Genomic DNA, 144179 nt, shown 5'->3' with positions numbered 1-144179 from the left:
TACCCAATTGTGAAGAATTGCACAAGCTAGCACTACTTTTACTTGGTGTAGGATCAAAAGTATGTCTAGAGGGGGAGTGATTAGACTAGTTGACCAAATAAAAATCTAGCATTTTCCCAATTTTAAGTCTTGGCAGATTTTAGCAACTTAGCACAAGTCAAGCAATCAACCTACACATGCAATTCTAAGAGTGTAGCAGCGGAATGTAAATCATTGCACATGAAGGTAAAAGGAGGAGTTTGGAGGGCGCAAACACAATGTAGACACGGAGATTTTTGGCGTGGTTCTGATAGGTGGTGTTATCATACATCTACGTTGATGGAGACTTCAACGCACGAAGGGTAACGATTGCACGAGTCCACTAAGGGCTCCACCCACGAAGGGTCCACGAAGAAGCAACCTTATCTATCCCACCATGGCCATCGCCCACGAAGGACTTGCCTCACTAGGTGAAAGTGCGTTATATCGACTAGAGGGGGGTGAATAGGCGATTTTTATGAAATTCTTCACTGAGGAATTTGCCGGTGAGGAAATTCCTTAGCAAAGAACTACTAGCAGCGGAATAAGTACTCAAAGATAAACATAACAGAATACAAGCATAGTCATCATGATGAAATGAAGACAGGCACAGAGTATAGGAAGCGTAATCACAGGATAACACAGGATGAAGACAAACAGACTGAAGAAATTGAACTGAGGAAATTCAAAAAGTCTTCAGTCAGAGTCTTCAAACACAGATATGAACAAACATACATCACAGTTATGAGGAAATGAAAGAGTTGAGGAAATAGAACCAGTAAGCTCGGTGAAGACAATGATTTGGTAGACCAGTTCCAACTACTGTCTCAGTTGTATGTCTGGTTGGAGCGGCTGAGTATTTAAACTCGAGGACACACAGTCCCGGACACCCAGTCAAGGACACTTAGTCCAAGACACCCAGTCCCCACCGTATTCTCCTTGAACTAAGGTCACACATACCTCGTCCAATCACTCGTGGTAAGTCTTTAGGCGACTTCCAAACCTTCACAAACTTGGTCACTCGGCGATCCACAATTCCTCTTGGATGCTCTAGACCATGACGCCTAACCATTTGGAAGAAGCACAGTCTTCAAAGGTAACAAGCGTCGGATCCACTCAGGATCAATCTCTTCAGTTGTTGGGTTTCGTAGTAATTTCAAAAAAAATCCTACGCACACGCAAGATCATGGTGATGCATAGCAACGAGAGGGGGGAGTGTTGTCTACGTACCCACGCAGACCGACTGCAGAAGCGTTGACACAACGTAGAGGAAGTAGTCGTACGTCTTCACGATCCAACCGATCAAGCACCGAAACTACGGCACCTCCGAGTTCGAGCACACGTACAGCACGATGACGATCCCCGGACTCCGATCCAGCAAAGTGTCGGGGAAGAGTTCCGTCAGCACGACGGCGTGGTGACGATCTTGATGCACTACAGCAGCAGGGCTTCGCCTAAACTCCGCTACAGTATTATCGAGGAATATGGTGGCTGGGGGCACCGCACACGGCTAAGGAATAGATCACGTGGATCAACTTGTGTGTTTCTGGGGTGCCTCTGCCTCAGTATATAAAGGAGCCAAGGGGGAGGGGGCCGCCGGCCAGGAGGAGGGCGCAGGAGGAGTCCTACTCCTCCCGGGAGTAGGACTCCCCCCCAATCCTAGTTGGACTAGGATTCCCCGAGGGGGAAAGAGAGAGAGGGGGGCCGGCCACCTCTCCTAGTCCTAATAGGACTAGGGGAGGGGGGAGGCGCACGGCCACCTTGGGCTGCCCCTTTCTCCTTTCCACTAAAGCCCATTAAGGCCCATATGGCTCCCGGGGGGTTCCGGTAACCTCCCGGTACTCCGGTAAAATCCCGATTTTACCCGGAACACTTCCGATGTCCAAATATAGGCTTGCAATATATCAATCTTTATGTCTCGACCATTTCGAGACTCCTCGTCATGTCCGTGATCACATCCGGGACTCCGAACAACCTTCGGTACATCAAAATGCATAAACTCATAATACAACTGTCATCGTAACCTTAAGCGTGCGGACCCTACGGGTTCGAGAACAATGTAGACATGACCGAGACACGTCTCCGGTCAATAACCAATAGCGGGACCTGGATGCCCATATTGGCTCCTACATATTCTACGAAGATCTTTATCGGTCAGACCGCATAACAACATACGTTGTTCCCTTTGTCATCGGTATGTTACTTGCTCGAGATTCGATCGTCGGTATCCAATACCTAGTTCAATCTCGTTACCGGCAAGTCTCTTTACTCGTTTTGTAATACATCATCCCGCAACTAACTCATTAGTTGCAATGCTTGCAAGGCTTATGTGATGTGCATTACCGAGAGGGCCCAGAGATACCTCTCCGACAATCGGAGTGACAAAACCTAATCTCGAAATACGCCAACCCAACATGTACCTTTGGAGACACCTGTAGTACTCCTTTATAATCACCCAGTTACGTTGTGACGTTTGGTAGTACCCAAAGTGTTCCTCCGGTAAACGGGAGTTGCATAATCTCATAGTTATAGGAACATGTATAAGTCATGAAGAAAGCAATAGCAACATACTAAACGATCGGGTGCTAAGCTAATGGAATGGGTCATGTCAATCAGATCATTCAACTAATGATGTGACCTCGTTAATCAAATAACAACTCATTGTTTATGGTTAGGAAACATAACCATCTTTGATTAGCGAGCTAGTCAAGTAGAGGCATACTAGTGACACTTTGTTTGTCTATGTATTCACACATGTATTATGTTTCCGGTTAATACAATTCTAGCATGAATAATAAACATTTATCATGATTATAAGGAAATAAATAATAACTTTATTATTGCCTCTAGGGCATATTTCCTTCAGTCTCCCACTTGCACTAGAGTCAATAATCTAGATTACACCGTAATGATTCTAACACCCATGGAGCCTTGGTGCTGATCATGTTTTGCTCGTGGAAGAGGCTTAGTTAACGGGTCTGCAACATTCAGATCCGTATGTATCTTGCAAATCTCTATGTCTCCCACCTGGACTAGATCCCGGATGGAATTGAAGCGTCTCTTGATGTGCTTGGTTCTCTTGTGAAATCTGGATTCCTTTGCCAAGGCAATTGCACCAGTATTGTCACAAAAGATTTTCATTGGACCCGATGCACTAGGTATGACACCTAGATCGGATATGAACTCCTTCATCCAGACTCCTTCGCTCGCTGCTTCCGAAGCAGCTATGTACTCCGCTTCACATGTAGATCCCGCTACGACGCTTTGTTTAGAACTGCACCAACTGACAGCTCCACCGTTTAATGTAAACACGTATCCGGTTTGCGATTTAGAATCGTCCGGATCAGTGTCAAAGCTTGCATCAACGTAACCTTTTACGACGAGCTCTTTGTCACCTCCATATACGAGAAGCATATCCTTAGTCCTTTTCAGGTATTTCTGGATGTTCTTGACCGCTGTCCAGTGATCCACTCCTGGATTACTTTGGTACCTCCCTGCTAGACTTATAGCAAGGCACACATTAGGTCTGGTACACAGCATTGCATACATGATAGATCCTATCGCTGATGCATAGGGAACATCTTTCATATTCTCTCTATCTTCTGCAGTGGTCGGACATTGAGTCTTACTCTATTTCACACCTTGTAACACAGGCAAGAATCCTTTCTTTGCTTGATCCATTTTGAACTTCTTCAAAATTTTGTCAAGGTATGTTGTTTGTGAAAGTCCAATTAAGCGTCTTGATCTATCTTTATAGATCTTAATGCCTAATATGTAAGCAGCTTCATCGAGGTCTTTCATTGAAAAACTCTTATTCAAGTATCCCTTTATGCTATCCAGAAATTCTATATCATTTCCAATTAGTAATATGTCATCCACATATAATATCAGAAATGCTACAGAGCTTCCACTCACTTTCTTGTAAATACAGGCTTCTCCGAAAGTCTGTATAAAACCAAATGCTTTGATCACACTATCAAAGCATTTATTCCAACTCCGAGAGGCTTGCACCAGTCCATAAATGGATCGCTGGAGCTTGCACACTTTGTTAGCTCCCTTTGGATCGACAAAACCTTCTGGTTGCATCATATACAACTCTTCTTCCAGAAATCCATTCAGGAATGCAGTTTTGACATCCATCTGCCAAATTTCATAATCATAAAATGCGGCAATTGCTAACATGATTCGGACAGACTTAAGCATCGCTACGGGTGAGAAGGTCTCATCGTAGTCAATCCCTTGAACCTGCCGAAAACCTTTTGCGACAAGTCGAGCTTTGTAGACAGTAATATTACCGTCAGTGTCAGTCTTCTTCTTGAAGATCCATTTATTCTCAATTGCTTGCCGATCATCGGGCAAGTCAACCAAAGTCCACACTTTGTTCTCATACATGGATCCCATCTCAGATTTCATGGCTTCAAGCCACTTTGCGGAATCTAGGCTCACCATCGCTTCTTTATAGTTCGTAGGTTCATCATGATCTAGTAGCATGACTTCCAGAACGGGATTACCGTACCACTCTGGTGCGGATCTTACTCTGGTTGATCTACGAGGTTCAGTAGTATCTTGTTCTGAAGTTTCATGATCATCATCATTAGCTTCCTCACTAACTGGTGTAGGTGTCATAGAAACAGTTTTCTGTGATGTACTACTTTCCAATAAGGGAGTAGGTACAGTTACCTCGTCAAGTTCTACTTTCCTCCCACTCACTTCTTTCGAGAGAAACTCCTTCTCCAGAAAGTTTCCGAATTTAGCAACAAAAAGTCTTGCCTTCGGATCTGTGATAGAAGGTGTATCCAATAGTTTCCTTTGGATATCCTATGAAGACACATTTCTCCGATTTGGGTTCGAGCTTATGAGGTTGAAGTTTTTTCACATAAGCATCGCAGCCCCAAACTTTCAGAAATGACAACTTTGGTTTCTTGCCAAACCACAGTTCATAAGGCATCGTCTCAACGGATTTTGATGGTGCCCTATTTAACGTGAATGCGGCCGTCTCTAGAGCGTATCCCCAAAACGATAGCGGTAAATCAGTAAGAGACATCATAGATCGCACCATATCTAGTAAAGTACGATTACGACGTTCGGACACACCATTACGCTGAGGTGTTCCAGGTGGCGTGAGTTGTGAAACTATTCCGCATTGTTTCAAATGTACACCAAACTCGTAACTCAAATATTCTCCTCCACGATCAGATCATAGAAACTTTATTTTCTTGTTACGATGATTTTCAACTTCACTCTGAAATTCTTTGAACTTTTCAAATGTTTCAGACTTATGTCTCATTAAGTAGATATACCCATATCTGCTTAGATCATCTGTGAAGGTGAGAAAATAACGATATCCGCCACGAGCCTCAATATTCATTGGACCACATACATCTGTATGTATGATTTCCAACAAATCTGTTGCTCTCTCCATAGTACCGGAGAACGGCGTTTTTGTCATCTTGCCCATGAGGCACGGTTCGCAAGTACCAAGTGATTCATAATCAAGTGGTTCCAAAAGTCCATCAGAATGGAGTTTCTTCATGCGCTTTACACCGATATGACCTAAACGGCAGTGCCACAAATAAGTTGCACTTTCATTATCAACTCTGCATCTTTTGGCTTCAACATTATGAATATGTGTGTTACTACTATCGAGATCCAACAAGAATAGACCACTCTTCAAGGGTGCATGACCATAAAAGATATTACTCATATAAATAGAACAACCATTATTCTCTGATTTAAATGAATAACCGTCTCGCATCAAACAAGATCCAGATATAATGTTCATGCTTAACGCTGGCACCAAATAACAATTATTTAGGTCTAATACTAATCCCGAAGGTAGATTTAGAGGTAGCGTGCCGACTGCGATCACATCGACTTTGGAACCGTTTCCCACGCGCATCGTCACCTCGTCCTTAACCAATCTTCGCTTGATCCGTAGTCCCTGTTTCGAGTTGCAAATATTAGCAACAGAACCAGTATCAAATCCCCAGGTGCTACTGCGAGCATTAGTAAGGTACACATCAATAACATGTATATCACATATACCTTTGTTCACCTTGCCATCCTTCTTATCCGCCAAATACTTGGGGCAGTTCCGCTTTCAGTGACCAGTCTGCTTGCAATAGAAGCACTCAGTTTCAGGCTTAGGTCCAGGTTTGGGTTTCTTCTCTTGAGCAGCAACTTGCTTGCCGTTCTTTTTGAAGTTCCCCTTCTTCTTCCCTTTGCCCTTTTTCTTGAAACTAGTGGTCTTGTTGACCATCAACACTTGATGCTCCTTCTTGATTTCTACCTCCGCAGCTTTCAGCATCGCGAAGAGCTCGGGAATAGTCTTGTTCATCCCTTGCATATTATAGTTCATCACGAAGCTCTTGTAGCTTGGTGGTAGTGATTGAAGAATTCTGTCAATGACGCTATCATCTGGAAGATTAACTCCCAATTGAATCAAGTGATTATTATACCCAGACATTTTGAGTATATGCTCACTGACAGAACTGTTCTCCTCCATCTTGCAGCTATAGAACTTATTGGAGACTTCATATCTCTCAATCCGGGCATTTGCTTGAAATATTAACTTCAACTCCTGAAACATCTCATATGCTCCATGACGTTCAAAACGTCGTTGAAGTCCCGATTCTAAGCCGTAAAGCATGGCACACTGAACTATCGAGTAGTCATCAGCTTTGCTCTGCCAGACGTTCATAACATCCGGCGTTGCTCCTGCAGCAGGCTTGGCACCCAGCGGTGCTTCCAGGACGTAATTCTTCTGTGCAGCAATGAGGATAATCCTCAAGTTACGGACCCAGTCCGTGTAATTTCTACCATCATCTTTCAACTTTGCTTTCTCAAGGAACGCATTAAAATTCAATGGAACAACAGCACGAGCCATCTATCTACAATCAAACATAAACAAGCAAGATACTAATCAGGTACTAAGTTTCATGATAAATTTAAGTTCAGTTAATCAAGTTAATTAAAGAACTCCCACTTAGATAGACATCCCTCTAATCCTCTAAGTGATTACGTGATCCAAATCAACTAAACCATAACCGATCATCACGTGAGATGGAGTAGTTTTCAATGGTGAACATCGTTATGTTGATCATATCTAGTATATGATTCACGCTCGACCTTTCGGTCTCCGTGTTCCGAGGCCATATCTGTATATGCTTGGCTCGTCAAGTATAACCTGAGTATTCCGCGTGTGCAACTGTTTTGCACCCATTGTATTTGAACGTAGAACCTATCACACCCCATCATCACGTGGTGTCTCAGCACGAAGAACTTTCGCAATGGTGCATACTCAGGGAGAACACTTCTTGATAATTTAGTGAGAGATCATCTTATAATGCTACCGTCAATCAAAGCAAGATAAGATGCATAAAAAGGATAAACATCACATGCAATCAATATAAGTGATATGATATGGCCATCATCATCTTGTGCTTGTGATCTCCATCTCCGAAGCACCGTCGTGATCACCATCGTCACCGGCGTGACACCTTGATCTCCATCGTAGCATCGTTGTCATCTCGCCAAGCTTATGCTTCCACGACTATCACTACCGCTTAGTAATAAAGTAAAGCATTACATCGCGATTTCATTGCATACAATAAAACGACAACCATAAGGCTCCTGCCAGTTGCCGATAACTCGGTTACAAAACATGATCATCTCATACAATAAAATTCAGCATCATGTCTTGACCATATCACATCACAACATGCCCTGCAAAAACAAGTTAGACGTCCTCTACTTTGTTGTTGCAAGTTTTACGTGGCTGCTATGGGCTTAAGCAAGAACCAATCTCACCTACGCATCAAAACCACAACGATAGTTTGTCAAATAGACTCCGTTTTAACCTTCGCAAGGACCGGGCGTAGCCATACTCGGTTCAACTAAAGTTGGAGAGACAGTCGCCCGCAAGCCACCTATGTGCAAAGCACGTCGGGGGAACCGGTCTCGCGTAAGCGTACGCGTAAGGTTGGTCCGGGTCGTCTCGTCCAACAATGCCGCCGAACCAAAGTATGACATGCTGGTAGGCAGTATGACTTATATCGCCCACAACTCACTTGTGTTCTACTCGTGCATATAACATCAACATAAATAACCTAGGCTCGGATGCCACTGTTGGGTTTCGTAGTAATTTCAAAAAATTTCCTACGCACACGCAAGATCATGGTGATGCATAGCAACGAGAGGGGAGAGTGTTGTCTACGTACCCACGCAGACCGACTGCAGAAGCGTTGACACAACGTAGAGGAAGTAGTCGTACGTCTTCACGATCCAACCGATCAAGCACCGAAACTACGGCACCTCCGAGTTCGAGCACACGTACAGCACGATGACGATCCCCGGACTCCGATCCAGCAAAGTGTCGGGGAAGAGTTCCGTCAGCACGACGGCGTGGTGACGATCTTGATGCACTACAGCAGCAGGGCTTCGCCTAAACTCCGCTACAGTATTATCGAGGAATATGGTGGCTGGGGGCACCGCACACGGCTAAGGAATAGATCACGTGGATCAACTTGTGTGTTTCTGGGGTGCCTCTGCCTCAGTATATAAAGGAGCCAAGGGGGAGGGGGCCGCCGGCCAGGAGGAGGGCGCAGGAGGAGTCCTACTCCTCCCGGGAGTAGGACTCCCCCCCCAATCCTAGTTGGACTAGGATTCCCCGAGGGGGAAAGAGAGAGAGGGGGGCCGGCCACCTCTCCTAGTCCTAATAGGACTAGGGGAGGGGGGAGGCACGCGGCCACCTTGGGCTGCCCCTTTCTCCTTTCCACTAAAGCCCATTAAGGCCCATATGGCTCCCGGGGGGTTCCGGTAACCTCCCGGTACTCCGGTAAAATCCCGATTTTACCCGGAACACTTCCGATGTCCAAATATAGGCTTGCAATATATCAATCTTTATGTCTCGACCATTTCGAGACTCCTCGTCATGTCCGTGATCACATCCGGGACTCCGAACAACCTTCGGTACATCAAAATGCATAAACTCATAATACAACTGTCATCGTAACCTTAAGCGTGCGGACCCTACGGGTTCGAGAACAATGTAGACATGACCGAGACACGTCTCCGGTCAATAACCAATAGCGGGACCTAGATGCCCATATTGGCTCCTACATATTCTACGAAGATCTTTATCGGTCAGACCGCATAACAACATACGTTGTTCCCTTTGTCATCGGTATGTTACTTGCCCGAGATTCGATCGTCGGTATCCAATACCTAGTTCAATCTCGTTACCGGCAAGTCTCTTTACTCGTTCTGTAATACATCATCCCGCAACTAACTCATTAGTTGCAATGCTTGCAAGGCTTATGTGATGTGCATTACCGAGAGGGCCCAGAGATACCTCTCCGACAATCGGAGTGACAAAACCTAATCTCGAAATACACCAACCCAACATGTACCTTTGGAGACACCTGTAGTACTCCTTTATAATCACCCAGTTACGTTGTGAAGTTTGGTAGTACCCAAAGTGTTCCTCCGGTAAACGGGAGTTGCATAATCTCATAGTTATAGGAACATGTATAAGTCATGAAGAAAGCAATAGCAACATACTAAACGATCGGGTGCTAAGCTAATGGAATGGGTCATGTCAATCAGATCATTCAACTAATGATGTGACCTCGTTAATCAAATAACAACTTATTGTTTATGGTTAGGAAACATAACCATCTTTGATTAACGAGCTAGTCAAGTAGAGGCATACTAGTGACACTTTGTTTGTCTATGTATTCACACATGTATTATGTTTCCGGTTAATACAATTCTAGCATGAATAATAAACATTTATCATGATTATAAGGAAATAAATAATAACTTTATTATTGCCTCTAGGGCATATTTCCTTCATCAGTGATGCTCAATCACTTGGGGTTTGTAGGTGTTTGGGTTTGGTTTTTTGGTTTTTCCTCACTTGATGATTTTCACTCAAAGTCCTCGGAGGATGGGTTGCTCTCAAATGACAAGTGTCAGTTTCTCTCGGATTGCTCTCAAATGACAAGTGTCAGCCCGACATGATAAAACATAAATGCCCTTCAATGATATGACCGTTAGGTGGATAGATATTTTGGAACAGCTGGCGCATAGCACAACAACAATCGGAATTTTGAGTAGCAAAATCCTCAGGGCTATCATGTTCCTCACTGTGTAGGCAATCCGCACTGGCGAATTCCTAACTCCTCAGTCAGGACAAATTCCTCAGAGACCAGAAGAACTTCGTCTCTGTCACTGAAGAAATTGACTGAACCGTATGAGATTTCCAATGGCTTCACTCGAAGGGATTGGTAGGTGTAGGATTTTGAGTTGAGCATCACATGGAAATTTTTCCTTAGTATTTCCTCGACCCCCTTTAACAGTACGGTGTTTCCTATGACTCAAGAAAGAGAAAAACAAAACTATGAAAACGAAAGTCTTGAAGCTTCATATTTCTCGCATGAATATCAAGTCTTCACGGACACACCAATTTCTTCACTTTCAAAGTCTTCATGGAAGTCTTCAGAAATACCAAAATCTTCAGTCAAAGATATTCATCTTTAGGGGTCGACTTTTCCTGTAAATATCAAACTCCTCATAGACTTATAGACCTGTGTACACTCACACACGCATTAGTCCCTTAACCTATAAGTCTTCAATACACCAAAATCACTAAGGGGCACTAGATGCACTTACAATCTCCCCCTTTTTGGTGATTGATGACAATATAGGTTAAGTTTTCAACGAGGATATACATATGAAGTGTAAATACTGATATTGAGGAATTTGATTGCAAGATATAGAAGAACTCCCCCTGAAGATGTGCATAGTGAGGAATTTGCTTTTGAAACAATGCACACTTGAAGAGTTGAATCATGGAGATCTCCCCCTATATCTTGTAATTCATACACGCATTTAACATATAATATGAAGAATTTGAAATGCATGATGAAATATGGTGCCTGATGAAATTCAGCATGCGTGCGATAATATTAACGAGGAATAAGCATGCAGAATAGTGCATCAAGAGTATCAGAGCACAGTGCATCAAAAGTATCAGAGCACCATCGGGTTTAAGATTACAACTCGATCCAATAAAGTTTCAGAAGAACGAGAGTTGTAACTTAGCAAAAAAACCGCCCATATAGTAGACCCGCTTGAAGACTAACTCATATTTCTCCCCCTTTGTCATCGAATGACCAAAAGGATCGAAAATGAGGACTAACGCCCCTGAAGATAATCATGTTGATGAAGGAGCGCCAGCGTTGTTGGGGTCGTTGGTTGATGTAGGGCCTGCTGCAGTGTCGTCCAAATCTTCATGTTCATCAGTGTCGCGCGATGAAGAATATGAGCTGGCCACCAGAGAAGGAACCTTGACCTTCTTGAATTTCTTCGGTGGAGGTGCAGACCAGTCAAAATCTTCATTGAGACCCATGTTCTTCAGATCTTCTTCACCATACATATGTGACAGGATTGCCCAGGTGTGACCGAAGACTTGATGGAGGTAGTAGTGGTTTTTTTTCACTGCATTGTGTGTGGCAGTCATGTTGTGAAGAAGTGAACCAAACTGACGCTTAACCCATTTGTGATTTCGATCCACCTTCTGGTGAAGACTAAGCAGAAGTTCACGGTCTGTCATCACGCGTGGAGCAGTGGCTTGAGGAGTGGACTTGGGTGCATTGGCAGAGTCATCATTGGTGGAATAAGATGCAGCTTTGCGAAACTGACCATCCAATGGACTAATGCCTTCATCAATTACAGCTGGTGCCTTGCCCTTTCCATCAACTGAGGAATATGTCTGCTTGAGGACTTCAATTGGGGGCAAGTAGCTGAGATGATTCTGGAAATCAGCTTTGTAGTTGAGTGAAGACCTTGTCCTGAGGAATCTCATGATCCAAGGTGCATAAGGCTTCAGCTCAAACAGAGACAGTGCAACATTGGCCATAGTCCTCATGAAGAAATCATGATAATTGACAGGAATGCCATGAACGATGTTGAATACCAGATTCTTCATGATGCCAATAATTTCCTCATCAGATGAGTCGTGACCTTTGATAGGACTGATTGTCCTCGTAAGAATACTATAGACAGTTCTGGGCACGTACAACAATTCCTTCACAAGGAATTTGGTTCGTGGTGCCTGACCTGGTTTCAAAGGCTTCATCAGCACCTGCATGTAATGATGTGTGAGATCAGGTTCACTGTAGATGCAGCGAGCTTCTTCAAGGGGAGGACTGAGTGGTAGAGCACGAAGCAATTCAGAGGCTGGTGCAGTGCAGTGAGTGTTTTCAGACATCCAGTCCAGCACCCATGAATTCACATCTTCAGCATCTCCGGTGATGTGCAGCGTTGCATAGAATTGAAGAATCAGTTCTTCATTCCAATCGCAGATGTCAGAGCAAAAGTTGAGCAGCCCAGCATCGTGAAGAACACTGAGGACTGGTGCGAAGCACGGCAGAGATTCCATATTCACGTGAGGAATATGCTCATGGTAGAAAATCTTCTCCTTGTTGAACAGCACCGAGGAATAGAAATTGGCTTGACTAGTAGTCCAGAAACGCCTCTTCCTAATGCGAGCAGAGTCATATGGGTTGTAATCTTCGAAGAATACGTGCTCGCCAAAGAAATCATCAGCTTTGAACTTTTGCTTGCGTGAGAATGGATCCTTTGGCTTCGGCAGTGGAGTGTCAGTGAGTTGCATCACGACCTCAGGAATCTCAATCGCAGGTTCTTCAGGCTGAGGAATTTCTGGTTCCTCCTCAGTGGCAGTCTGCGTAGTTGGTTGTTCAGCAGCAGCAGTTTCTTCAGCGCTAGTGGCTGGAATTTCCTCATGGACAGATGCAGTGGGATGAGTTTCTTCAGAGCCCATGTGAACAGTTTGTGTGGGGGACTGAGGAATTTGCTGTAGAGGGGTGAACATTGGAGAGTTTGGATGCTGAATTTCCCAGAATTCATCACTGATTACGGGTGTGGAGCAGCCAATGTCCACATCTTCATCTTCCATTTCTTCAACGCCAGCCTCTTCAGCTGTGAACTGAGGCATAGGCGAGGAGATGATAAGTGTTGAAGGGATCGCATCCACTTCAATTTCTTCATCCAACGGTTCAGACGAAGCAGCCGAATGAGTTTCTTCATCAGATCCGCTGGGGATCACATATTCTTCATCAAAAGGAACAAGGTCCTTTGATGGCCTGGTTGATATGGGAACAACATCAATCGGATGTGCAAAAGAACTTGTCACAGGCTTCATTTTCTTCGGAGCTGAAGAATCTGAAGCAGCTGATGCTTTCCTTTTCTTTACTGCAGCACGCTCTGCAGCCTTGGTCTTCTTCACATCTGATGCAGATGAAGGATTGGAGTTGAAGTTGGTGCAGGAGCAGCTGAGGAATCTGGTTGATTTTCTTCAGGCACAATTAATGCAGTTGCCCTGATTTCTTCAGTTTCTTCAGGCGGACCACTAGTGGGTGCCCTGGCAATTTCTTCAGTGGCTGGAATGCAGTCATCAGCCCTGGAACTCACATTTTCTTCAGCAGCCTGATTGTCATCAGCGGTGCTGGCATTTTCTTCAGTAGGCTGAGCAGATGCTTCAGCCTGAGGAATTTCTTGTTGCGTTGGGGCAGTAACATTTGAAGTGAACTGTTCAGTTATCTTTACAAATCTAACTTTGGCTCCTTGCCAATCAGCATAGTAGGCTTTGAAGTCATCGCTGAGGGTTTTGATTTTAGATTGGATTTTTACAAGTTCATCAGTTGTCATAGTGACAACGTTGTTCTTCAGAAATTTCTCCTTCTTGTATTGCGCTTTCTTGATCTGCCTGGCCTTCTCAAATTTCCACTTTTCTTCTTGAATGAAGTGGGTCAGCATGTGAATTTGGCCAGGAGTCAGCTTGAAGTCAGGCAAGGGAGTGTTGGGGTCCTTGTGCCAATCATCAATGTAGTCGAGGATCAGCTTGGGATCCAAAAGCAGTGGCACCTCTGATCCTTTGGCTCTAGCGGCCCTGACTTGCCTGTCTCTGATGATTTCTGCAAGTTCATCATCATCAGCTTCGTCTTCATCAGACGGCACTTGAAAAGCGACTTGCTTCTTTTGAGGACTTAGGCGTGGACCTCGTCCAGCAGTGGCCTTTTTCTTCAGTAGTGAGGGGCCAGCTGAGGAACTTGGTGCAGCTGAGGAACTAGCTGAGACACCTGAGGTAATGGAGATGCCGGTAGTCCTTTGGCATGAAGCGAGATGCACAGGTGTCGAGGATTTGGTCGGAACAACTGAAGGCTTTGGCGGAGGAGCCGAGGACTTTGGAGGAATAGGAGCAACATGAGGAATTGGCCGTGAGAGCTTTGAGGATTCTGGCCGTGAGGGCATTGCTGAGGAACTTGGCCTTGAGGGCATTGTTGGTGAAGCACTTGGCTTGCGTGCAGGCTTATTTGACATAGCCTTCTTTGGCTTGACAGCAAAGGCCTCAGCAGAGGCAGCAGCAGCAGAGTCTTCACTGAATTTCCTCACTGCTTCTTTGGCTTGCTTAGCCAACTTGGCTTGGCGCTTGGCCCATTCATCAGGATAGTCCTCACCACGCTTGAGGCTGGTGGGATCAGTGATTTGGCCAGGTGCCAATGGAGGTCTTGGGCATGGAGGATTGAGTGCGAATTTCTTCATGTACTTAGGAGTGACATATCTGTACTCCCTCCATTCTCTTGCCCATCTCCTCTCTATCTTCTGAATGCGCACTTTGCGCTCATTCTTGGTTTCCTCAGTAGGTGTGCAGTACCCAGCATATATGTCATCAGGGATTTCAAACGCTATATTTACCTCAGGCCTCTTTCCTCCCTTCTGTGGCCTTTTACCATCAGCCATTTTCTCCAGTTGAGGAATTTGAACAATTGAATTCTCTGAAGAAGTATGCAACTTTTCTTCGAGGAACGCTGCAAATGAGTTAAGTTGATGAGAACCTAGTGATTCAGCAGCTGTCATGTGTACCTATGAACAGAGTATAGTTGCGAGGAATTTGGAGAGGTCATATGCGTTCTCAGAAGGTTTTTCAAAAAGAACAAGTTTGAGGAATTTGACCAGATGAGTCTTGAAGATTTTCACTAAGCGTTCTTTGTCTTAGGTTCCAGAGTTGTATAGATCAAAGATCCACACAATTGAGGAATCTTAAAGAAAAATGATGCTTAGAGAAACGAATCAAGAACAGATGACTTTTGTGAGGTGTTCAGTGTGTGAAGATATGAAGAAAAAACACTTTTGAAGATTTTGTAGATAATCATTCGAATCAACGAGGGTAGTAAAAGTAACTTTTATTTACCCTGGACAAAGAACACGACGAACTGGAGTGAGGAGATGTGAAGTTTGTCTGTACAGATCTTCCACGCCCTAACTTGGTGGAGGAAGACGGCTACGGCGGCAGCGGAGTGAAGATGTCCGCGGTCGGCGCGAGTACGTCGGCGACGAGGTCGAGGCAGTGAAGCTCTTCCTCACCGGCGGTGATGAAGTAGCGGCGGCTCTAGGGTTTGAGAAGCTCGAGCTGGAGAGAGAGGTCGAGCGGAGTAAAAGAAGTGAGGAAGGGAAGGAGGGGTATTTATAGCCACAGTGAAAAACTGCTCGCCCAAAGAAATTGGACGAACGTGCCCCTGACCCTTCTCATTCGCATGACATGTGTCACCCACATAGTGAGAGGTGGAGATCGTGTTAGATCGTGGGTGAGTGGATAAGTGTATCGTGGGATGCGGAACGGTTTGAGCGGCAAAGCCGAAAATTTAGATAAGATAGATTTTAAAATTCCGTTCGCAATTTCTTCAGCTGACAAGGACACAGTGAAGATTTTGAACGAGTTTCAAATAGAACGCACATGAAGAATTTGTGAATAGATTGGGTTGAGTATAGCATAGAGCGGAAGGGTCCGATCACATTCACTTAGCAGAAAACCAACTTGAAGAAATAGCAATAAGTGAATGCTGTAGAAGACATAAACTCATATATATATATATATATATATAGCCAATGAAGAAAAACGACGGAACCAGTGAAGACTATGCAAAGTTGAAGAGTATGAATAATTTAAGGAATTTCAACTTTGGGTGGTGGCGTGACCCACCGTATAAGAATGATGATTTCAGACACTGCGTACAATTATCGTAGGGTTCTGATAATCAAATTCTTCATTAATTTCTTCACACTAAGAGTGTTATTCTTCATTGATTGAAGTAAAACGTTTCTTCATGTGTTGCACATCTAAGTCATCAATTTTGCATAAGTGTTAGGATGAGTGTCCTTTTCACAGAACATTCGAAGATTCTAGGATATTTAGCTCACACCGCAACTTGCTAAATCTCTTCTCATCTAAGGGCTTTGTGAAGATATCAACTAGTTGTTCTTCAGTCTTCACATGCTCAATAGAAATGTCGCCCTTCAACACATGATCACGAAGAAAATGATGACGAATCTGAATGTGCTTTGTCTTCGAGTGCTGAACTGGGTTGTGAGCAATCTTGATGGCACTCTCATTGTCACATAAGATAGGTACATTCTTCATGTTGACGCCGTAGTCCTTGAGAGTTTGCTCCATCCATAGCAATTGGGCACAGCAAGAACCAGCGGCAATGTACTCAGCTTCAGCAGTAGATAGTGATACGTAGTTCCGTTTCTTCGAGGACCAACAGACCAAAGATTGTCCGAGGAAATGACATGTACCAGATGTTGACTTGTAATCCACACGATCACCAGCATAGTCAGAGTCAGAATATCCAACAAAATCAAAAGCCGAGCCCTTGGGGTACCATAATCCAAGTGTTGGTGTGTGAGCTAGATATCGAAGAATATGCTTCATAGCCTTATGTGTGATTCCTTCGGTGCAGCTTGAAATCGGGCACACATGCAAACACTAAGCATTATATCTGGCCTAGATGCACATAAGTATAATAAGGAACCTATCATGGAGTGGTATACCTTATGATCAAAGTCAATACCATTTTCATCAGTGCACAAATGGCCATTTGTGGGCATAGGAATTTTGACGCCTTTGCAATCTTGCATGCCGCATTTCCTCAGTACATCCTTGAGGTATTTCTCCTGAGATATGAATATGCCATTGTGTTGTTGATGAATTTGAAGACCTAAGAAGAATTTCAACTCTCCCATACTAGACATTTGATATTATTCACTCATCATATAGGCAAATTCATCACTATAACGTTGGTCAGTACAGCCAAAGATAATATCATCAACATATACTTGGCACACAAACAATTCACCATCATAAGATTTAGTGAAAAGAGTAGGGTCGAGTGAACCGGGTTTGAAGCCTTTCTTCATGAAGAGTTCCTTCAAGGTATCATACCAAGCCCGTGGGGCCTGCTTGAGGCCATAGAGGGCCTTGTTGAGTCTGAAGACTTTGTCAGGATTCTTTGGATCTTCAAAACCTGGGGGTTGAGCAACATATACTTCTTCCTCAAGCTTACCATTGAGGAATGCACTTTTCACATCCATTTGATATAGAGTGATATCATGATGGTTAGCATAAGCAAGTAATATGCGAATAGCCTCAAGTCTAGCAACAGGTGCAAAAGTTTCATTGAAATCAATTCCTTCAACCTGTGTGTAGCCTTGAGCTACAAGCCGTGCCTTATTCCTCACCACAAGGCCATTTTCATCTTGCTTGTTGCGGTAGATCCACTTTGTGCCGATGATATTGTGCTTGCGAGGATCTGGACATTTGACCAGTTCCCAGACATTGTTGAGCTTGAACTGATGTAATTCTTCTTGCATAGCCTGAATCCACTCAGGCTCTAGAAATGCTTCATCTATCTTAGTGGGCTCTGTAATAGAGACAAAAGCATACTGCCCACAAAACTTAGCCAAATGTGAAGCTTTTGAGCGTGTGAGAGGACCTGGCACTTTGATGTCATTGATGATCTTTTCAACTTGCACTTCTTTTGCAATGCGAGGATGGGCTGGTTGTCATTGAAGAGTTTGATCAGCATTTTCTTCAGCACCATTTTCTTCAGCATTTTCTTCAGGTGCATTAGCTCGACGTTCTTCATGTTCTAGAATGAATTCTTCAGCAGATTCTTCAGTAGGAATGACATCCTCAGTAGCCTTGAACTTGATAGTTTCCTCGGGTGATGGTTCATCTATCACAGTAGGTAGGTGCTCTCTTTGCAAGACATTAGTTTCATCAAACCGCACATCTACAGTTTTAACAACTTTGTGAAGAACGTTGTTGAAGACTCTGTAGGTGTCCGGGTCCTTTCCGTAACCAAGCATAAACCCTTCATGTGCTTTCGGTGCAAATTTTGAGTTGTGACGAGGATCTCTAATCCAACATTTAGCACCGAAGACTTTGAAATAACTTACATTGGGTTTCTTATCAGTGAGGAGTTCATAGGCAGTCTTTTTGAAGAATTTGTGAAGATATACTCTGTTGATGATGTGGCACACAGTATCAATTGCCTCAGTCCAGAAACGACGAGGCATTTTGTATTCATCAAGCATAGTGCGAGCCATCTCAGCAAGAGTCCTGTTCTTGCGCTCCACGACGCCATTCTGCTGAGGAGTGTAAGGAGCAGATAACTCATGAGTGATACCAAGTTCATCAAGATAGTCATCGAGACCAGAATTCTTGAACTCAGTGCCATTGTCACTTCTGATGTGCTTGATCTTCACACCAAAGTTGGTTGAAGCCCTCGAGGAAAATCATTTGAAGACTTCCTGCACTTCATGTTTGTAAGTAACAAGGTGTGCCCATGTGTAACGAGAATAATCATCAACAATAACAAAGCCATATTGAGATGCTTCATTTGAAATAGCAGAATAATGATTAGGACCAAAGAGATCCATGTGAAGCAATTCAAATGGGCGAGTGGTGGTCATGATAGTCTTTGCTGGATGCTTGGCCTTGGTCATCTTCCCAGCTTCACAGGCTCCGCATAGGTGATCCTTGAGGAATTTGACATTCTCGATGCCAATGACATGCTTCTTCTTTGCAAGCGTGTGCAAATTCCTCATGCCTGCATGACCAAGTCGTCGATGCCAGAGCCAGCCTTCTGAAGCTTTTGCAAGTAAGCACATGGCTGGTTGTGGTCCTGTAGAGAAATCAACAATATACAGGTCTCCTCTCCTAAAGCCTTCGAAGACTTTGGAATTGTCAGCTTCCATAACCACAACACAACGGTACTTGCCGAAGACAACAACCATATCAAGATCACAAAGCATTGAGACAGACATAAGGTTGTATCCTAAGGACTCAACAAGCATGACTTTGTCCATGTGTCGATCCTTTGTAATCGCAACCTTACCTAGACCCAATACCTGACTTTTGCCTTGTCAGCAAAGATGATATGCTTCAGATGCGACAAAGATAATGGAGCATCCATCAATATATTCTTGTCACCAGTCATGTGGTTTGTACATCCATTATCGAGGACCCACTCAGTGGCTTTGGGTTGATCATCCTGCAGATGAATTAGTGCAGCTTACAAACTCATATACTTCATCAGTGAAGAATATGACATCAATTCATCAGATCAATTTCATCAAGTAAAAGAACTGATAAAGCAATATGAGGACGTGAGAAATGAAAGTTCATTTCTTCATGGTTAGCCTGAGTCCTATCAGGCATGCTCAGGTCTCCAGCAAATTCTTCAGACGATTATGTGCGTCTGGAGACCTGACCCTGCAGAAGAGATTAGTTCTTTTTCTTCACCACCCACATCTGAAGGGGTGGCAAAGAGTTCATCATTCTGCGAGCTCCATACGAAAAGGATGGCATAGAAGCCAGCCCATTTCGTTTCACATAAGAGGGGTTAGAGTAAGCATAAGAGTATGCAGAGAAATTCTTCGAGGACTTATGGACATAATGATTTGAAGAATAATGCACATATCCATAATCCTTAGATCTTCCCTGTGAAACAGACGGGTTAGCACGATGATGTTCATATGAGGACTTTGATCCATATGAGGAATTTGATCTGGGGTTCCTATTCTTCACAGGTGGCGTCATGATGACATTCACCTGAAGATTATCAAGACATCTTTTGGGAACCCAGATTTTCTTCATAGGGGAGCCGTTCCTGCAGTTAGTGCCAATATATCTAGCAAATACTTCACCATTCTGATTTTTGAATAGCTTATAGTTGGAGTCAATTGACTCATCATCAGAATGAGGAGATTCACATGCAAATCCAGATAAGTTAGATGGATCAACTAGAGGTCCCTTTGCAGCAACCCATGTAGTTTTGGGGTACTGCTCAGCCTTCCAATATGTACCATCAGCATTGAGTTTCCTCTCAAAGGAGATACCCTCTTTCCTAGGGTTCCTGTTGAGGATCTGCTTTTTAAGCACATCACAAAGAGCCTGATGCCCTTTGAGGCTTGTGTACATGCCTGTCGTGTACAATTCCTTCAGCCCTACATCGTCAGTGATACTAGCAATGTCCTCAGATGAGGAATTAGTGATAGCAGAGGCATGTGAAGAATTTGAAACATTAGCAGCATTTGAACATTCAGGTGAAGAATTAGCAGATTCACGTTCAATGCACTTCAAGCATGGAGGAACAAATTCTTCCTAAGATGCGCTGATTTGTTGAGCAAGTAATGAATCGCGATCCTTCTGAAGATCTTCATAACTCACTCTTAGCTTCTCAAGGTCTTGCTTTCTTTGAAGAAATTCATAAGAAAGCTTCTCATGATCCGATAAGAGAGTGTTATGATGACTTTGAAGTTTGTCAAGCTTGACTGAAGTCTCTGAAGATTTTCAGTCAAAGTTTCAGTGCAATCCATTTCTTCACCCAACATATCATCACTTTTATTTAGCATGTTTTGAACCTTTTCTAAAGCCCTTTGTTGTTTTATAGCTATCTTAGCAAGTTTAGAATAGTTGGGCTTAAGGTTTTCATCAGATTCATTCTCACTTGATTCAGAGGAGGTATATTTGAGTACCTTGGCACCCTTTGCCATGAAGCAATAGGTGGGAGCGTAGTCATCATCGCCTTTGTCAGCCTTGTTGGTGAGGTCATTTTCTTCAGTGTTGAAGATAGACTTGCTGACGAATGCAGTAGCGAGAGCTAGGCTTGCCACTCCGGATTCAGACTCCTCAGATGACTCCTCTTCCTCATTTTCTTCAGATTCAGCCTCAGAGTCCATTTCCTTGCCAATGAATGCCCTGGCCTTCTTGGAGCTGCTCTTTTTGTGATATGAAGGCTTTGAGGATTTTGTGGATTTCTTCTTTTTCTTTGCATCATCAGAACTGTAATCCTTGTATTTCTTCTTCTTTGATTCCTTTTCCCACTAAGGACAATCTTGAATGAAATGTCCAGGTTTCTTGCACTTGTGATAGAGTCTCTTCTTGTAGTCACTGGATGAGGAATCATTGCTCCTTGAGGATCTTCCAAGGCGACCACGTCTTGAGAACTTTTGGAACTTCTTCACGAGCAGAGCCAGATCATGGCTCACTTCTTCAGGATCACCAAGTCTGCTACTAGAGTCTTCATCTTCGGACTCAGATACTGCCTTGGCCTTCAGTGCACGTGTTCTGCCATAGCTTGAACCATAGAGATCTCTCTTTTCAGCAAGTTGGAAGTCATGAGTATTTAGCCTCTCGAGAATATCAGCGGGATCAAGTGACTTGTAATCATCACGTTCTTGTATCATCAATGCCAGAGTGTCAAATAAGGAATCAAGCGATCTCAGCAATTTCTTCACCACCTCATGGTCGGTGATGTCAGTGGCACCAAGTGCTTGAAGCTCATTTGAGATGTCAGTGAGGCGATCAAAGGTTTGTTGAACATTTTCATTGTTGAGTCTTTTAAGCGGTTGAAGAGATTGCGAAGAACATCAACTCGAGAGTCACGCTGAGTCGAGACTCCTTCATTCACTTTGGACAACCTGTCCCAGATAAGCTTCGCTGTTTCCAAAGCACTCACTCTGCCATACTGTCCTTTGCTCAGATGGCCACATATGATATTCTTCGCTTGAGAGTCGAGTTGCTTGAATCTCTTCACATCGGCAACATTCAGAGAAAGTGTGACTGAGGGAACACCATTTTCCACAACATACCAGAGATCGTTATCAATTGCTTCAAGATGCATCCGCATCTTATTCTTCCAGTAGGGGTAGTCCGTCCCATCGAAGGTAGGACACCCAGCAGAGACCTTGATCATACCTGCGGTCGACATAACTAAAACTCCAGGCGGTTAAACCAAAATCACACAGAACAAGGGAGTACCTTGCTCTGATACCAATTGAAAGTGCGTTATATCGACTAGAGGGGGGGTGAATAGGCAATTTTTATGAAATTCTTCACTGAGGAATTTGCCGGTGAGGAAATTCCTTAGCGAAGAACTACTAGCAGCGGAATAAGTACTCAAAGATAAACATAACAGAATACAAGCATATTCATCATGATGAAATGAAGACAGGCACAGAGTACAGAAAGCGTAATCACATGATAACATAGGATGAAGACAAACAGACTGAAGAAACTGAACTGAGGAAATTGAGAAAGTCTTCAGTCAGAGTCTTCAAACACAGATATGAACAAACATACAACATAGTTATGAGGAAATGAAAGAGTTGAGGAAATAGAACCAGTAAGCTCGGTGAATACAATGATTTGGTAGACCAGTTCCAACTGCTGTCTCAGTTGTACGTCTGGTTGGAGCGGCTGAGTATTTAAACTCGAGGACACACAGTCCCGGACACCCAGTCAAGGACACTTAGTCCAAGACACCCAGTCCTCACCGTATTCTCCTTGAACTAAGGTCACATAGACCTCGTCCAATCACTCGTGGTAAGTCTCCAGGCGACTTCCAAACCTTCACAAACTTGGTCACTCGGTGATCCACAATTCCTCTTGGATGCTCTAGACCATGACGCCTAACTGTCTGGAAGAAGCACAGTCTTCAAAGGTAACAAGCGTCGGATCCACTCAGGATCAATCTCTTCAGTGATGCTCAATCACTTGGGGTTTGTAGGTGTTTGGGTTTGGGTTTTTGGTTTTTCCTCACTTGATGATTTTCGCTCAAAGTCCTCGGAGGATGGGTTGCTCTCAAATGACAAGTGTCAGTTTCTCTCGGAGCAGCCAACCAGCTAGTGGTTGTAGGGGGCGGCTATTTATAGCCTAGGGAGCAGCCCGACATGATAAGACATAAATGCCCTTCAATGATATGACCGTTAGGTGGATAGATATTTTGGAACAGCTGGCGCATAGCACAGCAACAGTCGGAATTTTGAGTAGCAAAATCCTCAGGGCTATCATATTCCTCACTGTGTAGGCAATCCGCACTGGCGAATTCCTAACTCCTCAGTCAGGACAAATTCCTCAGAGACCAGAAGAACTTCGTCTCTGTCACTGAAGAAATTGAGTGAACCGTATGAGATTTCCAATGGCTTCACTCGAAGGGATTGGTAGGTGTAGGATTTTGAGTTGAGCATCACATGGAAATTTTTCCTTAGTATTTCCTCGACCCCCTTTAACAGTACGGTGTTTCCTATGACTCAAGAAAGAGAAAAACAAAACTATGAAAACGAAAGTCTTCAAGCTTCATATTTCTCGCATGAATATCAAGTCTTCACGGACACACCAATTTCTTCACTTTCAAAGTCTTCATGAAAGTCTTCAGAAATACCAAAATCTTCAGTCAAAGATATTCATTTTTAGGGGCCGACTTTTCCTGTAAATATCAAACTCCTCATAGACTTATAGACCTGTGTACACTCACACACGCATTAGTCCCTTAACCTATAAGTCTTCAATACACCAAAATCACTAAGGGGTACTAGATGCACTTACACTAGGGTAGATCTTCACGAAGTAGGTGATCTCCTTGCCCTTGCAAACTCCTTGGTTCAAATCCACAATCTTGTCGGAGGCTCCCAAGTGACACCTAACCAATTTAGGAGACACCACTCTCCAAAACGTAATAAATGGTGTGTTGATAATGAACTCCTTGCTCTTTCATAGATTTGGATTTGGTAGAAAGATGATTTGAGTGGAAAGCAACTTGGGGAAGGCTAGAGATCAAGATTCTTGTGCCTGGAATGGAATATCTTGGTCTCAACACATGAGTAGGTGGTTCTCTCTTAGAAAATGTATGCTAGAAGTGTGGGCACGTTCTGATGGCTCTCTCCATGAATGAAGAGTGGGTGGAGGGGTATTTATAGCCTCCACATTAAATCTAACCGTTACACACAATTTACCAAACTCGATGGGACCGAATCATAAAACTCGGTTAGACCGATTTAGTTCAAAATGTGAACGTTAGGAATTTCAGTGGGATCGACATGTCAACCCGGTGGGACCAATTTCATTAGGGTTAGGGCATAACGTAATCTCGGTGAGACCGATCACATAAACTCGGTGAGACCGATTTCTGTAATAGGAAAATAGAGAGTTGGTCAGGCAAACTTGATGGGACCGAATCGCTCATTTCGGTTAGCCGAAACGTTACGAAAGGGAAACAGAGAGTTTGCATTGCGAACTCGGTGGGACCGATCACTCATCTTGGTTGGACCGAAACATTACGAAGGGAAACCGAGAGCTTGCAATCCCATCTCGGTGAGACCGAAATGACTAAGGTTTCTGGCAGTGGCTATGTCAAATGAACTCGGTGGCGCCGGATAGATAGAATCGATGGGGCCGAGTTTGAATTTTGGTTTGGGATATATGTGGATATGAGAAAGTGGTTGAAAGCTTTTGGAGCATATCACTAAGCATTTTGAGCAAACAAGCCATTAAGCAACACCTCATCCCCTTTTAATAGTATTGGCTTTTCCTATGGACTTAATGTGATCTTGGATCACTAAAATGAAAATGTAGATTCTTGAGCTTGAGCCAATATGTGTCCTTAGCATTTTGAGGGGTCCACATTCCTAGTCCATGCCATGCCAATCATTAAACTTTCTGAAATGATCATCTTGAAATAGCATTAGTTCAATGAGCTATATGTTGTTAGGAATTACCAAAACCACCCATGGATAGTTGCACTTTCAATCTCCCCCTTTTTGGTAATTGATGACAACATATAGATCAAAGCTTTGACAAAAGATAATAAGATTTAAATGCATCGTCGCTTTGAGAAGTATGTGATAAGCAAGAGCTCCCCCTAAATTTGTGCGTTATTAAAAATTTGCTTTTGAATGCAAATGCATGATCAATTAGGATCATGGGTTACTCTTCCATGTCACATACATCTTGGTGGAGCGCTCAAAATGATAGAAAGTAAAAACATGCACTCATCACCAAGCAAAGTGAATGATCATACAAGAGATATAAAAGATAACATCATCCAAGTAAGCATTAAGGTAGAATATGATCAAACACATGATCATACAAGTATCTTACACACATAGACATAAAGTATCAAACAAGCACACACAAGAGTATCAACCAAATAACAAAAGAGACAAAAGAAGCAAAAACACTCTCTCTCGAAGCATATGATCTATACATTTCTCCCCCTTTGGCAACAAGTTACCAAAAAGTTTGAAATGCATAGTGCTATGCGTCTCTCTAGGCTTACTCTTCTGGAGGTGGTGTTGAGAGGACTCCAAGGACGAAAGCATTTGTAGAAGTTTTTGGAGCTGGTGGAGTGGCAACTGGAGGTGGCACTGAAGCTGTGATACTGATGTGGTAGCTCTAGTGTGAGCCATGGGCATGATACGTCTCCAACGTATCTATAATTTTTGATTGCTCCATGCTATATTATCTACTGTTTTGGACTATATTGGGATTTATTTTCCACTTTTATATTATTTTTGGGACTAACCTATTAACCAGAGGCCCAACCCAGAATTGCTGTTTTTTTGCCTATTTCAGTGTTTTGAAGAAACGGGATATCAAACGGAGTCCAAACGGAATGAAACCTTCAGGAACGTGATTTTCTCACCGAACGTGATCCCGGAGACTTGGACCCTACGCCAAGGCATCAGAGAGGCGGTCACGAGGGTGGGGGGCGCCCCCCTAGGGCACGCCCCTGCCTCGTGGGCCCCTCGGTGCTCCACCGATGTACCCATTCCTCCTATATATACCTACGTACCCCCAAACGATCGGATGAGGAGCCAAAAACCTAATTCCACCGCCGCAACTTTCTGTATCCACGAGATCCCATCTTGGGACCTGTTCCGGAGCTCCGCCGGAGAGGGCCGTCATCACGGAGGGCTTCTACATCATCATAGCCTCTCCGATGAAGTGTGAGTAGTTTACCTCAGACCTTCGGGTCCATAGTTAGTAGCTAGATGGCTTCTTCTCTCTTTTTTGGATCTCAATACAAAGTTCTCCCCCTCTCTTGTGGAGATCTATTCGATGTAATCTTCTTTTTGCGGTGCGTTTGTTGAGACCGATGAATTGTGGGTTTATGATCAAGTCTATCTATGAATAATATTTGAATCTTCTCTGAATTCTTTTATGTATGATTGGTTATCTTTGCAAGTCTCTTCGAATTATCCGTTTGGTTTGGCCAACTAGATTGGTAGTTCTTGCCATGGGAGAAGTGCTTAGCTTTGGGTTCGATCTTGCGGTGTCCTTTCCCAGTGACAGAAGGGGTATCAAGGCACGTATTGCATCGTTGCCATCGAGGATAACAAGATGGGGTTTATTTCATATTGCATGAATTTATGTCTCTACATCATGTCATCTTGCTTAAGGCGTTACTCTATTTTTAACTTAATACTCTAGATGCATGCTGGATAGCGGTCGATGAGTGGAGTAATAGTAGTAGATGCAGAATCGTTTCGGTCTACTTGTCACGGACGTGATGCCTATATACATGATCATGCCTAGATATTCTCATAACTATGCTCAATTCTGTCAATTGCTCAACATTAATTTGTTCACCCACCGTAGAATACTTATGCTCTTGAGAGAAGCCACTAGTGAAACCTATGGCCCTCGGGTCTATTCTCATCATATCAATCTCCATCACTTTAATATTGTTTTGCTTTTTACTTTGACTTTTACTTTTCACTTTGCATCTTTATACCAAAATACCAAAAAATATTATATCTATCAGATCTCACTCTCGTAAGTGACCGTGAAGGGATTGACAACCCCTAATCGTGTTGGTTGCGAGTAGCTATTGTTTTGTGCAGGTAGGAGGGACTTGAGCGTGGCCTCCTACTGGATTGATACCTTGGTTCTCAAAAACTGAGGGAAATACTTACGCTACTCTGCTGCATCATCCCTTCCTCTCTGGGGAAATCCAACGCAAGCTCAAGAGGTAGCAAGAAGGATTTCTGGCGCCGTTGCCGGGGAGTCTACGCAAAAAGTCAACATACCAAGTACCCATCACAATCCCTATCTCTCGCATTACATTATTTGCCATTTGCCTCTCATTTTCCTCTCCCCCACTTCACCCTTGCCGTTTTATTCGCCCTCTCTCTCTATCCCGCCTCTCTTTTTTCCGCTTGCCTTTTTGTTTGCTCGTGTGTTGGATTGCTTGTTTGTCGCGATGGCTCAAGATACTACCAAATTGTGTGACTTCACCAATACCAATAATAATGATTTCCTTAGCACTCCGATTGCTCCTCTTGCCAATACTGAATCTTGTGAAATCAATACTGCTTTGTTGAATCTTGTTATGAAAGATCAATTCGCCGGCCTTCCTAGTGAAGATGCCACTACTCATCTGAATAGCTTCGTTGATTTATGTGATATGCAAAAGAAAAAGATGTCGATAATGATGTCGTTAAATTGAAGTTATTCCCTTTTTCGCTTAGAGATCGTGCTAAAGCTTGGTTTTTGTCTTTGCCTAAAAATAGTATTAATTCTTGGAACAAGTGCAAAGATGCTTTTATCTCTAAGTATTTCCCTCCCGCTAAGATCATCTCTCTTAGAAACGATATTATGAACTTTAAGCAACTTGATCATGAACATGTTGCACAAGCTTGGGAGAGAATGAAATTAATGATACGTAATTTCCCTACTCATGGTTTGAATTTGTGGATGATTATACAAAATTTTTATGCCGGATTGAATTTTGCTTCTAGAAATCTTTTAGATTCGGCCGCGGGAGGCACTTTTATGGAAATCACTTTAGGAGATGCTACTAAACTCCTAGATAATATTATGGTTAATTATTCTCAATGGCATACTGAAAGATCTTCTAATAAAAAAGTGCATGCGATAGAAGAAATCAATGTTTTGAGTGGAAAGATGGATGAACTTATGAAATTATTTGCTACCAAGAGTGTTTCTTCTGATCCTAATGATATGCCTTTGTCTACTTTGATTGAGAATAACAATGAATCTATGGAGGTGAATTTTGTTGGTAGGAATAATTTTGGTAACAACGCTTATAGAGGGAATTATAATCCTAGGCCAGATCCTAGTAATCCTTCTAATAATTATGGGAATTCTTACAAAAACTCTTATGGAAATTATAATAAGATGCCCTCTGAATTTGAGAATAGTGTTAAAGAGTTTATGAATTCACAAAAGAATTTTAATGCTTTGCTTGAAGAGAAATTGCTTAAAGTTGATGATTTGGCTAGGAACGTTGATATAATTTCTCTTGAGATTGATTCTTTAAAGCTTAGATCTTTTCCTCCTAAGCATGATATTAATGAGTCTCTCAAAGCCATGAGAATTTCCATTGATGAGTGCAAGGAAAGAACCGCTAGGATGCGTGCTTCGAAAGATGCCTTTATTAAAGCGTGTTCTTCTAATTCCTATAAAAATCAAGATGAAGATCTAAAAGTTATTGATGTGTTTCCTATTAAATATTTGTTTTGCAATATGAATCTTGATGAAACTGAATATGATCTTCCTTTACCTAGAAGGCGTTCTAAAAATTCGGAGTATTTAGATCTTTATGATGAAATTGATGAAAGTGGGATTGAAAGAAATAAAAATCTAGATGTTGCTAAACCCACTATATTGGATTTCAAGGAATTTAATTATGAAAGTTGCTCTTTAATTGATTGTATTTCCTTGTTGCAATCCGTGCTAAATTCTCCACATGCTTATAGTCAAAATAAAGCCTTTACCGAACATATTGTTGATGCCTTGATGCAATCTTATGAAGAAAAACTTGAGTTGAAAGTTTCTATCCCTGGAAAACTCTATGATGAGTGGGAACCAACTATTAAAATTAAAATTAAAGATCATGAGTTTTATGCTTTGTGTGATTTGGGTGCTAGTGTCTCTACTATTCCCAAGACTTTGTGTGATTTGCTAGATTTCCGTAATTTTGATGATTGCTCTCTAAACTTGCATCTTGCGAATTCTACTATTAAGAAACCTATGGGAAGGATTAATGATGTTCTTATTGTTGCAAATAAAAATTATGTGCCCGTAGATTTCATTGTTCTTGATATAGATCGCAATCCTTCTTGCCCTATTATTCTTGGTAGACCTTTCCTTAGAATGGTTGGTGCGATTATTGATACGAAGGAAGGGAATATTAGATTTCAATTTCCATTAAAAAGGGAATGGGACACTTTCCAAGAAAAAAAATAAAATTTCCATATGAAACTATCATGAGAGCCACTTATGAATTGCCTACCAAAGATGGCAATACCTAGATCTATCCTCGCTTTTATGCCTAGCTAGGGGCGTTAAACGATAGCGCTTGTTGGGAGGCAACCCAATTTTATTTTTATTCCTTGCTTTTTGCTCCTGTTTAGTAATAAATAAATTATTTAGCATCTGTTTTGGTTGTGTTTTTTGTGTTTAATTAGTGTTTGTGCCAAGTAGAACCATTGGGAAGACTTGGGGAAAGTCTTGTTGAACTTGCTATAAAAAATAGAAACTTTAGCGCTCACGAGAACTGCTGTCATTTTTATTTGAAGAGTGCTATTTAGTTAATTATTTTTGAAGATTATTAATAGATAAATTCCTCACGTACATCAATTTATTTTAGAATTTTTGGGGTTCCAGATATTGCGCTAGCTACAGATTACTACAGACTGTTCTGTTTTTGACAGATTCTGTTTTTCGTGTGTTGTTTGCTTATTTTGATGAATCCATGGTTAGTAAAATAGTTTATAATCCATAGAGAAATTGGAATACAGTAGGTTTGACACCAATATAAATAAATAGTGAGGTCATTACAGTACCTTGAAGTGGTTTTTTGTTTTCTTTCGCTAACGGAGCTCACGAGTTTTCTATTTCAAGTTTTGTGTTGTGAAGTTTTCAAGTTTTGGGTGAATTCTTTTGATGGATTATGGAACAAGGAGTGGCAAGAGCCTAAGCTTGGGGATGCCCATGGCACCCCCAAGATAATCCAAGGACACCAAAAAGTCAAAGCTTGGGGATGCCCCGGAAGGCATCCCCTCTTTCGTCCACTTCCATCGGTAATTTACTTGGAGCTATATTTTTATTCACCAACATGATATGTGTTTTGCTTGGAGCGTCTTGTATTATTTTTGTCTTTGTGTTTTAGTATGCCACAATCATTCTTGCTGTACACACCTTTTGATAGAGCCATACATGAATTAAAATTTGATAGAATACTCTATGTGCTTCACTTATATCTTTTGAGCTATGTAGTTTTGCTCTATGTGCTTCACTTATATCTTTTGAGCGTTATAATTTTGCTCTATGTGCTTCACTTAGATCTTTTAGAGCACGGTGGTGGATTTGTTTTAAAGAAACTATTGATATCTCATGCTTCACTTAAATTATTTTGAGAGTTTCTTAATAGCATGGTAATTTGCTTAATAATAATATGCTTGGTATTCAAGATTTGTGAAACTTTCTTTTGAGTGTGTTGAATACTAAGAAAAGATTGAAGCATGATAATTGTTTTGAGATATGGAGGTGATAATATTAAAGTCATGCTAGTTGAGTAGTTGTGAATTTAAATAATACTTGTGTTAAAGTTTGTGATTCCCGTAGCATGCACATATGGTGAACCGTTATGTGATGAAATCGGAGCATGATTTATTTATTGATTGTCTTCCTTATGAGTGGCGGTCGGGGACGAGCGATGGTCTTTTCCTACCAATCTATCCCCCTAGGAGCATGCGCCTAATACTTTGCTTTGATAACTTCTAGATTTTTGCAATAAGTATATGAGTTCTTTATGACTAATGTTGAGTCCATGGATTATACGCACTCTCACCCTTCCACCTTTGCTAGCCTCTCTAATGCCGCGCACTTTTCGCCGGTATCATACACCTACCATATACCTTCCTCAAAAAAGCCACCATACCTACCTATTATGGAATTTCCATAGCCATTCCGAGATATATTGCCATTCAACTTTCCACCGTTCCGTTTATTATGACACACTCCATCATTGTCATATTGCATATCCCGGTACACCGCCGGAGGCATTCATATAGAGTCATATTTTGTTCTAAGTATCGAGTTGTAATTGTTGAGTTGTAAGAAAAATAAAAGTGTGATGATCATCATTATTAGAGCATTGTACCAGTGAGGAAAGGATGATGGAGACTATGATTCCCCCACAAGTCGGGATGAGACTCTGGACAAAAAATAAATAAAAGAGGCCAAAGAAGCCCCCAAAAAAAGAGAAAGAAAAGAGGCCATAAAAAAAGAAAAAAAAGGCCCAAATAAAAAATGAGAGAAAAAGAGAGAAGGGACAATGTTACTATCCTTTTACCACACTTGTGCTTCAAAGTAGCACCATGATCTTCATAATAGAGAGTCTCTCATGTTATCACTTTCATATACTAGTGGGAATTTTACATTATAGAACTTGGCTTGTATATTCCAATGATGGGCTTCCTCAAATTGCCCTAGGTCTTCATGAGCAAGAAAGTTGGATGCACACCCACTTAGTTTCTTTTGATGAGCTTTCATATACTTATAGCTCTAGTGCATCCGTTGCATGGCAATCCCTACTCACTCACATTGATATCTATTGATGGGCATCTCCATAGCCCGTTGATAGGCCTAGTTGATGTGAGACTATCTTCTCCTTTTTTTCTTCTCCACAACCACCATTCTATTCCACCTATAGTGCTATATCCATGGCTCACGCTCATGTATTGCGTGAAGATTGAAAAAGTTTTGAAAAAGTTAGAGTATGAAACAATTGCTTGGCTTGTCATCGGGGTTGTGCATGATTTAAATACTTTGTGTGGTGAAGATAGAGCATAGCCAGACTATATGATTTTGTAGGGATAACTTTCTTTGGCCATGTTATTTTGAGAAGACATAATTGCTTTGTTAGTATGCTTGAAGTATTATTATTTTTATGTCAATATAAACTTTTGTCTTTAATCTTTCGAATTTGAATATTTATATCACAATTAAGAAGATTTGCATTGAAATTATGCCAAGTAGCACTCCGCATGAAAAATTCTCGTTTTATCATTTACCTACTCGAGGACGAGCAGGAATTAAGCTTGGGGATGCCTGATACGTCTCCAACGTATCTATAATTTTTGATTGCTCCATGCTATATTATCTACTGTTTTGGACTATATTGGGCTTTATTTTCCACTTTTATATTATTTTTGGGACTACCTATTAACCGGAGGCCCAGCCCAGAATTGCTGTTTTTTTGCCTATTTCAGTGTTTCGAAGAAACGGAATATCAAACGGAGTCCAAATGGAATGAAACCTTCAGGAACGTGATTTTGTCACCGAACGTGATCCAGGAGACTTGGACCCTACGCCAAGGCATTAGAGAGGCGGTCACGAGGGTGGGGGCGCGCCCCCCCTAGGGCGCGCCCCCCTACCTCGTGGGCCCCTCGGTGCTCCACTGACGTATTCCTTCCTCCTATATATACCTACGTACCCCCAAACGATCGGATGAGGAGCCAAAAACCTAATTCCACCGCCGCAACTTTCTGTATCCACGAGATCCCATCTTGGGACCTGTTCCGGAACTCCGTCAGAGAGGGCCGTCATCACGGAGGGCTTCTACATCATCATAGCCTCTCCGATGAAGTGTGAGTAGTTTACCTCAGACCTTCGGGTCCATAGTTAGTAGCTAGATGGCTTCTTCTCTCTTTTTGGATCTCAATACAAAGTTCCCCCCCTCTCTTGTGGAGATCTATTCGATGTAATCTTCTTTTTATGGTGCGTTTGTTGAGACTGATGAATTGTGGGTTTATGATCAAGTCTATCTATGAATAATATTTGAATCTTCTCTGAATTCTTTTATGTATGATTGATTATCTTTGCAAGTCTCTTCGAATTATCCGTTTGGTTTGGCCAACTAGATTGGTAGTTCTTGCCATGGGAGAAGTGCTTAGCTTTGGGTTTGATCTTGCTGTGTCCTTTCCCAGTGACAGAAGGGGCAACAAGGCACGTATTGCATCGTTGCCATCGAGGATAACAAGATGGGGTTTATTCCATATTGCATGAATTTATCTCTCTACATCATGTCATCATGCTTAAGGCATTAATCTGTTTTTAACTTAATACTCTAGATGCATGCTGGATAGCGGTCGATGAGTGGAGTAGTAGTAGTAGATGCAAAATCGTTTCGGTCTACTTGTCACGGACGTGATGCCTATATACATGATCATGCCTAGATATTCTCATAACTATGCTCAATTCTGTCAATTGCTCAACAGTAATTTGTTCACCCATCGTAGAATAATTATGCTCTTGAGAGAAGCCACTAGTGAAACCTATGGCCCCCGGGTCTATTCTCATCATATCAATCTCCATCACTTTAATCTTGTTTTGTTTTTTACTTTGCCTTTTACTTTTCACTTTGCATCTCTATACCAAAAATACCAAAAATATTATATCTATCAGATCTCACTCTCGCAAGTGACCGTGAAGGGATTGACAACCCCTAATCGCGTTGGTTGCGAGTAGCTATCGTTTTGTGCAGGTACGAGGGACTTGAGCGTGGCCTCCTACTGGATTGATACCTTGGTTCTCAAAAACTGAGGGAAATACTTACGCTACTCTGCTGCATCATCCCTTCCTCTTCGGGGAAATCCAACGCAAGCTCAAGAGGTAGCAAGGCACTGCAACAGACCTCTGACCTCTGGGCACTCTCTGAAAGGTATCTGTGGTAGCCCGCCCTTTCCTCTCCCCAGCTTCTTCTTAGAGCTGCTCAACAGTTGTCTGCATCTCAGTCACTTTAAGATCAAGGCCCTAGAACTTTGTCTCAATTATCATCTCCAAGCTCTCTTGATTTTGAAAAACTTGGCATCTTTGCAGCCTTTTCAACCTTTGCTTTCTCTCTCTTTTCTTGTGCATGCACACTTGTAGGATCTTTTTCATTCATGACAACAGTGTTATCCTCAAAATCTGGTCTCAAGGGTAGATGCTCCGTCTCCAAAAGATATGTGCATGTGCCCATCTTGGAGTTGATGAGCACATGAATATGTGGAGTGTACCCACAAGATCTCTTCTGATCTGCAGTCGTCCTCTTGATTGTTTCCACAATCAGGCTCATGACCTTAAACTTTTGGGGCACATCAAACAGTTGCAGCAAGTTTATAGAATGGCCTCTGATCATCTTGTGATCTCCTTATTTTGGCAACAAAGTATGCCTCGGAATGGTGTTGATTGTAGCTAATCCAGAAAACAAATAGTGAATAGACCCAAGCTTATGAGTTTCCAAAGCTTTGTCTGGAATTTCCTTGTACATGTTGGCCATTGAGTTGTGGTCTTTCTTCTTCTTGGCATAGACATCCAAGTCATCTTCATGCTCTTTAGGGGCATCGATCAATTTGGCCCACTCATCAACAGTAGATTGATACCTTGTACCTTCAGACATCCAAACTATTCTTCCATCAGGATTGAAGTATGCTATGGAGTAGAATTGCATAATAAGTTCATCATTCCATTTAGTGAGTTTCTGACCCACAAAGTCATCTACTCCACAAGACTTCAAACTTTCATGCACTCCTGGAAAATGATCCTCATTCTCATCGATGTACTCCCAATCAGCCCACTTCATATCACAAACTATGGGCTTCTTCTCAAGCAATATGGTTTCATAGAAATCTTGCTGCTCTTTGGTATGGAACCTGTAGTCCACAACAGTCTTTCTCCTCACAGCATAAGGATCAAACTGTCTCCAAAGTCTGGGACCTGCATCCTTTCTGATGTTCATATCTTCTGCCACTGGATGGCTGTCATCATGATCTAGAGTTTTTGGTTTAAGCTTCCTAAGCACTTGGGCTTCAGCATCTTATTATTCATCCATCTCAAGCACTAGGGCCTTGTTCTTCTCAGCGGCTGGAATATTTCTTGTGCTCCTATTGGGATTTGAAGTATCTGAAGCTTGAGCATAAGCTTTGGGGGCAGTCTTGGGCTTGGAAGGGGAAGCCCCAGACTTGATGGCATCCCCCATCAGCTTTTTAGACTTGGATGCTGGTGCATCATCCTCTTCCTCTTCTTCATCTTCAGCTGGATCTCTCATCATAGATGATCTTCCAATAACTTTGGCAATGGTCTTCTTGACCCTCTCTTTCCTTTTCCTGCCTTCACCAGCAGCCTCTTCAGTTGACTTAGAGGTATCAAGAGGCTCTGGCTTTTGACATGGGAATCCTCTTGGCAGGTGCCTTCTTGTGCAAACCAGGTTTTGTTGTAGCAGCAGTTCCATATTCCTTCTTCAGCACTTTCTTCTTGGAGCTCACTTCCTCCTCAGCAGCCACATAGTCCTCATCCTCTGAGTCAGAATTCCTCTTATTTCTCTACCTAGTAGCTGGTTTGGGCAAATTTCTTGGAGTGCTCCTGATGCCATCATCATAGCTGCTAGAGGGACTAGTGCCCTCACTCATGTTCACTTGCTCTTCTGACTTGTTCTGGCTATCACTTTGATCAGACATTCTGGCAAAGCAGACTGACAGCAAACCCTGTGAATAGATATAGATGAGGTAGAGTGGATGAGCATCACAAAGTGTAGAGGTTTTGCAAAACAAATGAGTCAAAAACTTAGTTTTAGTTTTCCAAATAAAGCATTTCGGAGCTACCGATTTGTTAAACTCGGTGACACCGAATCAACTTTTAGAGTCTAAACTAGTGAAATCGGTCAGACCGAGACACAGTTCGGTGACTCCAAGATTGCTAGGGTTTCACTGAGAGTTGAACTCAGTCACACCTATTTGCAAATTTCGGCCAGACCGAAAAGTGCAAGTGCAATGGCCTAAGCCAAATCGGTGAGACCGATTTCCACAACTCGGTCGGTTCAAGATGAGTTTGGCGGAAACCTAACCCTAAATTTCGAATCAAATCTAAACTATGGAATTTTCTGCTAGACAGGATGATCTCAAATGTGGCAAGAAACATGGCATTGACCTTGTGCTTAGAATCGGAGGTAAAAGGAATGCACAAGGGGTCGAACTCATACCCTAGTTCGGCGATGAGCTCGCTACGGTGGCAACGGCGGCGTTGAAATCCGCTGACGGTGATGGAAACCAACTGCGGGAGGTCGCTGGTGACGAGAAGACGGTCCAGAGACCTGAGGCGGCAGAGCAGGACACGCACGGGATGAAGAGTTTTGAAGAAATTTCCAAAATCTCACCCGTCGGTATATATATCCTGACACTGTCGGTGTGATTGAGTGGAACAACTCGGTGGCACCGAGATGCAGAATCGCAAGCGGTTACTGCAACTCAGTGTGACCGAAAAGTTCTAGTCAGTTGCACCGAGATTGAAAACCTAGATCAACTCAGTGAACTCAGTGTGACCGAAGTGGATGGATCGGTCGGACCGAAATGCACAGAGAGGTTTTGGAAGTTTAAGTCTATGACGAATCGGGATCTCTAAGTGCTCCTCACACAGAGTGTTCGAATCTGACTTGATCAAACTTTGTGATGTAGCATGAATAGAATTTGAGACAAGAAAAGCATAGATAGCTAGAGGAGGTTCCTAAGCATTCTTGTCCATCCATTTGGCAAAAGAAAAAGCACCCAACAATCAAAGCAACAAATGGATGTCCTCGAATGAGTAAATATGCAATCAACATGCTCTCACAATAAAATGGCAAATGAAATATGTGGCAAAGCATGCACAAACACTCTAGCATCTATCAAGCAATTGGAGATGACTAGGTCATCTATATATGAGTATATTAACTTAGGAGTCAAATGAGAACATTTGATCATAGGTCATACTCATCGTTTAAGCACAAGTGGGGTTACCAATTTTACATAAAGCATTGTTGTGTTCACACCATTAGAGTTGCTTTATCTCAATTCTTAGAGTAAAGCTCCCCCTAGATGTGATATCCCCCTAAGAGGGATGAACTAACCTTGGATTTTGTTGATGATGACTTCATGTAGTTGTTGAAGATATGGATGCTCAAAGTTGATGTAGATCATTTGGAGCAATCCATTGGAGTGAGTTGAACTTTCAATACCTACATGGGTTAGTCCCACAAGGAACAAACAAAGATATCCGTGGACATAGAATGAAGTTCACACAAGATGATGTCCATGAAAGCATTAGGTTACCTTGTCCCTTGTCTTACCAACAAGAGGGTTTGTGACTCCTTGAACTAGTGCAAGATGTGGAAGTTGTTTGCACTTGTCCTCGCCAAAATGATATGAGTGAAGTATGTTGGCGGAGTCACCCTCAAGAACTCTCTAGTTCTTCTTCTTTGGGATCCACATCATATTGATGAGAATCCTTGGAGTTGTAGTCATACTTGGTGAAGTGGAACTTGTTGTAGTCTTGGGAACCCACTTGACCAAGGCCTTGGGAGCTTCTTCAAATGCATCAATCTCCTCTTGAAGCTTGTCCTTGCCCTTTTTCATGTGGTCTTGTGGTGGAAGATCATCTTGAGCTTGTATCCCTTGGAAAGAAGTAGGATCATACTTCTCTTATTGAGGAACAAACTTCGTCTTGGGGTATTGATGTTCTTCCCACTCAACTCCATTGGCATTGAACTTTCGTTCAAAACCAACACCTTGATTCTTTCGGTGCCTTCCTTGCTTGCGTATAATTTCCTCAAACTGCTTACTTCCAGCAAGGCTCTTGTAAAGACCTTTCTCTATAATTCCCTTCAATAAGCTATTTTATTGCTCAAGTGTAACTTGGCTAAGAGAATCATTAGTGGAATCAAGAGAACTACTAGAAGCAACAATGTTGGATTTAACATGATTATTGTTACTACTAGAATAAGAATATTTCTTACTCTTGTTGCTAGACTTTACTTGTGGCATGTAAGTAGACAAGAGTAAATGCTTGGCATTGTAAGAAGAACTTTTCTTGTGAAGATCATCATTGATTGCTTTTAAGAACCCATGCTCTTGCTCAAGGTTGAGCTTTTCAAAGCGTAGCTTCTCATGAGTCTTTAAAAGCTCTCGATGATGTTCCAAGGTAGTTTCATGAGCTAACTTAAGAGTGTTTAGTTCTTTAGTTAGACGCTCAATCTCCTTCTTATCATCATCATTCGTTTTATCTTGATTAGCATGATTAATAGCAATTTCATCATAGTTTTCATCACTAGAGTTGTCAACAAGTAAATAATCATCACCTAGCAAATCATCTTCATCACTATTGAAATCAACATACTCGGGGTGTGATACCTTTGTGCCTTTAGACATGAAGCATCTTCCAATTCCTTCATTTGGTGAGTCAAATATATCGTAGGAGTTGGTTGACACAAGTGCTAGACCGGCAACACCTTCATCTTGAGTATATTCGGAGTCGGAGTGATAACTTCTCTCGGAGTGATTATTGAAGTCGGAACCAGATACCCATTCACCAACATGAGCTTGATGTCTTCGTTTTGTGTAGCTCCTTGATGACTTGTCCTTCCTTTCTGAATCCTTGCTTCTACGAGAGGTTCTTCATTCATAACGATCATCTCTACTCCTTCTCTCTCTTGGAGGTGAATCTTCTCTTCTACTTCTCCTTTTGGGTGAATCTTCTCTTCTTTTGTAGGGGGTGTACACTCATTTGAGTAGTGTCCGGGTCTTCCACAATTATAGCAATTTCGCTCATGACTAAAACATCTTTTGTCATTGTAGGACCTTGACTTGGAACTTCTTTCTTTGCTTCTACTCTTGTAGAACTTGTTGAAATTCTTCACCATTAAGCTCAATTCTTCATTGAAGGCTTGTTTCTCACTTGATGATGTAGGAGCATCACATGAGGCTTTGTAAGCACCACTAGACTTGTTTTGAAGCTCTTCTTTGTCCTTGAGTGACATCTCATGAGCAGCAATTCTTTCAATCACTTCCGTTGGCTTGAGATCTTTGTAATTGGGCATCATTTGGATCAATGTGCACACGGTACCATATTTTCCATCCAAGGCTCTTAGGATCTTCTTGATGATGAATCTATCGGTCATCTCTTCACTTCCGAAGCCGGCAATCTCATTTGTGATGAGAGCAAGCCTAGAGTACATTTCAGCGACACCTTCACCATCCTTCATTTTGAACTTGTCAAGTTGACTTTGAAGCACATCCAATTTGGATTCCTTGACGGAGTCGGTACCTTCGTGCATATCAATCAAAGTATCCCAAATTTCCTTTGCATTCTCAAGACGGCTGATTTTGTTGAATTCTTCGGGGCACAATCCGTTGAAGAGGATATCGCAAGCTTGAGAATTGTATTTCAGCATCTTCAACTCCTCCTCGGTAGCTTTACGGTTTGGTTCTCTCCCATCAAAGAATTCACCTTGCAAGCCAATACACACAATAGCCCAAACGGCGAGGTTATGTCCAAGAATATGCATTTTCATCTTATGCTTCCAACTAGCAAAATTAGTACCATCAAAGTAAGGACCTCTACGGTGGTAATTTCCCTCGCTAGACGCCATACTCTCCTAGGTTGTGAAACCAAGGCTATGATCACCAAAGCAATGGAAATCAAGGCAAATGGAGACCAAAGCTCTGATACCACTTGTAGGATCGAAAGTATGTCTAGAGGGGGGTGATTAGACTACTTGACCAAATAAAAATCTAGCCTTTTCCCAATTTTAAGTCTTGGCAGAATTTAGCAACTTAGCACAAGTCAAGCAATCAACCTACACATGCAATTCTAAGAGTGTAGCAGTGGAATGTAAATCATTGGACATGAAGGTAAAGGGAGGAGTTTGGAGGGAGCAAACACAATATAGACACGGATATTTTTGGCGTGGTTCCGATAGGTGGTGCTATCGTACATCCACGTTGATGGAGACTTCAACCCACAAAGGGTAACGGCTGTGCGAGTCGACGAAGGGCTCCACCCACGAAGGATCCACGAAGAAGCAACCTTGTCTATCCCACCATGGCCATCGCCCACGAAGGACTTGCCTCACTAGGGTAGATCTTCACGAAGTAGGTGATCTCCTTGCCCTTACAAACTCCTTGGTTCAACTCCGCAATCTTATCGGAGGCTCCCAAGTGACACCTAACCAATCTAGGAGACACCACTCTCCAAAAGGTAATAAATGGTGTGTTGATGATGAACTCCTTGCTCTTGTGCTTCAAATGTTAGTCTCCCCAACACTCAACTCTCTCTCATAGATTTGGATTTGGTAGAAAGATGATTTGAGTGGAAAGCAACTTGGGGAAGGCTAGAGATCAAGATTCTTGTGGTTGGAATGGAATATCTTGGTCTCAACACATGAGTAGGTGGTTCTCTCTCTGAAAATGTATGCTGAAAGTGTAGGCACGTTCTAATGACTCTCTCCACGAATGAAGAGTGGGTGGAGGGGTATTTATAGCCTCCACACAAAATCTAACCGTCACACACAATTTACCAAACTCGGTGGGACCGAATCATAAAACTTGGTCAGACCGATTTAGTTAAAATTGTGAACGTTAGGAATTTTGGTGGGACCGACATGTCAACCCGGTGGGACCGATTTCATTAGGGTTAGGGCATAACGTAATCTCGGTGAGACCGATCACATAAACTCAGTGAGACCGATTTTTGTAATAGGCAAACAGAGAGTTGGTCAGGCAAACTCGGTGGGACCGAATCGCTCATTTCGGTTAGACCGAAACGTTATGAAAGGGAAACAGAGAGTTTGCATTGCGGATTCGGTGGGACCGATCGCTCATCTCCATTCGACCAAAACATTACGAAGGGAAACCGAGAGTTTGCAATCCCATCTCGGTGAGACCGAGATCCCTATCGGTGAGACCGAAATGACTAGGGTTTTTGGTAGTGGCTATGTCAAATGAACTCGGTGGCACCGGATAGATAGAATCAGTGGGGCCGAGTGTGACTTTTGGTTTGGGACACATGTGGATATGAGAAAGTGGTTGAGGGCTTTTGGAGCATATCACTAAGCATTTTGAGCAAGCAAGCCATTAAGCAACACCTCATACCCTTTTAATAGTATTGGCTTTTCCTATGGACTCAATGTGATCTTGGATCACTAAAATGAAAATGTAGATTCTTGCGCTTGAGCTAATATGTGTCCTTAGCATTTTGAGGGGTCCACATTCCTATTCCATGCCATACCAATCATTGAACTTTCTGAAATGATCATCTTGAAATAGCATCAGTTCAATGAGCTATATGTTGTTAGGAATTACCAAAACCACCCAGGCATAGTTGCACTTTCACTTGGGTCTTGTAACCATGGAATGGCTTATTGTAGACAAACCTCCAACGGTTTTTGTATGCGCAAAAGCCCTTTCAACCATTGTCCTCAATGAAGAGTGTCTTAAGGGAACAGAGAAGCAATTTTTTGTCTAAACCATATACGGCTATATGAACAAGAGCTCTCTATAGAAAAAAGAACGCCTCATCTCTGGTCACGCAGCAACGGCTCGTCCCTGGTCACGCAGTAGCGGCTTGCAGAGGCCGAGCCAGGAAGGGGTGAGGAGGACAGAGGGAGAAGGAGGTAGAGTAGCTACCTCTCCTGGCATCCGCGAGATTCACGTGGGGCGGCCGCAATTTGAAGACCGGGGCGACGGCGAGGTTGACTGGGGCGGTGGCGAGATTGGCCAGGGCGGTGGCGAGGTTGACCGGGGCGGCGGTGACGGCGGCGAGGTACAAGATCAAAGGGGGCCGGCGGGGATGCAGATCAGGTGGCAGTCACCATGGAGTTTGCGGGAGAGAGAGAGGGGGCGAGGGGTGGCGGCTAGGTTAGGGAGGGGTGGTTAGGAGAGAGGTCATTCAATCCTAGTGGGTCTGGAGGAGATTCTTGCGGGGGTCGAACCGAGCCTCGCTGAGCCTAGCTCGCATGTATGTGGGTGCTCCAGCAAGCATAGCTCGGGGCCTTTTTTGCATCAGATGGGCTATGCCCAGAAGGGCCCATACACCCTACCAAACACCTGAAAGTGGGTCGGGTAGGGAACTTTTAGCCTCATGCACCCTACGCGCAGGCTACCAAACACACCCTAAGGGTGTATTTGGTAGAGTGCATGGAGGGTGCATGAGCTCAAGAGTTCCCTCCCCGACCCACTTTTGGGTGTTTGCTAGTCTGCACGGGGCCTCCTCAGCATGCACGAGCTCAGCCCAAGTACCCTCTTAGCATGCACGAAGAGAGAACACCCCAACAGCTGTTCACTGGAAAGCAGGCATGAGCGAAGCGAGCGACAATGTGTTTCGAAAAATGTTCATAATTTCTAAAAATAATTTTAATTTTCATAAAATGTTGAGAATACCAAAAATTGTTCAAAATTTTTAAAAAATGTCTATATTTTCAAAATTTGTTGATTTTTTGAAAAATGTCCAAATTTTCAAAAATTGTTAAGATTTTCAAAAAATGTTCAGAATTTTAAATTTTGTAACATTTTTTTAAAAAATGATTTTTAAAATTATTTCAGATTTACAAATTTTGTTTACGCTTTTAAAAAGATCAAACTTTCAAATTTGTGTAATTTTTTTAAAAAAACTTTAGAATTTCAAAAAATGTTTAAATTTTCAAAAAAGTTTTTTCATGTTTCAAAAAAAAAATTCACCGCTACCAAACAACGGATGCAAACTGCCAAACATAGTCTCAGCTTAGCATGTCTCAGCCATACACCGCTATCAAACAACAACAAATACATGTCCCTAGCATGTCTACAACGGGCATGTATCAGAGGAGATAACCATGCTAGGTTGGAAATGCTACCAAACACACCCTAAGGAAACGAGCTCGACTTTGAATTAACAAAGTTATCATTACAACAACCAACAACTTACAAAGAGAACTAACACAATGGGAATACCAGTTTACAATGATCACTCATAAAAGGGAGAAAAAACAACACCTCAAACATTAGGGTGACTACACCAAGCATATACAAGGATATGAAAATAAAATGTTAATGCTTGATGTTTTCTTCTTTTAATGAACCAAGTGCATTGTCGGGTTAGGCTACAACCATCATCTGGATTCCTGCTTAATGTCTTCACATGCACGCTAAAACCAGTCATAATGACGAAAGGCGATGCATAAGAACCAACGCAAATCGATATCTCAAGAGCAGTGCCTCCAAGGATGGGACGACACCAGAGCGCGGTCGTTGCCCAACCCAAAGACACAAGACCAAGGCGAGGCAGGGACAAAGGCTCCACATCGACGCCTCCAAAGAGGAAAAGGGCTCCCAATGGTGTCATTGTCGACGACACCGGACAAACAGGCAGGGCTTTTCACTGAAGCTATCACACCATCAAAGCGAACATGGCCAACTCTAGACACTTGTCTAACAATCATCCATTCTCCACCGAGCTAGCCACCCTAGCCAGCTGTAACATCCCAACTTTTCAATTTGGAATGTTATACATTAGATCATCACTGCATATCATATTTTATTTTGAATTTTGGTTGATCCTAGAAATTCTACGCAACTCAATGACCCACAGAGAGAGTTGGGGATTTCGTTATTTTCATATTTGAGTTCTCTCAAATTTTGAGAATAGGATCATTTGATTTTATTTATTTTATCATCAATTATTTCTACTACAAACATATGAGAGAGGGAATAAAATGACTTTCCCAAAATAAAGAAATATTAAGGATTTAATAATAAAATCAAATAAGATTTTATTTCAGAGTTTTTCGGTGTTTTATTTGAATTTAGGAAAAAAGTGCGTTTTTCAAAATTGCATTTAGGGCCCAAATAAATGTTCACCTTGTGCGGCTTGATTTTAGAAGCCCGTGAAAATTTATTTCAGAATTTTTGGAGTCCGTTTAGTATTTCTTTTTCTTTTTTCTTCCGAGCGGAATAATTAAAAAAAACGAACCAACTTAACGGGCCGTGTCCGACCTGGACACCGACTCGGGGGGCCTTTATAAGCCGGGGCAGCCCACCCCGAGGGAAACCCTAGCCAGCCCCCAGCCCAGCCGCCGCCCCGCCCTAGCCACCGCCGCCGCCGCTGTCGCCGCCGGAACCCGCCGCCGAGGTTCGTCGCGCCTCGATTTCCGTGCCGTCGTAAAAAAAGAGAGAAAAAAAAATTTATCGGCGTTCGTCGTTTTTCTTTTTCTCGGATTAAATCCGCGATTTTTCTGATCGCGATTCCTGATCCGATTTTCGTTTTAGTATAACTTTTCGCTCGTTTATCGGAATCAGGCGATTCAAGCGCCTGGAGTTTCGTCTCGAAACCCTCTATCCGTTTAACCAACTTAAACACGTTTTTGCTACTGTAAAAATTGCCCTAGATCCAGATTACTAGAACGAAGTTGTTTTTTTCGCCGTTTGACTTTCGTTGCTTTGTTCGATTTGATTCTTTTTGCCAACCGGAGTTCTTAAGTTGAACCTTCTGGTTAGATCTCTTATTTGAGTTTTACCTGTGCATTAGATGAGTACTTATTGTATGCTTGTTTGTTTTTCTGCGATAGAATACCCAGAGTGCACCGCTTGTTACTTCGAATCGCTAGGTTTCGCGGATCATCAGCAAGGCAAGTAACACTTTGATCATACCTTTTCTACTACCCAGTTTTATTGCATTAGATCAATCCTCACACATTGCATGATTAGGATCTAATTAAATTATGGGATGTGAAGTAGATGAGGTAGTACCTATTACCTGTTATTACCAAACCTTTGGGAGTTATTTCTACGTTTGCTTATTATGCCATGCTATGCTAGTAGACGTGGATTGGGTGAGTGATATCCATGACAGATGTGAGATTGCTAATTAATGGTTTATCTAAGGTGGCAACTTAAACACACATCTGGGTGGATTGAGGCACCTGGGTATTCCAGGACTTGCCTGTTTTCTTTTGGACCACCACCCGTGCTCAAAGGGATCATGAGACTATTCATACTAGAAACTTCCGTGTGCAGCCACAAGCTATTATGGGCTCTAGCATAGTTGACTAAGTTGTGCGAACTCTTACAGTGGTAGACTAGCAGATGTAGGGGATGTAGGTGGTATGGTCTACCCGATCGTAAGGTGCTAGCGCTTCTGAAAGACTATGTCTCGGTCATCCGTCTTCTCAAACACCATGTAGTGCGAGAAACCAAACGGAGGCGATCGAGTCTTGTGGGGAAAAGTGCGCAAACCTCTGCAGAGTGTATCAAACTAATCATGGTTAGCCATGTCCCCGGTTATGGACATCTTGAGTATCTAGTACTTGGATTATCATGTGAATCTCAACATGTTACTCTAAATAACTTTTGTTGGGTTATGTTTAATGATGATGCTTAATTGGGATTGAGAATGCTGTCAACCATTCTCAATGTTTAACAACCACCATGATAGTAATTAAATTTATTCCTTTGAAGTAGGGAAAAATTGGCTTTACGCAAAACTGTAACCATAGAGCTTTCCACCAGCCAAATATGCATATAGTATAGCTGTTTCATTCCATTATTCTCTATGTGTTACCTTGCTAGCATATTCCATGTGCTGACCCGTTTTTGGGCTGCAACGTTAATGTTGCAGTCTTTTCAGACGACGATTAAGGAGTTTTTAGGTCGTGGTTCTATACTCAGTGATGCCGTTGGAGTTGATGGACTCACTTATCTTCCAAGCCTTTCGCTGTTATCTTTGTTAGATGGCCTTAAGCCATATTTATTGTAATAAGTTCTCTTTTGAGACACTCGATGTAATAAGTGTGTGATTGCTACTCTGCTATAAATCCTCTGAGTACTGTGTGGTGTCAGCATTACTGATCCAGGGATGACACCGGAGCACAGAGATCAGACTGTTTGAGGTCTGGTCGCTACAGAGATGGTATCAGAGCACACGCTGACTGTAGGACACGACCACTAAGCACAAGACCTAGATCACTATTCACTCTCTTCTCTTCTGACCTCTCATCTTTTCTACTCTTTAGGATGGCGGATGCAAGGAACAAGTTCACACAACCGGATGAAGATACACCCTTTGGACGACACTTGAAGGAAGTCACTAGATACCTAAACATAGGAGTACCAAGCTTCACGGGAACCTACAACGCCACTTTACCTGAAGAAGAGCACTGGATGATTCAAGTTCAAGTTCCAGGAAGGACGTTCATGCCAGTCACTGAGCCCATAGAGTTTTCTTTTGATGCACCAACTTGGAGTCTAGGAAAGAGCATGGCAGCTCACATCGCCATGGGACGCATTGGAGAAGTCTACCGCAAGGATCTCAAGGATACTATCTACCAGATTTGTGGGCGCCGAGATGAGCACTGGGAGATGATCAGCACCAGGAAGGATAGGTCAATCGCAGCTTTTATCCAGGAGCTAAACCAGTACATTCGATGACATGAGGACCAGATGTGCGCCGACATGATAAATCTGAAGAAGGCTAAGACTAGAATCAAGGAACTGGAGGAAGAACTCAAGGCTACACGTGAAGATTATGAAGAAGAAATTGAAGTATTGGTGGAGAAGAATGACGAACTGATCAAGAAGATTGGAATATTTATGGGAGGCCCTACGCCAGTAGATGAAGACGAAGAACCCACGGAGATTAGCCCGGAAGACTACATCATCATCGATGGCACCGACTCGGAAGCAGATAGTAGCGATGATGACTATGTTGATGAAGCAGGAGTAGATATTATGGAGTCAACGACTGAGGAATATTTCTAGTAGATCACCTTATTAGTAGTAGTAGTCCACCATGTAAATATAGTAGTTCGAGCACTTTTGCGATAGATAGATCGATTGTATGCCCTTGTTTGATTGATTGAAGTGAATTGTTTGCTTTTGCCTCATGTGCATATGGGTAGTGTTTTCTCTTTAGACCCCCTCTATTCTTATATCTCATCTTTTCTAAACCCTCAGATGCCTCCGAGACGTGACCCCAGATTTGCCTTTCCACCGGAGCTCACCCAGTTGATCCAGCAGCAGAACACGTTGATGCAGTTGCTAGTCCAGAATCAGAATCAGGGGAACAACAACAACAACCCACCACCACCACCACCTGTTGACCATTTAGCCCGTTTTCTTAGGCTGAATCCGCCGGTGTTTTCCAGTAGCACCGAGCCGATAGTAGCGGATGATTGTCTCCGCAAGACAGCTAGGGAGTTGACCACAGCATGATGCACAGATGCAGAGAAGGTGAAGTTTGCCGCACATCAGCTAGAAGGACCCGCAGCATCATGGTGGGAGAATTTCACAGCCACTTTCCCAATCGACACTGTCACATGGGACCAGTTTCAGCAGGCTTTTCGTACTGCCCATGTTTTAGCAGGAGCTATGGCCATGAAGAAGCGTGAGTTTCGCAACTTGCGCCAAGGAGGATGGACAGTTGGCCAGTATGTGGAGGAATTTAGTAAACTAGCACGTTATGCCCCAGATGACGTCGCTACGGATGCAGCTAAGCAGGAGAAGTTTCTGGAAGGACTGAATGATGAGTTGAGCATGCAGTTGATGGTAGCAACCTTCAACAACTACTAGGAGTTGGTAGATCGTGCTCTTATGATTGAAGGGAAGCAGCAGCAAATTGAGAATCGCAAGAGGAAGTATGGACAAGGAAAGTACACTTCAGGAGCTCAGCAGAAGCCACGTTTTACCCCTAGGCCAGGAGGACATTTTCAGCATACCCATGGAGGAGGTAGCTCGCACAATCACAATGGCACCAAGAATGGTAATGGCAATGGAGGAAGCAACGGCCAGAACCGCACCAACCCCTCAACCCTAGCCAAGAAGGACCTAAGCTAAGTCACTTGCTTTAAGTGTTCGAAGACAGGACATTATGCAAATGAATGTCCTGAATTGCAAAATGGAAATAGCAATGGAAGTTCTGGGAAGAAGCTGAACCCTTTCAACAGGGGACAGGTGAACCACGTTAGCGTGGAGGAGGTTGAAGCTCAGCCCGATGCAGTAATAGGTAAGTTTTTGGTTAAGTCATTTACTGCACTCGTTCTTTTTGATACTGGTGCATCGCATTCATACATCTCAAGGGGATTTGTGGATAAGTATAACCTACCAACCCAAGCCCTTAGGTCACCCATGTTAGTAACCTCGCCCGGAGCAGAGTATGTGGCTAGTCTATGGTGTGATCGGTTACCATTAAGGATTGGTAACTATCTTTTTCCCTCAGACCTAATAGTATTGGAATCTCAAGGATTGGATGTGATATTAGGCATGGATTGGTTATCAAAGTATGAAGGGAATATTGAATGTGCTAGTAAGACAATTTTTCTTACCACACCAGAAGGGAGAAGGATCAAGTATGTATCCCGGCATGTGCCAAAGAGGACTCAAGTAAATTGCCTAACAGGAGTTGTGCAGGAGGAAGTACCAGTGGTAAGGGATTTTCCTGATGTATTTCCAGAGGAGTTGCCAGGCATGCCACCGGATAGAGATATTGAGTTCTTGATTGAGCTATTGCCAGGCACAGGTCCAATATCAAAGAGACCATATAGGATGCCAGCAAAGGATTTGGTGGAAATTAAGAAGCAGATTAAGGAGTTACTGGATAAGGGATATATTCGCCCAAGCTCTTCGCCTTGGGGATCGCCAGTACTACTAGTGGAGAAGAAGGATGGATCGTTAAGGATGGTTGTTGATTATCGAGGATTGAATGAAGTAACGATCAAGAACAAGTACCCACTACCAATGATCAATGATCTGTTCGATTGATTGCAAGGAGCTAAGGTATTTTCCAAGATCGATCTGCGATCAGGGTACCACCAGTTGAAGATTCGAGAACAGGATATTCCGAAGACATCTTTTACTACCAGGTATGGGCTGTATGAGTATACCGTTATGTCATTTGGTCTGATTAACGCACCTGCCTATTTTATAAACATGATGAACAAAGTGTTTATGGAGTTTTTGGATAAGTTCGTCGTGGTGTTCATTGATGATATCCTGGTTTACTCGAAGAATGAAGAGGAACATAAGGAGCATTTGCGTTTGGTACTTGGAAAGCTCAGAGAACATCATTTATATGCCAAGTTCAGCAAATGTGAGTTTTGGTTGAAGGAAGTAGGATTCCTCGGACATGTTATATCTAGAGAAGGTATAGCAGTAGATCCCGCTAAAGTTGAAACCGTGACCAAGTGGGAAGCCCCAACAACCGTTGGAGAGATCCGGAGTTTTCTTGGACTCGCAGGATACTACCGGAGATTCATTGAGAATTTCTCAAAGATTGCGAAGCCTATGACGGAGTTGTTAAAGAAGGATACCAAGTTCATATGGACAGAGGAGTGTGAGGCTAGTTTCCAGGAGTTGAAGAAACGTTTGGTTACCTCACCAGTGTTGATTTTGCCAGACGAGACCAAGGATTATGAGGTGTATTGCGACACTTCACGTCGAGGACTTGGAGCAGTGCTTATGCAGGAAGGGAGAGTTGTTTCATATGCCTCAAGACAACTGAAGCCTCATGAGTTGAATTATGCTATGCTTGATTTGGAGTTAGCAGCCGTAGTGCATGCATGGAAAACATGGAGACATTTCCTCATGGGAAATCATTGTGAGGTGTACACGGATCATAAGAGTTTGAAGTACATTTTCACACAGAAGGAGTTGAATCTCAGACAAAGGAGATGGTTGGAGCTTATCAAGGATTATGATATGAAATTGCATTATCATCCCGGGAAGGCTAATGTAGTAGCTGACGCATTAAGCCGTAAGAGACATGTCAATACGTTAATGACGGGAGAAATACCAAGGGAGTTAGCCGAAAATCTTCGTGAACTATGTTTGGAAATAGTTCCGAGAGGCTATGTAGCAGCATTGGAGATTCAGTCAACTTTGATGGATAGAATCAGAGAAGCTCAGAAAGCTGACAAAGAGATTGCTGCTATAAAGAAGAAACTGAGCAAAGGAAAAGCTAAAGGATTTTGTGAGGATGAGCACGACACCCTATGGTTTGAAGACCGCATTTATGTGCCCAAGAACCCAGAGATCAGGAAGTTGATTTTGCAAGAGGCACACGACTCACCATATTCAATTCACCCAGGAAATACCAAGATGTATTTGGATTTGAAGGATATTTTCTGGTGGACCGGAATGAAGAAGGATATTGCGGAGTATGTAGCAGTCTGTGATGTATGTCAGAGAGTAAAGGCAGAGCATCAGAAGCCAGCAGGATTGTTACAACCATTGCCGATACCCGAATGGAAGTGGGATAAGCTAGGCATGGATTTTATCACGGGATTACCCAGGACTCGTTCAGGCTATGACTCGATTTGGGTTGTAGTCGATCGATTGACGAAAGTAGCTCATTTCATCCCAGTAAAGACCACTTACACTAGTGCTAAGTTGGCAAAGATATACATGACCAGGATCGTATGTTTGCATGGAGTTCGGAGGAGTATCGTATCAGATAGAGGAACCCAGTTTACCTCAAAGTTCTGGAAGCAGTTGCACGAAACTTTGGGTACCAGGCTATAATTCAGTACAACTTTTCATCCACAGACAGATGGACAGACCGAGAGAGTCAATCGGATTTTGGAGGATATGCTGAGAGCTTGTGCGCTAGATTACGGATCTAGTTGGGACGATAATTTGCCATATGCAGAGTTCTCTTACAACAACAGTTATCAAACCAGTTTAAAGATGGCCCCTTTCGAAGCTTTGTACGGAAGGAGGTGCAGGACACCGTTGTCGTGGGACGAAGTTGGAGACTGCCAGTTGTTTGGACCTGACTTGATTAAAGAGTCTGAACAGAAGGTGAAGTTGATTCGCGATAGGCTCAAGGTAGCCCAGTCTAGACAGAAGAGTTATGCGGATTCTAAACACAAGGAGACAGTTTACGAAGTCGGAGATAGAGCTTATCTTCGAGTATCTCCACTTCAGGGAACAAAGTGTTTTGGAGTTAAGGGAAAGTTAGCGCCACGATTTGTAGGACCATATCGAGATTTTGGAACGTATGGGAGAAGTGGCCTACAAGTTGGAATTGCCCGAAGGATTGTCAGGAGTACATGATGTGTTCCACGTTTCCCAGTTAAAGAAATGTCACGCGGAGATGGCTGACATACCGTTGAGAGACACAGTGCCTTTGGAAACTATTCAGTTGGATAACGATTTGACCTACGAGGAGAAACCAATTAAGATCCTCGAGTTTGCCAACCGAGTTACTCGCAGCAAGGTTATCAAGTTTTGCAAAGTTCAGTGGAGCCACCACATGGAGGATGAAGCCACCTGGGAGAGAGAGGAAGATTTGCTCAAAGACCACCCTCACCTATTTTCTAGCCAACCCGAATCTCGAGGGCGAGATTCATCTTAAGGGGGGTAGGTTTGTAACATCCCAAATTTTCAATTTGGAATGTTATACATTAGATCATCACTGCATATCATATTTTATTTTGCATTTTGGTTGATTCTAGAAATTCTACGCAACTCAATGACCCACGGAGAGAGTTGGGGATTTCGTTATTTTCATGTTTGAGTTCTCTCAAATTTTGAGAATCGGATCATTTGATTTTATTTATTTTATCATCAATTATTTCTACTACAAAAATATGAGAGAGGGAATAAAATGACTTTCCCAAAATAAAGAAATATTGAGGATTTAATAATAAAATCAAATAAGATTTTATTTCGGAGTTTTTCGGTGTTTTATTTGAATTTAGGAAAAAAGTGCATTTTTCAAAATTGCATTTAGGGCCCAAATAAATGTTCACCTTGTGCGGCTTGATTTTAGAAGCCTGTGAAAATTTATTTCAGAATTTTTGGAGTCCGTTTAGTATTTCTTTTCATTTTTTCTTCTGAGCGGAATAATTTAAAAAAAAAAACGAACCGACTTAACGGGCCGTGTCCGACCTGGACACCGACCCGGGGGGCCTTTATAAGCCGGGGCATCCCACCCCGAGGGAAACCCTAGCCAGCCCCCAGCCCAGTCGCCGCCCCGCCCTAGCCACCGCCGCCGCCGCCGTCGTCCGCTGCCGCCGCCGCCGAAACCCGCTGCCGAGGTTCGTCGCGCCTCAATTTCCATGCTGTCGTAAAAAAAAAGTGAAAAAATTTTATCGGTGTTTGTCGTTTTTCTTTTTCTCGGATTAAATCCACGATTTTTCTGATCGCGATTCCTGATCCGATTTTCGTTTTAGTATAACTTTTCGCTCGTTTATCGGAATCAGGCGATTCAAGCGCCTGGAGTTTCGTCTCGAAACCCTGTATCCGTTTAACCAACTTAAACACGTTTTTGCTACTGTAAAAATTGCCCTAGATCCAGATTACTAGAACGAAGTTGTTTTTTTTTTGCCATTTGACTTTCGTTGCTTCGTTCGATTTGATTCTTTTTGCCAACCGGAGTTCTTAAGTTGAACCTTCTGGTTAGATCTCTTATTTGAGTTTTACCTGTGCATTAGATGAGTACTTATTGTATGCTTGTTTGTTTGTCTGTGATAGAATACCCGGAGTGCGCCGCTTGTTACTTCGAATCGCTAGGTTTCGCGGATCATCAGCAAGGCAAGTAACACTTTGATCATACCTTTTCTACTACCCAGTTTTATTGCATTAGATCAATCCTCACACATTGCATTATTAGGATCTAATTAAATTGTGGGATGGGAAGTAGATGAGGTAGTACCTATTACCTATTATTACCAAACCTTTGGGAGTTACTTCTATGTTTGCTTATTATGCCATGCTATGCTAGTAGACGTGGATTGGGTGAGTGATATCCATGACAGATGTGAGATTGTTAATTAATGCTTTATCTAAGGTGGCAACTTAAACACACATCTGGGTGGATTGAGGCACCTGGGTATTCCAGGACTTGCCTGTTTTCTTTTGGACCGCCACCCAGGCTCAAAGGGATCATGAGACTATTCATACTAGAAACTTCCGTGTGCAGCCACAAGCTATTATGGGCTCTAGCATAGTTGACTAAGTTGTGCGAACTCTTACAGTGGTAGACTAGCAGATGTAGGGGATGTAGGTGGTACGGTCTACCCGATCTTAAGGTGCTAGCGCTTCTGAAAGACTATGTCTCGGTCATCTGTCTTCTCAAAGACCATGTAGTGCGAGAAACCAAATGGAGGCGATCGAGTCTTGTGGGGAAAAGTGCGTAAACCTCTGCAGAGTGTATCAAACTAATCATGGTTAGCCGTGTCCCCGGTTATGGACATCTTGAGTATCTAGTACTTGGATTATGATGTGAATCTCAACATGTTACTCTAAATAACTTTTGTTGGGTTATGTTTAATGATGATGCTTAATTGGGATTGAGAATGCTGTCAACCATTCTCAATGTTTAACAACCACCATGATAGTAATTAAATTTGTTCCTTTGAAGTAGGGAAAAATTGGCTTTACGCAAAACTGTAACCATAGAGCTTTCCACCAGCCAAATATGCATATAGTATAGCTGTTTCATTCCATTATTCTCTATGTGTTACCTTGCCAGCATATTCCATGTGCTGACCCATTTTCGGGCTGCAACGTTAATGTTGCAGTCTTTTCAGACGATGATTAAGGAGTTTTTAGGTCGTGGTTCTATACTCAGTGATGCCGTTGGAGTTGATGGACTCACTTATTTTCCAAGCCTTCCGCTGTTATCGTTGTTAGATGGCCTTAAGCCATATTTATTGTAATAAGTTCTCTTTTGAGACACTCGATGTAATAAGTGTGTGATTGCTACTCTGCTATAAATCCTCCGAGTACTGTGTGGTGTCAGCATTACTGATCCAGGGATGACACCGGAGCACAGAGATCAGACTGTTTGAGGTCTGGTCGCTACACCAGCCAGACATAAGCTTAAGTGTCAATTTGCCAGGAGATGACCTAGAGGAGCCATGTCATCAAAAGAAAATATACCATCGTCACCGTGCCAGAGAATCACAAAGAAATTAGTAGCAAGGAACATTTTTTCTTGTGAGACATGATAGATGCCCAAGGAGTAGGGGTAGGAAGATTTAGTTGCGCTCAAATCATGCCAACGAGCATGTATCATCCAGAAAGCATGGGAACAATGAAAGGGGGAACCGTGACCACATGGCTTGGACCTAGATGGCATCACCAATCACGTGAGACAACATCTGCACTTTTCTTTCCCCCGATGCATGAGGACAGAATTTCTGTTCTAACCTTTTGTGCTAACAAATTCACGAGTTGGCCTCGTTTGCAAAAGAATTTCGAATCTGACCCTTTTTGGTCACACCAACATTCCTGGTGTCCAGCTTACACAGGAACTGCAACATGAATGGGAGAAGACCCAATATATGAATGTAAGGCTCATACCGCACATCGTAAGGAAAGTCATCCGCAGCATGACCCCTCATGCGCAAAGCAACTACATGCTGCAAACAAAGTGATTTTTGGAAGAGTAAAAACACAAATGAAAAACACCAAAAATTGACAAGTCTTGGTTCTTACCTTCCAGTTCTCAATGGCCGGAGCACGATGGTCCTTGTAGAACTCCTCGATTAATCCTTTGTACCAAGGTCCATCATCGTGCTCCATCCTACCAACCAAATTTGAACAAATTTGCCATGAAGAATACCAAAAATATGCTATTGTAAATGGTTACACCGATGCTAGCTTCATGACTGATATAGATGACATAAATGTCAATTGGGCTATGTTTTCACCCTTAATGGTGGTGCAGTGGTTTGGAAGAGTTTCAAACAGAACATTGTTGCGGATTCTACAACAGAAGAAGAATATATTGCGGCTTCAAAAGCTTCGAAGGAGGCAGTCTGGATCAACAAGTTTGTTGAAGAGATTGGTGTGGTCCCAAGTGCGATGAACCCAAATGGAGATGTATTGTCATAATAGCAGTGTCGTTGCACAAGCAAAGGAACCAAGGTCCCCCATGAAAACTTTGACAAACCAAACACAAGTATCACATCATCTGACAACATGTCAAGAAAGGTTTTGTGAAAGTGCTCAAGATGCACACAGATTTAAATGTGTAAAACCCGATGATGAAGCCTCTATCACGAGCAAAACATGAGTAATGCCGAATAGCCGTTGGTGTTAAAAAAGCTAGGTAACTAGATTATTGACTCTAGTGCAAGTGGGAGTCTGTTGGAAATATGTCATAGAGGCAATAGTATTGTATTATTTATTTCCACATTTATAATTAAGAGTTTATATTCTATGGTATGTTATAACTGCTATGATTCTGAATATGCGATCCAGTGGAAAACTCATAAGCACGTGAGGAATTATAAATGGTAAAACATGATTCCTAGTCTCGCCTCTAGGACTAGCTCAAGGGTTGTATGTTGATCATGTTTTCTGGATCTCGGGATATCGCTAAGTGTAATGATAGTCCCAAAAAACATTGAGAGTATGGCGTTAGAAGAGTGATCATATTGCATTAACCCAACTTTTTTGTTATACTTTGAGATACAATCTTCACTAGCCAATCGATATAACACAGAGAGTCAACGTATGCTTTAGATCATGAGAGTATCGTAGTCACTTCTTACCGGGCGATGGACTTTGGGGTTGCTCGAACATCATCTGTAAACAATGATCATAATGACAACTTTCAGGTTCATTGGAAAGTTTGGCAAGGGGCTAGATAGCTCAAGAGTGGGATTTGCTCCTCCGACGATGGAGAGATATTCTTAGGACTCTCTCAATGTGACGGCATCCACTATCGTATGGCCCGACACAGGTGACTACGTCACATGGATGCCGAAACATGTGAACAAGAAAGAAGAACAAAACCGGTAAAGAGGAGATCGATATAGTGAGCATCAGAATGACTCAAGAGGATACTGATATATCTCTCCTCATTTTTTGTAAAGTATCGTGAAGCAAAGATAATAGCACATGATAACCAAATAGTTCACTCGAATATCATTCGTGTATTCGTAGGGATCGATACGGATGTCCACGGTTCCGCTATTGATCATTGAGCGAAAAGTGTTTTGTTCATGTCTATGTTTTACCGAACCTACAGTTCACACACTTAAGGGAATCATGATCTACTGAGCGTTAGTAGAGTAACAATTGTGATAAAATATTCAAGAAACAGTTTCAAGAGAAACCGGAGGCGTTTCAGAGTTATCAGAAGAGTTTTGGGGTTTACCGAATAATACCGGGAATTAACATATAGGTGGAAAATGTTTCTAGAGATGTTAAATTAATAATAAAAGGGTCTAATATTGATTAGGAGGCTTTTAGAATTAATTTAATATCAACGGGCCAAAGAAAATATAAAAACCCAAGTGGTGGATAGTATTGGGCCCTAGGGCCCAATAACAATATATGGCGGTCCCTAGATTGTATGACTAGCTAGAAGGGGGGCGAATTCGACGTGGATAGGGACTGCTCCACCCCTAGGCCGGCACAAGGGGGAGGAGCCCTCCTCCCCATGTGGTGCCACCTCCTCTCCCCTCAATCTATATACACTAGAGCTTTCCCCCCTTGATACGTTTCTAACGTATCTACTTTTCCTAACACTTTTCCTCTTGTTTTGGACTCTAATTTGCATGATTTGAATGAAACTAACCCCAGACTGACGTTGTTTTTAGCAGAACTACCATGGTGTTGTTTTGTGCAAAAATAAAAGTTCTCGGAATGGAACAAAACTTTGCGAGGAATTTTTATATAATAAATAAGAATTTACGGAGCCAAGACCTACCGGAGAGGGGCACCTGGGTTGGCACAACCCACCAGGGCGCGCCCCCCTCTCCTGGCGCGCCCAGGTGGGTTGTCTCCACCTGGTGGCCTCGCAGACCCTGAAACTGACGCTATAAAATCCTATTTTTCCAGAAAAAATCAGGGAGAAAGAATTATCCCGATCCAGAGAGGGGGATCTTCATCAGGGGCCAGATTTGGAGTCCGTTTGGGGCTCCAGAGAGGGGGATCTTCGTTCTTCGTCATCACCAACCCTTCTCCATCACCAATTCCATGATGCTCCCCACCAGGAGTGAGTAATTCCTTCGTAGGCTCGCTGGCCAGTGAGGAGTTGGATGAGATTCGTCATGTAATCAAGTTAGTTTTGTTAGGGCTTGATCCCTAGTATCCACTATGTTTTTAGATTGATGTTGCTATGACTTTGCCATACTTAATGCTTGTCACTTTGGGCCCGGGTGCCATGATTTCAGATCTGAACCATTAATGTTATCACCATTATATCCATGTTCTAGATCCGATCTTGCAAGTTATAGTCACCTACTACGTGTTATGATCCAGCAACCCCGAAGTGACAATAGTCGGGACCACTCCCGGTGATGACCGTAGTTTGAGGAGTTCATGTATTCACCGTGTGTTAATGCTTTGTTCCGGTTCTCTATTAAAAGGAGGCCTTAATGTCCCTTAGTTTCCAATAGGACCCCGCTACCACAGGAGGGTAGGAAAAAAGATGTCATGCAAGTTCTTTCCATAAGCACGTATGACTATTTATGGAATTCATGCCTACATTATATTGACGAACTGGAGCTAGTGCCGTATCACCCTAGGTTATAATTGTCTCATGATGAATATCATCCAACAAGTCACCAATCCAATGCCTACGAATTTATCCTATATTGTTCTTGTCAGATCTCCGGTTCCGGCAAAACCCCCAAGGTTCGAACACTGGGGTGCGCACGAAGATCTCCCCCTACCAACCCACGCCCTCAACCTCGCCACGATCTCAAAGGCAAGCTCGACGAACTCGCAACACAAGAGACACAAGATTTATACTGGTTCGGGCCACCGTTGTGGTGTAATACCCTACTCCAGTGTGGTGAGGTGGATTGCCTCTCGGGCTGAGGATGACCAGTACAAGGGGAAGAACAGCCTCCTGAGGCGAGGTGTTCTTGTGCTTGGTGTGTGTGTGTGGATGGGTTGGATCGAGTCCAAGATGAGATGGCTGAGGCTCATTTGCCTCCTACTATGGTGGCTAATCCTATTTATAGAGGCCCTGGTCCTCTCCCCAAATATTGAGCGGGAAGGGAGCCAACAACGGCAAATTTTAATGGGCACAACTAGTACAAGTTATCCTGACAAAAGCAGTCTTCGCCTGCCAAAGGCTCTGGTGGTGACGTCGCCTTGGGCTCCATGGTGACCTCCATCTTGCCGTCCTGCTCGTCTTGGTCTCGTTGCACCGATGTGGAAACCTTTGCTTGACGCCTCGGTACTCCTCGCCTGCGCTTACCTCCTTAGCACCAAAGAGGAAACAAGGACACCGTGCGTGCTGGCGCCCGCCTGGAGCCCGCCTGATCTCGATCGTCATGGCTCATGTCATTGGAACCTCACGAGGTTTGCCTTGCCTTGATCTCTCCGCCCCTCGCGATCTAGCCTGGTGAGGCCGCTCCCGAGGAGGTCTTGTGTCGTCCCCCTCGCGAGGCTTGGCCCCTCGCGAAGGTCTTGAATGCTTGTTGGTGAATATGGGCCATACAGGCCCGCTTGCAGAGCCACGCCGTGGGCCGCAGGCAGGCTAGTCTGGGGACCCCCGTTCCCAGAACGCCGACAGTAGCCCCCGGGCCCAAGAGGCGCTCAGGCTTGGCTTCGAGGCGAAGCCAAAGGGCAAGTGCGGAGCGCCGCGGGCCCCAATAGCCTGTGGCCCTGGTCGACGTGTGGCGGTTGATTGGACGTGGGCGTCTCAGCTTCCCCATGCTGCCTTGATACCCGCCTGGCTAGGCGGCCACCGCGGTCTACACGGTTTCCCTCCTGTTGTTGCGGCGCACTCCCCAATAATTCTTCTGCTTCCTCGAAGCTCAGCCTCTTCTCCCGATCCGATCTGAGCACAATCCTCCCATTGCCATGGCACTGGACCAGTCGGAGAAAGGGAAGAGTCCCCTATCCTCCGCCGGGCTGCGCCCGGCCACTGAGCCTGCCATTGGCAAGTCGCTGGTGCTCAACCAGAAGCCATGGACAAGGTGCGTCCCATGCTCGCCTCTAGCTTCAATGAGTGGGGAGGGATGGTGGCTTGGCCTGCGTCTCGTGCTCGTGTCGACCGGACAGCCACCGAGGTCCCATTCTTCATCGACGCCCTTTGGGCTGGCCTGGTTCCTCCTTTCTCCGCCTCCTTCAACGCAGTGATTTCCCATTATCAGATCGACATCCTGCACCTTGATCCCCAATCCATGACCCTTCTTGCCGTCTTCGCCTTTGTTTGTGAGGCCATGGTGGGCATTGCTCCTTCCGTGGCCCTTCTCCGCCACTTCTTCTCGTTGCACCTGATTGATCCCCAGCAGAGCTCGGGGTGCCTGAGCTTCCAAGCTGTGGCGGCGACGGCAGGTGCGGGGATTGACTTCGAGCTTCCACCATCCACGAGCGAGTTTCGGACACGGTGTGTATTTGTTGATGTTGGAGTGCTCAGCCCTTTGCTCCATTCCCCGTTGGCGCCTGACATTCCCAACTATGGTTGGTGCCATCAAAGGCTCGCCGATTCGTGCCTTGTCCCATCTGGCTCAGGCTGAAGGGGCTGAAAGACCTTGGCATGACTGCGCCTATGGTGGTGAAGGAGTTCGTCCGGCGCCGGGTTGCTCCGCTTCAGCGCCATTCTCGGCCAATGTGGGCCTTGCTCAGCAGCAAGGACCGCATGCGACTTCAGGAGTCTGGGCTCCCCCTTGAGGTGCGGCGAATGGTGCTCGACGTCCTAACGGGTGTCTCGTTGCCAGATGACATGCCGAGGAAGAGTTGCCTGCTATATCGCTGCTCGAACAAGGTGGAATTTGTGCAGCGTATGCCCTCCTTCGATGAGTGGGGACTACGTCCAGTCGGTCTGGTGGGGCCCCGTGAGAACCCCGTCGACGTGGTTCCCCTCCTTGCCGCTGGTGTCGAGCTCGCCCCAAGTGTGGATGCAGGGGGGCGAGCACCGCTGGAGGCTGATGGTGCAGGTGCCGAGGTGCTGATGCCGCCTAGGGCTCCTGAGGCGTCGTCCTCGGGAACTCGTGATTCTTGCGCTGGGGCAGCGGTCTAGGGGGCGATGCAGCCCACGACTCCCGAGGTCGAGGCTCCTGAGGCCTCGGTAGGTCACTGCAAGGTAGAGCCCAATAGCTCCCCTCAGCTTGACGCTCCTGAGGTTGCCCCTTCGAGCGCTTCTCCAGTTGCGCCTAGTGTTGGCCGCCATGTCCAGTGCTTCGGTCGGCTTTGTGTGGACTTCGAAGAGCTCCGCAAGAGGAAGGGGTCCCCAAGCCGCGGCAGCGGCACCTTCGGGCCGTTAAAACGGAGAAAGTACATCGCCGTTGACGAGTAAGTACCTTATCTTGGTGATTCTCCGCGTGCTGCTTCCCTTCCTGACAATGTCTCTTCAGGATCCCTTCCGCCAAGGCCGTGGAATCTCCTGAGAAGCAACCTCCTCTCGCCTCGTTTCTCCCACCAGACTTGAGCATTTCAAGCCCATGCGCTGCTCATGGCGTGGAGTCAACTGGGGAAGCCAGCCCGTCGACAAGGCATCTTGAGCTCGCACCCTCGTCGTCTTTCCTTCGCGGCCTTGCTTGGAATACAGCAAGCGTGCCAAGGGTTCCTCCCCTGGTCCTGGACGGCGGTTGGGTGGCTTCGGTCTTGGGCTCCTCTTCAAGCAGCGGGCATCCACTCGTTCGGGCTCCTCGCGAGGCCTGGCCTGCAACTGGGTGTGCGCCAGCCCCCTGCTGAAAGGGGGCGAGCCGCTTCGGGCCCCATCTGCGGTCCCCGCGGTGGAGGACGGAGTCACCAGTATGCTCAAATCGGCACACGAAAGGAGCATCGTCCGCCACGAGCTCTTTTGGGAGGCGATGGACGCAATGAACCGGCTTGGTGAAGAACTCATGGATGTGGATGCGCGCCTCATGGCCGAGGGTCTTCGGTTGGTGGAGGAGCGGCATAAGCTAAAGGTGGCTATCAACCTCGGGCGTCACCAACGCGAGCTTGATAACGCGAAGGCCGAGGTTCCTGTCACAGCCTCGTGAGAGGCCTGCTCCCGAGCTCAGGAAGAGGCCCGGGAAGCTAACCGCCGTTGCAAGGCCGCGGAGAAGCGCACATGGGAGCTCCAAGCCTGGAGCGCCTCCTTGGAGTAGCAAGTGGAGGCGCGCAGAGCCACCCTTGCATCGTTCAGGGGGACGCCCGCCGAAGAGGAAGAGATCCGGAAGCGCGAGGAGGCATTGGCGCTGGAAGCCGTGGAGCGTAGCCTTGAGCTCGAGCGACTGGAGACGAGGGAGCGTCAGGTTACCCAAGCGGAAGACGCCGTTGGCGTGCGTGAGGCCAGGGCCTAGGAGGAGGTCTATCGCCGGGTGGCTGAGGCTCGCGCGGATCTTGAGGGCAGGTACGACCTGAAGTTGGAGTTCGTAGTGGCCGAGGCCGCGGGCAGGACTGCTGCCCTCAAGTCTAGGCTGAATGAGGTAGAACAACGCGAGGAGGCCACCGCAGCCGCCCTGGCCTCGGCGCAGGCCGAGCTGGCCTCTGCCCGCGCCGAGCTGCTTCCTCTCCAGTAGCGGGTCACCAACGCCGAGTCCATCGCGCAGCAGAATAGGGAGGAAGTGCTTCAACAACAAACGCTGGAGCGCGTGCATGCCCCCATGCTCGAGGGCCTCAGGAATAGGGCCAACACGGCGTTGGGCCATATCTGCGATGAGAATGGTCCTCATCCCCATGCGAACGACTACGCCAACCACCTCCGTTTCTTTACCGACGTGGTGACGCGCCTGGAGAATCATTCTGAGAGAGCTCGCCAACTTGTTGAAGAGAGGAGCCGTGGTCTGCTTGGGCGTGCATTCTCCCGCGTCTTCAGCCATCTCCAAAATACCGAACCCAACTTTGATTTTGACGCCGCCATTGCTCCCGTACCCAAGGCCATCCCGGATGACCTAGCGTGATGGGTGGAAGACAATGTGGATGCGCTGGTCAGGGCCTTTACTTCTGATGACGATGCGGTGGTGGTCGCGGCGGACGAAGGCGACATGGTCGACAATGGTGATGGCGGCGCTGGTGGAGGTGATGGTGATGCTAGCGATGATGGCAGCGATGCCAGCGACGCGTCTGAGGGCGATCCAGGGGACGCGGCGAGCGACATGCCCGGCTGATCCTGTGCTTCCCAGTTGTTTGTCCTACACGCAAAAGCTTGGGCACGACCCTAGAGGTCGTAAGAGCATTTTGGGAGGGGAAGCCCCTCATGTAAATATACTACTGCCTCTATCCTTTTAGGTCGAGTTGAATATGTGTCTTCATGAACTCACGTATCCTGGGGCAAGTTTGCTGCTGCGGTTTACCTTAGCATGGACGAGCCCCAAACCGGCTCGTGACGTTGCGAGTTTCTGGGAAGCTCCTGAGGAGCTCGTCGACACGCCCGAGGGGGTCGCGTGATAAGCAAGCGCTAGCCGTGGCGCGACATGTGCGTGGCACATGTACGCCATGCCTAGCCCCGCTCGCGAGGGGCCCGCAAGGGGGAAGCAACAGGCGCAAACTCCGAATTAAGGCAAGAACCAGATAGCAAGAAATCACTCGAACGAGAAAAGGCACCCCCCGCGCGCATCAACGAAAATTCAACTTCAATTTAAATCCAAATCCAGAAGGCAGGGTTACAGAAAAGAGACCCAAAGCAAATGGCCGCGTCCGGCGCCTAGTCTAGTCTTCTTGTCTTCTCACCTGTGCGGAGCTAAGTGCTGCCAGTAGGACGTGGGAGGAAGCCCACGAGGCCCAAGGGCGGCACTCCTGAGACTCCGGGGCATGTACAACCCCACTCATTATTACGTGGGAGTGTCACGAGCAGAGACCTTCACAGGCATGAGCCTTACTTCATATCACCAGACGAGGGCCCTGCCTTACGCCTCCCTCGACCACCATTGGGGGCGACCATAAACTAGGACGACACCAAGGGGCAAAGGGGACGCCAGCGGCACCCTCGGCGACCACGGGTCCTCTGCCGGGGGAAGGCTGTGGAGCACCTCCCCGGCAGAGGGCCTACCTCTGGGGGACGCCTTGCTCCGTGCGGCACATGGAGGGGCCTTGCTCCCGGCCCCTCTCCTGCAGCCCCCCGCATGCCCCCTGGTGGCAGGGAGGCCGGCGAGCTGGGGCCACCATCCACTGCTGCGACCTGATCCTCCTGCGTCCCATGGTTAGTGTAAGCCTGCTCCTGAGGAATTAGTGGTACCCTATAGCTGTTGTCGCCGGCGCGGTTGGTGAGGCTTCCGGAGGACTCCTGAAAGGTGCCGACTTCTAGCGCCTCCTCCTCCCAGCCTGGCTCGAGGAACGAGCCAGGGTCGTCTTCCAGCACGTACTCCTGGTCCACCATGCGAGGCACGTAGGCCTCCAAGGCCGCCGCCTCAAAGACCTCGCCGTAGTGCCCCACGCTCCATGTTGCCCCACCCAACGTGCCGCCTTGAGGATGGTAGGGTTGCATCCCGCCAGGGCCGTAGGTGGCAGTGCTCGTGCCCGTGCCCACCGGAGGTAGTGCGGGTGCGAGCGGGCGTCCAGCTCCATTGGTTGCGCCGGTGTCGATGAAGCTTGGTGGCGCGCCCGTGGGCTCGTGGGCGCGGCGAGGCCCGCCATGCGACCCGGCCGCAGCTTGAGGTGTGAGCAGAGAGCAGAAGGGTGGTGCTCCCGAGGCCGCGGCGTCCAAGAGCTCAGCGACACGCTCCAGAAATGCATCCCGGCCGCTCTCCATTAACCGGCATCGCAACAGCTCCCGAGCCACTGTAAGCGCGGCCCTCATGTTTGCTTGCTCCCGTCGGCTATGTGGCGCCGTGGCCGCGGCGTGGCTTGAGGCTCTTGTGGCTGCCCGCACTTGTCGCAGAGTAAGGGCGGATGGCGGGTGACCACGTCGCCCACGCCTCGTAGTGTTTGGTGGTGCGTGTGCTGCCTGGGGCGCTGAGTTGATGTCTTCTTGGGCGGGCGGCGCCGCCCGGGCTGGCCAGGCTGCCCAGCGGTCGGCGTTGGTCCTTGAGTCGCCGGACATCGGAGCCGTGGAGTGTCGGGGGACCAACGAGCGGATCAACTCGAAGAAGAAGAGCTTCGGCGCACCCCTACCTAGCGCGCCAAATGTTGGATCTCGGGTTACGGCAAAACCCTCAAGGTTCGAACACTGGGGTGCGCGCAAAGATCTCCCCCTACCAACCCATGCCCTCATCCTCGCCACGATCTCAAAGGCAAGCTCGACGAACTCGCAACACAAGAGACACAAGATTTATACTAGTTTGGGCCACCGTTGTGGTGTAATACCCTACTCCAGTGTGGTGTGGTGGATTGCCTCTCGGGCTGAGGATGATCAGTACAAGGGGAAGAACAACCTCCTGAGGCGAGGTGTTCTTGTGCTTGGTGGGTGTGCGGATGGGTTGGATCTAGTCCAAGATGAGATGGCTGAGGCTCAGTTGCCTCGTACTGTGGTGGCTAATCCTATTTATAGAGGCCCTGGTACTCTCCCCAAATATTGAGCGGGAAGGGAGCCAACAACGGCCAATTTGAAAGGGGACAACTAGTACAAGTTATCCTGACAAAAGCAGTCTTCGCCTGCCAAAGGCTCTAGTGGTGACGCCGCATTGGGCTCCATGGTGACCTCCATCTTGCCGTCCTGCTGGTCTTGGTCTCGTTGCCCCGATATGGAAACCTTTGCTTGACGCCTCAGTACTCCTCGCCTGCGCTTGCCTCCTTAGCACAAAAGAGGAAACAAGGACACTGTGCGCGCTGGCACCCGCCTGGTCTCGATTGTCATGGCTCACGTCATTGGAACCTCGCGAGATTTGCCTTGCATTGATCTCTCCGCCCCGCGAGCCAGCCTGGTGAGGCCGCTCCTGAGGAGGTCTTGTGTCGTCCCCCTCGCGAGGCTTGGCCCCTCGCAAAGGTCTTGAATGCTTGTTGGTGAAGATGGGCCATACGGGCCCGCTTACAGAGCCATGCCATGGGCCGCAGGCATGCAAGTCTAGGGACCCCCGTTCCCAGAACGCCGACAGTTCTTGCTAAGTTACTACTGCTATCATCACTGTTACAATTGCTACAAAATTACTGTTATCATTGTTACTGTTTACCGTTACTGCTGCTACTATTATCAAAACTATCATACTACTTTGATATTGATCACTTTGCTGCAGATAATTAATCTCCAGGTGTGGTTGAATTGACAACTCGGCTGCTAATACCTTCAAATATTCTTTGGCTCCCCTTGCGTCGAATCTATAAATTTGGGTTGAATACTCTACCCTCGAAAACTATTGCGATCCCCTATACTTGTGGGTTATCAAGACCTTTTTCTGGCGCCGTTGCCGGGGAGCATAGCTATATTTGTTGAGTCACTTGGGATTATTATCATATTTTCACTATGAAGAATCTAAAGGATGCTAAGACTAAGATTTTTCCCTCAAAGACGAGGGGAGGTAAGGAATTGCTATCCAGTTCCGCTTTAGATTCACCTTCTGTTATAAGTAAACTTGCAACACCACCACATGCTATCAATTCTAATATGTCGCAAGTTATTGATGATGCTACCTCTGCTATGGATAATGCTTATGATGATGCTAGTGCCTTGCATAATGATGATGTGCCACTTGGTGACTTTCTTGATAAACAAATTGCTATAGTAATATGACATGATGTTGTTGAATCTGATGATGAGCTTGAAACTGAATCTCCTGAAACACCCGCTAGAACTAGCCTTCCTAGATACGAATTGCCTAAGGTACCGGAAGGTTATGTTATGAATGAGGAGACAACTAGAGATATTCTTGCTTGTAAGGATAGAGATGATCTAGAGAAATTATTATGCAAGTATAAAGAAAAATCTCTGAATGCTAGAATGAAATGTGATCCTAAGTTTGCTACCTCACCTATCTATATTGATGATAAGGATTATGAATTCTATGTCAACTCGAAGTTAATTACTTTGGTTGAATCTAATCCTTTTCATGGTTATGAAACTGAAACTGTTGTGGCACATCTTACTAAGTTGAATGACATAGCCACGCTTTTTACTCATGATGAGAAAACTCGCTATTACTTTATTCTCAAATTGTTTCTGTTCTCATTAAAGGGTGATGCTAAAGCTTGGTACAATACTCTTGCTCCTGGTTGTGTGCGTAGTCCCCAGGATATGATTTATTACTTCTCTGAAAAATATTTTCCTACTCATAATAAACAAGCTGCCTTACAGGAAATATTTAACTTTGTTCAAATTAAAGAAGAGAGTCTCCCACAAGCTCGGGGGAGGCTTTGCCAATTACTTAATGCTTTGCCTGATCATCCTCTTAAGAAAAATGAAATACTTGATATCTTCTATAATGGACTAACCGATGCTTCTATGGATTTCCTAGATAGTTGTGCTAGTTGTGTTTTCAGGGAACGAACTGTTGGACAAGCTGAAGAATTATTGAATAACATATTGAAAAATTATGATGATTGGACTCTTCCTGAACCACCGCCTAAACCCACTCCGAAGAAGAGGGGTATATTTTATCTCAGTCGCGAAGATATGCAAGAGGCAAACAAATCTATGAAGGAAAAAGGTATTAAAGCCGAGGATGTTAAAAATTTACCTCCTATTGAAGAAATACATGGGCTTAATACACCACCACCTCCTTAGGTGGTAGAGGTAAATTCTCTTATGAAATTCAATTATAATGACAATCCCCACAATATGCACCCTAGCCAATGCCTTTATGAGTTTGAAAACTACATTGGAAAACAAGATCACTTCAATGCAAATGTTATGAAACAATTGAAATACAATTCTCATATGATTTCTCACTTGACTTGTTATTTAGAATATCAAATGATGTTAGAGGTGTTGGAAAGCATGCTTCTATGGTTCACACTCAGTTAGAATAAGTTTCTAAATCTCAAAGAGAATTGCTTGATGAGATGAATAATAATATGCATGACTTTGCTGTTAGAGTTGCAACTAGAGGAGGTAAAATGACTCAGGAACCACTTTATCCTAAGGGACACCCAAAAAGAATTGAACAAGATTCACAAAGAGCTAACACTAGTGCACCAAGTTCTTCTAGAAAGAAAAAGAAAAATAAAAATGATAGGACTTTGCATACTCCTAGTGAACCTGAAATAGAAAAACCTCTTGACAATGATAATGAAACTTCTATCCATGATGCTGAAACTCAGTCTGGTAATGAACATTCACCTAGTGATAATGAAAAAGATAATGCTGATGTTCATGAAAATACTCAACCAAATAATAAAGAACCAGACAATGATGTTGAGATAGAACCACCTATTGATCTTGATAACCCACAACCTAAGAATAAAAGGTATGATAAAAGAGACTTCATTGCTACAAAACACGGTAAAGAAAGAGAACCGTGGGTTCAAAAACCTATGCCTTTTCCACCTAAGTCAACTAAAAAGAATGATGATGAAGAATTTGAATGCTTTGCTGAAATGCTAAGGCCAGTCTTTTTGCGTACTCACTTGACTGATATCTTGAAAATGCCTCCTTATGCAAAGTATATGAAAGACATCATCACTTACAAGAGAAAAATAATGGAAGCTGAAATCTCCACTATGATTGCCAATTATACTTTTAAAGATGGAGTACCTAAAAAACTTGGAGATTCGGGAATACCAACTATACCTTGCTCTATCAAAAAGAATTATGTGAAAACTGCTTTGTGTGATTTAGGAGCTGGTGTTAGTGTTATGCCTTTCTCTTTATGTAAAAGACTTGATTTGAATAAACTCACACCTACTGAAATATCTTTGCAAATGGCTAATAAATCAACTGCCATACCTATCTGTATCTGTGAGGATGTGCCCGTTGTTGTTGCTAATGTTACTATTTTGACTGACTTTGTTATACTTGAGATGCCCGAGGACGACAACATGTCGATTATCCTTGGTAGACCCTTCTTGAATACTGCAGGGGATGTTATTGATTGCAATAAAAGCAAGATCACTTTTCATATTAATGGTAATGAGCATATGGTGCACTTTCCAAAGAAACAATTCCAAGTGAATGGTATTAATGTTATTGAAAAATCTCCGACAATCACTATTGGAAGTTTTCAAATACCTCTACCTACTATTAAAAAGAAATATGAAATGCTTATTGTTGGGGAAATGCATATCCCCATTGAGGCAACTTAGTGATTTACGAAAGTTCTTCGGTTTCATGCTAATCGAAAGTGATTGTTAATAAGACCTTATCAATGATGACCCACAAGTATAGGGGATCTATTGTAGTCCTTACGATAAGTAAGAGTGTTGAACCCAACGAGGAGCAGAAGGAAATGACAAGCAGTTTTCAGTAAGGTATTCTCTGCAAGCATTGAAATTATCAGTAACAGATAGTTCAGTGATAAGGTAATTCGTAACGGGTAACAAGTAAAAAAGTAAACAAGGTGCAACAAGGTGGGCCAATCCTTTTTGTAGCAAAGGACAAGCCTGGAAAAACTCTTATATAAAGGAAAGCGCTCCCGAGGACACATGGAAATTATTGTCAAGCTAGTTTTCATCATGCTCATATGATCCGCGTTCGTTACTTTGATAATTTGATATGTGGGTGGACCGGTGCTTGGGTACTGCCCTTCCTTGGACAAGCATCCCACTTATGATTAACCCCCCTCGCAAGCATCCGCAATTACGAAAGAAGAATTAGGTAAACCTAACCATAGCATGAAACATATGGATCCAAATCAGCCCCTTACGAAGCAACACATAAACTAGGGTTTAAGCTTTTGTCACTCTAGCAACCCATCATCTACTTATTACTTCCCAATGCCTTCCCCTAGGCCCAAAGAATGGTGAAGTGTCATGTAGTTGACGTTCACATAACACCACTAGAGGAAAGACAACATACATCTCATCAAAATATCGAAGGAATACCAAATTCACATGACTACTTATAACAAGACTTCTCCCATGTCCTCAGGAACAAATGTAACTACTCACAAATCATATTCATGTTCATAATCAGAGGGGTATTAATGTGCATAAAGGATCTGAACTTATAATCTTCCACCGAATAAACCAACTAGCACCAACTACAAGGAGTAATCAACACTACTAGCAACACACAGGTACTAATATGAGGTTTTGAGACAAAGATCGGATACAAGAGATGAACTAGGGTTTGAGAGGAGATGGTGCTGGTGAAGATGTTGATGGAGATTGACCCCCTCCCGATGAGAGGATCGATGGTGATGACGATGGTGACGATTTCCCCCTCCCGGAGGGAAGTTTCCTCGGCAGAACAGCTCCGCCGGAGCCCTAGATTGGTTCCGCCTCGAGACGGCGGTGCTTCGTCCCGAAAGCTTCCTTTTGATTTTTTTTCCAGGGCAAAAGACACCTTATACTAGAAGATGGGCATCGGGGGGCTTCTAGGTGGCCCACAAGGCAGGGGGCGCGCCTAGGGGGTAGGGCGCGCCCCCACCCTCGTAGACAGTGGGTGGCCCCCCTCTGGTGCTTCCTTCGCCCAATATTTTTATATATTCCAAAACTGACTCTCGTGGAGTTTTAGGACTTTTGGAGTTGTGCAGAATAGATCTCTAATATTTGCTCCTTTTCCAGCTGCCGGCATTCTCCCTCTTCATGTAAACCTTGTAAAATAAGAGAGAAAAAACATAAGCATTGTGACATAATGTGTAATATTGCCCATAATGCAATAAATATCGATATGAAAGCATGATGCAAAATGGACGTATCAATCAACCTTATTAATGGATCATTTTTGAGCGGTATGAAGTTGATGAATTTAGTAAGTACTACCTTTTGTCCCTACGTTTTGTTTTCTGTTTTTATTAGTTAAATAAAATAAAATACCATGTTTTGTCTGTTTTCTGATGTACCCGTGCAATAAAAAAATGACCCAAAAATAAAAGTTCTCAGAATGCCCTAAAAATTTAATACGATTTTTTTCTAAATATTTGTGAATTTTTGGTGCAAATAATATCAGAGGGAGGTGCACCAGGTGGGCACAACCCACCTGGGCGCGCCAGGACCCCCAGGCGCGCCCTGGTGGGTTGTGGTCCCCACATGGGTCCCCTCACTTATCTCTTAATACCACATCATCACTTACCTCTAGAAAAAAATCTCCATTGCTCTCTCCCCCGTGCTCTTGCTCTCAAACCCGCGGATTTCGATCTGTTTGCTCGAAGCTCCGTTTCCGAAACTGTTTCGGGGGATTGTTGCTTGGTATGTGACTCCACCGTTTGTCCAATTAGTTTTTGTTTTTGTAGTTTATATTTTGAATAATTAAGTATTCTTGGTGCTGTTGTAGATGAGCTTGCATGTTGAATTCTCAGAGTTCTAAGTAGTTTGAATGCTTGCTATGGCCTCTATGTATCCCTATGAGTAGTTGCTATCAATTTAATAAAGTTTTGTTGACAAATTTTTGTCACCCAAAAAAATTCAGAAAATTGTATGTGGACATGATGAACCTATTTGGAAGGAGTTCTTCGAGGAGGCGATCCTCGGGGGCATCTTCTAGTGACAGCTCCGCTCGCCGGTCATATGTTGAACCAAGTGAAAGTTCCACTCGAGATGCCGCCACCAAAACATGCTTATGGCCTTGCGATGAGTATATGATGCGTGTGGGTATTAAAGAAGAATTTGAGCAATATGTTCACAATGCCGGTCTCGGTCCCTACATTTCAGATAAGTGTGAACAATGCCACCTTCTCACTGAATCATTTGTCAAAGGATTTAAATTCCTTCCCCATGAGTGTAGGGTTTCGTTTATGCTTTATGATAATCCATTTACCATCTCACTAGAAAATTTTGCTTACCTCTACAAACTCCCATTCAGGGGTTCGCTTGACGAACCGCCACGAGCTGAATACCAATCTTTCTTGACTAGCCTTTGCTACGGTGAGACGAGGGGAGTGACACAAGGTAGAATAAAAAGCATTCATTTCCTGCAATTCAGTAGTTTGCATTATTTAATAGGAAATGTATAGTAGGCAAGCAGGACTGTAGTAAACTTTGTGCTCCAGACTTGAGCCTCATACGCACTGCTCTCACCGGTGAAAGGAGTTATAATCTTGCAGCGATTGTAGCACGCAGACTGCAGCATAACACTAATAGTGGCTATTTCTATGGTGGAATATATGCCACACGTTTAGCACGAGGGCTGGGTCTTTCGCCCTTGCCCTTTGACCCTATCCTACCCACGCAGTATTTAGAATTTTACACCCTAAAAGATCATAAGATTCTCAAGGGAAAGGTTGATAATTTCACCTCAATCTTTTGTTTAACCAAACATCTATTGTGCACACATATTTGCCTGCGCCTGCTCTTTTTGACTATCACAAGAAAGGAAGATATTTGTTCTTGAGAGCAAGGCACGAGCTCACAACGCAGCAGTGGAGGCAGCACGACAGGCCGATGCATCCGCATCGAGAGCCTCTGTGAGCTACCACGCCAACTACTATCCAGGCTTCTGATCGATTACCAAGTTAGGCCAAAAGCCTAAGCTTGGGGGAGTACGTGTTTCTCACCGACATTACATTCATGTCCACTTATTCATCTTGTCGGTGTTCACACTTTTTCATTGTATCATTCATGCTTAGATTTATTTTCTTGCTTTCTTCTTATGTGTTTGAAAAACTTTAGAAAAACCAAAAAAAATAGTTGCAGCTAATTTACTTTCTATGCATGCTTAGTAGTAATATTAAAAATAAAACCCAAAAAGATTTCTTTGTTCTTCTTTTGCTTGTTGGGAGCTTTCCCGTGTAAATAGTTTTTCTCGTTTTTGCCTTTTCTTTTTATTTGCTTGTTCAAGAAAACCAAAAACTCCAAATATAGTTTAGTGTGTTTCACTGAATTTATTTTCTTTTTTATTTGAGTTGTACCAAGGAGAAGACAACGATGAAAATGTTGAGTGGCTCTCATATGAATAACTGTTGAACTAATAAAGAGCACAGTTTACCTTGTCTTCTCCCGTTGAATAAAGTGATTGTAGATTCCAGCTTAGTCCACGGCACTCTTGCACTATTATTATTTTCACATCGTTCGGTCGTGCAAGTGAAAGGCAATAATGACGATATTCGATGAACTGGCCGTGGCAGAGAGAAACTGGTATGAACTCGACTAGTTCTTTTTGTGTAAATATGTTTAACTTAGTATCCATGATTCTGCCCATTATGACATGTTTGCAATGACAATTAGAGATTGTAGTTTCTCATGCCATGCATAAGTAGCTAGGAGTGGATAATGATTTATCTTGGACATCAACATTGCGTTAAAATGATTGTGATGTAGTATGATGATATGGTATCCTCCTCTGAATGTTCGAGTGGCTTGACTTGGCAAATGTTCATGCATGTAGTTGAATCAGAACCAACATAGCCTCTATGATATTTATGTTCATGGTGTTCATATCCTACTCATGCTAGTGTCCAATGTTACTTATGCATTATGCATGTTCATGATCGTTGTTGCTCTCTAGCTGGCCACTTCTCAATCTAATTGCTAAACTTCGCCTATACTAAGTGGGAATTCTGCTTGTACATCAAAAACCTTGAACCCAAAGTTATTCCAGATGAGTCCACCATACCTACCTATATGCGGCATTACCCTGTTGTTCTAAGTAAATTTGCATGCGCCACCTCTAAAAAACTTCTAAAAAAATCCTTTTTGTGTGCCTGGATCGTTCATGGAATGACAGGAGGTGGTCGGTATCTTCCATGCTAAGCGGGTTATTCTCAGGTCGAGTGTTTATTCACTCACCATCGCACGAGAAAAGGGCGGTAATAGGGATTCCTAGTCCCGAACTCAAAAATGCAAATAGTTAAACAAAACTCCCCCGGGACTATTGTTGGTTCGGACGGCACCTGTTGTTTCGGACAAGCCGTGGAATGTGATTGTTGGTGGAGGGGGAGTAAACCTTTACTTTTATCGCTTGGGAACCGCCACTAGCGTGCTTATATATGTCTCCAACGTATCTATAATTTTTTATTGTTCCGTGCTATTATATTATCCATCTAGGATGTTTTATATGCTATTTTATATGATTTTTGGGACTAACCTATTAACATAGAGCCCAGTGCCAGTTTCTGTTTTTTCCTTGGTTTTTGAGTTTTACAAAAAAGGAATACCAAACGGAGTCCAATTGACGTGCCAATTTTTGATGATTTTGTATGGACCAAAAGAAGCCCCCAGAGTAAAAGAGTTGGGCCAGAAGAGTGTCGAGCCGTCCACGAGGGTGGGGGCGCGCCCTCCCCCCCGACGTGCTGCCCTATCTCGTGGACGACTCGGGGACCCCCCTGACTTGTTCCCGACGCCAAAACTTCCTATAAATGTAGAATCCTCCAAAAAATAACCTAGATCAGGAGTTCCGCTGCCGCAAGCCTGTGTAGCCATCAAAAACCAATCTAGACCCATTCTGGCACCCTGCCGGAGGGGGGGAATCCCTCTCCGATGGCCATCTTCATCATCCCGATGCTCTCCATGATGAGGAGGGAGTAGTTCACCCTCAGGGCTGAGGGTATGTACCAGTAGCTATGTGTTTGATCTCTCTCTCTCTCGTGTTATTGATTCGGCACGATCTTAATGTATCGCGAGCTTTGCTATTATAGTTGGATCTTATGATGTTTCTCCCCCTCTACTCTCTTGTAATGGATTGAGTTTTACCTTTGAAGTTATCTTATCGGATTGAGTCTTTAAGGATTTGAGAACACTTGATGTATGTCTTGCATGTGCTTATCTGTGGTGACAATGGTATATTCACGTGATCCACTTGATGTATGTTTTGGTGATCAACTTGCGAGTTTTGTGACCTCGTGAACTTATGCACAGGGGTTGGCACACATTTTCGTCTTGACTCTCTAGTAGAAACTTTGGGGCACTGTTTGAAGTTCTTTGTGTTGGTTGAATAGATGAATCTGAGATTGTGTGATGCATATCATATAATCATACCCACAGATACTTGAGGTGACATTGGAGTATCTAGGTAACATTGGAGTATCTAGGTAACATTAGGGTTTTGGTTGATCTGTGTCTTGACGTGTTATTCTAGTATGAACTCTAGGATAGATTGAACGGACATAATAGCTTTGTGTTATTTTACTCCGGACTCTTGAATAGATCGATCAGAAAGAATAACTTTGAGGTGGTTTCGTACCCCACAATATTATCTTCGTTTGTTCTCCGCTATTAGTGACTTTGGAGTGACTCTTTGTTGCATGTTGAGGGATAGTTATATGATCCAATTATGTTATTATTGCCGAGAAAACTTGCACTAGTGAAAGTATGAACCCTAGGACTTGTTTCAACGCATTGCAATACCGTTTTCGCTCACTTTTATCATTGGTTACCTTGCTGTTTTTATATTTTCAGATTACAAAAACCTATTTCTACCATCAATATTGCACTTGTATCACCATCTCTTCGCCGAACTAGTGCACCTATACAATTTACCATTGTATTGGGTGTGTTGGGGACAGAAGAGACTCTTTGTTATTTGGTTGCAGGGTTGTTTGAGAGAGACCATCTTCATCCTACGCCTCCCACGGATTGATAAACCTTAGGTCATCCACTTGAGGGAAATTTGCTACTGTCCTACAAACCTCTGCACTTGGAGGCCCAACAACGTCTACAAGAAGAAGGTTGTGTAGTAGACATCACTTAGCATGGAAGATATTTTTAACTGATGGTCGTGAAGTAAATGAGAAGGGTGCATGTCTCAAAATATCATTTACCTTTGTTTTAAAAACTTGAGCTCTGGCACCTCTGCAAATCACTGCTTCCCTCTGCGAAGGGACTATCTATTTACTTTTATGTTGTGTCATCACCTTCTAAAACAAGCGCTAGAACCTGAGAGCATAGCTGTCATGACTTATGCATTGTGTGTAGCTAATGTTGGGTGCATCATGACTGGATCTTTTCTACCCTGAATTACAATGTTTAGTCGCTGCTTGGACTTTGGAGGTGCTCTGCATTTATGTTTTGCGGTCTTAGAAAGGGCTAGCGAGATACAACTATTGTCATATTATATCATGGTTGTTTTAACAACGTGTTGCCATTTGAGATACCTTATTATTGCTCGCTAGCTGATTATGTCATTGATATGAGTCATTATAATCTGTAAGAGTTATTGTCGGCATGGTTGGTTATAATGTTGGGTGAAAACCTGGGTGCTGTTTAAGCTTATTTATGCAAACAAGAGCAAAAGATTTTATAAAAGTTTTTCTTTTTCACTTTCAGTTTATCAACTGAATTGCTTGAGGACAAGCAAATGTTTAAGCATGGGGGAGTTGATACGTCTCTAATGTATCTACTTTTCCTAACACTTTTCCTCTTGTTTTGGACTCTAATTTTCATGATTTGAATGAAACTAACCCCGGACTGACGCTATTTTTAGCAGAACTACCATGGTGTTGTTTTTGTGCAGAAATAAAAGTTCTCGAAATGGAATGAAACTTTGCGAAGAATTTTTATATAATAAATAAGAATTTCTGGAGCCAAGACCTACCGGAGAGGGGCACATGGGTGGGCATAACCCACCAGGGCGGGCCCCCCTCTCCTGGCGCGCCCAGGTGGGTTGTCCCCACTGGTGGCCCCGCAGACCCTGAAACCGACGCTATAAAATCCTATTTTTCTAGAAAAAATTAGGGAGAAAGAATTATCGAGATCCATGAGACGGAGCCGCCGTCACCTCCTGTTCTTCATCGGGAGGCCAGACCCGGAGTCCGTTTGGGGCTCCGGAGAAGGGGGGTCTTCGTTCTTCGTCATCATCAACCCTTATCCATCACCAATTCCATGATGCTCCCCACTAGGAGTGAGTAATTCCTTCGTAGGCTCGTTGGTCGGTGAGTAGTTGGATGAGATTCATCATGTAATCGAGTTAGTTTTGTTAGGGCTTGATCCCTAGTATCCACTATGTTCTTAGGTTGATGTTGCTGTGACTTTGCCATGCTTAATGCTTGTCACTTTGGGCCCGGGTGCCATGATTTTAGATCTAAACTGTTTATGTTATCACCATTATATCCATGTTCTAGATCCGATCTTGCAAGTTATAGTCACCTACTACGTGTTATGATCCGGCAACCCTAGAGTGACAATAGTCGGGACCACTCCCGGTGATGACCGTAGTTTGAGGAGTTCATGTATTCATCATGTGTTAATGCTTTGTTCCGGTTCTCTATTAAAAGGAGGCCTTAGTATCACTTAGTTTCCAATAGGACCCCGCTGACATGGGAGGGTAGGACAGAAGATGTCATGCAAGTTCTTTCCATAAGCATGTATGACTATTTACGGAATACATGCCTACATTATATTGATGAACTGGAGCTAGTGTCATATCGCCCTAGGTTATAACTGTCTCATGATGAATATCATCCAACAAGTCGCCGATCCAATGCCTACGAATTTGTCCTATATTGTTCTTGCTAAGTTACTACTGCTATCATCACTGTTACAATTGCTACAAAATTACTGCTATCATTGTTATCGTTACCATTACTGCTGCTACTATTATCAAAACTATCATACTAATTTGCTACTGATCACTTTGCTGCAGATAATTAATCTCCAGGTGTGGTTGAATTGACAACTCAGCTGCTAATACCTTCAAATATTCTTTGGCTCCCCTTGTGTCGAATCTATAAATTTGGGTTGAATACTCTACCCTGAAAAACTGTTGCGATCCCCTATACACCCCTTGGTAGATACAAGTTTCTGGAGCCTGCTCTAGTTCTAGTTCTAATTTGGAGTTCATATAATTAGAGCTAGACCTAGGTCTCTCTAATCCTTGTAATAGAGAAGCCCTATGTGGTTCTCTTCTTCTCCCTCTAATTCTTCGGCGATGATTAGCTCTGGATGGCGAAGCAGTGCCGGATCGTGAAGCCTATACACCTACAATTCACAGAAAGGTCGTGCTTTTGGTCTTCAGTTCGAGGATCATTTGTGAATGGTTCGAGGGACTTCATCATTCTACATCAACTCTTCTTCCGCTGCAACTCGAAGTTGGTAACGATCTGATCTAAACCTCTAATGCATCTTCATAGTGTTCCTGGACCGTGATCATAGGACATTTTTTTGTATTCTACTACATTTCCCAATAGTGTCGCCGTGGAGTTATTAGTTTTGCTCGCTATCTCATAATTAACTAAGGATCGGGCGGCTTTTGACTATAAACTGGACCAACTCTTTTTTCCTAACTGCAATGCGGGAGACCATCGCTAGGTGTCAAGGTTCCAAAAAAATCAGATGATGACCCGACTGGTCCTTGGCATGAATCACCCAGGTAAGCTGCATGGCCCAACGTTTAACGATCCGATCTAAACCTCTAATGCATCTCCGTAGTGTTCCTGGACGGTGATCATAGGACGATTTTTTGGTATTCTACTACATTTCCCAACATTGTCGCCGTGGAGTTATTAGTTTTGCTCGCAATATCATAATTAACTAAGGCTCGGGCGGCTTTCGACTGTAAAGTGGACCAACTCTCTTTTTTTCTCATTGCAACGCGGGAGACCATCACTAGGTGTCAAGGTTCCAAAAAATCAGATAATGACCCGACTGGTCCTTGGCATGAATCACCCAGGTAAGCTGCATGCTCCAAAGCAATAAAGCCACACGGAGCTTGAAGGTTGGACTAAGGGCATCTCCCATGCCATGCCTCTAAATGGCCGCAAACGTTTGGACCGATGCGTCTAGATCAGTTTTGCCATCCAACATGGTGCCGCAAACATCTATTGGTCTCGTCCGCGTCCGAATCCCTGCAAACTAGATGCAAAGTTAGAAGAGGTTTGTGGGAGTATGGACCTCCACCACGTAGGACTATGACAACCCCGGGCCACCCAACACCCTAACCAAAGCTAATGCATTTTGCACTGCGTCCCTCCCACTAGCTCTATATCTGATCCCTCACAGGCCAATGTCACTGCTCTGCCACCCTGGCCGCCCGTCCAGGACTTGCTGGACCTCCGCCATTCCACCCGAGCACCAGGCCCGCTTTGCCAATGCTGCCGCACGCCCCTCCTCGTGCCTCCACCATCCAGGTACTCACCACCCCTGCGACTACCATCCATGGCAAACAACATGTCTAACAAGTATTTTTGCAAATATCATAGCCAAGTTGTTGACAATTTTTATTGCTCTGGAGGAAGCACGATGGATTTGGAAGATGAGTACTCTACAACAACTTCATGGAGTTGTCCTCGCTCGATGAGGAGGACGAATATGAAGATGAAACAACAATAATGCAGGCGGTCCTATCAGATGTGGAGTGATACGTCTCCAACGTATCTATAATTTTTGATTGTTCCATGCTATTATCTATCCCTAATAATAAAGCACGGATTGACTTCGTGGGTTCACCGTTACAATATGCTTCTTCCCGTGATTTTACGCCTTCAGTTTTTTTCTTCAACACGTCTATATTTATTTTCTATATTCAAGGTGGTACTAATCTATTCCCCGCTGCATTGTTATTTTTGTCCGCCCTGTCTCCCCGCTTGTGTTTGTTTCCTACACGAGACACCAATCTCCACAACCCTGGGGATCCGGCGGCGTGAGGGAGAGAGGAAAGAGAGGAAGAGAGGAGAAGGAGCAGGGGTGCAAGGTGAGGGAGGGATCTGGCGGGTGGTGCGAGGGCTTGCTCCGGTGGCGGCGGCGGCCTTCTCATCCAGAGAAAGAGATATACAGGGCATGGGGGAGAGAGGAAGCAAGGAGAGGGAGAAGGAGAAGGGGCGCATGGTGAGGAAGACGGTCGCCGACTGTGGCGCCTCCGGTGACCGGCCGGCGGCACGGTGGCGAGTTCCTGTTGAGGCCATACACAACCAGCACCGTCAGCACCACAAGACCACACCAGGAGGGTTTCTGGTCAACCGCGTGGTATCCCTCCAGCCGGCGCGTCCGACCAAAGCTGTTGTTGTCTGGAGTTTTGGACACCTGCTCGAGCTACCCTGCTGCTACTTCTTCTGTCCTCACGCCTTTGCTGCTGCTCCTTCTACTTCTCAGATGCCCTTGCTTGCTCTGAACTCTCCCACTCTCTGTTGTTGCATCTGAGTGTAGCCACGGTGCTAGTCTAAGCAACAACAAAGTGGTGTTCGAGGTGATGGGTGCCTGGAGAGGGCATGCTGGGTGATGCTGCTGTAGAGGATGAGAGAGAGCAGAGAGATAAGAGGTAGAGAGAGCAGAGAGATAAGAGGTAGAGAGAGCAGAGAGATAAGAGGTAGAGAGAGCAGAGAGAGGCATTGATTGCTGCACCTACTGATCTGGTCCTGTGGAGAAAAGAGAGATAGGTGAGTAAGAGAGAGAGAGAGAGAGAGCAGAGAGCAGAGAGATAGAGAAAGCAATGAGAGATGCACACATCACTGAACCCTTTCGATTCTATTGCAATGTCGTTTTTTGTGTTCTAACTCTCTTGGAGAATCTGCAGTTATTTGGCTCATCATCGTGCCTCAAGTTTCTGACAGTGACATGGTTGTACACCATCGACTTCGCTGGAAATCCGTCTACACATACTCCACTGTCCGCCAAAACTTGGTCTGACCTAAGGTACATACACTAGAGTGTCATCGATTTGCATCTGTTATCATCTATTTACTTCTTAAGTCTGTATGTTATCAACTATACTACTTATTAAAAGGGAGAAGGAGAGGATATGTTAGAGCTAGATGAAACAATATCCCTGTGAAAGAGAGGATTATGCTTTCTAAGTGAGTATCTTGGTGCATGCTTGTTTCTGAATAAAATGCAGAGGTCATGAATGAATTAAACCATGCTACTCTGAAATCAGAGAGCAGGCAACGGTAGGTTTATTTTCAGTTAAATCACTATCAGCTGTATATACCCCATTTGAAAAAAATGTATCTACTCCTTGCAAACTACTAGGTATTATTTAAACGTTTTTACATAAGACTGTCCGCCCAGATATGGTAACTAATTAGTATATTATAGTAACTTGTATTGCATGACCTGATCGCTCTGCTTTGGTCTTCTCTTATTTATGAGTGCCCCATGTGCGGGTTAAATAATTTTGGGTCTTCCAACTCTCTGGGCTAATATGCATCTCTATTTGTGCTAATTGGCAAGATGCATGAATAATGATATATCTATTGTTTTAGCTTACTGGAAAGGCCTTTTCAGTTTGAAAAAACCTATTGATTTGATCGCCAGAACAAGTCTCTGTTTTCAAATAGTAGTAGTTCCTCTAGACTTCTACATTTTTAATTAACTATTTTGGTGTCAATATCCAATAGCCTTGCTGATAGTTAATGTTTTATTTATATTTTCTTCCAGCAAAAACAATGGCTCGCCGTTGCCAGGCTGCAACAAAAAATTTGACCGGTTGCAGAAAAAAAGAACAGTTCCAACAAAAAAATATCATTGTCGCGGTCACAGGTACTATATGGTTCTACTATATGTCTTTGTAGTTATCTGGCTGAATCTTCATGGAAATTTGCTAGAGGAGTTGCAACAGCCTTGATCAAATATTCAGGTACATGCGTTCAATATCCTGTTCTTCTCTTATGTATGAGTGCACCATGTGCAGGTTAAATAATTTTGGGTCTTCCAACTCTCTGGGCTAATTTGCATCTCTATTTGTGCTAATTGGCAAGGTGCATGACTAATGATATATCTATTGGTTTAGCTTACTGGAAAGGCCTTTTCAATTTAAAAAACCTACTGATTTGATCAACAGAACAAGTCTCTGTTTTCAAATAGCAGTAGTTAATCTAGACTTCTACGTTTTTAATTGACTATTTTGGTTTCAAGATCCAATAGACATGCTGTTAGTTAATGTTCTATTTATATTATCTTCCAGCAAAGACAATGGCTTGCCCGCGCTAGGCTGCAGCAAAAAATTTGGTCGGTCCCAGCAAAAAAAAAGTTCCAGCAAAAAAAGATCGTTGTCGCGGTCATAGGTACTATATGGTTCTACTATATGCCTATGTAGTTATTTGGCTGAGTCTTCATGGAAATTTGCTAGAGGAGTTGCAATAGACTTGATCAAATATTCAGGTACATGCGTCCAATATCATGTGCGTGCATGACTTGGATTGATCTTTGGTTGGACAGAAGTGTATAAATAATTTGGTAAATGTTTAACTGAATTTGATAATTTCTGTGTGCTCAATGTGAGTTACGGTGTTAGAGGCCCTGGATGCATTTAGCACACTAAAATATGTGTTAAGTAATGTTCCAAGTTGTTACCTTTTGGAAAGAGAACGCAACAGAGATAGATTTCTATTCGAAGCACGAGTTAACCACAAGGAATCTCCATGCTTTTGCACCGAGTGTGAAATCAACTTTCAAAGATTGACATGGCCATTGTTTTTCGCTTCCCCCCTCAAGACAAAAAAGGGATTGTTCAGGCTGATTTGTGTTTGTGCAAGCAAAACTCAAGGAAACTCTGCCAAAGATTTACGAGGCGAAGGACCCGTGTGTTGCAACGGGAGTTCCAATTTCATGGATGACACTTATTCTCCCGTTGCAATGCACAGGCCCTTTTGCTAGTATTATCTGTTTTGGATGTTTAATGGCCTTTAATATGCTCTTTTATATTATTTTTCGGATTAACCTATTAACCGAAGGACCAGTGCCAGTATCTGTTTTTTGCCTATTTTGGAGTTTCATAGAAAAGGAATACCAAACGGAGTCCAAACGGAATGAAACATTCGCGATGATCTTTCTTGGACCAAAAGTCTGGAACTACGCGAGGCGGCCACGAGGCAGGAGGGCGCGCCCCCCACCCTCGTGGGCCCCTCGTAGCTCCACCGACGTACTTCTTTCGCCTATATATACTATTATACCCTAGATCGATCACAAAGAGCCACGAAACCACTTTTCCACCGCCGCAACCTTCTGTACCCGTGAGATCCCATCTTGGGGCCTTTTTCCGCCAATTTGCTGGAGGGGGAATTGATCACGGAGGCTTCTACATTAACACCATAGCCTCTACAATGAAGCGTGAGTAGTTTACCACAGACCTTCGGGTCCATAGTAATTAGCTAGATGGCTTCTTCTCTCTCTTTGATTCTTAATACAAAGTTCTCCTCGATGTTCTTGGAGATCTATTCGATGTAATACTCTTTTGCGGTGTGTTTTCCGAGATCTGATGAATTGTGGGTTTATGAACAAGATTATCTATGAATATTATTTGGTTCTTCTCTGAATTCTTATATGCATGATTTGATATCTTTGCAAGTCTCTTCGAATTATCGGTTTAGTTTGGCCTACTAGATTGATCTTTCTTGCAATGGGAGAAGTGCTTAGTGTTAGTGTCAAAATCAGCAGATCTCGGGTAAGGGGTCCCGAACTGTGCGTCTAAAGATTGATGGTATGAGGAGACAAGGGACACGATGTTTACCCAGGTTTGGGCCCTCTTGATGGAGGTAATACCCTATGTCCTGCTTGATTGACTTTGATGAGTATAGGGGTTACAAGAGTTTATCTACCACGAGATCGTAATGGCCAACCCATATATGTCTATCCTATATGATTATGATTGTGATTTCCTCTACGGACTAAACCCTCCGGTTTATATAGACACTTGAGGGGGCTAGGGTTGTACGGAGTCGGTTTACAGGGAAAGTAATATTCATATCTGCACGCCAAGCTTGCCTTCCACGCAAAGGAGAGTCCCATCCGGACACGGGGAAAGTCTTCTATATTGTATCTTCATGGCCCATTAGTCCGGCCCATGTTGCATAGCCCGGACGCCCGAGGACCCCGTAATCCAGGACTCCCTCAGTAGCCCTCGAACCAGTCTTCAATGACGACGTGTCCGACGCACAAATTGTCTTCGGCATTGCAAGGCGGGTTCCTCCTCCACAGATATCCAAGCATCTGAACCAAAGGACTGTCTTCGGATCTACATCTTCGGTCTTCCGTCTTCGGCTTTACATTAAATGTTATATCTTTCAGCTTCTGCGCCATCGCCGCTCTAGCTCTCACGTGTTAGACGAATACGAAGAGTCCAAGCATTTTTACACATAACACCCAGGCCGTGTAAGGAAGGCATCTATTTAAGGAGATTGAGTCTCAGATGCCATCCCACACCAGGCGGAAAATCCTTAGAGCTTGTCACAGGAAACCACGCAAACATGGCCAGCGCTTCCAGTTCTTCTTCCCGCCCCCACGGTCCACAAAAAGGCGATTGGGAGAGCTGTTCTACATCCCACGCCCAGCTGACTAAACTCCAAATGCAAGGATATCTCCCCCCTCCGAATCTAGTCCCTGTTCAGGCAGGATTAACCTCTTTTACTGGCGAAGCCTTGGCGGAAAATTTCCCTAATCCTTCATAAGGGGAGCGAGTGTGCTTCGTTTCCTTTTTATTAAGAGGCGTTGGATTTCCAATCCATCCTTTCCTCAGAGGTCTCCTGGAGTACTATGGCATCCAACTACACAACCTTATGCCAGGCTCTATTCTGCACATCGCGGGCTTCGTCACTCTTTGCGAGCTGTTCCTAGGCTGTGAGGCCCATTTTGAATTATGGAGGAAGCTTTTCTGCCTTCTCCCTCGCTCCCAAAAGGGATTCATATTCGAGGTGGGTGGCTCCGAAGTGTGGCATGTAGCCGGGACAGGATACCTATCCGGCACTTCAAAGTAGGCATCCGAATAGTGGCCCTTGGAGTGGTTTTGTATTGAAGGTGTCGTACTATCTGACCTAATCCGACGAGGCCTACCCACATTTTCCAATGCTCCATTAAAGAAGCGCCACAGCTGGCGCCCCCGAAGCCTCGAGGAGGAAGATAGTGCGGAGGTTCAGATGCTAATGGACAAGATAAAGACAGTCGCCCAATCCGTACTGTCCATTATTGAGGTAATGGCAATTTCAATAATGCGGGGAGTTCAGCCACTCCAATCCAGAGGACTTCCCATGTGGCACTACAACGGAGAAGACGATGCATCACGATGCAGACGTAAGGGTTTGGACAACTTTGCTGCTTTAGCTGCCATGTTGGCTGATCTTTTTAAGTGGGAGAAAGAGGAATTCACTCGCCTTAAGTGTCGAGACGGCTTTTCCATATACAATCCTCCTAGTTGGGTAAGCCTTCGCTCAGTAATTTTACTTAGTACTCCTCCTGAGTCATACCCAGTAGAACTTAACCCCACCATTTCTTGCCAGAAATGGAGGAAAGTTGTCGTAGAGATCTATAGCCCCACCCCGTAGCCGGAGGACCATAATCGGGACCTGGATCCCGGATACGAAGAGGATCCGGATATATCCGTAGAGCTCAAAGAGGGGGTTTTCTATCAAGCGAGTTATGATGGCACGGAAGTGGCCATTATAGCCGATTACCCCGACCTTCTCCCATCCTCCCACGTAAGTACCCTAAAGATGTTTCCTCAAAAAGAGTTTTTCCACTGCACTTCACCCGCTGTAATGTCTTGTGTTTTTAAAAGGGGCGGCCCTCGTCTCTCCATGCCGCATCAGGATCATCCCTTAAGAAGGGTACGCCGACACAAGGCGGATCTGCAAAAACAAAGGCGGACGGCGACTCTTCCAAGCTCCGTCCTTCATCAAAAAGGTACGGCCTTTGATACGCCCTACGGCAAACATACCGAACTGTGACATTTTTCTCCTCCCCATATTTCAGGAAGAGCGCACAACGGACTATATCCGGAGACCTCACCGGACACACATCCATCAATCCGACCACGGACCCTGCCTCTAGGGCTGGAGTCGATACGGGTGCTGATAACCCACAAGTATAGGGGATCGCAACAGTTTTTGAGGGTAAAGTATTCAACCCAAATTTATTGATTTGACACAAGGGGAGCCAAATAATACTCTCAAGTATTAGCAGATGAGTTGTCAATTCAACCACACCTGGAAACTCAGTATCTGCAGCAAAGTATTTAGTAGCAAAGTAATATGATAGTAGTGGTAATGGTAACAAAAGGTAACAGTAGTAAAAGTAATGTTTTTGGTGTTTTGTAGTGATGATAGAAATAGCAACGGCAAAGCAAATAAGCGAAGAACAGTATATGGAAAGCTCGTAGGCAATGGATCGGTGATGGAGAATTATGCCGGATGCGGTTCATCATGTAATAGTCATAACCTAGGGTGACACAGAACTAGCTCTAGTTCATTGATATAATGTAGGCATGTATTCCGAATATAGTCATACGTGCTTATGGAAAAGAACTTGCATGACATCTTTTGTCCTACCCTCCCGTGGCAGCGGAGTCCTTCCGGAAACTAAGGGATATTAAGGCCTCCTTTTAATAGAGTACCAGAACAAAGCATTAACACATAGTGAATACATGAACTCCTCAAACTACGGTCGTCACTGGTAAGTATCCCGATTATTGTCACTTCAGGGTTAACAGATCATAACACATAATAGGTGACTATAGACTTGCAAGATAGGATCAAAAACACTCATATATTGATGAAAATATAATAGGTTCAGATCTGAAATCATGGCACTCGGGCCCTAGTGAAAAGCATTAAGCATGGCAAAGTCATAGCAACATCAATCTCAGAACATAGTGGATACTAGGGATCAAACCCTAACAAAACTAACTCGATTACATGATAGATCCCATCCAACCCATCACTATCCAACAAGCCTACGATGGAATTACTCACGCACGGCGGTGAGAATCATGAAATTGGTGATGGAGGATGGTTGATGATGACGATGGCGACGGATTCCCCTCTCCGGAGCCCCAAATGGACTCCAGATCAGCCCTCCCGAGAGGTTTTAGGGCTTGGTGGCGGCTCCATATCGTAAAACACGATGAATTCTTCTCTCTGATTTTTTCTCCCTGAAACACAATATATAGAGTTGGAGTTGGAGTCGGAGAGGCACCAGGGGGCCCACGAGGTAGGGGGGCGCGCCCTAGGGGGCAGGCGCGCCTCCCACCCTCATGGAGAGGTGGTGGGCCCCATGGCCTTCATATTTTGCAGGTATTTTTTATATTTTCCAAAAAGTTGCTCCGTGAAGTTTCAGGTCATTCCGAGAACGTTTGTTTCTGCACATAAATAACACCATGGTAATTCTGCTGAAAACAGCGTCAGTCCGGGTTAGTTCCATTCAAATCATGCAAGTTAGAGTCCAAAACAAGGGCAGAAGTGTTTGGAAAAGTAGATACGATGGATACGTATCAACTCCCCCGAGCTTAAACCTTTGCTTATCCTCAAGCAATCTAGTTGACAAATTGAAAGTGATAAAGAAAAACTTTTACAAACTATGTTTGCTCTTGTTGTTGTAAATATGTAAAGCCAGCATTCAAGTTTTCAGCAAAGATTATAACTAACCACATTCGCAATAACACTTAGGTCTCAAGTTTACTCATATCAATGGCATAATCAACTAGCGAGCAATAATAATAAATCTCGAATGACAATACTTTCTCAAAACAATCATAATATGATATAATAAGATGGTATCTCGCTACCCCTTTCTGAGACCGCAAAACATAAATGTAGAGCACCTTTAAAGACCAAGGACTGACTAGACATTGTAATTCATGGTAAAAGAGATCCAGTCAAGTCATACTCAATGTAAACTAACAGTAATGAATGCAAATGATAGCGGTGCTCTCCAACTGGTGCTTTTTAATCAAAGGATGATGGCTCAGCATATAAGTAAATAGATAGGCCCGTCGCAGAGGGAAGCAGGGATTTGTAGAGGTGCTAGAGCTCGGTTTTGAAACAGAGGTGAATAATATTTTGAGCGGTATACTTTTATTGTCAACATAACAACCAAGAGATGGCGATATCTTCCATGCTACACACATTATAGGCTGTTCCCAAACAGAATGGTAAAGTTTATACTCCCCCTTCCACCAACAAGCATCAATCCATGACTTGCTCGAAACAACGAGTGCCTCCAACTAACAAGAGTCCCAGGGGGAGTTTTGTTTGCAATTATTTTGATTTAGTTTGCATAAAGCATGGGACTGGGCAGCCCGGTGACCAGCCATTTATCTCGTGAGTGAGGAGTGGAGTCCACTCCTCTTGAGAATAACCCGCCTAACATGGAAGATACGGACAACCCTAGTTGATACATGAGCTATTTGAGCATACAAAACAGGATATTTATTTGAAGGTTTAGAGTTTGGCACATACACTACAAAAAAAAGACACATCCATGACATTTTGGGCCGAACGAATTTTTTTTCTGTCATACATATGACACTTCTATGACGATAATTGTGACAAAACCCGGTATCATCATAGATGTGGTGGCCTCCTACTTCTATGACAAAAAATCATGACAGAAAATGGGCTTTTCATCCTGGGCGGGCCGGAGACGCAGCTGCATGACATTCTTTGGGCCGTCCATGATGGAAAAAACCGTGGTAGAAGCAAGGGGGAGGAAAATTTCGGGGAGTTCCCAGTTACGGTGGGAGGTCTGGGGCCGAGCGATGCACATTTCTCTTGTACACGTACGCGCGTGTGTGTGAGGCGTTGGCTCTAACTGGACCCGAGCGAGGCGTTAGGCTCTAACTGAACCCCGAGCGATTGCACTGCAGGCTACGCGTTACTGAACCCGAGCGATCGATCGATGGCTGTTAACTGAACCCGATCGAGCGATTCCTTCGCTACTGCTGTTAACTGAAGTCGGTCGATTGGATGAATAATGAGCGTTGTGGGGGGGTTGGATGAACAGTGAGCGGTGGCGTTGCCTCTGGATGAACAAGACCCCATGGTGTGGAGGGCTGGATGAATAGTAGACGTTGGAGGGGTGCCCGTGGAGGGGTGGTTGAACAGGACCCCATGGTGTGGAGGGCTGGATGAACAGTAGACCGTGGAGGGGCGGTTGAACAGTAGCCGGTGGAGTAGCGCGCGGTGGAGGCTGGATGAACAGGAGCCCGTGGAGGCTGGAGGAGGTCGACGGTAGCCCGTGGAGGCTGGAGGAGGTCGACGGTAGCCCGTGGAGGCTGGAGGAGGTCGACGGTGGAGATGAACAGTATCCCGTGGAGTCCTGTTTTGCGGTACGCCACACCCCTCCCGATGAACAGGACCCCCATTTCGACCGTAGGAGGTCCGTTTCGACCGTTTTGCGGTACGCCACACCCCTCCCGATCAACATGACCCCCGTTTCGACCGTAGGAGGTCCGTTTCGTCCGTTTTGCGGTACGCCACATCCCTCCCGATCAACAGGACCCCCGTTTCGACCGTAGGAGGTCCGTTTCCTCCGTTTTGCGGTACGCCACACCCCTCCCGATCAACAGGATCCCGTTTCGAACGTGGTCGGTCGAACACAAGGCCGTTTCCTCCGTTCTGCGGTACGCCAGGCCTCGTTTCCATCGCCTGTTCTGTCCAAGCCCTCCCGATGAACATGACCACGCATTCCGTTCCGACCCAGCCGGGTGGCTCCCACGCGTTCCGTTGCCTCCCGATGAACACGACGCATTCCGTTGCCTCCCCATGAACACGACGCATTCCGTTGCCTCCGCATGAACACGACGCATTCCGTTGCGTCCCCGTGAATAGGACGCATTCCGTTGCCTCCCCATGAACACGACGATGACGCTGTTTCTCCGTTCCGACCCAGCCATGTACACGAGCCCTGGCCGTACGTATGCCTGAGTAGGCGTTCGAGACCCCGCCCGTATGTACACATATGTGGCTGTATTTTCTTTCTTGCACCCTGGCCGCTGTACATACGTGTACATGCTACGTGCGCGCCTCTACTACGACACGTGCGCGCCTCTACATCCACCAGTATATATGTACGTACACGTTCGCGACCAGAATGACAACGCTACATACGCTTCGACCAGGTGGGTCCCGACTATCAGGCACTTCCTTGCGTGCGAAGATGTAGCTGGTGGGTCCCAGCAGTCAGGGGGGAAACGTTTTTTCACGAAATACGGTGGCCCATCTAGTGGATCCCCGCTGTCAGGTGGAGGAATAATTATTTTGCACGTAATAAGGAGGCACTTCCTTGCTACGGCCGTGGACCCAGTTGTCAGCCTCTCCACATACAGTCCATGTCCGATGGAAGCCGTTCCTTGACCATGCCGCGCTGAGAGCACTAGGGCGGTGGACGACGGCGAGGCCTAGGAAGGGGACGACGCGGAGCCGGGGAAGGCGTGGCAGTGGATGCCCATGCGTAGAGGAGTACGAGGGTTCACTGGTTCGCTGCGGTGTGAGGCTGCCGTCGCCACAGAATAACAGGGGGTGTGGGTGAGTAGAGGGATGGCCTGGCCAGCGGTGGGAGTAGTAGGGGGCGATGATGCCTCCGCCGCATCGCAGCCGGCCACGGGAGGCAGGAGCATGAGGCACGACCAGCGCTGGTTTGGGCGGCTGGAGCAAGAAGACCAGAGGTTGAAGAAGCACTACGGCCGTTGGATGGACATCGTACGGTCACTGGAGCTAGAATCGTGCATATTGACTAAGTTGACAAAGCCCTCCCTCCCCGTCAACTTAGTAGGCCCACAAGTCCGCCTGCCACTATACTGGGTCCCAGCTAACAGGGGGAGTATTCATTTTTTTGTGTAATAAGGAGGCACTTCCTTGCGTGCGAAGATATAGCTGGTGGGTCCGAGCTGTCAGCGGTGGTAACGTTTTTTCGCGAAATACAAAGGCCCTTTCGGTGGGTCCCTGATGTTAGGTGGAGGAATCATTATTTTGCGCATAATAAGGAGGCATTTCCTTGCGTGCGGCCGTGGACCCAGCTGTCGGCCTCTCCACGTACAGTCCACTTCAGATGCATGTTGGTCGTTGACCATGTTGACTAGGCCGCGCCGAGAGCACCAGGGCGGTGGACGACGGCGAGGCCTAGGAAGGGAACGGCACGGAGGCAGGGAAGACACGATAGTTGTTTCCCACGCGGAGGGGAGTACGACTATACGAGGGTTTACTGGTTCGTCTGCCGTCACCGGAGAATAACAGCATGTGTGGGTGAGTAGAGGGATGGCTAGTCCAGCGATGGGAGTACGGTGGGGCGGTGAGGCCTGCGCGGCAGCACAGCCGATCGTGGGGAGGAGGGAGCAGGCAATCCCGCCGGTGCTTGTTTGAGCGGCTAGAGCAGGAAGAGCAGAGATTGAAGAAGCACGACGGCCGTTGGATGGCCATCCAACAGTCCCTGCTTGTGCGTCAACCTTTTTTTAGGAAAGCCTCAAATCTCTGAAAAACAGCATACAGCCCATCCGCCATTATTTCTAATAATTTACAGCCCATTTACTAATTATTAAGGTTTTTTGGAGCCCATATTCTTTTTGTTAGCATTACAGCCCATATTGTGGCCACGGTTAAAAAAATATACGAAATTTTGCATATTTCGGTGCGGTCCGAACTATTTTTAATCCCGAAATTTTGACTCACATTCAAACTGATTTTAAAAATAAATGTATATCAATATAAAATCCAACAAATTCTCCACGCATAAAAATTAATGTAATTTAAAATCTCAAAATGAAAAAAAAGATATTTGAAACTAATTGCCGGTTTGATGTGTTTTAAAAATGTACAACCCATCTCTCATTACTGATGGGCCATTTTCTCGGACAGCCGAATGAAATCTCTCCTCGTCTTGAAAGATTTGCAGCCCAACAGGCCTGACAAAGCGACTTACTTGGCAAGTCACAAACAAACTAGGATGTGGCCATGGACCCAGCTGTCAACCTCTCCACGTACAGTACTCTTCCGATGGAATGTCGTTGACCACACCGCGCTGAGAGCACCAAGGTGGTGGACGACGGCGAGGCCTAGGAAGGGGATGACGCAGAGCCGGGGAGGACGCGACAGTGGATGCCCACGCGGAGAGGAGTACGAGGGTTCACTGGTTCGGCTGCGGTGTGAGGCTGCCATCGCCGCAGGGCCTGGCTAGCGATGGGAGTAGTAGGGGTGATGAAGCCTCAACGGCAGCATAGCTGGCCACTGGAGGCAGGAGCAGGCGGTCTCCCCGGTGCTGGTCTGGGCGGCTGGTGCAAGAAGAGCAACGATTGAAGAAGCAGCAGGACCGTTCGATTCAAATCCAACGGTTACTGCTGCTAGAATCGTTTGTTGACTAAGTTGACAAGCCCTGCGTACGCGTCAACTTAGTAGGCCCACAGGTCAGCCTCCCAACCGGTGCACCCCAGATGTCAGTGGGAGGAATCATTTTTTCGCGTAATAAGGAGGCAGTTGATTGCGTGCGGCCAGGCCAGCGGAGGGAGTAGGGTGGGCCGGGGAAGCCTGCGCGGCATCACAGCGGGCCACAAGAGGAGGGAGCAGGCAGTGCCGCCGGCGCTAGTTTAGGCGGCTGGAGCAGGAGGATCAGAGATTGAAGAAGCACATCGGCCGTTGGATGGACATCCAACAGTCACTGCTACTAGAATCGTGTGTTCACTGACAAAGCCTTGCGTAAACAAGTCAACCTCGAAATTTGTGGCGTGTACAACCCATTTGCTATTATTTTTATAATTTTTACTCATTTTCTAATTCGTATGGAATTTATTGCAGCTCGTTTTCCATTTTTAGAATTGCTGGCCATTTTCTGGTCAGTACCAGGGTCAAAAAATTAACTAAATATGTGGGAAATCTTGAAAAAATTCGCAAATTTTTACTGGGGAACGAAAGATTCTTAATCCAAAAATTAATAGCCATACTAAAACAAATTTAAAAATAAATTAGTACTATGTCATGTTAAATCCAATGAAATGCGTATAAGATATCAGTGAAGAACAAAAACAAAAAAAGAAACGTATATCCCATTTGCTATAATTTTTTTTGGAATTTTCAACCCCTTTTGATATTACTTTTAACATGCATTGACCATACTCTTAAGCCAGGCCGGAATGCATCCCTCCTCGTCTTGAAAGATTTGCAGCCCAGTAATTCGGAGAAAACAAATAGGCCTACCTTGGGTATTCTTCAAAAAGAAATACTTGGCTACCTATTTTCCCAAAGAACTGGTGCATGAGCATTTAGCTTTATTTATTTATTTACTTATTTATGTTTAGGGGACCATGAGCATGTACCTGGGTCAGATTCATGTGAGAGCCTCCCTTCCATTTAATTATGGGCTTCTCTATTGGGCCTTCATCAGTGGGCTGCATGTTATCAACAAGTGGAAAATGTGTTCCGTACAAAAAATAGTATGTGCTACATATGGTACGGGGCACTAAAGGATCGAACCATGCAACGACTTCCAAAACATTGTGTTTGTCATTCTAACAACACATTTATTCAACCAACAGACGAAATATACTACTGATTGTACATTGAAAACAGCAGCAGCAACCAGGGCTGGGGGTGCAACAGAAGCAGTAAGCAGGCCAGAAGAGTGAAGACCTCCACGAGCATCCAGCTGCCGCGACCGTCGACGAGCACCATCCAAGACGTGTTCATGCCGACCCAGTACATACCGTTAATGTAGTTGAGGCTGACGGGGATCAGATCGCAGTCAAGGGGGTTGATGCTCGCCACCCTACGATCGTTATGTTGCGTGACACGCCATTTTTGAAGATCAGGCGGCATCAGCAAGCAAGGAGCTGGCTTAAAAAGCTCCGGCCTGAGGGCTTTGAGTAAATGGTACAACCCCGACGAGTACGCGGCGAGCGGCATGGTACTGAGATTGTCCACACGCGAAACAATGAGCTTGATTACCTCTGTGGGGAGCGAATTCCAGCCACTCTTTTGGCGGACACTGCTCGGTTCTGCCATTGTTAGTTCTTGGGTTTCGGACGAGGGGGGAGGCGCCTTAGCGGGGATGGAAGATTGGACGAGATTATGTGCGGACAAAGATGGAGAAGCGAATATGTGCTGCGGGAAGTGGACAGGTGATGATGACTACAGCACGCCGCTTGACTTATGAGACACATACCAGCAGCGTAGGGTCATTCGATGCCAGACAACTTGCTTGAGTGATCACAGTACTGGTACTCCCTACAGTGCTATGCCCTAACTTTCTTGAGTAGAGTAGTAGAGTAGGACTCTGCTCTACTACTAGCACCGGAGGAGTAGTATATTCTAATCTAAAATAGTTACAAACTTCAATGCCCGAGCATGGAACGACTATGAACCATGCACAAAGACCGTGTCTACGTGGTGTTTGGACATGGGCGAGAACCTCAACGCCAACGGTGCTGCTCCCGTTGCACCGTATGTGTTTCTGTCCTTCCTGTTCAAAATCGTGGTAGAATTCATGATTTATTTTGTGCTTATTCGGATTAAATCTCGTAGTAACTTGCTCATATATTCAACTGGCGCAACGTCCCCTACAGCCACTCCCGTTTCATGGACGGCCTGGTCAATGCCTCTAAGGAGCCCTTCGTCCACTGCTATGAGTGCCCGATGCCATTTTGTGGCTCGCCGGCGGACATGGTGCATCACCTCACGGATGCGTGCAACGGTCACTGCTGTCCCTTGGCGGAGAACATCAAGTACGAGACGTGCTACCCGTTCACCATGCCGGAGTCGCTGGAGGATCACCGCCGCCTGCTAGTCTCGGAGGAGGATGGCAGCGTCTTCCTCTTGATCGTGGGCACCGGCGAGGCCCGCGCAGGCCGCCGCCCCGTCTCTGTAATGTGCGTCGGGGGCGACGCCGCTGACACTGACACGAGGCCGATGTACGGGTGTGTGGTCAGTGTTACTACCCCTCCGGGTCGCATGGGCGGCAACACCGGCCTCATCGAACGGACTTGGACTCTGGGGAGCTGGGACTATCCCGCTAATGTGGACATGGAAAACCCATGGCATCCTTTACCCGCCGATGCGGTGCACGGGGACTCCAAGGAGGTTCATCTGGACATACGCATTATCAAGTTAAATGTTGATCATTAGTCTTCGCTCAATGTAATCCGCTGTCTAAGCATGTGGAGACTTCCATGCAGGATCTTGCTCTATTGGAGTATCGCGGATGAATAAAAGTGTATCCGTTTATGGTTTAGTCTAGAATCTTCCATGTATGAATTTTTACTACATTACTGGTGAAAGACTTACGATGAACCATTTCTTACATCTCCACTGCCCGCTTGCAAGTCATCCTGATTTAATCCCTCCATCTAGGTGTATAAGGGCATGGTTAATATTACTTAATAGTATAGCCAACTGTTGACTATAAGAAAGTGCCATGTCATATGTAGCCAACATGTATAACAATCGATACTCAAAAACTAATTCTTAAAGATCATTTCTTGTAAAGCACAATAAGTGTTATTTCTTCACAAGTTTTGGATGCAAGTTTTGGGAACCTTACTACTATAGATTAGTACGAGCAAAAATTGAACTAACATTATATATAGTACGATAAATGCTGATGCATGTCACCTAAAATTATATCATTCAAAACTATGTTCAAATACGAATCCAACGATATAGTTTTTGTTGACATGCACTAAAATTTTGTCAGTTAAATCTTTAGTCAAATTCAATGGGGGACTAATAAACCACGACCGATGTAGTACAAGTGTAGAGGGCGGTGCTGCACGGGAGTCTCACCTCTCACCCCGCTCGTGGCGCGGCAGTAAAGCCGTCATATCACAAAACCCAACCACTCCCAGTAATAAGTGGCCTGGTAAAATAAACGGACAAGCAACCATCACATCCCTCCGTCTTTTTTGCATTTCATCTCTCTGCATTTACTTTCTCCGGTTCATCTCGCACACTCGATCCCTGGCTACTACTCCTAGGGCCAGTTCTTTTGGCGGCTTCCCCAGCTTTTCCCACAAGACTAATCACAGTGGAGAGTAACAATAAGGCGCCTCACTCATTTATTTGGGCTTCTAAACTACTACTCCGTCCTAGTTTATTCCTCACCATTGTAATTTGTGCTAAATTTTGACCAAAGATTTAACTGGTTTATTCCTCACCATTGTAATCCCTCCGTATAGGTGTGTAAGTCATCTTACGAAAACCAAATAATCCCAAAACACTTAGGCGCGGTGCATTAACTTCTACCTCGTTTCTTGTTTCTTGACATATCAACCAATAAGAGATAAAGAGTGTGCATGCTTTTAATGACTTGAGATATCAAACACGACATGCAGTGGTTAGTTCATTGCATGCAATACTATTAATTAGCAAATAAACATTAACGTTTCTCGTTTTCTCCTCCTTGGTCACGGTGCACAGCCTAAGATGATTTACTCACCTAGACGAATGGAGTAGTGCATGTGACATGCACTAACATTTAATTAGTTAAATTTATGATCAAAATTTGACACATATTACAATGGGGACCAATAAACCAGGACGGAGGTAGTAGTTATGGGATTACTAATCTAGAAGCCTAAAAGAACTGGCCCCTGGTACTCCTACTAGTAGTAGTACTCAAGTTGGAATTCCAATTGCACGACAAAACTTGTTAGGCAAAAAATTCGATACAGGGTGTAGGAAGCGGTTTGGGAATTTGCATGCCTTTCCAACCTGTGAGATACTCCGTACAAAGTACGACAGAGAAATAACCACATAGAAGGAAGGTAAAAGTAAACAATCAAACGAGCATTTTTGCATTTGTTTTGTATTGAATCATTTCACAAGATTGACTAGTGTTGTTTTTCTACTTTTACAAAAACACATTGTAATGTTAAAACGTGCATTTGAACATACTCCCTCCGTCCAAGTTTATTAGGCCTAAAGACAACTTCTCTTAGACCAAGACACATAGTAATTTGCTCACATTAATTCTTCCATTCCACTCCCAATGCACTCTCTCACATGCATGCATCCAATGAAAAAGCACACATGAAGTGTATTAACTTTTCAGCCATGGCACCAACAACAATAGCTTTCAATACAACCAATGAAATGGTTGCATGCATGCACCTTTCCAACGCGGGGCCTTATGCATGCACGTACATAAGTGATAGTAGGACTCCCTTCGTCTAGGTGTATAAGTCTTCCCTCCTTCTTGGTCACGGTGCGCAACCAAAGATGACTGCAAGCATATATCGAGAGAGATGTGTAGTGCGATAGTATATAGTAAAGTTGTGCTATATGCACGTACTTGCAAAATGCGTACGAATACACAAGGTTTCCAAACTTTCCCTTTTACATACTTAATTAAGGACGCTAAAAATTCCCGAATGTTCGGGATTTATCATTTGCGTCCCAAAAGCCACGGCGCCCATAGGAGCGCTGGCGGCATGCCACAAGTGCCCTGGTGCGCGGCCGTTTCCCAGCGCACCGACACAACGCCTCTTCCTCAGCCTCGCAACTCGTGAGGTGCTGATTGGTGGCTTGCCAGCGGGCGAGCGCGATCTCACCGGTGTGGTGATTGATAACCCACAAGTATAGGGGATCGCAACAGTTTTCGATAAGTAAGAGTGTCAAACCCAACGAGGAGCTAAAGGTAGAACAAATATTCCCTCAAGTTCTATCGACCACCGATACAACTCTACGCACGCTTGACATTCGCTTTACCTAGAACAAGTATGAAACTAGAAGTACTTTGTAGGTGTTGTTGGATAGGTTTTGCAAGATAATAAAGAGCACGAAAATAAAACTAGGGGATGTTAAGATAAAGAAGCAACTAAAGTAAATATTGCGAGTGTGGAAAAGTGATGGTAGGAGTTGCGAAATTGCCCCTTAAGCAATTGACTACTTTACTAGACCGATAGCAAGTATTATGTGGGAGAGGCCACTGCTAGCATGTCATCCCTTACTTGGAATTCTATGCACTTATGATTGGAACTATTAGCAAGCATCCGCAACTACTAATGTTCATTAAGGTAAAACCCAACCATAGCATTAAGATATATTGGTCCCCCTTCAATCCCGTATGCATCAATTTCTATGCTAGGTTGAAGCTTCTGTCACTCTTGCCCTCCAATACATAGTCCTATCAACATACAAACTAACCCTAGGGTGTGATCCACGCGCGCAATCATATGATGGGCACGAAAGGACAGCAACATAACCACAAGCAAATTAAATCAATCATAGCAATTCATCAACCACCGATAGGACAACGAAAATCTACTCAGACATCATAGGATGGCAACACATCATTGGATAATAATATGAAGCATAAAGCACCATGTTCAAGTAGAGGGTACAGCGGGTTGCGGGAGAGTGGACCGCTGTAGATAGAGGGGGAAGGTGATGGAGATGTTGGTGAAGATGGCGGAGGTGTTGGTGTAGATCACGGTGATGATGATGGCCCCCGGTGGCACTCCGATGCCACCGGAAGCGAGGGGGAGAGAGCCCCCCTCCTTCTTCTTCTTCCTTGACCTCCTCCCTAGATGGGATAAGGGTTTCCCCTCTGGTCCATGGCCTCCATGGCACGGGAGGGGCAAGAGCCCCTCCGAGATTGGATCTGTCTCTCTGTCTCTCTCTGTTTCTGCGTTCTCAGATTCTTCCCTTTCACCATTTCTTATATTCCCGGAGATCCGTAACTCCGATTAGGCTGAAATTTTGACACGATCTCTATCCGGAAATTAGATTTCTTGCGGCGAAAGAAGGGCTCCAACCGCCTTACGGGGTGGCCATGAGGGTCAGGGGCGCGCCTGACACCCTGGGGCACGCCCCCCTACCTCGTGCCCCCCTCGGGCACCGTCTCGCGATGATTCCACTTCCCAAAATTCATAAATATTCCAAAATAAATCTCCGTCAGTTTTTATTCCGTTTGGTATGGGTTTTCTGCGAAACAAAAAACATGCAACAAACAGGAACTGGCACTGGGCACTGGATCAATATGTTAGTCCCAAAAATAGTTTAAAAAGTTGCCAAAAAGTATATGAAAGTTGAATAATATTGGCATGGAACAATCAAAAATTATAGATACGACGGAGACGTATCAGCATCCCCAAGCTTAATTCCTGCTCGTCCTCGAGTAGGTAAATGATAAAAAAATAATTTTTGATGTGGAATGCTACCTAGCATAATCTTGATCATATGTCTAATCATGGCATGAATATTAAGATACGAGTGATTCAAAGCAATAGTCTATCATTTGACATAAAACAATAATACTTCAAGCCCACTAATAAAGCAATCATGTCTTTTCAAAATAACATGGCCAAAGAAAGTTATCCCTACAAAATCATATAGTCTGGCTATGCTCCATCTTCACCACACAAAATATTCACATCGTGCACAACCCCGATGACAAGCCAAGCAATTGTTTCATACTTTTGACGTTCTCAAACCTTTTCAACTTTCACGCAATACATGAGTGTGAGCCATGGACATAGCACTATAGGTGGAATAGAATATGATGGTGGAGAAGACAAAAAGGAGAAGATAGTCTCACATCAACTAGGCGTATCAACGGGCTATGGAGATGCCCATCAATAGATATCAATGTGAGTGAGTAGGGATTGCCATGCAACGGATGCACTAAGAGCTATAAGTGTATGGAAGCTCAAACTGAAACTAAGTGGGTGTGCATCCAACTTGCTTGCTCATGAAGACCTCGGGCATTTGAGGAAGCCCATCACCGGAATATACAAGCCAAGTTCTATAATGAAAATTCCCACTAGTACATGAAAGTGATAACTCAAGAGACTCTCTATATGAAGAACATGGTGCTACTTTGAAGCACAAGTGTGGAAAAAGGATAGTAACATTGCCCCTTCTCTCTTTTTCTCTCATTTTTTTGTTTTCTTTTCTTTTTTTTCTCTTTTTTGGGCCTTCTCTTTTTTGGCCTTTCTCTAGTTTTTTTATTTTATTTTATTATTTTGTCCGAAGTCTCATCCCGACTTGTGCGGGAATCATAGTCTCCATCATCCTTTCCTCACTGGGGCAATGCTCTAATAATGATGATCATCACACTTTTATTTACTTACAACTCGATATCTAGAACAAAGATATGACTATATGAATGCCTTCGGTGGTGTACCGGGATGTGCAATGATCCAACGTAGCAATGACATCAAAAAACGGACAAGCCATGAAAACATCATGCTAGCTATCTTACGATCATGCAAAGCAATATGACAATGAATGCTCAAGTCATGTATATGATGATGATGAAAGTTGCATGGCAATATATCTCGGAATGGCTATGGAAATGCCATGATAGGTAGGTATGGTGGCTGTTTTGAGGAAGGTATTTGGTGGGTTTATGGTACCGGCGAAAGTTGCGCGGTACTAGAGAGGCTAGCAATGATGGAAGGGTGAGAGTGCGTATAATCCATGGACTCAACATTAGTCATAAAGAACTCACATACTTATTGCAAAAATCTATTAGTCATCGAAACAAAGTACTACGCGCATGCTCCTAGGGGGATAGATTGGTAGGAAAAGACCATCGCTCGTCCCCGACCGCCACTCATAAGGAAGACAATCAATAAATAAATCATGCTCCGACTTCGTTACATAATGGTTCACCATACGTGCATGCTACGGGAATCACAAACCTCAAAACAAGTATTTCTACAATCCACAACTACCCACTAGCATGACTCTAATATCACCATCTTTATATCGCAAAACTATTGCAAGGAATCAAACATATCATATTCAGTGATCTACAAGTTTTATGTAGGATTTTATGACTAACCATGTGAATGACCAGTTCCTGTCATCTCTCTAAATAGATATAAGTGAAGCAAGAGAGTTCAATTCTTTCTACAAAAGATATGCCCACGCTCTAACAAATATAAGTGAAGCAAAAGAGCATTCCACAAATGGCGGTTGTCTAAGTGAAGAGAAACAGGCAATCCAAACTTCAAATGATATAAGTGAAGCACATGAAGCATTCTATAAAGCCATACGAAAAAGATATAAGTGAAGTGCAAAGAGCATTCTATAAATCAACCAAGTACTATCTCATACCAGCATGGTGCATAAAAAGAAAAAGAAAAACCTAAATGCAAAATACGCTCCAAGACTTGCACATATCGCATGAACGAAACGAATCCGAAAACATACCGATATTTGTTGAAGAAAGAGGGGATGCCTCCCCAGCATCCCCAAGCTTAGACGCTTGAGTCTCCTTGAATATTTACTTGGGGTGCCTCGGGCATCCCCAAGCTTGAGCTCTTGCCTCTCTTCCTTCTTCTCACATCGAAACCTTCTCGATCATCGAAAACTTCATCCACACAAAACTTCAACAGAAAACTCGGTAAGATCCGTTAGTATAACAAAGCAAATCACTACTCTAGGTACTGTTGCAAACCAATTCATATTTTGTTTTTGCATTGTGTCTACTGTAACATAACTTTTTCATGGCTTAATCCACTAATATAAATTGATAGTTTCATCAAAACGAGCAAACTATGCATCAAAAACAGAATCTGTCTAAAATAGAACAGTCTGTAATAATCTGAACATTCACCATACTTATGATACTTGAAAAATTCTACCGAAATTAGAAAAAATTAAAAATTTGTATAGGAATACAGTGCAAAAAAAATCAGAACCATTCAACGTTCCAGCTAAAAATGTAAAATCACGCACTACAGCCAAAGTTTCTGCCCTGCACCGTACAAACCATAAAGCAAATGTAAACATCCTAAAGGCAAACCTTGGCACATTATTTTTATAATACAATGGAATTTTACAAGTGGATAATTATTTTTGTTGAAAAGTTTCTGTAATTAAGATTCACAAAGTTCCCATGGGCATGAACAAAGTTCAAGGACGTCCCCCACTTTCACAATGCTCGTCTCTCTCACTTTCACTTTTCTTTTAGAAAAAGTTTTGGGTTCCCCTCTTTATTTTTGTTGTTTTTAAACTATATGAAAGCACTCAACAGAAATAAATGACTCTCTAAAACTTCCGGGTTGTCTCCCTGGCAGCGCTTTCTTTAAAGCCATTAAGCTAGGCATATAGTGCTCAAGTAGTGAATCCACCCGGATCCCAAGGTATATCAAAGCCAATTTTAATTAACAATGATTTGTAATTTAGTAGTGAGCACAAAGTAACATATATCATGTAATGACGAAGTCTAACTCTATTCCTATGCATCGGCATGTCATAAAAGAACAATTCATGCACACAAAGTAAAGGCCAATGCATAGTATAAATAGTTTCTTGCAATTTTATCATATTGGAAACATAGAGAGGTGGAGATATAGTTCCTCTCTCATAATAATTGCAAGTAGGAGCAGCAAGCACATGCATATTATATTCATCAAAATCATCATGTGCAACGGTAAAAGGCAACCCATCAATATAATCCTTAATAAGTGCAAACTTCTCCGATATAGTGTAGTCGGGAGAATTCAAAAAGATAATAGGACTATCATGCGTGGGTGCAATAGCAACAATTTCATGTTTAACATAAGGAACTATAGAAAGTTCATCTCCATAAGCATAATTGATATTGGCATCTTGGCCACAAGCATCATCAAAAAGGGATATTTCAAAAGAATCCAAGGGATCATAACAGTCATCATAGCAATCATCCTTCGGTAAGCACGAAGGGGAATTAAACAATGTATGAGTTGAAGAGTTACTCTCATTAGAAGGTGGGCATGGGTGATCAATCCGCTCTTCCTCCTTTTGTTCTTCGCTCTCTTCCTCATCTTTTTCATCCAATGAGCTCACAGTTTCATCAATTTCTTCTTCCATAGACTCCTACAAAATATTAGTCTCTTCTTGGACAGCGGAGACTTTCTTAATAAGCGCATTAATTTCGTAATTGTATTCATAATTCTCATAACAATATTTCAGGATAGCTAAATTTTCAGGTCTATAAACAGCATCATCAAAATCTTCAAACTCTTTAAACATAGATTCAATTTCATAAGCACCCTTAAAAGCAACAAATTCTTCTATTTGTTCCACATCATAGTAATCATATATACCATTAGCATAAGAAGCCAAGGTTTCATTATCATTAAATTCACATGAAAAGGGAAGGTGTGGAGCCTTCACCTTAGAGCAACAAGTATAATCATATCTCAAGCATAGTTGCCTAGCATACCAATTCAGTATATGAATTTGATCCCATAATAGTTTCCCTTTTTGTGTCAAGCGGTAATCCCTAAAGTATTCCCGTTGATGCAACGTTACTCCCATTACATAATTGAATGGGGTTTTCTCAGGATTATTAAAGTAGTACATAATATCTTTCACATAACCAGCATCGAGGGTTTTAGGAGGTTCCCCATCTCCATGAGCAGAAAGTACACCTAATTTTTTTGGTATTTCGTGTTCCATATCCATAACTAAAGATAGAGAACAACTAAGAACAGCAAATAAAAATTACTTAGTGATAAAGCAAAAAAGCACACATGAGAATATTCACCCCACGCTATTGCTCCCCGGCAACGGTGCCAGAAAAAGGTCTTGATAACCCACAAGTATAGGGGATCGCAACAGTTTTTGATAAGTAAGAGTGTCGAACCCAGCGAGGAGCTAAAGGTAGAACAAATATTCCCTCAAGTTCTATCGACCACCGATACAACTCTACGCACGCTTGACGTTCGCTTTACCTAGAACAAGTATGAAACTAGAAGTACTTTGTAGGTGTTGTTGGATAGGTTTTGCAAGATAATAAAGAGCACGAAAATAAAACTAGGGGCTGTTAAGGTAAAGAAGCAACTAAAGTAAATATAGCGAGTGTGGAAAAGTGGTGGTAGGAGTTGCGAAATTGCCCCTTAAGCAATTGACTACTTTACTAGACCGATAGCAAGTATTATGTGGGAGAGGCCACTGCTAGCATGTCATCCCTTACTTGGAATTCTATGCACTTATGATTGGAACTATTAGCAAGCATCCGCAACTACTAATGTTCATTAAGGTAAAACCCAACCATAGCATTAAGATATATTGGTCCCCCTTCAATCCCGTATGCATCAATTTCTATGCTAGGTTGAAGCTTCTGTCACTCTTCCCTCCAATGCATAGTCCTATCAACATACAAACTAACCCTAGGGTGTGATCCACGCGCGCAATCATATGATGGGCACAAAAGGACAACAACATAACCACAAGCAAATTAAATCAATCATAGCAATTCATCAACCACCGATAGGACAACGAAAATCTACTAAGACATCATAGGATGGCAACACATCATTGGATAATAATATGAAGCATAAAGCACCATGTTCAAGTAGAGGGTACAATGGGTTTTGGGTGAGTGGACCGCTGTAGATAGAGGGGGGAAGGTGATGGAGATGTTGGTGAAGATGTCGGAGGTGTTGGTGTAGATCGCGGTGATGACGATGGCCCCGGTGGCACTCCGGTGCCACCGGAAGCGAGGGGGAGAGAGCCCCCCTCCTTCTTCTTCTTCTTCTTCTTCTTCTTCCTCCTTGACCTCCTCCCTAGATGGGAGAAGGGTTTCCCCTCTGGTCCATCGCCTCCATGGCACAGGAGGGGCGAGAGCCCCTCCGAGATTGGATCTGTCTCTCCGTCTCTCTCTGTTTCTGCGTTCTCAGATTCTTCCCTTTCACCGTTTCTTATATTCCTGGAGATCCGTAACTCCGATTGGGCGGAAATTTTGACACGATCTCTATCCAGAAATTAGCTTTCTTGCGGCGAAAGAAGGGCTCCAACCGCCTTACGGGGTGGCCATGAGGGTTAGGGGCACGCCTGACACCCTGGGGCGCGCCCCCCTCGGGCACCGTCTCGCGATGATTCCACTTCCCAAAATTCATAAATATTCCAAAATAAATCTCCGTCAGTTTTTATTCCATTTGGACTCCGTTTGGTATGGGTTTTCTGCGAAACAAAAAACATGCAACAAACAGGAACTGGCACTAGGCACTGGATCAATATGTTAGTCCCAAAAATAGTATAAAAAGTTGCCAAAAAGTATATGAAAGTTGAATAATATTGGCATGGAACAATAAAAAATTATAGATACGACGGAGACATATCAGTGATCCGGCGCCAACAGGTACTCCTCCTCGCTGGAAGCGTGCACCCGGTCCACGTACCGCCAAGCGTAGATGAGGCGCTTGGGCCCGACTGCACTCAGGGCGTCGGCACGGGTGTCCTCCGCCACCCTCATGGCCCTCGCACGAGCCTTTTTCCAAAGAGCCAATTGCCTGACTCTCTCGGACGCGACATAGGCCTCCCAGGCAGCTTGTTCCGCGGTGCGCTTCTCTTCCTCGACCTTCTTCTCCGCCTCTATTTTGGCGCGCTCTGCTGGAGGCAAAGCCTCCCACAAGGCGACATCCATTTCTTTCCAAAGCTCCTCAAGGCTGGGGGGCTCAGCAGGAGGCGTGGCGTTCTCCTCGTAGCGGGGAGCCGACGCGTCCTCCGGCGCGCGTGCTGGCGAGATTGGGAACGCCGACGCGTCCACCTCGACGCGTCGCAGCGAGGAGTGGAACGCCGACGCGTCCTCCTCGACTAGTGGCGGCGAGGAACGGAACGGCGACGTGTCACGTCACGGCGAGGAGCGAAATGCCGACGCGTCCTCCTCGACTAGTGGCGGAGAGGAACAGAACGGCGACGCGTCGTGTAGCGGCGAGGAGCGGAACACCGACGCGTCCTCCTCGACTAGTGGAGGCGAGGAATGGAACGGCGACGTGTGACTGTCTGCGCGGTGCAGCGAGGGGCTCCTAGGGCTTGGGAGGGGCGATGCCATGGTGGTCGACGTGAGAGGGAGGGGGAGGAGATAGCGATGAACGTGAACGTGAGGGGGAGGAGGTAGCGATGTCATGGGAGGCGCAGTATTTAAAGCGAGCAATGGCACACCTACGTAAGATATGGACTGAGCTGCAGTGACTTAACTACAGGTCCAGTTGCGTCACTGACATGTGGGCCAGACCCCTGTTGGGCCCATATGTCAGTGACCCAATGCACCTGCAGTTAAGTAACAACTACGTGGGCATATTTGTTGGAGTAAATTACGGGGGAGCGAAGGGGTGGAAATATTGCTGGTCACAACGGATTGGACGAGCGTGGGGGGAGGAGAGTCATGCATGCAGATTAAATTAACCCTGCTAAAAAACAATATTTTAAACGTGGCTACTCGATCTGTGGCAACTGGCGAGCCACCGCGCTCCAAGGTGTTCACCTGTGGTCCCGACCATCAACTCCTACAGATCAAATTATCACGCGAGCTAACTATTCATACAAAGGTGCTCCACCACATACCCGGTACCCGCGAATGCAGAAATCATGCACGTAGGGTTTTAGGGTTTATTTGTTAACGTCGCCTTTACGTAACACTCATGTGTGCGAGACAGCGAGAGGCCGACTGCGTGTGTGCGCCTCTTCTCTTCGTATATTGACTCCACCGTTTGTCTGGTGTCCAAAAAATTATAATAACTACTAGCAATGTGCCAATGCGTTGCCACACGATCAAAGTAGATTAATACATATTCACCGATTTGATAGAAAAAAGTCTAGTTTTGAAATACGTATATCACTAAAAATATGTTATGTTTCACTCAAAATATACTCCTTTGGCGGTTTTGATGAGATAAGGGAGGAATGTTGTTGGTTTCAAGATTCGAGAAGTGGTATATGTCTAATTTCTACTCTTACTAGCAAGATGCCCGTGCGTTGCACGGAACATCAAGATATTGTGGGAGAAAAGGATGAACGAGGGAAGGCCTTATCTGCAAATGTGGTGAAGAGTGCGGGTAAATTGCCATATTTTCCTTCCTATCCGTCAGATATAAATCGGACGACCCACATTGCAGGATGCCAGGCCCACCATCATCACCAACTCTATTTTTTTATCCCTACTCTTATAAAAAGCATTGTCGGTGATGATCGTGTGCCTGCCATCCTGCAATATAGGCTGTCCGATCTATATCTGACAGATAGGAAGGAAACTATGGCAATTTTGCAAAAATATACCCACACCCCTCTCCACATTTGCAAATAAGGCCTTCCCTCGTTCATCCTTTTCCCCCACAAGATAAACTACTCATACAAATGCATCTTGATGTTCCGTGCAACGCATGGGCATCTTGCTAGTTGTTGCGAAAAGCCCATGTGTGTGTGAGAGAGAGGGAGAGTGGAGGAGGACGGAGTGCATATGTGACAAAGACACAAGGAGCGTGTGTGCGATAGGTATCAACTTAAAATGAGGCGATAGTGTGTGTGTGCACGATCGAGAGGGCGTGTCTCAAGAAGGGAAGAAAAATCTACATAGATACAAGGATCGGGAGAGAGACATGTATGTGATGGTGGAAGCACGAGTGTGCGGATGTATAAACCTATCTAGAGGCTAGCTAGTCGATAAATGTTTGTGAGAGAAATACGAGTCGGGGTGCGAAAGCGAGAGTTTTGTGTGTGAGAGAGAGACGGTAATCGGGAAGGGGAGTGGAAGCAGGAGTTGTGTGTGTGTATGTCTGTGAGAGAGAGAGAGGAGACGGTGGTCGGGGTTGTCTAATCGGTAAACAAATGAATAATGTCAGTCTGGGATGGAGACGAAAAGGAGACCGCAACAAATGTTGTGTCTACAGGAGAGAGAGAGTAATTTTAGTGGTATGAGTCATATGTAGAGACATATAGGGTGTGTGAGGGAATCCCATAGAGAGAAAGACAAAGTGAAAGACGAGTGGAGACTGTGTGTATGGCGGTGAAAAAGAAAGCTTAGGTACCGAGTGATACCAGAGAACAATAGAGACGTGAGAGATAATGAAAACCATGTAATGTATAATGATAGGGAGAGTGTGACACTTCTCAAGGGAGACGTCGATAGACCATGTTTGCGAGGATAGGAGAAACATGAAGTGAGCCGTGCGGGTGAGCTGGAGAAAAGAGAGTGATCGCTACCTGAAGGAGCATGCATGCGAGAGAGATGGGCGTGAAAGGAGTGAACAAAAAAGGGATTCAGCTATTTGAATTCGAGATGATGATACATGTAATCCATACTCAAACCAAAATTGATCTATCAAACATGCATACTCATATGAATTCACGCACATCTATGTTGTTTAGTATGTAGATATTACTGATCCATAAATTTTAGTAGAACATAATTTGGTTAAATTTTTTCGAATTCAACCTTAAGATTTCGAGATCATTGTATTTGTAAATCATATTATACATATAAAGGAGCAGAATTCTTTGTTGTGCTTTTGAAAGTATATATAAAAAATGATGTATATAGAATGTAATTCCAATTGAAAATGGATCCCGCCCCAAAAAAATAGAATACAAACGGGTTTCGAATTGAGTTGGCACAATAAACATGCACTCTGCAAAATTTGAACGAAGCAGGGAAAGTCGCAGTAACCGCCCGAAACCAAAATCTGCGAGATGGAAATCACTACTGCCTATCCCTGCCACGCAAAGCCTATCTACTGGATTTCTATAGGTTTCGATAGGGGTAGGTTTGTAATTTCACCCAAACGTGACGTAACCGCCTCTCACCCGGATTCATACACGGTGGGCGCCAAAACACAGTGTGTCCTCGGACGAAATCGACTCCCTCCCCGATTCAGATTGATACACGGTGGGCGCCAAAAACAAACTCTCGTCGGCAAATATTCGGTGTATGCGAGATTACCGTCCTATGCCCAACCGACTAATGTTGCTGTGATGTAGTAGAAATTTGAAACGGGGGCTAAGTTTGTAAATTTCCTCGCATTTGAGACAAGCACACCCTGAATACATGGTTCACCCCTTCCTCTCTACCTCCCTTTTCCCCACTCGTACTCCGTGGGCGCCAAAACACCCTCTCCACCCCACCCTCCTCCGTTCGCCGCCGTCCGCCACACCATCCACCGCCGTCCTCCTCCACCATGCCGGAGCTGATACCCCGATGCCGCCGTCCATTACAAGAGATCGACCTCTCTCATCCACGGCTTTAGACAAGGATCCTTGCATCCCGTCCTCTCGCTTCATCCCCGCCGTCGTCCACCTTGTCGGCGCCGCTCCTATGACCGTCTCGTCCACCGCACCCCGCTGCCACCATCTACCCTCCTAGATCTGCTTCCATGCCACCGACAGCCATCGCTACCGCAGCACCGTCAAATTCTCAGCAGATGCGTACACGGTGCCGCACCAGAGGCGGTACTCTTTCGTATCTGCTCAACTTATTTATCGCGACAAGGAAATAGATCGCCACTGCTTTACTCTGATTTCTTGTCTTGGTTGCGAAGTTGCCTTTGTCCGGTTTGCACCTTCAGATCCGCCATGGCACGCTCAACACTATATTCCCAATGCTTATGGTTTTCCCCTTTTATATTCCACACTAGTTAAATCACAGTAGACTAAATTTCAAAATTGGGTCAGTCGATTTTTCAGAGCTCGCCGGAGTTCGCCGGTGCGATCGAAGGGGCTCGGGTGGTTGTGGGGCCTCGTCGAATGAAGAAAACTCGACACGGGTGGGGGTGGGGGTGGTGGAGGAACACAGGCGGTGGGGGCTGGTGGTCCGTGCGGTGTTCTGTATGGGAAGAATCAGAGACGAGGAAGAAGAAGGGTTAGGAGACGTAGGATCTTCATCCAACCGCCTGAAATGGTCGAGAGACAACTGGGAGTTGCATTCTTAATGCGCTCTGGTTCATCATGTGTGGGCACTGCATAACCAACATTTTATTATCCAAAATCTGCTTGCTCTTCTTTACCATGTTCCTCTTCTGTTCTTCTTTAATATGTACTCTCTCCGTTCCTAAATACAAGTCTTTGTATAGATTCCACCATGGACTACATATGGAGCAAAATGAGTGAATCTACACTCTAAAATGTATCTGGATACATCTGTATGTGATCCATAGTGGAAATCTCTACCAAGACTTATATTTTGGAATGGAGGGAGTATGATAGTAGTACAGTATGTTCCTTGTACTGAAGATGAGCAGGGACATTTGCAGTGTAGAGGTCTATACGGTCGGTTGTGATGGACACTTTGAGCCTCTTTGATTCGTAGGATGTTGTAAACATAGGAATAGGATTTGTAGTGGCCTGCCCACTTGAATCCTATAAGAATAGCAAGGAAATGCGGGGAGCTGTGTCGCCTTTGAGAGTTACACTGATATTAACAGTACTGCACCTTCACTTGAAGAGAGCTGGTATCTAAAGCCTTTCTAGCCGTACCGGCAATACTAGCACATATATTCCAGCAAGTTCCACTTTGCTGATTTTACTCTGATGCTTAAGGTTTTCCCGTTATATCTACACTATGATCTGTGTAGCTGCTTTGTGTCGCACTAGCAGCAGTCCACTCTTGAAGCTAAACACTGCAATGACTTACAAAATTGGCACCAAGGCATTGAGTGCCATTCTGGATGCAATGAAACTCATACGCTCCCCACCTGTTGATTCTTGTTCAGAATATGATCCTAATGACTATTCTAACCTCGAGGAGTCAAAGGCAGATGGCATGTCCTGTTCACCCATCAAGGTGCCTGTTCTAATTTGGCAATGTTTTATTGATTGTGGGTATCTTGCATATGTTGTCTTGCATTTCTTCTACTTTGTTGCACCGCCATCTGCTTAGTTTACTCATCATATATGTCGAGATGCCATGCCCATCCATTATCAATACATATTCCATCTGTCATCATACCATGTTTTTCCACTCAAATGTTGTTCTTGTGCATCAGACATCAAAAAGGAAGAGGGTGATTTCTGAACCTGAAGGAGCACCAGCAAAGTCCTTGAAAAACGTGGTGGTGCCGAAGAAATCAGACAGCACCCCACTTATGTTGGCTGTACAACCAGTGACACAAAATGTAGGACTGACTCCAGCAGACTATACCCATACTTCACTGGCCACACCACTAGCCCCACCACACAGGACCTGCACTCCAGCAAAAGGTATACCGATTTCATTTGCCATAGCACCAGTTGTACCACAGAAAATCCCACTCTAGCAAAAAGTACAGCAAGTCCACCGGCCGAAGACCTATCCCAACTGCAGAGACGGCCAATTCCTGCAGATTGGAACCCCATTCCATTTATTCCCAGTTTAAAAGACAATGCTTTCAATGTTGTTAGGGACTACGTGCATATATTCCCAATCATGGGAAGATTATTGTGAAGACAAATACCATTTTCACATCTTCCTGTCCAACTTACGTGTAAGTGCTATTATTCATGGTTATTATTTTCCTGTTTTCTGCTGATTGAACACATCAATGATTTACATTACATTGTTGTAACTAGGCGACGGTCAATCTGGATAGTCATGACGAGCAAAGCTTGCTTGTGCTTTTCAAGAAAGCATTGCAGCAGTATCGGTGTTACCTGAGGAAATCACACTTTGATGGCAAGTCTATAAACGAATTTCCGGTGAAGTCTCCTGTGCTAAATTTAGAAGACATTGAATGGAAAAACCTTGTTATGCACTGGTCTCGTTCCTAGGATGAGGTACTGTCTATGAAATCACATGACAATTTGAACTTCTACTTTTCTGCATGTGCCTTACGGATCTTTTTTGCAGGAAATCTTCTCGAAGAAGAATTCCGGTTTGACAAGAACGACAGGATATCACAAATATGCTGCCCGCTGCTTTGCTCTTGTTAGTACATGTTGTCCTGTATCACTGTACTTGCATACGTACCTGGTTCATTATGTGACAGGAGTATGCATGATAGCTTGCTTATCAATTGTTCGCTCCAAATTATCTGATATGTATGAATGGTTACATTAGTGTAGAATATATCCAATGCCAATGTTTTTTAGCTCTACATTGTTCTTGTAAGTACATGCTGTCCTTTATCAGTGTACTTATAATGACAGGTAGTTGTTCATGTACCATCACTCTGCAGCTTATTTTCCTTTGCCATCCATTTTCTACACATCAGATCTATATTTACTCTTACCATAAGGTTGGTACTGAAGAAGTTTAGCTGTGCATTGCTCTTGGTTGTACCTTTTGCCTGTATCACTGCACTTACATTTATAGCTACTTGGTTATGTAGCATCACTCTTCATCTTATCTTAAATATTCTCCATTTTTTCGTATATTATCACATCTATATTTACTCTTAACAAAATGTAGAATAAAGCCAATGCTTTTGAAGAAGATTATGTGGTAAACTTCTTGAATTGCCCCCCCCCCATCAGCATGGACAAGGCCTTTATAGAGCCTGCCTTCACCAATAATGTAAGTTTGTCCATCTCAAGCCTTCAAACTTTGTTGTATATATTTGGTTAGGCATGACTGCTGTTTATTTTTGGTGTTTGCATCAAATTGCTTGTTTAAAGTTTATTATGTAGTTCATAAACAAAAGTTTGTCCTTTCTCAATTTAAGTTTTCAGTTGTACAACCAAGTTCCTTCATCATACCATGTAAATTAAACTATACAGAGCAAGTGATCTTCTTTTGCACGGCATGTATGCTTCTGTTCTTCATCCGTAATCCAGTGGTGTGGTGAACCTACCCACTACAGCACAATGTCATATTCTGCAATGTCTTAACTATGAACAATGTCATATCATTCTACTATTATTTAAACCGTCTCTTTATTTGTCAATCTGAAATGGTATAAATTGACAGCACACTAACCATTGATACTTATGAGTACTTGATCTGTAATCTAGTGGTGTCGTGAAGCTGCCAACTCCTTCACAATGTCATTTCCTGCCATGTCTTGACCTGAACAATACCATATTGTGTTAATGCAATTTTAAACTGTGTCACTTTATTCATCAGTAAGAAATGTGATGAATTGTCAGCACTGATACTTTTATGTGCAAAACCTGTCATCTGTCTGCTTGTTTATCTTTCAGAGTGAGGAAGATATAAGTGTTCAATAAGCGCAGTCTCATCATCTTGCTCAGCTGCTTGCGCTGCGGCTACCCAGCAAGGCTAACCTTTCTTGAACTCTATTGAAGTGCTGTCGGTTTTGTATATTATTTTGTCGGCGTGTTTACTTGCACTGGTGGCGATCTTTGATGCCCAGTGTATGTAATCTACTGTCTGCTTGTGCTTTATTATCATAGTGGCGAACTTTGATGCCTAGTGGATGTAATATGCCGTAATTTCTTTATTGTATAGTCTAGGTTTTTTCTTATTCACAATGCTGCAGTTATTTTACTGTATATATATCTTGTCTTTGTAGTAAACCGGCCAAACCGTAAAATTACGGTACATAATCGGGCCGTCATGCAATCACGATGTAGGTTGGGCCTGAAACATGCCCAACAGCTCACGGGCCGGCAGCAGCCCGAAATGAACCCCGGCCCATGATTGTGCGAATCAAATCACGGGCTTTTAACAGGCCAAAATTGTCTCGGTCCTTGTTTGGCCCAATCAGATATCGGCTGGGAGCAGGCCGAATGCAAAACGGGCCGTAGTTAGGCCCAACTATATGATGGGATTTTAACAGGCCGAAATTAATATAGGGCCGAAATGTTAAATGGGCCCTTAACAGGCCAAAACTAATATCAGGCCGAATTACTATGTGGGCCTTTAGCAAGTGGGCCCAAAAACATAGTGTCCAGTTGACGGGCCGAATCTGATATGGGTCATAATTGAGCCCAAAGCCTCTTAAAGGGTCGGACCTGATCTGGGCCGTAATTTGGCCCAGAACATAGTAGGCTTTTAACAGGCCGGATCTCATATGGGCCACTATTAGGCCCGGAGCGTGGCAGGCCATTAATGGACCGGATCAAATATGGGCCAACATTTGGCCCAAAACATGGCAGCTAGTTAATGGGCCGGCCTACTAGGGTCCTCAAAATCTTGTGGGCCTACAGCTGGGCTGGCCCATTAATGTTGGCGAAATCTCATGGGCCTTTAGCTGGGCCGGCCCATTATGATCCGCAAGAATCTTGTGGGCCTTTACCTGGGCCGGCCCATTATGGAAGACGAAAATCTTGTGGGCCTTTACCTGGGCCGGCCCATTATGGCCCGCAAAATCTTGTGGGCCTTTAGCTGGGCCAGCCTACTATGGTACGCAAAATCTCGTGGGCCTTTAGCTGGGCTGGCCCATTATGGTCCGCAAAATCTTATGGGCCATCAGTTGGGCCGGCCCATTTAAACTTGATGGGCCGGTCCACGTGTCAACATATCATAGGCGTGTCTCGCCCATTGGATGAGTGACACCTGTGCCAACGCGGACCTGACACATGTCTCCTCCAACCAATGATGATTTTACACGTGGAAAATCCCCATTGGTCGGGGCTGTTAACGGGTTATCGGATCCAAAACCCGACCCGATAGCTTAACGATGTTCCGTTACGGTGGATGCCACGTGTCGGTCACCCTTGACGAAAGCACTTCTGTGACGCGCGATTTATCGTCATGGAAGTGGACACTTCCGTGATGATAATTTTGGTAATGTCATGGAACACTTCTACGACAGCATAGGTATGACTATCTTCATTCTGTCATAAAATCGTCATGGATGTACATGCATGACAGAAAACGCGACCTACTGTGACAAACATGTATCATCACGGAAGTGTATTTTTTTGTAGTGATACAAATTTACTTGGAATGGCAGGTAGATACCGTATATAGGTAGGTATAGTGGACTCATGTGGAATAACTTTGGGGTTTAAGGGATTGGATGCACAAGCAGTATTCCCTCTTAGTACAGGTGAAGGCTAGCAAAAGACTGGGAACTGACCAGCTAGAGAGCGACAACAGTCATGAACATGCATTAAAATTAATCAACACCGAATGCAAGCATGAGTAGGATATAATCCACCATGAACATAAATATCGTGAAGGCTATGTTGATTTTGTTTCAACTACATGCGTGAACATGCGCCAAGTCAAGTCACTAAAATCATTCAGAAGAGGATACCACCCTACCATACCACGTCATAACCATCTCAATAGCATGTTGGCATGCAAGGTAAACCATTATAACTCATAGCTAATCAAGCATGGCACAAGAAACTATGATCTCTAGTTGTCATTGCAAACATGTTTATTCATAATAGGCTGAATCAGGAATGATGAACTAATCTTATTTACAAAAACAAAAGAGGTCGAGTTCATACCAGCTTTTCTCATCTCAGTCAGTCCATCATATATCGTCATAATTGCCTTTCACTTGCACGACCGAACGGTGTGAATAATAATAATAGTGCACGTGCATTGGACTAAGTTGGAATCTGCAAGCATTCAATAAACAGGAGAAGACAAGGCAATATGGGCTCTTTTGTCAGATCAACAATAATGTATATAAGAGCCACTTCAGCAATTTAATCATGGTCTTCTCCTATCGACCCCCAAAGGAAAGAAAAGAAATAAAACTATTTACACGAGAAAGCTCCCGACAAGTAAAAGAAGAACATGAAATATTTTTGGGTTTTCTTTTTAATTACTATTACAAGCATGGAAAGTAAACTAATTAAAAGCTACAACTAATTTTTTTGGTTTTTCTTAAGGTTTATCAAACACACAAGAAGAAAGCATAAAAAGGAAAATAAACTAGCATGGATGATACAATGAAAAAGTATGAGGACCAACATCTAGCAATGAGTGTGTGAACATAAATGTAATGTTGGTGGGAAATACATACTCCCCCAAGCTTAGGCTTTTGGCCTAAGTTGGTCTATGGCCATGGCTAGCCTGGCGGATATCCATAATAATAGTTGGAGTCATACTGCGATGCAGCGGCTATCGCCTGCTGAGCTGCAGTGTGGCGAAGAGCGGCCTCCGCTCTCCTCTCGTACTCAGCCGCCTCCTCTCTGGTAATAGTATATCTTCCTTTTGCCTGATGATCAAAGAAGGCAGGAGCAGGGAGAGTAATATGGACAGCATGGCATCTATCAAAGATTAGTTAGTACTGGAGAGGTGATTCATTCCTCTCGACAAACTGGTGGTGAACCATAGCATTAAAGTCTAGGTAAGCAGGAGGTAATTCAATATCATCTTCGCGTATGGCTATACCAAGAAAATTAGCTATGCAGGCTGCATAAATTCCTCCAAAGAAATCTCCATTAAATCTATTAAGATGCAATCTACGTGCAACAATGGCTCCCAAATTATAAGATTTGTCTCCTAACACAGCACTCCTAAGAATACTGAGGTCAGGGACACACATGTGGCATGCCTCATCTTTACCATTAATGCGTCTACCTATGAAGAGAGCAAAATAATGTATAGCAGGAAAGTGAATGCTCCCTATGGTAGCTTGTGTAATATCTCTAGATTCTCCCACAGTTATGCTAGCAAGAAAATCTCTAAATTCAGATTTGCGAGGATCCCTTATACTACCCCATTGTGGAAGTTTGCAAGCAGTGGTAAAATCCTCTAAGTCCATAGTATAAGAATTTTCATAAAGATCAAACAGGACAGTTGGAGAATTACGTGAAGATGAAAATTCAAACCTCCTCACAAAGGTACTAGTGAGATTGTGATACTTACTGCAGTTCTCTTCCTCGAAGCTCACAAGATCGGCGTTACGCAAATATGCGTTGAATTCTTCCTTAATTCCTGCTCGATCCATAAAATTTTCAGAAGGCCACTCACAAGGACGCACTGGAGCGTCTCTTGGTGGCTCTTCATCGGCATCACGCATTGCAAGCCTGGGTCCTTGCTTCCTTGAGGAACCCCCCTGGAACATTTTCCTAAGCATATTTCTTCCTCTGAAAAATTCTAAATTTTTTTAGTAACTTCAAAATAAAAGTAAATCAAACTCAATAATATTGATAGTAACTACTCCTACAAGTGCCTAGGGCCTATATCATGCATCAAAACTACTTTTGACCATATAAATTTGACATGCAAGCTCAAGAACGGGGTCACCTAAGCAGCAAAAATTTGCAATGAATAAAGCACTAGGAAAAAAACTAATTGGACTAATGGAGGAGTCACATACCAAGGAACAATCTCCCCAAGCAGTTTTGTGAGAGGTGCTTTGAGCAAGGAGATCGAAAATGGCAGCAAGATGAGCTAGAACTCGTGCTTGAGCTGGTTATTCATGTTTGGGGGAGGAAGAAGGAGTGTGTGGGTGAAAGGATAAGTGGAGGAGGGCCACCGTGGGCCCACGAGGCAGGGGGCGCGCCAGGAGGGTAGGGCGCGCCCTCCACCCTTGTGGGCAGGTGGCTGACCCCCCTGCTATGTTCTCAGTGCCAAATATTCTCAAATATTCTAGAAAAAAATTCTATTTAAATTTCAGGGCATTTGGAGAACTTTTATTTTCGGGGTATTTTTATATTGCATGGATAATCAGATAAAAGACAGAAAGATAAATAATAGAAAGTAAAAGTGGGGTACAGAAGGTTGTGCTTTCTAGTTTCATCCATCTCATGCTCATCAAAAGGAATCCACTAACAAGGTTGATCAAGTCTTGTTAACGAACTCATTCCGAATAACATGGAACCAGAGAAATTTTGAATAACACTATGTTAGCTCAACGGGGATATGCACATCCCCAATAATAAGAATATCATATTTCTTCTTGACAGTAGGAAGAGGAAATTCAAAACATCCAATTATAATCGAGGGAATTTTTCCAATAGAATGTATACTATGGACTTGAGGTTGTTTCCTCAGAAAGTGTACCGTATGCTCATTACCATTAACAGGAAAAATGACATTGCCTTTAGTGCAATAAATAACAGCCCTGCAGTATTCAAAAAGGGTCTTCCAAGAATAATAGACATACTATCGTCCTCGGATATATCAAGAATAACAAAGTCCGCTAAAATAGTAACGTTTGCAACCACAACAGGCACATCCTCACAAATACTGACAGGTATAGTAGTTGATTTATCAGCCATTTGCAAAGATATTTCAGTAGGTGTCAACTTATTCAAATCAAGTCTACGATATAAAGAGAGAGGCATAACACTAACACCGGCTCCAAGATCACATAACGCAGTTTAAACATAGTTTCCTTTAATAGAGCATGGTATAGTGGGTACTCCTGGATCTCCAAGTTTCTTTTGTATTCCATCCTTAAAAGTATAATTAGCAAGCATGGTGGAAATTTCAGCTTCCGGTAACTTTCTTTTATTAGTAACAATATCTTTCATATACTTAGCATAAGGATTCATTTTAAGCATATCAGTTAATCGCATACGCAAAAAGATAGGTCTAATCATTTCAGCAAAGTGCTTAAAATCCTCATCATCCTTTTTCTTGGATGGTTTGGGAGGAAAAGGCATGGGTTTCTGAACCCATGGTTCTCTTTCTTTACCATGTTTCCTAGCAACAAAGTCTTTCTTATCATAACGTTGATTCTTTGATTGTGGGTTATCAAGATCAACAACAGGTTCAATTTCTATATCATTATCATTACTAGGTTGAGCATCATCATGAACATTATCATTAACATTATTACTAGTTTCAGGTTCATTACCAGATTGAGTTTCAGCATCAGAAATAGAAATATCATTTCGATTCTCAGGTGGTTCAGTAACAGGTTCACTAGAAGCATGCAAAGTCCAATCATTTTTCTTTTTCTTCCTTTTAGAAGGACCAGGTGCATCTATATTATTTCTCTGAGAATCTTGCTCAATTCTCTTAGGATGGCCTTTAGGATACAAAGGTTCCTGAGTCATTCTACCAGTTCTAGTAGCCACTCTAATAGCATTATCATTATTCTTGCTATTCAATTCATTGAGCAAATCATTTTGAGCTTTAAGTACTTGTTCTACTTGAGTGGTAACCATAGAAACATGTTTACTAATAAGTTTAAGTTCACCTTTAACATTAGCCATATAATCACCCAAGTGTTCAAGCATATTCGAATTATATTTCAATTGTCTACCAAAATAAGCATTAAAATCTTCTTGCTTAGCCATGAATTTATCAAACTCATCTAAGCATGGTCTAGCAAACTTAGTAAATGGGATTTCAGCTTTACCATATCTATAGAGAGAATTTACCTTTACTACCTGCGTTGGGTTATCAAGGCCACGAGTTTCTTCAATAGGTGATGGATCAAGATCATATGTTTCTTCAACAGGCGGTAAATTAAGACCATGTATTTCTTCAATAGGAGGTAAATTCTTAACATCTTTAGCTTTAATACCTTTTTCTTTCATAGATTTCTTTGCCTCTTGCATATCTTCAGGACTGAGAAATAGAATACCCCTCTTCTTCGGAGTTGGTTTAGGAATAGGCTCAGGAATTGGCTCCGAAGGTGTCCAATTATTTTCATTTGTCAGCATATTATTCAATAGAATTTCAGCCTCATCAGGTGTTCTTTCCCTGAAATCAGAACCAGCACAACTATCCAGGTAATGTCTGGAAGCATCGGTTAGTCCATTATAAAAGATACCAAGTATTTCATTTTTCTTAAGAGGATGATCAGGCAAAGCATTAAGTAATTGGAGAAGCCTCCCCCAAGCTTGTGGGATACTCTCTTCTTTAATTTGCACAAAATTATATATATCCCTTAAAGCAGCTTGTTTCTTATGAGCAGGGAAATATTTAGCAGAGAAGTAATAAATCATATCCTGGGGACTACGCACACAACCAGGATCAATAGAATTAAACCATATCTTAGCATCACCGTTTAATGAGAACGGAAATATTTTAAGGATATAAAAGTAATGAGTTCTCTCATCAGTAGTGAACAGGGTGGCTATATCATTTAATTTAGTAAGATGTGCCACAACAGTTTCAGATTCATAGCCATGAAAAGGATCAGATTCAACCAAAGTAATTATATCAGGATCAACAGAGAATTCATAATCCTTATCGGTAACATAGATAGGTGAAGTAGCAAAAGCAGGGTCAGGTTTCATTCTAGCATTTAGAGATTGCTTGTTCCATTTAGCTAATAACCTCTTAAGTTCGTATCTATCTTTGCAAGCTAAAATAGCTAAATAGGCTTCTTGATCAAAAACATAACCCTCAGGAATAACAAGTGATTCTTCATCATCACTTTCATCAGTATTATCAGATTCAATATTTTGAATCTCTCTAGCCCTAGCAAGTTGTTCATCAAGAAATTCACCAAGTGGCACGGTAGTATCAAGCATAGAAGTAGTTTCATCATAAGTATCATGTATAGCAGAAGTAGCATCATCAATAACATGTGACATATCAGAACGAATAGTAGAAGCAGGTTTAGGTGTCGCAAGCTTACACAAAACAGAAGGTGAATCAAGTGCAGAGCTAGATGGCAGTTCCTTACCTCCCCTCATAGTTGAGGGATAAATCTTGGTTCTTGGATCTTTCAAGTTCTTCATAATGATAAGAAGATATAAATCCCAAGTGACTCAAAGAATAGAGCTATGCTCCCCGGCAACAGCGCCAGAAAATAGTCTTGATAACCCACAAGTATAGGGGATCGCAACAGTTTTCGAGGGTAAAGTATTCAACCCAAATTTATTGATTCCACACAAGGGGAGCCAAAGAATACTCTCAAGTATTAGCAGCTGAGTTGTCAATTCAACCACACCTGGAAACTTAGTATCTGCAGCAAAGTATTTAGTAGCAAAGTAATATGATAGTAGTGGTAACGGTAACAAAAGGTAACAGTAGTAAAAGTAATGTTTTTGGTGTTTTGTAGTGATGATAGCAATAGCAACGAGAAAGTAAATAAGCGAAGAACAATATATGGAAAGCTCGTAGGCAATGGATCGGTGATGGAGAATTATGCCGGATGCGGTTCATCATGTAACAGTCATAACCTAGGGTGACACAGAACTATCTCTAGTTCATTGATATAATGTAGGCATGTATTCCGAATATAGTCATACGTGCTTATGGAAAAGAACTTGCATGACATCTTTTGTCCTACCCTCCCATGGTAGTGGGGTCCTTACGGAAACTAAGGGATATTAAGGCCTCCTTTTAATAGAGTACCAGAACAAAGCATTAACACATAGTGAATACATGAACTCCTCAAACTACGGTCATCATCGGTAAGTATCCCGATTATTGTCACTTCGGGGTTAACGGATCATAACACATAATAGGTGACTATAGACTTGCAAGATAGGATCAAGAACACTCATATATTGATGAAAACATAATAGGTTCAGATCTGAAATCATGGCACTCGGGCCCTAGTGACAAGCATTAAGCATAGCAAAGTCATAGCAACATCAATCTCAGAACATAGTGGATACTAGGGATCAAACCCTAACAAAACTAACTCAATTACATGATAGATCCCATCCAACCCATCACCATCCAACAAGCCTACGATGGAATTACTCACGCACGGCGGTGAGCATCATGAAATTGGTGATGGAGGATGGTTGATGATGACGATGGCGATGGATTCCCCTCTCCGGAGCCCCGTACGGACTCCAGATCAACCCTCCCGAGAGGTTTTACGGCTTGGCGGCGGCTCCGTATCGTAAAACGCGATGAATTCTTCTCTCTGATTTTTTTTTCTCCCCAAAACACAATATATAGAGTTGGAGTTGGAGTCGAAGAGGCACCAGGGGGCCCATGAGGTAGGGGGGCGCGCCCCACACTCGTGGAGAGGTGGTGGGCCCCCTGGCCTTCATCTTTTGCAGGTATTTTTTATATTTTTCAAAAAGTTGCTCCGTGAAGTTCCAGGTCATTCCGAGAACGTTTGTTTCTGCACATAAATAACACCATGGTAATTCTGCTGAAAACAGCGTCAGTCCGGGTTAATTCCATTCAAATCATGCAAGTTAGAGTCCAAAACAAGGGCAAAAGTGTTTGGAAAAGTAGATACGACGGAGACGTATCAGGTGCCATGTCGGACTGTCCTCTTTCTGACGATTCGGATAATGTATCTGTCACCAACTCCGAGGTGGAGAGTGCCATGAACCATCGGCGCCGGAGGGCCGCCATGCGCGATCCTATCTTTACTGAAGAGGCATTTAATGCCTTTAGTTCGGCGTATGCATACATCCGAGCTACTCGGGATGGGCTTGCTGGTGCCACTCACCAGCTTTCAAAGGATATGCGGGTAAGCTCATTTTGTGTAAATTAAATAGCCATATACCAGTAGCCCCGAGAATTGAAAACAGTTGAAGAAACTGATTTTAAGGATCTAAGTGTAACTAGATAATCATGGAGAAGAATAGTGTGCTATCTCGGGAGCTGGAGCAGTGTCGGAAGCAGCTGACTGCTGCTACTGCCGAACTAGAGAAGTCCAAGGAGCACTGATTGGTAATGTTCCCTTCTGCCCAGAAAAATTATCATGTGCCAGTCATGTTTATGTAAATGAACACTGTTGCGTTTTACAATGGCAGGATCAGTGGCACAACTGGAAGAGAAACTGAAGGCCGCGCAGGCGGACAAAAAACATGCCGAAAGGCAAAAGGCCGCTGGCAGCGTGTACTGACATGGACCAGTGACGAGAATAACAAGCTGCAGGACGCCAACAGCCAGCTCGGCGACGAGCTGAAAGATGTGCGAGTCCAATTATCAGACGCCTTGAAGGAGAACAAAAAGCTGAGAGGCGGCATATTCAGTATGTCATATAACTTATTGTCTTAAAGTTCACTGATGCGAATCCTAACAAGTTTAATGTCTGCAGGTGTGTTGACTGGGCGTCCCGAAGAAGAGGTGTCCAGATTTCAAGGCAACCTGCTACAAGAGCTTCCAAGGTGCATGAGCGAGCACGGAAGGCGATGAGAAGCATTGCTAAGGCTTTATGGCCAACCAATTCTCCTCCAAGAAGTATGGAGGACCTTGTGAATTTGTTCAAGGGAGTTGGCGCCGTTTTGGGCTATGGAAGATATCGACATGCCGAGAAGGTGCTCCGGAAGCCTGGGCCATGGTAAAAACACGGTACACTAGTATTGATCCCAATCATATGGCCCAGGTCGGACCCCGAGGATCTGACAGACAGGAAATTCCGGTCAGCCTGGTGTACACCAAGTGAAGGTGGCCGCCAAGTTCTCCCAACAAGATTGTAAACTAGACAGCCTGCTAGAGGGTCTAGAGGAAGAAGAAGTTTTTGAGTCTAAGTAACAATGTACTTTTGTCAACAAACTTATCTCTAGACGAATTTGTAAAACGATTGTCATGGCATACTTTCTGCTTCGACCTCTGAAAACACGAGGTTAGGAGTGTTTCTGAATACTATACCATAGGTAAACACCAAAGTATGTTCAGAAACCAGGCAGTCCGGTCATCATTGCTTGAACAGACAAGTTGTATTTGGGGAGTTATGTTATATCACATTTGATTGTAAGAAACATCTTCCAGAGAGAATAGTTCCTTTAAGGTTTCCTTTCCCTGGGCTAGTATGCGGTTATTTGTGCATACCGAGGCTGTGATGATAAGAAATCATAGTACGCGTTTATACTCGGGGTCTTTGTAGTGCCACAAGGGCAGTTCGTCTTTTACTCACCGACCAATAATTCCCTTAAGAACGCTAGCTTTCGGCTTCACCCGTCTGAGGTACATGTCCGGATGACCCGGCCGTAACAATCGCAGAGGTTCTCCCTTTATGCCCTAGCCGAACCAACGGGAACATAGGGCATAAGCACAGGAGCCAGGCAACCCAGCTTGGCAAAAACTTAAGTCATAAAGGTGCATACAATGGTGAAGAAAAGACATATATGGATAGATGACACATATATATGGTGAGCTTGATGCTCAAAAAATAATAACAAGAATAAGCTTCTTGTGAAAAGAAACCCCCAGGTATTGTGGGGTAAGTACATTTGAGGATGTCTACCCTTTAGGTGTACGGTTTATCCGAACACGAACTTAGAAGTCGTATAGAAACGAGGCAAAAAAGGGAAAACTATAAAAAGGAGAAAGGACAGAACGAGAAAAAAGGGTGTATGTGCGAACTTAGGCGTAGAATCTTCGGAGCCTTGCGGCGTTCCATGGGTTTGTCTCCAAGCGATTGTCCAAAGCATTGCAAAGACGATAGGCTCCTCCAGTGAGAACTTCATCTATAATGAAGGGACCCTCCCATTTGGGCTTGAGCTTGTCCTTTTTCTTTTCTGGTAGGCGTAAAACTAGTTCACCGACATTGTAGGTCTTTGCCCGTACTTCTCTGCTTTGGTATCGCCGAGCCTGCTGTTGATAGAATGCGGAACGGGCTTTCCCGACATCGCGCTCCTCCTCCAGGCCGTCTGATACGTCTCCAACGTATCTATAATTTTTGATTGTTCCATGCTATATTATATTCTGTTTGGACATTATTGGGCTTTATTATACACTTTTATATTATTTTTGGGACTAACCTATTAACCGGAGGCCCAGCCCAGAATTGTTGTTTTTTTTTGCCTATTTTAGGGTTTCGCGGAAAAAGAATATCAAACGGAGTCCAAACGGAATGAAACCTTCGGGGACGTGATTTTCGGAACGAACATGATCCAGAGGACTTGAACCCTACGTCAAGACATCAACCAGGAGGCCATGAGGTAGGGGGGCGCCTACCCCCTCTGGGCGCGCCCTCCACCCTCGTGGGCCCCCTGTTGCTCCACCAACGTACTCCTTCCTCCTATATATACCTACGTACCCCCAAACTACCAGATACGGAGCCAAAACCCTAATTCCACCTCTGTAACTTTCTGTATCCACGAGATCCCATCTTGGGGCCTGTTCCGGAGCTCCGCCGGAGGGGGCATCGATCACGGAGGGCTTCTACACCAACACCATAACCATTCCGATGAAGTGTGAGTAGTTTACCTCAGACCTACGGGTCCATAGTTATTGGCTAGATGGCTTCTTCTCTCTTTTTGGATCTCAATACAAAGTCCTCCCCTCTCTTGTGGGGATCTATTCGATGTAATCTTCTTTTGCGATGTGTTTGTGGAGACCGATGAATTGTGGGTTTATGATCAAGTTTATCTATGAACAATATTTGAATCTTCTCTGAATTCTTTTATGTATGATTGGTTATCTTTGCAAGTCTCTTTGAATTATCAGTTTGGTTTGGCCTACTAGATTGATCTTTCTTGCAATGGGAGAAGTGCTTAGCTTTGGGTTCAATCTTGCGGTGTCCTTTCCCAGTGACAGTAGGGGCAGCAAGGCACATATTGTATTGTTACCATCAAGGATAACAAGATGGGGTTTATTTCATATTGCATGAGTTTATCCCTCTACATCATGTCATCTTGCTTAAAGCGTTACTCTATTCTCTTGAACTTAATACTCTAGATGCATGCTGGATAGCGGTCGATGTGTGGAGTAATAGTAGTAGATGCGGGCAGGAGTCGGTCTACTTGTTTCGGATGTGATGCCTATATGCATGATCATACCTAGATATTCTCATAACTATGCTCAGTTCTTTCAATTGCTCAACAGTAATTTGTTTACCCACCGTGAATACTTATGCTCTCGAGAGAAGCCACTAGTGAAACCTATGGCCCCCGGGTCTATCTTCCATCATATTAATCTTCCAATACTTAGTTATTCCTTTGCCTTTTATTTTACTTTGCATCTTTATCATAAAAATACCAAAAAGATTATCTTATCATATCTATCAGATCTCACTCTCGTAAGTGACAGTGTAGGGGTTGACAACCCCTTATCGCGTTGGTTGTGAGGATTTATTTGTTTGTGTAGGTACGAGGGACTCGTGCGTGGCCTCCTACTGGATTGATACCTTGGTTCTAAAAAACTGAGGGAAATACTTACGCTACTCTGCTGCATCACCGTTTCCTCTTCAAAGGAAAACCAACACAAGTGCTCAAGAGGTAGCAAGAAGGATTTCTGGCGCCGTTGCCGGGGAGGTCTATGCAAAAGTCAACATACCAAGTATCCATCACAACCCTTATCTCCCGCATTACATTATTTGCCATTTGCCTCTCGTTTTCCTCTCCCCCACTTCACCCTTGCCGTTTTATTCGCCCTCTCTCTCTATCCTCCCTCTCTTTCTCTATTTGCCTCTTTTTGCCCGTTCCTCGTTTGCTTGTGTGTTGGATTGCTTACTTGTCATGATGGCTCAAGATAACACTAAATTGTGTGACTTTACCAATACCAACAACAATGGTTTTATTAGCATTTCGATTGCTCCTCTTACCGATGCTAAATCTTGTGAAATTAATGTTGCCTTGCTGAATCTTGTCATGAAAGATCCATTTTCCGGCCTTCCTAGTGAAGATGCCGCTACCCATCTAAATAGCTTCATTGATTTGTGTGATATGCAAAAGAAGAAAGATGTGGATAATGATATTATTAAATTGAAGCTATTTCCTTTTTCGCTTAGAGAACGTGCTAAAGCTTGGTTTTTGTCTTTGCCTGAAAATAGTATTGATTCGTGGAATAAGTGCAAAGATGCTTTTATCTCTACGTATTTTCCTCCCGCTAAGATCATCTCTCTTAGAAACGATATTATGAATTTTAAGCAACTTGATCATGAACATGTTGCACAAGCTTGGGAGAGGATGAAATTAATGATACGTAATTGCCCTACGCATGGTTTGAATTTGTGGATGATTATACAAAAAATTTATGCCGGATTGAATTTCGCTTCTAGAAATCTTTTAGATTTGGCCGCGGGAGGCACTTTTATGGAAATCACTTTAGGATAAGCTACTAAACTCCTAGATAATATTATGGTTAATTATTCTCAATGGCATATTGAAAGATCCACTAATAAGAAAGTGCATGCGATAGAAGAAATTAATGTTTTGAGTGGAAAGATGGATGAACTTATGAAATTATTGGCTAATAAAAGTGTTTCTTATGATCCTAATGATATGCCTTTGTCTACTTTGATTGAGAATAATAATGAATCTATGGATGTGAATTTTTTTGGTAGGAACAATTTTGGTAACAACGCATATAGAGGAAACTTTAACCCTAGGCCGTATCCTAGTAATTCCTCTAATAATTATGGTAATTCCTACAAAAATTCTTATGTGAATTATAATAAGATGCCCTCTGATTTTGAATCTAATATTAAAGAATTTATTACTTTGCAAAAGGATTTCAATACTTTGATTGAAGAAAAATTGCTTAAGATTGATGAGTGCAAAGAAAGAACCGCTAGGATGCGTGCTAAGAAAGATTGCTTTATAAAAGTGTGTTCTTCTAGTTTCGATGATAATAAAGATGAAGATCTAAAAGTTATTGATGTGTCCCCTATTAAATCTTTGTTTTGCAATATGAATTTTGATAATAATGGGACCGAATATGATCCACCTTTACCAAGACAGCGTTCCAAAAATTCGGAGTCTTTAGATCTTGATGCTAAAATTGTTAAAAGTGGGATTGAAGAAGTCAAAACTTTAAATATTGATGAACCCACTATTTTGGATTTCAAGGAATTTAATTATGACAATTGCTCTTTGATAGATTGCATTTCCTTGTTGCAATCCGTGCTAAATTCTCCTCATGCTTATAGTCAAAATAAAGCTTTTACTAAACATATCGTTGATTCTTTGATGCAATCTTATGAAGAAAAACTTGAGTTGGAAGTTTCTATCCCTAGAAAAATTTATGATGAGTGGGAACCTACTATTAAAATTAAAATTAAAGATCATGAATGCTATCCTTTGTGTGATTTGGGTGCTAGTGTTTCCACGATTCCAAAGACTTCATGTGATTTGTTAGGTTTCCGTGATTTTGATGATTGCTCTTTAAACTTGCACCTTGTGGATTCCACTATTAAGAAACCTATGGGAAGAATTAATGATGTTATTATTGTTGCAAATAGGAATTATGAGCCCGTAGATTTTATTGTTCTTGACATAGATTGCAATCCTTCATGTCCTATTATTCTTGGTAGACCTTTCCTTAGAACGATTGGTCCAATTATTGATATGAAGGAAGGGAATATTAGATTCCAATTTCCGTTAAGGAAAGGCATGGAACACTTCCCTAGAAAGAAAATTAAATTACCTTATGAATCTATTATTAGAGCCACTTATGGATTGCCTACCAAAGATGGCAACACCTAGATCTATCCTTGCTTTTTATGCCTAGCTAGGGGCGTTAAACGATAGCGCTTGTTGGGAGGCAACCCAATTTTATTTTTACTCCTTGCTTTTTGCTCCTGTTTAGTAATAAATAATTTATCTAGCCTCTGTTTTTGTTGTGTTTTTTGTGTTTAATTAGTGTTTGTGCCAAGTAGAACCGTTGGGAAGACTTGGGGAAAGTCTTGTTAATCTTGCTGTAAAAAACAGAAACTTTAGCGCTCACGAGAACTGCTGCCATTTTTGTTTGAAAGTGATATTTAGTTAATTATTTTTGAAGATGATTAATAGATAAATTCCTACGTCCATAAATTTATTTTAGAATTTTTGGGGTTCCATATTTTGCGTTAGATACAGATTACTACAGACTGTTCTGTTTTTGACAGATTCTGTTTTTCGTGTGTTGTTTGCTTATTTTGATGAATCTATGGCTAGTAAAATAGTTTATAAACCATAGAGAAGTTGGAATACAGTAGGTTTAACACCAATATAAATAAATAATGAGTTCATTACAGTACCTTGAAGTGGTGTTTTGTTTTCTTTCGCTAACGGAGCTCACGAGATTTTCTACTTTAAGTTTTGTGTTGTGAAGTTTTCAAGTTTTGGGTAAAGATTTGATGGATTATGGAACAAGGAGTGGCAAGAGCCTAATCTTGGGGATTCCCATGGCACCCCCAAGATAATCTAAGGACACCTAAAAGCCAAAGCTTGGGGATGCCCCGGAAGGCATCCCCTCTTTCGTCTACTTCTATCGGTAACTTTACTTGGAGCTATATTTTTATTTACCACATGATATGTGTTTTTCTTGGAACGTCTTGTATTATTTGAGTCTTTATTTGTTAGTTTTACACAATAATCCTTTCTTTACACACCTTTTTGAGAGAGACACACATGATTCAGAAATTATTAGAATACTCTATGTGCTATACTTATATCTTTTGAGTTATATAGTTTTTGCTCTAGTGCTTCACTTATATCTTTTAGAGCACGTCGATGGATTTGTTTTATAGAAACCATTGTTCTCTCATGCCTCACTTAGATTATTTTGAGAGTCCTACAAAATAGCATGATAATTTGCTTTAATTATTTGAGGCATTCAAGATTAAATAAATAAAATTTTCTTATGAGTGTGTTGAATACCATGAGAAGTTTGAAACTTGATAATTGTTTTGAGATATGGAGATGGTGATATTAGAGTCGTGCTAGTTGAGTAATTATGAATTTGAGAAATGCTTGTGTTGAAGTTTGTGATTCTCGTAGCATGCACGTATGGTGAACCATTATGTTAAGAAGTCGGAGCATGATGTATTTATTGATTGTCCTCCTTGTGAGTGGCGGTCGGGGACGAGCGATGGTCTTTTCCTACCAGTCTATCCCCCTAGGAGCATGTGCATAGTACTTTGCTTCGATTACTAATAGATTTTTGTAATAAGTATGTGAGTTCTTTATGACTAATGTTGAGTCCATGGATTATACGCACTCTCACCCTTCCACCATTGCTAGCCTCTCTAATACCGCGCACCTTTCGCCGGTATCATACACCCACCATATACATTCCTCAAAATAGCCACCATACCTACCTATCATGGCATTTCCATAGCCATTCCGAGTTATATTGCCATGCAACTTTCCACCGTTCCGTTTATCATGACACACTACATCATTGTCATGTTGCTTTGCATGATCATGTAGTTGACATTTTTGTTGTGGCAAAGCCACCGTTCATAATTCTTTCATATAAGTCACTCATGCATCATTGCTATCCCGGTACACCACCGGAGGCATTCATATAGAGTCATACTTTGTTCTAGTATCGAGTTGTAATCATTGAGTTGTAAATAAATAGAAGTGTGATGATCATCATTCATAGAGTATTGTCCCAAATAAAAAAAAGGCCAAAGAAAAACAAAGAAGGCCCAAAAAAAATATAAAAAGGGGCAATACTACTGTCCTTTTTCTCACACTTGTGCTTCAAAGTAGCACCATGATCTTCATAATAGAGAGTCTCCTATGTTATCACTTCCATATACTAGTGGGAATTTTTCATTATAGAACTTGGCTTGTATATTCCAACGATGGGCTTCCTCAAAATGCCCTAGGTCTTTGTGAGCAAGCAAGTTGGATGCACACCCACTTAGTTTCTTTTTGATGAGCTTTCATATATTTACAGCTCTAGTGCATCTGTTGCATGGCAATCCCTACTCACTCACATTGATATCTATTGATGGGCATCTCCATAGCCCGTTGATACGCCTAGTTGATGTGATACTATCTTCTCCCTTTTTGTCTCCTCCACAACCACCATTCTATTCCACCTATAGTGCTATGTCCATGGCTCATGCTCATGTATTGCGTGAAGATTGAAAAAGTTTGAGAACATTAAAAGTATGAAACGATTGCTTGGATTGTCATCAGGGTTGTGCATGATTTGAATACTTTGTGTGGTGAAGATGGAGCATAGCCAGACTATATGATTTTGTAGGGATAACTTTCTTTGGCCATGTTATTTTGAAGAGACATAATTGGTTAGTTAGTATGCTTGAAGTATTATTATTTCTATGTCAATATTAAACTTTTGTCTTGAATCTTTCGGATCTGAATATTCATGCCACAATTAAGAGAATTCATTGAAATTATGCCAAGTAGCATTCCACATCAAAAATTCTGTTTTTATCATTTACCTACTCGAGGACGAGCAGGAATTAAGCTTGGGGATGCTTGATACGTCTCCAATGTATCTATAATTTTATATTGTTCCATGCTATATTATATTCTGTTTTGGACATTATTGGGATTTATTATACACTTTTATATTATTTTGGGGACTAACCTATTAACCGGAGGCCCAGCCCAGAATTGCAGTTTTTTTGCCATTTTAGGGTTCCACAGAAAAAGAATGTCAAACGGAGTCCAAACGGAATGAAACTTTCGGGAACGTGATTTTCGGAATGAACATGATCCACAGGACTTGGACCCTACGTCAAGACATCAACCAGGAGGCCACGAGGTAAGGGGCGCGCCTACCCCCCTGGGCGCGCCCTCCACCCTCGTGGGCCCCCTGTTGCTCCACCGACGTACTCCTTCCTCCTATATATACCTACGTACCCCCAAACTACCAGATACGGAGCCAAAAGGAGTGGAGGAGGGGAGGGTCGGCCCTCTCATGGCGCGCCCAAGGGGGCAGTCCTACTCCCGGTGGGAGTAGGATTCCCCTTTCCCTAGTTGGAGTAGGAGAGGAAGGAAGGGGAGAGAGAGGGAAGGAAAGGGGGGGCCCACCCAATTCGGATTGGGCTTGGCGGGCGCGCCCTCCACCTTGGCCGCCTCCTCCTCTCTCCCACTAAGGCCCAATAAGGCCATTGACTCCCCGGGGGGTTCCGGTAACCCCCCGGTACTCCGGTAAATGCCCGAACTCATCCGGAACCATTCCGATGTCCAAACATAGCCTTCCAATATATCAATCTTTATGTATCGACCATTTAGAGACTCCTCGTCATGTCGTGATCACATCCGGGACACCGAAATACCTTCGGTACGTCAAAACACATAAACTCATAATACCGATCGTCATCGAATGTTAAGCGTGCGGACCCTACGGGTTCGAGAACTATGTAGACATGACCTTGACTCATCTCCATTCAATAACCAATAACGGAACCTGGATGCTCATATTGGTTCCTACATATTCTACGAATATCTTTATCGGTCAAACCGCATAACAACATATGTTGTTCCCTTTGTCATCGGTATGTTACTTGCCCGAGATACGATCGCCGGTATCTCAATACCTAGTTCAATCTCGTTACCGGCAAGTCTCTTTACTCGTTCCGTAATGCATCATCCCGCAACTAACTCATTAGTCACATTGCTGGCAAGGCTTATAGTGATGTGCATTACCGAGAGGGCCCAAAGATACCTCTCCGACAATCGGAGTGACAAATCCTAATCTCGATCTATGCCAACTCAACAAACACCATCAGAGACACCTGTAGAGCATCTTTATAATCACCCAGTTACGTTGTGATGTTTGATAGCACACTAAGTGTTCCTCCGGTATCCGGGAGTTGCATAATCTCATAGTCATAGGAACATGTATAAGTCATGAAGAAAGCAATAGCAATAAACTAAACAATCATAGTGCTAAGCTAATGGACGGTTCTAGTCCATCACATCATTCTCTAATGATGTGATCCCATTCATCAAATGACAACACATGTCTATGGCTAGGAAACTTAACCATCTTTGATTAACGAGCTAGTCAAGTAGAGGCATACCAAGGACACTCTGTTTGTCTATGTATTCACACATGTACTAAGTTTGCGGTTAATACAATTATAGCATGAATAATAAACATTTATCATGATATAATGAAATATAAATAACAACTTTATTATTGCCTCTAGGGCATATTTCCTTCAGTCTCCCACTTGCACTAGAGTCAATAATCTAGTTCACATCATCCTGTGATTTCACACCAATAGTTCACATATTTATGTGATTAGTTCACATCTTCATGTGACTAATACCCAAAGGGTTACTAGAGTCAATAATCTAGTTCACATCGCTATGTGCTTAATAGCCAAAGAGTGATCATGTTTTGCTTGTGAGAGAAGTTTAGTCTACGGGTCTGCAACATTCAGATCCGTATGTATTTTGCAAATTTCTATGTCTACAATACTCTACACGGAGCTACTCTAGCTAATTGCTCCCACTTTCAATATGTATCTAGATCGAGACTTAGAGTCATCTAGATCGGTGTAAAAAGCTTGCATCGATGTAACTCTTTACGATGAACTCTTTTATCACCTACATAACCGAGAAATATTTCCTTAGTCCTCTAAGGATAATTTTGACCATTGTCCAGTGATCTACTCCTATATCACTATTGTACTACCTTGCCAAAGTCATGCTAAGGTATACAATAGGTCTGGTACACAACATAGCATACTTTATAGAACCTATGACTGAGGCATAGAGAATGACTTTTCATTCTCTTTCTATTTTCTGCCGTGGCCGGGTTTTGAGTCTTTACTCAATTTCACACCTTACAACTCAGGCAAGAACTCCTTCTTTGACTGATCATTTTGAACTCCTTCAAAATCTTATCAAGGTATGTACTCATTGACAGTCTTATCAAGCATCTTGATCTATCTTTATAGATCTTGATGCCCAATATGTAAGTAGCTTTATAGGTAATTCTTTCTTTGAAAAACTCCTTTCAAATTCTCCTTTATGCTTTCCAGAAAATTCTACATCATTTCCGATTCACATATACTTACCAGAAAGGCTGTAGTACTCCCACTCACTTTCTTGTAAATACAGGCTTCACCACAAGTCTGTATAAAACTATACGCTTTGATCAACTCATCAAAGCATATATTCCAACTCCGAGATGCTTGCACCAGTCCATAGATGGATCGCTGGAGCTTGCACACTTTGTTAACACCTTTAGGATTGATAAAACCTTCTGGTTGCATCATATACAACTCTTTTTTAATAAATCCATTAAGGAATGTAGTTTTGATATCCATTTGCCAGATTTCATAAAATGCGGCAATTGCTAACATGATTCGGACAGACTTTTAAGCATCGATACGAGTGAGAAAATCTCATCGTAGTCAACACCTTGAACTTGTCGAAAACCTTTTGCGACAATTCGAGCTTTGTAGATAGTAACACTACTATCAGCGTCTATCTTCCTCTTGAAGATCCATTTATTCCGAATGGCTCACCGATCATCGGGCAAGTCAATCAAAGTCCATACTTTGTTCTCATACATGGATCCCATCTCAGATTTCATGGCCTTAAGCCATTTCGCGGAATCTAGGCTCATCATCGCTTCCTCATAGTTTGTAGGTTCGTCATGGTCTAGTAACATGACTTCCAAAACAAGATTACCGTACCACTCTGGTGCGGAACTTACTCTGGTTGACCTACGAGGTTCGATAGTAACTTGATCTGAAGTTTCATGATCATCATCATTAACTTCCTTACTAATTGGTGTAGGCATCACTGGAACTGATTTTTGTGATGAACTACTTCCCAATTCAGAAGAAGGTACAGTTACCTCATCAAGTTCTACTTTCCTCCCACTCACTTCTTTCAAGAGAAACTCCTTCTCTAGAAAGGATCCACTCATAGCAACGAAGATCTTGCCTTCGGATCTGTGATAGAAGGTGTAACCAGCAGTTTATTTTGGGTATCCTATGAAGACGCACTTCTCCGATTTGGGTTTGAGCTTATCAGGCTGAAACTTTTTCACATAAGCATCGCAACCCCAAACTTTAAGAAACGACAGCTTAGGTTTCTTGCCAAACCACAGTTCATACGGTGTCCTCTCAACAGATTTTTAGACGGTGCCCTATTTAACGTGAATGCAGCTGTCTCTAATGCATAACCCTAAAACGATAGTGGTAAATCGGTAAGACTCACCATAGATCACACCATATCTAATAAAGTATGGTTATGACGTTCGGACACACCATTACACTGTGGTGTTCCACGTGGCATGAGTTGCGAAACTATTGGACATTGTTTCAACTGAAGGCCAAACTCATAACTCAAATATTTCGTCTCCGCGATCAGATAGTAGAAACTTTATTTTCTTGTTACGATGATTCTCCACTTCACTCTGAAATTCTTTGAACTTTTCAAACATTTTAGACTTGTGTTTCATTAAGTAGATATACTCATATCTGCTCAAATCATCTGTGAAGGTTAGAAAATAATGATACCCGCCGCGAGCCTCAACACTCATCGGACCGCATACATCGGTATGTATTATTTCCAATAAGTCAGTGGCTCGCTCCATTGTTCCAGAGAACGGAGTCTTAGTCATCTTTCCCATGAGGCATGGTTCGCAACCATCAAATGATTCATAATAAGTTATTCCAAAAGTCCATCCTCATGGAGTTTCTTCACGCGCTTTACACTAATATGACCTAAACGACAGTGCCACATGTATGTTGCACTATCATTATCAACTTTGCATCTTTTGGCATCAATATTATGAATGTGTGTATCACTATGATCGAGATTCAATAAACCATTTATATTAAGTGTATGACCATAGAAGGTTTTATTCATGTAAACAGAACAACAATTATTCTTTGACTTAAATGTATAACAGTATTGCAATAAACATGATCCAATCATATTCATGCTCAATGCAAACACCAAATAATATTTATTTTAGGTTCAACACTAATCTCAAAGGTAAAAGGAGTGTGCGATGGTGATCTTATTAACCTTGGAATCATTTTCAACACACATCGTCACCTCGCCCTTAACTAGTCTCTGTTTATTTTGCAACTCCCATTTTGAGTTACTACTCATAGCAATTGAACTAGTATCAAATGCTGAGGGGTTGCTATAAACACTAGTAAAGTACACATCAATAACATGTATATCAAATATACCTTTGTTCACTTTGCCATCCTTATTATCCGCCAAATACTTGGGGCAGTTCCGCTTCCAGTGACCAGTCCCTTTGCAGTAGAAGCACTCAGTCTCAAGCTTGGGTCTACCTTTGGGCTTCTTCATGGGAGTGGCAACTTGCTTGCCATTCTTCTTGAAGTTCCCTTTATTTCCCTTTGCCTTTTACTTGAAACTAGTGGTCTTGTCAACCATCAACACTTGATGATTTTCTTGATTTCTACCTTCACTGATTTCAGCATCGCAAAGAGCTCGGGAATTGTTTTCGTCATCCCTTACATATTATAGTTCATCATGAAGTTCTAGTAACTTGGTGATAGTGACTAGAGAACTTTGTGAATCACTATCTTATCTGGAAGATTAACTCCCACTCGATTCAAGTGATTGTAGTACTCAGACATTCTGAGCACATGCTCACTGGTTGAGCTATTCTCCTCCATCTTGTAGGCAAAATACTTGTCAGAGGTCTCATACCTCTCGACTCGGGTATGAGTCTGAAATACCAATTTCAGCTCTTGGAACATCTTATATGAAACATTTTTTAAGTCCCGGTTCTAAGCCGTAAAGCATGGCACAATAAACTATCGAGTAGTCATCATACCGAGCTTGCCAAACGTTCATATCGTCTGCATCTGCTCCTGCAATAGGTCCATCACTTAGCGGTGCATCACGGACATAATTCTTCTGTGCAACAATGAGGATAATCCTCAAATCACGGAGCTAGTCCGCATCATTGCTACTAACATCTTTCAACATAGTTTTCTCTAGGAACATATCATAAATAAAACAGGGAAGCTATACGCGAGCAATTGATCTACAACATAGATATGCAAATACTATCATGACTAAGTTCATGATAAATTTAAGTTCAATTAATCATATTACTTAAGAACTCCCACTTAGATAGACATCCCTCTAGTCATCTAAATGATCACGTGATCCCTATAAACTAAACCATGTCTGATCATCACGTGAGATGGAGTAGTTTTCAATGGTGAACATCACTATGTTGATCATATCTACTATATGATTCATGCCCGACCTTTCGGTCTCAGTGTTCTGAGGCCATATTTGCATATGCTAGGCTCGTCAAGTTTAACCCGAGTATTCTGCATGTGCAAAACTGGCTTGCACCCATTGTATGTGAACGTAGAGCTTATCACACCCGATCATCACGTGGTGTCTCGGCACGAAGAACTGTCGCAACGGTGCATACTCAGGGAGAACACTTATACCTTGAAATTTTAGTAAGGGGTCATCTCATAATGCTACCGTCGTACTAAGCAAAATAAGATGCATAAAAGATAAACATCACATGCAATCAAAATATGTGACATGATATGGTCATCATCATCTTGTGCCTTTGATCTCCATCTCCAAAGTACCGTCATGATCTCCATCATCACCGGCATGACACCATGATCTCCATAATCTTGATCTTTATCAACGTGTCGTCACATGGTCGTCTCACCAACTATTGCTATCACATAGCGATAAAGTAAAGCAATTATATGGCGCTTGCATCTTACGCAATAAAGAGACAACCATAAGGCTCCTGCCAGTTGCCGACAACTTTAACAAAAATGATCATCTTATACAACAATTTATATCTCATCACGTATTGACCATATCACATCACAACATGCCCTGCAAAAACAAGTTCGACGTCCTCTACTTTGTTGTTGCAAGTTTTACGTGGCTGCTATGGGCTTCTAGCAAGAACCGTTCTTACCTATGCATCAAAACCACAACGTGGTATAGTGATTGCTTTTTGATCTTCAGAAAGAACCCTATTCAACTAAAGTTGGAGAAACAGACACCCGCCAGCCACCTGTGTGCAAAGCACGTCGATAGAACCAGTCTCATGAACGCGGTCATGTAATGTCGGTCCGGGCCGCTTCATCCAACAATACCGCCAAATCAAGAAACAACTAGTGACAACAAGCAATATGTATATACCCACGCCCACAACTCCTTTGTGTTCTACTCATGCATATAACATCTATGCATAGACCTGGCTCGGATGCCACTATTGGGGAACACAGTAATTTCAAAATTTCCCTACGCACACGCAAGATCCATCTAGGTGATGCATAGCAACGAGAGGGGAGAGTGTTGTCCACGCACCCTCGTAGACCGTAAGCGGAAGCGTTATGACAACGCGGTTGATGTAGTCGTACGTCTTCACGATCCGACCGATCCTAGCACTGAAGGTACGGCACCTCCGCGATCTGCACACGTTCAGCTCGGTGACGTCCCACGAACTCTAGGTCCAGCTGAGGTCGAGGGTGTAACACCCCGGATATGATTTACCCAATATGTAATCCAACTCTTGCCGTTTCTGGCGTTAAGTTATTTTATTTTCTTGGGTTCGGGTTTTTTTGTCTCTGTGTGTTGTTATCATTGTCATGCATCTCATATCATGTCATCATGTGCATTGCATTTGCATACGTGTACGTCTCACGCATCCGAGCTTTTTCCCCGTTGTCCGTTTTGCATTCCGGCGTTCCGTTCTCCTCCGGTGGTCATTTCTACCTTTCTTTCGTGTGTGGGGGTTAAACATTTCCGGATTGGACCGAAACTTGCCAAGCAGCCTTGGTTTACTACCGGTAGACCGTCTGTCAAGTTTCGTACCATTTGGACTTCGTTTGATGCTCCAACGGTTAACCGAGGAACCGAAAAGGCCTCGTGTGTGTTGCAGCCCAACACCCTTCCAATTTGGCCCAAAACCCACCAAAACCCTCTCCATCATCTAGAGCGTTCGATCACGATCACGTGGCCGAAAACCGCACCTCATTTGGACTCTCCTAGCTCCTCCTATGCCTATTTAAAGACCCCTCCTCGAAATTTCCGGATCCCCTCCTTCCTAACCCTAAAAAAATCTCCTCGTCCGCCGCCGGACACGTCCGTCCCAGGCGGACGGAATCGCGCCGCCGCCCCGCACCAGTGGCAGGCTGCCATGTGGCACCGCCGGCCGTCCCCGCACCGAGGCCCGGAGAGCCCATGGCGGGCCCTCCCCGACCCATCTCCTCCCCGGCCCTGATGAGAAGAGCATGATATACTAGTTCAGGGGTGGTCTCAGAGAAGAAATCCAGCTAGCTCTTGTTCTCTTTGAGCCCTTGAGATACGATGAGTTCTACAACATGGCATTGAAGCAAGAGGCTGCTCAACAGAGGTGTGATGCTTCCAAGAAGCGAGTCAGAGATGTTACTCCTTCTTCCTCTACTCAAGTGGCCAAGCAGCAGAAGTATTGGCTTCCTCCTCCTCCGTTCCGTCAGCCGTATCAGCAGAAGAGCAAAGGTGGCAGTGGATCTTCCCACCCACCCAACCCTGGCTTTCAGAACAAGACTTCGTCTCAAGCTCCAAGATCGAGTGCTCCGTACCACCGTCCGCTTTCAGAGGTCACGTGCAACAAGTGCCAACAGAAGGGTCACTATGCCAACAAATGCTTCAATCAGAGGCGTCTCCCTCCTTCTCCTCCTATGAGATCGGCAAGTACAGCTGTGGTCAAGCATAACCCCAAGCACGCCAAGGTTAATTTGATGAATGCAGCGCAGGAAGAGGACTCGTTAGATGTCATCATGGGTAACCTTCCTGTTAATGATATCCCTGCAAAAGTTCTTTTTGACACTGGTGCATCGCATTGTTTCATTTCCAAACCTTTTGCATCTAAGTATGAGTGAGATTATCAGTATCTGCAAAGTTCCTTGCAAATTGTGTCACCGGGCAAGCAAATGACAGCTAATACCTGCGTCCCGGATGTTACAATCACGTTGGGCGACTACAAATTTCTAGCTTCTCCTATTGTTCTGGGAAACTCGAATATTGATCTTATTCTCGGAATGGATTGGCTTTCTAAGCACAAGGCGCATCTTGATTGTGCAGCGAGGCAGATTCAATTGACTCATTCGTCTGAGGATGTAATTGCCTTTGCCGCTCGTGATGATACCATCCGTCTGTTTTCTCTCAATGAGAAGGGTGAACTGGATGCTATCTCGCAGATTCCAGTTGTTTGTGAATATCAAGACGTCTTTCCAGAAGAGCTTCCAGGAATGCCTCCGCACCGGCCAGTTGAATTCGTCATCGATCTTGAGCCTGGCACGGAACCAGTGTGCAAGCGTCCTTACAAGCTCGGACCTGAAGAGTTGAAGGAGCTGAAGAAGCAACTCGATATTCAAGAGCGAATGGGTCTCATCCGACCTAGTTCTTCTCCGTGGGGTTGTGGTGTTCTTTTTGTGAAGAAGAAGGATGGAACGGACCGACTTTGTGTTGATTACCGTCCATTGAACAAGAAGACTATCAAGAACAAATACCCACTTCCCAACATCAATGAGCTGTTCGAACAAGTCAAAGGTGCCCAAGTATTCTCCAAGCTTGATCTCCGTATGGGTTATCATCAGATTCGAATCCGTGAGCAAGATATTCCCAAGACGGCTTTCAGGACAAGCTATGGTTCATATGAATACACTGTCATGTCTTTTGGCCTCGTCAACGCTCCTCCGACTTTCTCTCGCATGATGAACTTCATCTTCAACGCCTACACCAATGACTTTGTTTTGGTCTATCTCGACGACATTCTGGTCTTTTCGAAGAACAAGGAAGATCATGCCAAGCACTTGCGTTTGGTACTCGATAAGCTCAAGGAACACCAGTTCTACGCCAAGTTCTCCAAGTGCGAATTTTGGCTCGATGAGGTTCTTTATCTTGGGCATATCATCTCTGCCAAGGGCATTGCGGTGAATCCTGAGAAGGTGTCTGCAATTGTGAATTGGGAACCACCTCAGAACATGAAGCAACTCCGTAGCTTCCTCGGTCTCGCAAGCTACTGTCGAAGATTCGTTGAAAACTTTTCAAAGATCGCGAAGCCTCTCTCAAATCTTCTCCAGAAGCACGTCAAGTACGTTTGGTCTCCAGAATGTGACATCGCTTTCAACACTTTGAAAGAGAAATTGGTCACTGCTCCAGTTCTGACTCCTCCTGATGAATCCAAACCGTACGAGGTCTTTTGCGATGCCTCTCTCCAAGGTCTTGGCGCAGTGTTGATGCAAGAGAAGAAAGTTGTGGCTTATACCTCTCGCCAGTTGAAGCCCAACGAGAAGAACTACCCCACTCATGACCTCGAGTTGGCGGCAGTTGTGCATGCTCTTTTGACTTGGAGACATCTCTTATTGGGAAGAAAAGTGGACATCTTCACTGACCACAAGAGTCTCAAGTATATCTTCACTCAGCCTAATCTCAACCTCAGGCAGACTTGATGGGTCGAAATGATTCAAGAGTATAATCCGAGTATCGAGTATACTCCAGGCAAGGCCAATGTGATTGCTGATGCATTGAGCAGGAAGGCTTATTGCAACAGTCTGATTCTCAAGCCTTATCAACCCGAGCTTTGTGAAGCTTTCCGCAAACTAAATCTGCAAGTTGTTCCTCAAGGTTTCCTCGCCAACCTTCAAGTCTCTCCTACCTTGGAAGATCAGATTCGCCAAGCCCAGCTTCTTGATGCTATGGTGAAAAAGGTGAAGATTGGGATTGCCAAGAGTCAACCCAAGTACAAGTGCTACCGCCTTGATGACAAGGATACTCTCTTCTTCGAGGATCGTATTGTTGTGCCCAAAGGTGATCTTCGTAAGGTTATCATGAACGAGGCTCACAATTCCCTCCTCTCCATCCACCCTAGGAGCATGAAGATGTATCAGGACCTCAAGCAGGCTTATTGGTGGACTCGAATGAAGCGCGAGATTGCTCAGTTCGTGAATGAATGTGATGTCTGCAGAAGAGTGAAGGCAGAACACCAAAGGCCAGCTGGTCTCCTCCAACCTCTTGCCATTCTAGAATGGAAGTTTGACCACATTGAGATGGACTTCATGACTAGGTTTCCAAAGTCCAAGCGTGGCAATGATGCTATATTCGTTGTCATCGACAAACTCACTAAAGTGGCTCATTTTCTGCCTATCAAAGAGTCAATCACTGCAGCTCAATTGGCGGAGCTCTATACCTCTCGAATTATCACTCTGCACGGTATTCCACAGGTGATCTCTTCAGACCATGGCAGCATCTTTACCTCCAAGTTTTGAGATTCTTTTCAGAAGGCCATGGGCACCTACATCCGCTTCAGCACAGCTTTCCATCCTCAAACTAGCGGTCAAGTCGAGCTGTCAACCAGATTCTTGAAGATATGCTCAAGGCTTGTGTGATCTCCTTCAGCATGAAGTGGGAGGATTGTCTTCCATATGCTGAATTATCCTACAACAACAGTTTTCAAGCAAGTTCGGGCAAGGCCCCATTCGAAATTCTGTATGGCAGGAAGTGTCGTACCCCTCTCAACTGGTCTGAAACCGGCGAACGTCAACTTGTGGGAAATGACTTAATCATAGAGGCAGAGGAAATGTGCAAAGTCATTCGAGATAACCTCAAAGCAGGCCAATCCCGCCAGAAGAGCTACTATGATAGTAAGCACCGTGATTTGGCTTTCGAGATCGGAGATCGTCTTTACCTCTGCGTCTCTCCTATGAAAGGTACTCGCCGCTTCGGTATCAAAGGGAAGCTTGCCCCTAGATACGTGGGACCTTTCAAGATCGTCAGCAAGAGAGGCGATCTCGCCTATCAACTCGAGCTTCCTTCAAACTTTGCAAATGTGCATGACGTGTTCCATGTCTCTCAGCTTCGAAAGTGCTTCAAGACTCCCGACCGCACCATCAACTTCGAAGACATTGAGCTCCAAGAAGATCTCTCTTATCGTGAGCACCCCGTTGCTATTCTTGAAGAGACTGAACGCAAGACTCGCAACAAGTCAATCAAATTCCTCAAAGTCAAGTGGTCACACCATTCCAACCGTGAAGCCACCTGGGAACGCGAGGATCACCTCCGTTCTGAGTACCCGGCGTTCTTTCAGTCCTAGATCTCGGGACGAGATCCTTTCGTAGTGGTGGAGTGTTGTAACACCCCGGATATGATTTACCCAATATGTAATCCAACTCTTGCCGTTTCCGGTGTCAAGTTATTTTATTTTCTCGGGTTCGGGTTTTTTTGTCTCCGTGTGTTGTTATCGTTGTCATGCATCTCATATCATGTCATCATGTGCATTGCATTTGCATACGTGTACGTCTCACGCATCCGAGCTTTTTCCCCGTTGTCTGTTTTGCATTCCGGCGCTCCGTTCTCCTCCGGTGGTCATTTCTACCTTTCTTTTGTGTGTGGGGGTTAAACATTTCCGGATTGGACCGAGACTTGCCAAGCAGCCTTGGTTTACTACTGGTAGACCGCCTGTCAAGTTTCGTACCATTTGGACTTCGTTTGATGCTCCAACGGTTAACCGAGGAACCGAAAAGGCCTCGTGTGTGTTGCAGCCCAACACCCTTCCAATTTGTCCCAAAACCCACCAAAACCCTCTCCATCATCTAGAGCGTTCGATCACGATCGCGTGGCCGAAAACCGCACCTCATTTGGACTCTCCTAGCTCCTCATATGCCTATTTAAAGACCCCTCCTCGAAATTTCCGGATCCCCTCCTTCCTAACCCTAAAAAATCTCCTCGTCCGCCGCCGGACACGTCCGTCCCGGGCAGACGGAATCACGCCGCCGCCCCGCACCAGTGGCAGGCTACCACGTGGCGCCGCCGGCCGCCCCCGCACCGAGGCCCGGAGAGCGCACGGCGGGCCCTCCCCGGCCCATCTCCTCCCGCCGCCCGCGCCTTCGTCTTCTCCGACCGCGGCGAACCAGCGCCGCCCCGCCTCCATCGCCGGCGTCCCGTGCCACCGCGCCACCGCGCGCCTCCGCCGGCGACCGCCTCGTCCTCGGCGGCAGGAGACGCGCTCCACCCCGGCAGCGCCGTCCCGCGCCGCCATCGACCTCCGCCCCGGCGTCCTCACTCCGGCGCCGGCCTCCCTCGCTCCGGCCGCCCTCGTCTACTCCGGCGCCGGCCCCCGGTGAACCTCGTTTTTCGCGCTTGCTCGATCTGGATCCGGATCAGGGTTGCTACAGTATACCCTAGATCGGGTTGACTTTCCCCCCTTTTTCCAGTAATTTTTGCATACTTTGACCTGTGATATCTCCGCATCCGTAGCTCCGTTTTGGGCATATAGCATATCAAAATGTTCGTCTCAGAGAGCACATCATTTCATCTCATTGCATCATTTTCATTTGAGTTCATCTTGATGCCCAAAATGCTATTGGAAGAATGCTATTTGAGATATTTGTCAGATCTGCTGCTCCAATTAGATATTTGTCATTTTTGTGCATGATATGCCCCTGAGCTCTACATGTGTTTTGTTATATGCTTTGCCATCTTTCCAGAGGTGCAACCCATGTATTTTTGTGATGTGTGTGGTGACTAGCACAAGCTTGCAAAGTGGTGCATTCGTTAATGCTGATTTCAGGGACTTAGCAATTCCACTAAGTCCTTGATCTGTTTATCTCAATATGTCATATGTTCATGTTGTTTCCTAGTGATCCGTGCCTCTTTTGAGGATGATCAGTAAGGACGATTTGTTAATCTTGTAGTGCTCTATCCATCCATGTCTTTGTTTGCATTTATGGAGCACCCTAGATTGAGTCAATCGAGCTCTACTTTTGCTATTTCGTGAATCTGGGCAGATTGTCTACTTGTTAGCGATTTTGCCGAGGATGTTGTAGTTGATCTGTGCATGCTATGTTATTGTTTTGCCATGTCTAGCTTGTATAATGTGTATTCTTGATGGGTGTATGCTTAGATTGTCATGACTTGCTCTGTAGTGAGCGCATCGAGCTCGTAAACATGCCTACTTGATATCTGATTTTGCATGCTCCAGTTTTCCCTAAGTTTGTGATCTGATTATGTTTTTGCCATGTTCACATGCTTGCAAATGTATTCTCTGATCCCTTTTGGCTCAAGGTCACTAAGGGACTTTTGTTAAGCTCTTTGAGTAGCTCCATGCCATGCTTTTCTTTGCCATGTTCAGGTCCTGTAGCATATAGTTTTCATGCTCCAAAGTGTGCTACCTGATCTGAAATTCCAGACAAGTGTTAATTTCACTAAGTCTGAAATCTGTTTACCAAATGCCTTTTTGCCATGCTTGTTTGAACCTGTTAATGGATGAATTGGCCGTAGCTCAGTGTTCATCTTTTGTTAATCATCATGCATGGATCCCTGCCATGTATTTTGATGCCATGTTTGAGTGCTGTAGCATGTTCATCTTTTTGCATTTAGATGGCTACTTGCTATATATCGCAGACCGGTGTCATATTTGAATTGCTTGCCATTTCCAAACCGTGACTCTGATTCCGGTGATCTTTATATCGTTTTCAAGAGATTTCACCTCACCTTTCCAGTGGCACACTTGGATTTCCAAGTTGAGGCCAGGTTCATTCATTCCTTGTCAAATCTTGCGTATGCATCACATGTCGCATCCCGCATAGCATACCATGTTTGCATCATGTTGTTTGAGTTTGCACGTGGTTGATTGTGTTCCGTTTGCTTGTTTGTCTTGTTTGGGTAGAGCCGGGAGACGAGTTCGCTAACGAGGAGCCCGTTGAGTTTTCTTTCGAGGATCCAGACAACTCTGACAACTTTGCAGGCAAGATGATCATACCCTCGAAATCACTACTATCTTTGCTTTGTTAGATGCTCGCTCTTTTGCTATGCCTATGCCACGATGCCTACCACTTGCTTATCATGCCTCCCTATTTGCCATGTCAAACCTCTAACCCACCATGTCCTAGCAAACCGTTGATTGGCTATGTTACCGCTTTGCTCGGCCCCTCTTATAGCGTTGCTAGTTGCAGGTGAAGATTGGAGGCCGTTCCTTATTGGAACATTATTTACTTGTTGGGTTATCATTATATTATCTTGCTATCTTAATGCATCTATATACTTGGTAAAGGGTGGAAGGCTCGGCCTCTCGCCTAGTGTTTTGTTCCACTCTTGCCGCCCTAGTTTCCGTCATATCGGTGTTATGTTCCCGGATTTTGCATTCCTTACGCGGTTGGGTGATAATGTGAACCCCTTGATAGTTCGCCTTGATTAAAGCTTTTCCAGCAATGCCCAACCTTGGTTTTACCATTTTCCACCTAGCCTCTTTTCCCTTGGGTTTCCGGAGCCCGAGGGTCATCTTATTTAAACCCCCCCCCCCCCGGGCCAGTGCTCCTCTGAGTGTTGGTCCGAACTAGAGTCCTGTGCAGCGCCCCCTCGGGGAAACTCGAGGTTTGGTTTTAGTTGTATGGAGCGCTCATCTGAGTATGCCCTGAGAACGAGATATGTGCAGCTCCTATCAGGATTTGTCGGCACATTCGGGCGGTGTTGCTGGATTTGTTTTAACTTGTCGAAGTGTCTTGTAGAACCGGGATACCGAGTCTAATCGGAACGTCTCGGGAGGAGGTCTATTCCTTCGTTGACCGTGAGAGCTTGTCATGGGCTAAGTTGGGACTCCCCTGCAGGGATTTGAACTTTCGAAAGCCGTGCCCGCGGTTATGGGCAGATGGGAATTTGTTAATGTCCGGTTGTAGATAACTTGAACCTTAA

This window comes from Triticum urartu, chromosome 6A (assembly GCF_056163025.1).
Source record: "Triticum urartu cultivar PI428250 chromosome 6A, HENAU_Tu73, whole genome shotgun sequence".
NCBI classification, from domain to species: Eukaryota; Viridiplantae; Streptophyta; class Magnoliopsida; order Poales; family Poaceae; genus Triticum; species Triticum urartu.
This window is presented reverse-complemented; position numbering follows the sequence as displayed.